Source organism: Ursus americanus, chromosome 10 (genome assembly GCF_024610735.1).
Source record: "Ursus americanus isolate L20-20 chromosome 10, mUrsAme1.1.p, whole genome shotgun sequence".
Taxonomy (NCBI): domain Eukaryota; kingdom Metazoa; phylum Chordata; class Mammalia; order Carnivora; family Ursidae; genus Ursus; species Ursus americanus.
Genome location: NC_142136.1, coordinates 71,163,242 through 71,307,420, shown reverse-complemented (window position 1 = coordinate 71,307,420; position 144,179 = coordinate 71,163,242). Strand labels below are relative to the sequence as shown.

General features: G+C 42.5%; 2 protein-coding genes and 2 pseudogenes across 13 annotated transcripts; 2 read left to right on the top strand and 2 right to left on the bottom strand.

Moving 5' to 3' along the window:
- Window positions 1-30,473: 30,473 nt before the first annotated feature.
- Window positions 30,474-30,907, bottom strand: LOC123791775 (large ribosomal subunit protein uL24 pseudogene; annotated as a pseudogene).
- A 19,330-nt stretch (window positions 30,908-50,237) lies between these two features.
- Window positions 50,238-135,634, bottom strand: LNX2 (ligand of numb-protein X 2). Of its 5 annotated transcripts, none has more exons than XM_045797049.2 (11): window positions 135,496-135,634; window positions 127,448-127,486; window positions 85,037-85,549; window positions 74,455-74,702; window positions 73,345-73,544; window positions 67,928-68,296; window positions 64,711-64,851; window positions 61,064-61,241; window positions 57,785-58,016; window positions 54,546-54,704; window positions 50,238-52,508 (listed from the first exon to the last, which is right to left on the bottom strand). In XM_045797049.2, the coding sequence occupies exons 3-11, from the start codon at window positions 85,441-85,443 to the stop codon at window positions 52,373-52,375; spliced, it is 2,070 nt and encodes a 689-aa protein (XP_045653005.2). In that variant the 5' UTR covers window positions 85,444-85,549; window positions 127,448-127,486; window positions 135,496-135,634; the 3' UTR covers window positions 50,238-52,372. The 5 variants fall into 5 exon arrangements, with proteins under 5 accessions (XP_045653005.2, XP_045653006.2, XP_045653007.2 ...); XM_045797050.2 differs by lacking the exon at window positions 135,496-135,634 and adding an exon at window positions 129,726-133,591; XM_045797051.2 differs by lacking the exon at window positions 127,448-127,486.
- Window positions 76,527-78,446, top strand: LOC148109385 (RAD51-associated protein 1 pseudogene; annotated as a pseudogene).
- On the top strand, window positions 135,192-138,699 carry LOC123791953 (DNA-directed RNA polymerases I and III subunit RPAC2). Of its 8 annotated transcripts, XM_087865224.1 has the most exons (4): window positions 136,090-136,224; window positions 136,596-136,749; window positions 136,858-137,171; window positions 138,122-138,699. In XM_087865224.1, exons 3-4 carry the CDS (start codon window positions 137,146-137,148, stop codon window positions 138,495-138,497), a joined length of 402 nt encoding a protein of 133 aa, XP_087721350.1. In that variant the 5' UTR covers window positions 136,090-136,224; window positions 136,596-136,749; window positions 136,858-137,145; the 3' UTR covers window positions 138,498-138,699. The 8 variants fall into 8 exon arrangements, 3 of the variants coding, with proteins under 3 accessions (XP_087721349.1, XP_087721350.1, XP_045653010.1); XR_015725983.1 differs by lacking the exons at window positions 136,090-136,224; window positions 138,122-138,699 and adding an exon at window positions 135,192-136,048; XR_015725982.1 differs by lacking the exons at window positions 136,090-136,224; window positions 138,122-138,699 and adding an exon at window positions 135,192-136,085.
- Window positions 138,700-144,179: the final 5,480 nt, after the last annotated feature.

Genomic DNA, 144,179 nt, shown 5'->3' with positions numbered 1-144,179 from the left:
AGAGAGAGAGAGAGAGAGAGAACGAGTGGTGGGGAGGGGCAGGGAGAGAGAGAAAAAGAAGCAGACTCCCGCTGAGCAGGGAGCCTGAGGCAGGACTCAATCCCAGGTCCCTGAGATCATGACCTGAGCTGAAGGCAGATGCTTAACTGACTGAGCCACCCAGGTGCCCCAAAGGCCTTTTTCTTTATTTCCAATGAGCCATGGGGTGAAAATTTCAGGACTCCATAGACCAGTGAGAGGCTCTTCATGGTTTTGGTTTTACCGCCTGTTTATTTTCAATCCGAAGAGTACTAAACAACAGTCCACCATTACCCACGCTGGCTCAGCTGCCTGCTGGAGAGAGAGCTTCCTCGATCTGCAGATACGGATCCCCTGCCTTGCAGCCTTTCGGGGGTGGACCAAATGATTGCCTCAAAGCGGGAGAGATGTTTTTAACCCCTTTTATAGCTGTCGCAGGGCCTAATGATCATTAGTGATGAGGTCCAGCCATGACCAGTGCGCAGCTGGGGCAGCCGTAGTGGCCACAGTCCTCCTGGTCTTCGCGGCAGCATGATGCAGCCGACTGATGACACCTGAGCAGGAACTTTACTGTGATCACATGTGCAATCTATCTGTTTCAAAAAGGCACACGTAAATCTCAGTATAACGTACGTTAGTTAGTTTTTGTTCGTTTCCTCTGTACTGCAAAATAGAAAATGACTGTTTTGATGATGAGTGGAGGGATTTCAGGCTTGCAAATAGGAACTTTCTAGCATGTTAAGAATAAAAACCAGGGCAAAAGCTGCTCTTTGCCACCTGCAGTTGCACAGGATCTGAGTTGTTGGGGGGTGGGGGGTCCCGTGGGGGCAATCAGACACAGGTGCTGAGGCAGCTACTGATATTTGCTTTTCATGGTATATGATCTATGGAAACTGACAAAGACAACAAAAAATTATTGGTTGTTTGTGGAGAATCAGCACCTTGGAGGAAAGAAAGCCTTCCAAGCGACCAAAATAAATGCTTGCCCCCTGTATCCAACAGAGTTAATTCAGGAAGCAAGAGGTAAAACATTTTTAAGTATAATTATATTTTCTGAATAGTCAAGTAGATGTTCCTTCAATAAAGCAAGAGCAGACATTTTGAAAAAGGGCACTTAGATAATAAGACAGACACGTATCTTGGAAATTAAAAAACTGAAATGCAAACAGTGTGTGGCAGAGCCATACAATGGAATACTACTGAGCAACAGAAAGGAAACACTATTGTGAGACTACGGCCTGGGTGAATCTGAAAGCATTATGTTGAGCTAAGGAAGCCAGACCCAGAGTACACACCGTATGGTTTCACGTACACAGAAATTTTAAAAAGGGTGTGAAAACCAACATGAATGGACACCGTCTCAAAAAGAAGAAAAAATCTACCGAATGGGCACACTGACTTGTAATTCAATTGAAAATTGGATCAGTGAATTAGAGGAAAATGATAGAAATCATAAGAAGGGATAAAAAAATGAATCCAGAGAAAGAGGATGAGTGAGTAACTGGATGAAAAAAATGAATTCCTGACTAATAGGAATTCCATGAGGAGAGAATAGAATGAATAGGAGAAAAAAAATCAGTGACAATATATAATACATTTTTTTCCGAGTGGAGAGAAAGGGGTCACCGAGTGCCAAGTAGGCAAACAAACGAACAACAGAAAACCCATTTAGACATTGTCTAATGATTCTCAATTCCAAGGTGAAAGAGAAAAATTTATAAGCTTCAACACAGAAAAACAAAACAAAACAAAACACCCAGAACAGTTAAGAAGAGAACCAAAGAAAAGAGAACTGAACGTCTTGCCTATGACAGCAAATGCTGGAAGATAGTGGAATGATATTCCCAGGGCCCTGGAGAAGAAAGACCTGTGAGCTGGGGTGCCACCGCCCCCTGACTCCTCCCTCGTGTGTGAGGTTAAAACGCGGTGTGACCACAACGCCACCAACATAGAAACCACAGAGCCTCCAGGCTGGACGTGAAAATGCACCCAAATAAATACTTCAGAAAAGAGGAAGAGAAGAAACAGTGATAAACAACAGAAGCTATAGGGGCGCCTGGGTGGCTCAGTCAGTTAAGTGTCTGACTCTTGATTTCAGGTCAGGTCATGATCTGGGGTCGTGAGACGGGGCCCCACCGGAGCCTCCTTCCAGCTCCCCACTCAGCGGGAAGCAGCTCGAGATTCTCTCTCCTCGCTCTCCCTCTGCCCTTCTCCCCCCTCAGCTCCCACACACATGAGCTCTCTCTTTAGAAAAAAAAAACCAAACAATAAAAGTTGTAGCTGAGTCTGAATCATTACTGGTGACAAGCTTAATTAAGTTCCATAGATTCGTAAGTGTTCTTAAAATAGAAGAGGCATAACGTAAAAGTTAGTATTGGCAGAAACACAAACATTTAGATGATTTCCACCACAGCTGAAATACCGGGGAAGGGAGGTAGAAAAGTAAGAGTATGCTAAATATTTCATCTTTTTTGAAATTGGGAGAGCTACACATATTTTTAAATTCTTGACATTGATGAAAATACATATTCATATATGTTTGTTAGAATAGAAATAGATGTAAAAAAAAAAAAAAACCCCAAAACCTTCCAACAACTAGCGGAGGGAAGGAAGGCTACATTACACATTTTCCTATATTTAATTAATTATTTACAATGAGTCTGCATTATTTCTGCAGAAATAATTTTGTTTTGTTTTTTCTTTTAAGATTCTTTTAAAGACTTCCAATGGATTGCTCATTGTAAAAGTAACACATGCCCACCAGAAAGATATATGCATTTCTTTTGCCTCAGTGAAGAACTGTAAAGGTATTTTCATTTAAAAAGTTGCGGAAAATTTTTGGGTGTACGCATCAATTTTTGAATGCATCTCTGATTCTTTCATCAGGAGAAATTTCTTGAAGTGTTTATCAGTGAGGTCAAAAGGCAGAAGCAGTTTTAAGGCTCCTGGAAAATACTGCCAAATTGTCTTTCAGAGAGGTTATACCAAGGTATGTTTTCATCAGCAGGTGTAAAATAACCATTTCATCGTGTCTTCACCAATACTGCGTATTTTAATTTAAACAACGTAGCCATTTGCAGAAAAGTATTTGAGGGCAGCAATTCATCAATGAAGAAGTCAAACATTTTTCCTATATGCTTATTTTTGGCTATGGATTCCATTTATTTAAAACAACAAAACAGGGGCACCTGGGTGGCTCAGTGGGTTATGTGTCTGCCTTCGGGTCCTGGGATGGAGCCCCACATCAGGCTCCGTGCTCAGCGGGGAGCCTGCTTCTCCTTCTCCCTCTGCCCCTCCCCCACTGCTTGTGTGCTCTCTCTCTCTCAAATAAATAAATAAATAAAATCTTAAAAAAAACATATCTAGAGTGGGTTTTTTTTTGTCTATTTACTAACTTTTCTAATGAAGACTTAGTATTTTTCTTGTTGATTTTTATGAGCTCTTTATATGTTAAAAATAGTAATTCCTGGGGCGCCTGGGTGGCGCAGTTGTTAAGCGTCTGCCTTCAGCTCAGGGCGTGATCCTGGCGTTCTGGGGTCGAGTCCCACATCGGGCTCCTCCGCTAGGAGTCTGCTTCTTCCTCTCCCACTCCCCTTGCTTGTGTTCCCTCTCTCGCTGGCTGTCTCTGTCAAATAAATAAATAAAATCTTTTTAAAAAATAGTAATTTCTTATCCTACTTAATTCAAGTATTTCCCCATTTTTCAATTTGCTTTTCAACTGTGATTTTTGGCATGCATTCGAAACCATTTTTTAAAATATCTTACATTGAGCTGAAATAAGTTTCTCCCCCAGCTTTATTGAGGTACTATTGACATAAAACATGTAAGTTTAAAGTGTGCAATGTGATGGTTTGACACACGTGTATATTGTGAAATGATAACCACGATAAGGTTAGTTAACGTTTCCATCCCCTCACATAATTACCATTTTAAATTTTATGTGGGGATAACATTAAAGGTCTACTCTCTTAACTTTCAAGTATATAATACCATATTGTTAATTACAGTCTCCATTAAATAAATTCTTACCCATTTAGAGATGAGGTATGTATATTTTCTCATGTTTGTACTTTACTGTGTGCTCCATGTGGAATTTTAGTCTACCTTGTGAGATAAAAATTTAACTTTACTTGAACTAATAAGTAATAACTTGTAAAACACTGAAACAGAGTCCTGAGCTGAAATCCTGGCCCAGGCATAAATTCCTGTGTGACCTTGAACAAGTTACTTAATCTCTCCAAACACTGGTTTTATCACCTGTAATATGTAGCTAATAACGCCTACTTGGCTGAATTACAGTGATTAAATGATATAATACATGCAAAATTCCACGCAAGCAGCCCGTTGTCAAGAACTGTGAAGAGTCTGAGATTTTATCCTGCTTTCCGGCTAACAAGTGACCTGCCCCACTTCCAAGGATGCTGATAGAAGACACGAGACTCCTGTATCAGAGACATCGGACTTTGTTACTCAAGGCACAGCGGCAGCAGGAACATCATATGTGTGCCTCGGTGCCCTGGCCCCAAGTCCCATGGCAGTGAATGGGTGGAATGCAGAGGGTGCATTTGCAGAAAAGGAACCCTGAGCTTAGGGAATCCAAAGCTTCAGTAATGCTCAGTGAGCATGCCTGCTCTTTGCTCTAAGGGACCCTCTGTAGTCTAAGTCTCTTTGCTATATGACCATCCTTAACATGATGGTCTAGAACAAAGAACAGTTAGTGTCTCTCCTGCAAGACATGCAGAAAACCGAGAGGCCCGCGGAAAATTGCCCCCAGCACCTGAGTATCGAAGATGTTCAATAAAGAGAATCAGGTTATTATCACCTATTAATAGGTATTGTATTTACTGTATATATTTTGAATCTGTCTCTGGGCTCTTTACTCACTTTTACTCTTTTATCAGTACCACATTGATGTAGTTATATTATATGAGAAAATGTCAATTTGAAAAATTACTTTGATATAAATGCTGAACAAATGACTAACTTAAATAAAGTTGCCCATCGCATAGCTGTTTTAGTATCTGTCAGGGAGGAAAAATTAGTTCATATGGAAGCCACCCCCCATTTCCTTCTGTGCTCCAAACACATACCAATGATAGAAAAAAAATCTTTCAAAACACTTTGAAACATCTTCAAAAAGTTTTTGAATAACCATCTCAAAAACAAGATAAACACATCTTTGAATCAGAACCAGGATAGAAACACGTCATTAGGTCTGCTTGGCTCGGGGTCCAGAACCAGGACTGCCCTGTGACAGCACTAGGGGGCAGCATGCGCGCTGGCGTCTGTGTAAATGGCTTCCTATGGGGTACAGCCCCCTGGGCCAGGGGGACAAGAGGGCACCAGAAGAGGCGGGATCTGGAGGCAGGTTTATTAGTAAAACAAACCTATAAAACAGTGTGAAGAGGCTTAGAACACTGAGCAGGATGGGGGCCGGTATTGAACTGCATGGAGGAAACACTTGTCGTTTGTGGCTACTTACTATTTTGACCACCCTCTCCACGTTGTGATAATTCACTATACTGGGTCTTGCCTTTCTGAAGTGGAAGCCAGAAAATCTACATTCCAGGAGTTCCTTGAAACCAGGCTCCAGGTGTAGGGCCTGGTCTCTGCCAATCGGGTGAGTCCCTGTGAGGCCCGGACTCCGTAGTGAGCAAGGTGCTATGGACTGCATTGTGTGTCCCCAAAATTCATAGATTGAAGCCCTAGCCCCCAATATGACTTGTTTGGAGATAGGGCCTTCAGGGAGATAATGAAGGTTAAAATACAGTCCTAAGGATGGGACCCTAAACCAACAGGATGGGTGTCCTTACCAGAAGAGGAAGAGACACCAGGGACCGGTGACAGGACGAGAAGCCACACGAGGACACGGTGAGAGGGCAGTCATGTACCATCCAAGGGGAGACACCAGGAGGAACCAATGAATGCTGACAACACCTCCATCGTGGGCATCCAGCCCCCGGACTGCGAGGAATACATTTCTGTTGTTTCAGCCTCCAGTCCGTGGTGGTTTGGCCACCGAGCTAAGAGGCGAGAAGAGGCGGCATCCTACGTGCTGGTAGAGGCAACTATTTCTTTTGGAGGCGGCAGTGGTGAAGGTTCTGGTACCTAGCGCCGAATTCCATGAGGAAACAAGTAGCAGCACTGTTGCTGCTAAGACAGCAGCTGCCATGTCGCTGGGCTTTGCTCTCAGTTGAGTGGCTCCAGAACTCGGAGTTCTAGCCCTGCCAGAGACCCTTGAGCCACCCAACATGCTTTAATAAATCCCATTTCTCTTTAAACACCACTGTTATTTGCACCTTTGAACCCCAGCCAATAGAGAGATTTTCTGTAGAAGATAGTATCAGAGAAAATCTGCCGACAGTAACTTGAACATGAGAAGTTCGTGTCACACACCAGGTAGGCTCAAGGTGGGGAGTCCCCGATGGGCCCAGTGGCTTTATGAAGGACCCCACCTGCTCTGTTGTCCTTAGTGTGTGGCCTTGATTCTCACAGCCATAAGGGGCCCTCTGTACCAGGGGGCAGCACATTTCCTCTGAAGGGGCCAGAGAGTGGCCAGCGGGCCATAGGTTTCTGTCATAGTGAGCCCACTCCGCCGGTGTCACCCCAAAGCAGCCACAGACATACGCAAACCAAAGGGCATAGCTGTGTTCCAGTAAAACTCGATTTACAGAAACAGGTGTCGGGTGGAATCTGGCTGACAGGCCGCAGTTTGCCTGTCCCCGTTCTACATCTGTGCTCCAGGAGGAGGGAGGAAGTGAAAGAGTCAGCCCTGGGTGATGTCCCCCGACGGCCCACCAGCCAGGGCTGTGACACGTGACCGCCTCTAGCCTCAAAGGCAGTTGGAAGACGAAGCGTTTGCCGGAGTGTGCAACCTTCAGAGCAGCGCTTCCCAGATGTCACACGCGGTGTGACACGCAGAAAGTAACCTTTGTGTGGTGTACTTGGTCAATACCACTTACGGCCAAAGCGCACAGGCCAGGGGCCAGAGCTGTCCCAAGTCCCCCCGGCCACTGCCAGCGCTGGCAGGATCCGTCATTAGCACGTCCTGGTTGGAAGGCTGTGCTCTGGAGTGACCCAGGCCAGGAGGAAGGTGGCAGGACCGAGCAGCGCCCCCGACACGTGCACAGGCTCAGGGGCTGTATCTTCAAGAACCTTGCAAAATGGAAACCCTCAGCCACCGTGGGAAACCTGGTTTGAATCAAATAGCTATTTTAATTTTGATGGTAAATATCTTCAGAAGTAGAACCATCGCAGAATGGTCCGTGCAGTGGCGTGTCGCTCTCCCTCTGGTGCTTACCAGCAGGTGGGACTTGACACACCAAGCTGTAGTATCTTCACCAGAAACAAGGGCTTCTTTGTGCACGCCGTGAGTGACAAGACAGCCCAGGACTGGTCCCAAACCACAAAGCTCCACATTTTGGGATCAGTGTGGATATTTTAAAAATAATTCCAAACCTTCAAAGTCTTCCCTCTGCCCAGGCCTACCTCCTGGTAGGTCCTCTTCACTGTTTGGTACTCACGTCCCCTGCTTTATTTCCACTTTGGGCTTCCTGCCTGCACTGAGACAGCCCATGTGGGAGCAGGTGCTCCCGTGCCATAGCTCGAGGCCTGTTTCCTGACACGCCTGTTTCCCGACCCACCTGTGAGGCATTCTGCGTGCCTCACCTGTTGGCATTTGGCTGCAAATAGTAGAAGTCTTTGTTCAATGGTACTTAAGCCAGAAGGATTTGTATTGTTTATTTAACAGGAAGTCAGGAGGTGAGCAGCATAGGGATTGGTTTGACAACTCAACAACGTTATCAAAGACCAGACTCTTTGCTGTCCTCCTTAGTAGGTCAGGTGTGCTTTGTCTTCCTGGACACAAGCATCGACTTCACATGACAATGTCCAAAGCACAAAGGAAGAGGATGGGGTTCAAAGGTTTTCTCTCCCACCTCCTCTTTCTTAGAGAAGCCCCCCACTGTATTTCTCTGTATGTCTCGCTGCCAGCTTTGGGCCACACGCCCAACCCTAGAGAACATGATGGCAGAGAGAAGAGGAGATTGGTAAGAGACCAATCACAAGTCAACCCCCATGACTGAGCAGACCCCACTGACCAGACAAAATCGGGTTCTGTGGGCAAGAAAAAAGACAAAAGACCCCTGGGTAGGTAACCAAGAGCATCTGTCATTGTCCCTTCAGCCCTGAGTTTTTCCTTACAGGTAGGCCAAGCTTTCTGAGCGCAGCAGAGGTCCCATCGTCTGTGTCTTTGTTGTCTCCTCTTGCAGTCCACTAGAGCGGTCTATCCAAAGGGAGAGCAAATAGATGTTTTTTAAAAATATGTATGTGTTCTTTTGACTACTCAGCCATAAAAGAGACAAATTCTTGATCTACGGAATGACGTGGGTGAATGTCAGATGCTGTTGAGTGAAAGAAGCCAGACACTAAGACTCCCACTGCATGATTCCATTTATATGAAGATCTAGGACAAGCAAAACTATTTTAAGGTGAAAAAAATCAGATCAATAGTTACTTCTGAAGATATGGGGATTACCCGCAAAGGGATAGGAGGGAGCTTTCTGTGAGAAGGGAGATGTTCTATTTTGTGATAAGGTGTGGGTTACAAGGTGTGTCCTTGGTCAAAATTGTCTGTTCAAGCTGTGTGCAGTCCAATGTGCACGTTTCACAATGAGTAGGGGAGAGAGGCTGGGCGTACAGAGGTGAAACAGCGGAAGGGTGCTCATTGAGGGGAACAGGCAGTTCATTATCTTCTTTGTTTTGTTAATTTTATATTTTGAGTATTTCAAAATTAGAACAAAGCATTCTCTCCTAGCACCTTCATCCTTCCTCTCCTTCAGCTGGGTCTTCAGGTTGCATCTCCTCGCTCTGGAGGCTTTTCTCCAGAAAAGGGCCTGGTCAGCTGCCCTTTGCTACATTCTGGCACGAGGGGCGGAAGCCTGGTGTTCTAACTGGGGGCACCTGGGTCGTTGGGCAGAGGCCCAGGGGCAGACCGCCCCACCACTCCATGAACCCTGTGGCATGCATGTGAGGCCTGCAGATGGTTCTAGATTCCCAGAAGAACATCACCAACCTCTGCTGGCTGGGGCTGGGCCGGACCTGGAGCAGGGGGCGATGGAGGCCTCTCCCTTGGGCTACTGAAGGAAAGCTCTCTAGAAGATGGTGGGACCCGTTCCCTACTGAGGGCCTACCATGTGCTATGGCTTGATGTACGTGATCTTATTTTACTTTCATGAATTACATAAATATGCCCACTCTACAGATGGGGAGACAGAGGCTTGGAGCAGGTGCTGCATGGAGATAAGAGAGTGCACAAACTCGCTCGAGATACCTAATACCCAGTGTCTCAGGGTCAAAGCCCTCAGCACTGTCCAGGCGACTGAATCACTCCGGCACTCAAGCTCAGGGACACTTACACTGCAGCTACAGCTGTGGATGCCACAAACCCCATCTCGTGGTCAGCCAGCCTCGTGTGCGGCCAGAAAGTCCGAGCGTGTCATCGGGCCAAGGTGTGGCTCCCGTGCCATCTGCCCAAGGAGGCCCGTGTATTTATTCCCTGTGGCTGTTATAACTCATCAACACGAGCCGAGTGACTTACCACCACCCAAACCTACTCAGTTACAATTCTAGAGGCCAGAATTTGGAAATCAGCTTCCTTAAGATGTTGGCAGGTTTGGTTCCTTCTGGAAGCTCTAGAGGAGAATCTGCTTCCTTACCTTTTCTGGCTTCTGGAGGCTGCCGGCATTCCTTGGCTCTGTCTGCCCATCCTCCAGTCTCTGCTTCTGTCCTAGTGTCCCCACCCCCTCCCATGACTTTGACCTTCTTCCCTCCCTCTTCCAAGATACTTGCTTGTGATCAAATTTCAAATAAACCAGAAAAATATCCCCATCTCAAGATCTCCAAGTTAGTCACATCTTCAAAGTCCCTTTTGCCATGGAAGGTGACCTTTGCACGTCCCTGGTTTCAGGCCATGAACATCTTAGGGAACCATTATTCAGCCGACCCCACCCAGCATCTCCACTAGCGCCTGGTGCGAGAGGGCCTAATGGGCAGGGCCAAGAGGGCAAGCAAACAATTCACTCGAAAATGTACACTTCAAAATATTATTTGTAAAAGTGTAGAAGAGAAAAACCATCCCACTACCCCTCCAACAAATTGACAACTGTTCTTTTTCCTCTTCTCCCTCCCGTCCTTGGCTAAATGCAGACACACCATCGCGTAATTGCTGTCATAGGCTTAATACGAGTTCTGTTCTGCCTTTTTCACTGAATATGTATTTTAAAGTATTTGTAACTGTACCCGAGAACTTATTTTAGCTTATTCTTCCATGCAAAAGAGGCTGTGGTAACAGACTTCAATAAAATAGCTGGGGACCCCTGGGATTAACAGGGGTTCCTGGGCGGGATTTACAGCATGCTTCTTTCCCCCAAAGTCAACAACAAGGCCCCAGTCTGGTCCCCTGATGTTTTCAATTAACCTCAGAAATCTATCTGTCCCCTCACCCCCTTTTTTTAGTCATCTGCAACCCCCTTGCTTTCTGCTGGATGGGAAGGACCCATGCGACCCACATGGCTGGTGGGGAAAAAGAAAAGAGAAAATGAATGTCTGAGAGGACCCATTGGACAGACACCGACTTGCGTATCATTCCAAATTTATTCCCTCACTCACCCCCACCCAGCAGCTGGGCTCTTAGAAGACGACAGTGTTGGCTAGACATTCAGGCCTCTCTTATTCTGGAAGGATTTCTTGCTGAAGTAGCAGCTGCGGATGCCTCCCACAGAGAAGGGAAAGGCAGCCAGCATGAAAGTTTATTCAATTCCCGGGGCCAAAGGTTATACTGATTCTGCCATCTTTTCTTTTTAAATCCTATAAAGGTAAGGCCGGAGCAAATTTTACTGTAATAGGAAAAAAAAAAAAAAACAACCCAACCCTTGGGCCTGTGGTTTCAGTAATTAGCTCAATGTGCTAATGAGAGTCTTCAGGGAGAACAGCATTAATTAATGGGTGAATTTCACTTTAATAAATGTATAGGCAATTTTCTAAATGCAGATGGCGGAGTGCGCTCTGATGGCTCTACCTAGAGCCACTCAATATGGTAAGTGTCTGAGGAAAGTGGTTAATTTGTAAAATGCTTCATGATCCTGATTAGAAGAGACATAATGCTTATGTTTGCTTTCCAATGTATTATTCATCTCTCCCAGGCTGAGAACCCATCTTTCCCCCACCTCCATGGTGTCCTTTTAGTTGCTCCTATTGTCCGGAGTGGGAAGACACCTTCCTCCCTCCTGGATGCTCCCCTCCTGAGGGCTTTCTTTCCCAAGACCAGCCCACCACGTTTTTCTCTTCCCAATCTCTGAGCACTGGAAAGGGCCAGAATGTGGTCCAGGCAAGATCAACATCACTGTCTCAGAGAAGGCGTCTTCCAGGAAGTGACGTGCCAAAGTCGTCATTTCTTTAAGAATAATTAGCTAGTTAGTAGTTGGTTAATGACATTGGAAACCACCAGCCAGCCCTGACAGGGAGCCAAGAGAAGTGAATCCCTCTCTTCTTGTAACTAACCCTCTGGTTGGCTTCATCCTTCTACTTCACGGTCATGTGAACCTGGGCTCCAATTTAAAAAGAGGCTTCCAGACCTTTGGAACTGGCTCTCTTCTCAGGATTTCCTAGGCACGTTCATGGGCACTCCTATGGGAAAGTCACAAGCGTGATAAAATTCAACTGTTCTGGATCAATAAACTTGAAAGCTTGTAAGAACTCAAAATTCATCACAACCATTATCTTGACAGCAAAATCTCACTCTAACAAATTCTCTATTAGCTAGAAGCAAACTAACTGGAAAGTTCAGTTAAATGGAAATGACTTGGCCTGTGATTCTGCATTTTAAGAGTCAAAATGGAAGGGGCGCCTGGGTGGCTCAGTCAGTTAAGCGTCCAACTCTTGGTTCCGGCTCAAGTCATGGTCTCAGGGGTAATGAGATCGAGCCCCACATCAGGGTCCACACTCAGCAGGGAGTCTACTTGAAGATTCTCTCCCTCTGCCCCTTCCCCAACTTGCACGTGTGTGCTCTTTCTGTCTCTCTCTCTCTTTCTCTCAAATAAATAAATATTTTTAAAAAATAGAATCAAAACAAGAAACTGCCCCAGAATCATTGCTATTGCTTAGGAAAAAGAGATAAATGACAAGGTCACCTGTCTGCACAGCATCAAACTCCTCCCTCACTGGGCATTTCCCACACTCGCTGGAGACCCTGTCACCATCATAGACCCCATCAAGCTGTGTCTATATTTGGGAGGTGACTCTGAGGGACAGCAGGAGCCTCGGAACAGAGCCCACCCTGCCTGCCTTTGGACGGCATCCCCTGAGCTTGAGGTAACTGCCACATTCCAGGAACACTTACGTTCATGAGATGGGATTGCTTCCCCCCTCAACCCATGGTGAGTAGTAAACTAAGCTAATCGGACATTATGTTCTCATAAATAGATTCTGAATTCAGCACAAAAATCCAATACAATCACAGAATCTGTACAGACCCGAAATCACAGGGGTTTTTTAAGAATGGGAATGGAATTTGGGATTATTGAGTGTTTGCAGCCCAGACAAGAAAGGGCAAGTCCTGGAAGGGTAGGGGTCCACACTCAAAGCCAGACAGAGGGAGCAGAGTGAAGCAGAAACCCAGCCCCCAGCCTACAGATGAAGGCACCAGTCTCGAAACAAGGGGATGCTGGCATCTGCCTGCTTGCTCTTTCCTTGCCAACCCCTCAGTCTGCACACTTTGACCCGGCCGTTAATACACTGGCATCATCACTGTAGGCTTGGCTGGATTCTAGTCTTTAGAGTAAATAGGCTGCTAAATTTAGACAAGTGGGGCAGATTTAGCAAAGCCAAGAAACCATTGTTACTACGTCAGGACACACAGCAGCCTTACCAGATGTAATTGCTCTATCTGCAGGAGATGCCCTTCTAACTCATGGACCCTCGGAAGGCAGGAAAACAGTCCCATTTTTCTTTTAAGATTTGTCTTTTTAGAGGGTGAGGGGTAGAGGGAGAGGGAGAGAGAGTCTCCAGCAGACTCCATGCCGAGTACAGAGCCCAATGCGGGGCTTGATCTTACAACCCTGAGATCACGACCTGAGCCGAAATCAAGAGTCAGACACTCAACTGACTGAGCCACCCAGGCACCCCCAACAGTTCCATTTTTAAGCAAGCTGAGAAGAGAAATGCAGAAATGCCTGCCTGACTCCCTTCCCTGATATTGGTTATTGAGACCTGGACAGTTTTTTAAAATGTGCTTAGAAAATTCTTTCTGAGGGCTAGAAGAAGGAGTGTGTGAAGGGCCAGAGACCTATCAACCCCTCCCCACTCCAGCTGGACCCTGTTCAGTGGCTCTGGCTGACACCAGGCATGTCCCTTCCTCTCTGCTATGAGAAAGCAAGGAGCACTGACAGTTGGCCTCCGTGGCTGGGGCTGTGTCATTTCTTAATGGTCTATTCTGAAAAGCCCACTGGCCCACATGAACCCTGAGAGGGGGACCATTTACTGATCCACTCTGAAGGCAGTGTTTGAAAATGCCAGGGGACGGGCGCCTGGGTGGCTCAGTCCATTGGGTGTCTTGGTTTTGACTCTGGTCATGATCTCAGGGTCATGGGGTAGAGCCCTGTGTCGGGCTCACACTCAGTGCAGAGTCTGTTTGGGATTCTCTCTTTCTCCCTCTCCCTCTCCCTCTCACCCTCCCCCACACTCACTCTCTCTCTAAATAAATAAATACATAAAATCTTTTAAAAAAAGAAGAGAAAAGAAAAGGAAAGAAAAAGAAAAGAAGAAAAGAAAAAAGACAAGACAAGAAAAAGACAAAAAAAAGAAAAAAAGAAAACAGAAAGAAGAAGAGGAAGAAGAAGAAGAAGAAGAAGAAGAAGAAGAAGAAGAAGAAGAAGAAGAAGAAGAAGAAGAAGAAGAAGAAAAAGAAGAAGAAGAAGAAGAAGAAGGAGAAAAAGAAAAAGAAAAAGACAAGACCAGGGGAACTGCGGAGAACAAGAGACCAAGATTGCAGCTTCCAACGTCAGACTGCCCGGATTCCCATTCTGTCCCTGCCCCCCATCAGCTGTGTGACTTTGGGCAAGTAAGCCGAGCATGTCTGAACCCCTTTCCTCAATTGTGAAGCTGGGTTTATTGTCTGCCAGGTAGGGCCACCGTGGGCCTCCGATGGAATGATGTGTGGATAGGTGCTCAGTGCCCACTCACAGTGCCTGCTTCATGCAAAATGTTCGCTGTGGGCTGGCCAAGAGTTCTTGGCCAGAAATTCAAATTGTTGAGAGCAATTCCGTGTATTTGATCAACAATAACAAAGATATAAGCAGCATAGAGGGCCTGGGAGTCTATCATAGAAATATGGTAGCAGAGTTCAAAAAGTAAGGCTGATCTCAGGCAGAAGGGTCCGGCAGGTCAATGGGCTGCATGCAGCAAGTGGAGTTGGTGGGGGGGGGGGGTTGTGACCCTAGGGCTAACCCTAAGGCTCCGTCTTACATTTCCTGCGGTAGTGAGATAGGGAGTGTGGGAGGATACAGGGTGCATGGGGGATCCAGGGGAACTTCTGAGAGTTCTGAAGTTAGAAAGTTTTCCTAAATTTTCCGTCTCACCTTTACTGAACAAGCTCCATCAAGGTCACGTTCACTCCTGCTTGTGAGCCCAGCTATTCAGAGCTATTCAGGCAGGACCCGGTGTTTTCCGCCTAGATTTTCACTGGAAGCAGAAGTGAGGACGCCTGTCCTGTGCATGTCTGCAGGAGAGTTTAAGTTCATAGTTTAGGTTTTAAAACTGCAATTTGAGACCATTAGAGAGATTGGGCTGTACTGACATACATGGGAAACAGTGCATTAGCCTATTTCCTTCCTGTAAAGACCTGTAAAAGCCAGAGTGATTTTTGCAGAATGAGGTTGTCGCAGCCCGTCATCGGCTCTGACAATACCAGGAGCCCTGAAATCAACCAGCCACGGGGTCGCAGAGGGCTGGGCTGGCCCGGAGCGGGAGTGAGGCTCCACGCCTGGTCGGGGAGGTGAACCAGCTTATCTCCATACTCACAGAAATCGCATGGGGTCACAATCAACCCAACCTTATGGATGGGGAGGCTGAGGCTGTTCAAGGTCAAAGGAGAAGGAAGTCGTGGAGCCAGGATGCTGCTAACTCCCACAAGCGGTGGAGGAGCCTCAGAGAGGGCAAGCCTCCGAGCACAGCACAGAGCCTCTCAAGCAGGACAGACAGACCCTGCTTGCAATCCCGACTCCGTTCCCACTAGCCACACAGTCTTGGGCACGTTTCTTGACTCGTGTGCCTCAGTTTCCTCATGTAAGTCAACTTCCTTCACAGTGCAGTGGGGATGATTAAGACAGACACTGCACAGTGTGCTTAACCCAGCGCCTGGGTCTTGGCCTGTTGGAGGGAAAAAGATCAAGTGTCTCAGAGCCTTCTCCCTGCCCCCGATGACCTTGATGAGAAGCGTCAGGCCGCCCCAGAGAGGCAGCGCCCAAAGTAGAGCTGCCAAGGCCGGGACTCTCTGCCGGCCCCCTTCAGCAACTCCGCACAGCCCCACGAGCCCTCGCCCCCATAGGCACACATCTCTGGCAGAAGCTCCGGCCTGTTCCCTGGACTTTTTGCCTTTTGGGTCACCTGGCTTCCTCACGTCGAGGTAATGAAGTGGCCCATTCTTTGGGGATCCTTTGAGAACAGTTAATATGATGACTGAGAGAGCTCTGAGCTCTTGAGGGTTAAGGTTTGTCGCCGTGATGATTAGTCACCCCTGGGTTGGGGGAGATAATTAATTCACCATATATCCTCCCCAGGAACCATGTCTCTGAAAAGCAGTGTTCGTAATTTTACAAATTGGATGGCCCCATCCTGCTCAGCAGCCAGCCGGGTGACTTTGGAAGTAAGCCCAGGAAGTGAGCCTGGCGTCTCCAGGCCTCCCAAGGACGGAATGGAGACGAGCCACCTCCTTAAGGGTCCTTTGCTCCTGACTCAGCAGATGCCACAGCCACACAGACTCCAGAATCAAAGAGGGACCCTGCAGAAGGTAGCTCTTCCTAAGTTGTCAACGCCCAATGGCATGGTGTTCGTAGGAAGCCCGCTCCCCTCCTCCCCCGGGGTCCATGGCCTGCATGCATTTTCCCCAGGTCACTGCAGCCAGAAAACCCACCTCAAAGCTCTTTGAAAGAACGTTTGTTTATGGAATGCTGACTCTGTTCTGGGTTCTGTGGAAGATAAGGAAATCAGGCATTCTGTCTGCCCCTCATGGTACTAATGATGGCTGTGGTCACAGTGGGGGAAGAGCAGACCATTTGAGGTGGGAGATGGGAGCTGGGCATGGGGAGAGAAGGGAGGGGAACTGTGATGACTACAGTGTGGATTTGAGGGGGATGTGAGGGCCATCTTATCTTTCTTTTAGGGTCTCAGTGGCCCCCAAAAGCAGGAGTCATGCCTTTTCTTAAAGGATTCCTGATTTTGCAGTCCCAATGCTGTGTAAGTCTACCAATGACTATGGTTTGCATTAGTGAATGTAACAGGCCAAGGGATGTTCACGGCGAGAGGGAGCCAGGACCACACGCATGCACACGCACTCACAGGTGCACACACAGCCCTGCTCTGGCGTGGAGCAACAAAGTGGTCCTGCAGGAAGGATGGGGGAGAGAATCGAGATGTCGGGGATGGGCTCTCACCTCTGCTACTAGGTCTCTGCTTCTCAGCTGGCCATTGGAAGCCTTCATGTCTAAGTTCCCTTCTGGCTGATTCTATATTGCACCCACCTTGGCAGACGTCACGTTATGAAGCTGATACAAACCAAGGCTCTTGTGTAAAGGAGTTTCTGAGATGCCTCCAGCACTGCTATGCGCGCTGCATCTGTTCCCCTTCGGGCCCTCTTTTTGTCTCTTCTTAGTAGTTCTATTGTTGCCCGAACTCATGTGCTCTGGGTTCTGCGGAGGTCCAGCATTGGAGCATGTGTCTTGTATCTACTGAGAACGTGCGGGCTTCCTGAGGCCTCACTGAACATCGGCACCCTCGTCCCAGCTGCAAGAGGGGAAGCACAGCTGGGACTGGCCAACAGGCCATTTCTGAGTGGTATCCACAGAACCGTCTGCTCACATTCCCCTAACAGGGAGCAACACGGCCCTGGGACAGCTCATAAACCCACCTCTTTATGAACCGAGTGTACACAGCTTCTGGCCGGGCTGCGGCCAGATGCACGTTTACAACGCAATGCGGAACTCACGAGAGCAGGATTATGTGACTATTTCTTCTTAATAAATCACCCACTGCATTGTCAGGGACGATGATTTCCTGCTGATGTCCGATTGAGGGAACACAGGCCTCCGCAGTGCACAGTCTCTGAGTCATTTGGTTCTAAAACATTAACCTGGAGGCAACCAGGGGTACAGCCCCATCGGGGAGGTGGGGGTGTGGCTTTGAACAACTCAGAAGTCATGGACCCGAGCCCTGGGAGAACGCCCCAGTTCAGACCGACAGGGTAGTACTAACACCTCTGGACGGCACTGCTGTGGGCGGCGCAGATGCAGCCGCGGAAGTCTTGCCCCGCGAGGCCTCCCCGGGAGGGACGGGCACCCACTCCAGCGCTGTCCACTTCGTGATCGTCCAGGCCCCGAGGGTGTTCTCTGCAGAGCTTTTCCCCTGTGTGGCTTATTATCCTGTTTGGAGCTCCTTTAAATTAAGACAATCCATGCCAGCATGGGACTGTCATTGTTGCCTCTGGTCTGTTTACTCCCAGCTCTCTTTAGGGAGGAAAAGGCTGGAAACTGCATCCTAATGGCCCAATTAGTCCTAATGCTGCATAGTGTTGACTGTTTAGTTAACACCATATTGTGTACAGAACTAATTGTGGTGAAAGCAAATGAATGGTCAGGAAACAAACAGGCTACTAGAAAATAATTACTTGGAGTGTTTCTCTTTAGTACCTGTGCTGCGGATTTCATTATAGTCAACAGCCCCTAAGCTGCTCGAAATAGTGGTATTTGTCATTTTCATAGAAACTTGATAATGACATTAATTTATCTTAATGGCCTGTTCTATTGTTATAAATAGTAAAATTAGCTTAAATTGTCTTGCTTTTGCTGGTTTTGGATGGCTGCGGAGGGCCCCGCAGCAGCCGACGAGTAGATAATTTGGTGTGCTTGACAGATTTCCAATAATTTGTTATGTGGAGCAAGAGTAATGCTAGTACCATTAATGTTCATTTTCCTCTAAATTCATTACTGCCCTTTTCCCTTTTATCTTTTTTAATGTCGGGGCCATTTTTCTATATTTCAAGTGGAGCCACAGAGCCTGTTCATACCCACCCAGCTATTAACATTCTGCACATAGCGAACATCCCGCAGAAAACAACTCTTTATGAAATGATGGGCCTGCTCGCTATTTATGACAGAAAAACAGACAAAATGGGGAGCTTGCTGGTATCAGGGCCTGGGTATAATTAAGTCAAATGTAATTTTAAAGAAATTTAAATGTTTTCATTTTATAGCAAAGGTAAAACATACTCAAGGGAGGCTCGAAGAAGGTGTAAATGCATTCATCACACCCCCACCTCCCTTGTGTGTCACTCGCGTTTCAACCTCACGGGGCATTTCATCAAAGGTTAGCGCGCCACGTTCCCGATCAATTCGATTCTAATTAATCCCTAAGAAAATGTTACGATTAATTTCATCTCTGCGAACAGATATGTTGCTATAACATCTGGAGACAACATAAAGGCTATTTATCATCAGAAAAACTGTTAGGTTTTAGTGTATTTACTCCCAGGTCCCAGTCTGTGTCCGTGTTGCCCCAGGGATCGGGAAAGCCCGCAAAGTCAGCTGCTTCTGCCTCCCAGCCTTTTTCTTTCTTTTTTTTTTTTTTAAAGATTTTATTTATTTATTTGACAGAGATAGAGACAGCCAGTGAGAGAGGGAACACAAGCAGGGGGAGTGGGAGAGGAAGAAGCAGGCTCCCAGCAGAGGAGCCTGATGTGGGGCTCAATCGCTTAACCGCTGTGCCACCCAGGCGCCCCTCCCAGCCTTTTCTAAATACAACTCCCCTTCGTCATGTGATACGGAGCCTACCAAGTAATGAAGAGGCTTAGAGCCTTTTGTAATTTTAACAATGTACACATTTGGGCCAACCAACATGAAAAAGTGTGCAGTGTTTATCCCAGACGAGGGAGAGAACACCGCAACTCAAAGCCGCTTTCTTTTGATGATCTTGGGCTGAACGATGTTGAACGGTCAGTGCGTAGAGAATCTTGTTCTTCTCCTGAGCGCCACGGCCCCCCCACCCTACCAGCACCAGCCCCCCAGGTGAGAAGGCCCATGTGGGGTGCATTGAGAACATAAGCAATATGGTGAGAAATAGGCTCTTTTGTAAAAGTTGTTATTCAAATTCCAGTTAGCTAACATACGTTGTAATATTCGTTTCGGGTGGACAACACAGTGATGGAACACTTCCTACATCACCCGGTGCTCATCACTGGCAAGTGCCCCCCTTAATCCCCATCCCCTATTTCCTCCACCCCCCACCTACCTCCCCTCTGGTAGCCATCTATTTGTCCTCTATAGTTAAAGCGTCTGTCTCTTGGTTTGCCCCCTCCCTCTTTCCCCCCTTTGCTTATTTGTGTTATTTCTTGAATTCCACAGATCACATAGGCTTTGAGATCAAAAACTGCATCTTTTAAAAAATGAACTTAACCATAAAGAAAAATTGACTTTCTCATGATGTTTTGTTCTTAAGATAAAGGAGATGCTCCTTCCGTAATTGCACAAAGCTTGTCCCAGTGCTGATGGTCCCCCTGGGAGTGCCAAGGAAAGAAGAGGCACTGAATTTTTTTAACGACACCCTGAACACTTCTGTCAACCCAAAAGTCCTCAAATGGTGACTTTCACACTGAAATAGCAAATCAGCGTTTAAAGAACTTTTCCTGTTCATGAAACAAAAGTATTTCTTTTTTTTCCCCACTGATACAAACAGATTTAAAAGCAGCCTGTTCAATAAAATCACCCAAATGTACTCCTGAGTGTATGCCCAGGCCCTTCAAGCCTTGGGGAGGGATGAAGGATAATGTACTAATAATGTGATGTATCAGAGGGGCAATTCATAAAATATTTATCCTAAAGCAGAAAATGTGTCTGTCTGCCTTGTTCATTTATAAAATAATAGTTTAGGGGAATTAGGTACCAGCTCAATCCCTTAGTCAATGTGGTTGGTTTCACCCAGAGTCCATTAGACTAGGTTATGTATCTGCTAGGGAAGACGCAGCCTGTCAGTGGTGCATAATGGATCATGAAAGATAAATGGAATTAGGCAATTGAATAATTAGAGTAGTGCCCACTGGAGAGGCTTTAAGTAAAGGGCTGCAAGGATTTCCATTAGAAACCTCCATTTCAATGGTTAGAAATCCATCTGGGAAAATTTGGCTGGTGCTGCAAGTTAGTGCCTGGTGGGGAACTAAAGGTAAAGCATCTACCCAGGGGGCATCCTGGTACCCAAAACCCAGTGTTGGCTGATTTAGGAGGGACTTGAGTCCTGCCCCCTCCCCCAACTAAGTGAGTCTCCCAAGCCCTAGATTTGATGGAATTGAACATTTCCCTGGACAGGTGGAGGTCTGATCTGTTCCTCTGTCCTTAAGCCTGAAGCACTCAGCAATCTCTTAGGGAAAGACTGTGCTATGAACGGTGTATCCTCAGATTGTGCAGTATACAACCTACACAACTGCTCCAGCCACCTTTCAAGGGCCACATCTCCAACACAGCACAGCACCTGGCAATTAGTGGCTGCTTAGCCATACCCGATTAATGGGGCACCTGGGTGGCGCAGTCGTTGAGCATCTGCCTTCGGCTCAGGGAGTGATCCCAGCGTTCTGGGATCGAGCCCCACATCGGGCTCCTCCGCTCTGAGCCTGCTTCTTCCTCTCCCACTCGCCCTGCTTGTGTTCCCTCTCTCGCTGGCTGTCTCTATCTCTGTCAAATAAATAAATAAAACCTTAAAAAAAACAAAAACAATACCCGATTAATAAACAAACAAATTACTCTGACCTTGACTGAATCCAAAGAGAAACGAGAGAAGACAAATTGCAAGCAAAGGTGGTCCCTGGCTTGACAGACCAGGTTAGAAGAATAGGTACAGCTTTCTAGAGATGCATTATGAGATGAGAATAAGGCTCTGGGCCATTGTTCAGAAAGGCAGGATGCATTTCTTCACTCGGCAAGTATTTATTGAGCAGCCACACGGGCCTGGCTGTGCCGAGTGATAGGAATGTAAGGACAGGACACCATCTCTTGTCTTGAGGAGCTTTGTGTGTCCTGCGGGGACATCATGCTGGAAGAGAAGATTGTTCCAGTGTGGGGAGCATGCTGAAGGAGGGCCCAAGGACTCTCAGCACATCTGTATGCAGTAAAACCTGCACATGTGAGTGCCTGTGTTAACTTGATAGGATCTAGCTCTGTCCTGAATGCTATTGCTGGAAAGAGGAAAGGTTTTGTTAAAGGTGTCCCTATGTACAGAGGGAACAGCAAAGTCACCTGGCCCCAAGCTTGGCGTCTTATTAACCAGGTAACCTTGGGCAAGACTGAACGCCTGCAAGCCCATGTTATCAACAGGAATGGGCTTAATAACAGCCAACTCCCAGGGTTCCGGGCACAACGTGAGAGGCGATACACCGAGAGTATTGTGAACTGCAAGTGTCTACAGCTCAGTGATGTCATCACCACTTTCCAGAAAGGCAGACGAGTCCTGCAGCCTTCCCTCGAGAAACACATATGATCTCGCCATACGCCACGCCCACTTGAAGTCGGTCACGTTGGCCCTGTCATACAGGGGAGCAGAGCATGACTTCGGAGGGTTCAGGGATTTGTTCTAATTCAATGGCTGGTGACTAATGACACGGGCAGGACTCAAACTCAGGTCTGCCTGCCCAGCACACAGGCTGTGCTCAGCCAGGCACAACGGAACGTTCTGGCCCCCTGCACACAGGCTGCATCTCCCGTGCAAATCCCTGCCGTGTTGAGATATCCCAGGCACAGACGCTCCTGAGAGGATGCTGTGGGGACAGGTGTGCGGCCAGGCATGGCTTCAGAGAGCAAGCCCCGCCCACTGGTACCTTTCTGGGAGGATGGGACGCCCCCCCTGCTGTCCCAGTATTTGCTTTATGGATACCTTTACCCAGAGTCTCCCATGAATGATTCAGTACCTCTTAGGATCCTGTTCCATAGAAACATGCTCACGTTCCAAGTTCCCTCCATCTTCAGTTCTCTTTGCCCCTCCCCCCTCCTCCGCGGAGCCCTCCTGTCACCACCATGCTCCTCCTTGTCCCCCACCCCCACCCAAACGGCCCTCTGCTTCTCTGCACCATCCACCATTTGTCACTTCTCCACCTCCCACGGGCTCTTCCCTCGGCTCCCGCATGGTGGCTTAAACACACAATCCTGAGAATGGATTACCTGAAGGACAATCCCTTAGCCCTTCTCTTCTGTTGGTCCCTCAGCTACCGCCATAGCTCTTTTATCTCCCAAGACTTGCTTTCCCAAGAGATTCCGGTGTCGTTCTGCTCCCACCCCCTCCCTTTCTGTCCCCTTCAACCAGAAGCATGCCCAGTACTCAGCAGGATCTACTTTTGCTGTGGTCGCTGATGACCTCCTCCTCCAGATCCCCTGCCTTCCACCCATCCATAACATGGCGGTCCCCACCATTGTCCCCTCTCCCCAAAGCTCTCTTCTCCCCCAGCCTCCCGCCAGCGCCCCTGGGTTCTCCTCTACATGTCTGTCTACATCTACAGTGACTCCTCTTCTTCCTCCTCCAGCCCTTGAAGATGTGGTATCCCCAGGACTTTGTCCTATGACCTCAGTGCTGTGTGCTGGGCATGGGCAATCTTGTCCAAGTGCCGTGTCTGCTGATGACTTCCAGGTCTATGAACAGATTCCATTGCCCTCAGGCTCTCCCTTTTAGCACTTTCTTGCTTCCTTCTTTCTTTCCCCTCCCAACATTTTTTCAGTACCTGCCATGTGTCTGGTCCCGTGCTTGGCTCTGGGTACAAAGAAGGACTGAAGGAGGGTCCACTCTAGTTCCAGACCTGAGTGTTCCTTCTAGTCCAGGAAACATTGTGCCGGGGACACAGTGGTGGAGGAGAGGGTGAGGCGTCTACCCTCACAGAGCTTGCAGTCTTCAGGGGGAGGACAGACACAGTTAGCGGCGGGGGTTTCACAAGGGAGAAGTGCTTTGTACCACACTCTTGTCTGGGCGCCCTCTGTGGCGCTGATCGGCTCAAGCCCAACTGCTTACGGGACAGACAGTCCAGGCCCTTCACGATCTAGCTCTGCCTATGTTAGGGCCATCTGTCTGCTGCCATCCGTCACTTGTGTCCTTTGCACTCATCACACTCAACATGTCGCCATTCCCTGAAAACACCAGGCTTAGGTGTGCCCTTTCCTGCCAGGAAATTCTCTACTCGTTTTTTTTCAATCATAGTGAAATACACATAATGTATAGTTGACCATCTGGAAGACCTTTAAGTGTGCAGTTCAAGGGTGGTAAGTACATTCCGTTGTCGTGTAGCCCCTCTCCAGAACTCTGCATCCTTCTAACTGGAACTCTGTGTCTGTGAAACAGCACCTCCCCCCTTCCCTCTTCCCACAGCCCCTGGCGACCACCGTTCTGCCTTCCGTCTCTGCCAACTTGACTACTCCAGGTACCTCACATAGGTGGAAATCATACAGTATTTGTCATTTCACTAAGCATGATGTCCTAAAGGCTTATTCATGTTGAAGCTTGTGTTGGAATTTCCTTCCTTTTTAAGGCTCATACTGCCTTGTATGGCTAGACCGCCATTGGGTTGTCCGTTCATCTGTGGACACTTGCGCTGCTTCCGCTTCAATTACTGGGAATAATGGTGCTATGAATGTGGGTGTACAAATACCTCTTCAAGACCCTGCTTTCAATTCTTTTGGGTATATTCCCAGCAGTAGAATTACTGGATCGTATTCTGTTTTCAGTTTTTTGAGGAAACTCACCACTGCTTTCCATAAGGCGGCCCCATGTTCCATCCCCACCAGCAGTGCACAAGGGTTCCAGGGTGTTCACATCCTCACCAATACTTGCTATTTTCTGGCTTTTTGAGAGTAGCTATCCTAATGGGTATGAGGTTGTATCTCACTGTGGTTCTACTCTACTTTTTTTTTTAAGATGTTATTTATTTATTTGAGAGACAACGCAGGGCAGGGAGAGGGGAAAGGAGAGGAAGAGGTAAAGAATCCCAAGCCCCAAGTCGACTGCATTGGGAGTGGAGCCCTATGCGGGGCTCAATCCCAGGACCCCGAGTTCATGATCTGAACTGAAACCAAGAGCTGAATGCTTAAGGGACTGAGCCACTCAGGCACCCCTTGGTTCTATTCATCTTTTAAGACCTAGATTAAACCTCTTGTCTCCTGCCAGAATTGCCCCAGTTTCCCCAAAGTTAGCATCCTGCACATCCTGTGTGCGCAGTGACACCTGTCCCGACTCAAGCATGCTTTCTGAGGTTCTGCGTTTACTTGCTTATCTGTGTCCCCTGCAGTCTTTGAGTTCCTGGATGGTGTCCTATCCAGTCAGTGAGGTGTCCTTGGCATCCAGTACACGATAGGTACATTACACATGCTTGTTGAATGAGTAAAAGAAATCCGTGACTCATATTTAGCTTAACATTTTTGTTGGTTTTCTGGTTTTAATTTTTATAGAGCTATAAAACTTACATAAATGGCACAGTTCTTAAGTGTGCAGCTCAGTGAAATGTAAGTTTATACTTGTGTAACCATAGTCCAGAGCAAAACAGAACATGTCCAGTACCCTAAAAAGTCCTTTGGGTGTCTTACCAGTCAAATACCCACTCCCCAAAGTAACTCCCTAGATATTTTTTTAAGATTTTATTTGTTTATTTGACACAGAGAGAGAGAGAGAGAGAGAGAGCAAACACGCAGGCAGGGGAAGCAGCAGAGTGAGAAGCAGGCTTCCCACTGAACAGGGAGCCTGACATAGAGTTTGAGCCCAGGACTCCAGGATCATGACCTGAGCTGAAGGCAGATGCTAAACCAACTGATCCGCTCAGACACCCAGATTTTTTTTTTTTAAATCCTCAATTGCTTTGCGTGTTCTTGAATGTCATGCAATCACCGGGTACTCACTTTTCAGAGACTTACTTCTTTCCCTCAACCAAGTATCTGGAGATTCATCCATGTTGCTGTGTATGTCAATGATTCCTTCCTCTGTCTTGCTGAGTAGGATCTCATTGTATGAATATATTATGGTTCATTGAACCATTCCCCTGTTGGTGGACATTTGGGTTGTTCCAGTTTTTGGTTATTGTGATTAAAGCTGTTAAAAAATGTTCTTGGCCCCTGCAAATAAACATGCTGTGTCTTGTACACGTCTTATGAGGGATCTACTCACTCATTTTCCACACGCATGTGTAGCTTTAGTATTTCATGCAATTTTTCCAAGTGGCTGAGTGGATTTACACTCTCCCTGAACAATGTGGGGGAGTTTCCAATTATTCTCTATCCTCACCGACACTTGGTATTGTCAGTCTTCTGATTTCAGCCATCCTGGTGATAGAACACTGCTTTTTCATGATCTCTTATTGAATTTCAAATTTTTTCTTTGTAGCAAAATTGTGTTTTTATATTGATATTTAAAAATCCATTCGCCACAATATTTTTCTTTTTAGTGTCAATGTATTGACTTCCTTCTGCATTTGAGACAGATATTCAAATATTTTTTAAGGTTTTCTTTTTTCTTTTCTTTTATTTTTTTAAGCAGGGCTTTTAAAGCATGATTATTTGAGCAATTAGGTTAAAGCTCTGGCTTTGTAATGTGAGAGGAGCGGCAGCAGGAGGCTGGGAGTGCTGACCTGAGACTGTGTGTTTGGCCTGGTTCTGCCCCTTCAGCTGCTCTGTGGCTTTTGGCAAGTTTATACAGGCTCTTGGTAACTCAGTTTCTTCATCCATGCAATTGGGATAATAATAGAACATGCCTCTGAAGTGGTTAAATAAGGTCTTGCACTTAGAATAACCCCTGGCACCGAGTTAATACTCCTTACATATTAGATATTACAGTCACCAGTTTCTTCAATGACATTTATTAAAAGTGACTTCCTTTCCCATTTTTTCTTTTTTTTTTAAATTTAAAAAATTTGTTTTTTTTTTAAAGATTTTATTTATTTATTTGACAGAGATAGAGACAGCCAGTGAGAGAGGCAACATAAGCAAGGGGAGTGGGAGAGGAAGAAGCAGGCTCCCAGCAGAGAAGCCTGATGTGGGGCTCGATCCCAGAACACCGGGATCACGCCCTGAGCTGAAGGCAGACGCTTAACGACTGAGCCACCCAGGTGCCCCTAAAAAATTTGTTATTTGAGGAAGAGAGAGAGAGAGAGCACTAGCTGGGGGAGCGGCAGAGGGAGAAGCAGACTCCCCGCTGAGCAGGGAGCCCACGTAGGGCTCTATTCTAGGACCCTGGGATCATGACCTGAGCCAAAGGCAGACACTTAACAGACTGAGCCACCCTTGCACCCCTTTCCCATTTTTTCCTTATTCCAGGTTAATCCTGGGAATAGCTCTCATGAAGTTTAGGCATATACCTGGAATCTATGCTTTCTTTTACTGGCTTCCTGTTCTTTTTTTTTTTTTTTAGATTTTATTTATTTATTCAACAGAGATAGAGACAGCCAGCGAGAGAGGGAACACAGCAGGGGAGTGGGAGAGGGAGAAGCAGGCTCATAGCGGAAGAGCCTGATGTGGGGCTCGATCCCACAATGCTGGGATCACGCCCTGAGCCGAAGGCAGATGCTTAACCGCTGTGCCACCCAGGCGCCCCTACTGGCTTCCTGTTCTTAAGCCAATGTCATACAGCCTTATTGATCGTCATTTGATAATATATTTTATAATTATCTGGGAAGTGAGTTCTCCTGAGCTGCTTCATTTTCCTCCCCCAGTGCAATACTCTGGCCTATTTATTTGTCCAGGTGGATGTTTAATGTCATCGTAACCATTTTAATTCACTTTGAGCTCTATCTGTAACGAACGGCAGGAGTTTTTTGATCTTCATCATTCTTAATCTTGCTAGCCTGAAGCAGAGCCCCAAGCCCCAAATTTCAATTCTTCCTTTATTTCTCCCACAAAAATTTTATTATTTTCTTCAACAGATCTTGAAATTACAACAGCAGGTTAATTTCCAAGCATGATTTTCAAAGCTTCTGTGAATGGAATTTCCTCATTCGCTCTGTTTTCTGTTTAGCCCTTGTGCATTAGAAAGTGTTGGGTTTTGTGGATTTATGTAGCCCATTTATGTAGTTTCGGGGAACCCATTGATTATCCCCAATAATTTTCTGTTTGGGGAGGGCGGTGACACGTTGCAGTGGGAAGAACATGGGCATTGGAGCCAATGAGCCGTGCTGTACATACATCCTCTCTCATGACCCATGTGGGACACATTGGGCAAGCAGCCATCCTCCTGGAGTCACAGAGCGTTCCCCAGTGATGGTAACATGGGGCAGTACTTCTAGGGAAGACCTGGGCTGAAACTCCAGAGCTTCTTTCTTTCTTAAAAATCATATGAGCTGCCGGGTAGATGTTCAGAAGAATTGAAAGCAGAGTCACAAAGAGATATTTGTAGACCCACGTTCATAGCAGCCTTATTCACAATAGCCAAGAGGTGAAAGTAACCAAGTGTCCACAAATGAATGAACGAGCAAAGTGTGGTCTATCCATACAATGGAACACTTCTCAGCCTTAAAAAAGAGCAAAGTTCTGGCATGTTCTATAACATGGATGAACCTTGAGGTCATCATGCTAAATGAAATAAGCCAATCACCCAAAGACAAATACTGTATGATTCCACTTACGTGAGGTACCTACAGTAGTCCGATTCATAGAGACAAAAAGCAGAATGGCGGTGGCCAGGGGCTAGGGGTGGAGGGGGGCATGCAGAGGTATCATTTAACGGGGACAGAGTTTCAGTCTGGCAAGATGAGAAGTTCTGGATGGTGGTGATGGTTGCACAACTGTGTGAATATATTTACTGCCGGTGGAAATGTTGCACTTGAAAATGGTGAAGATGATAAATTTTGTGTATATTTTTATCACAATTAAAAAAATATTTTAAAAGCATACAAACTGGAGTTGGCATTCTGGAAATACATCCTTAGCAGATGGGAATTATCAGTGCAAATGAAACATACGCTATGCCCCCAAAACTCTAGTGCTCAAAGTCACTGACAAATGTTGAATCGTGCACATTTTATAGCTCCTGATATGCAGTAAAAGGGATCATAATTACTCCTTTCTTAAGTTAACAAGTTAGAAGGGAAATCAATCCTACAATCTCCATGGGGGGAAGGTCACAGTCGGGGGAGGGGTGACAATACCAGGTGAGAGAAAGGAGGGCACCAAGCTGCAAGCGTGGAATAATAATTTTATTTGTAACATTAATAATAACAAAATTAACAGGGAGTAGTTAGTTTTTGTGCAAAAACATTTTGTGATCGTTATTTTATTTAATATTTGTAACAACTCATGAGGTAGGAATTATTCCAATTTTCCCAACACAAAAACTGAATTTTTGGGAGGTCGGGGAAGAGAAGAGAAGCAGTATATCTTACCGTTCTGCAAACAGGCTTCTTCACTCTGAAGAGGAACTGAGGTTGTTATTTCTGGGTGGATTTTTGTGTTTTTCCAATCAAAGGGGAGAGAATGGGTCATTCTGTCCCAGGTTCAGTTGGACAGATCCCACTGAAGAAGGCTGGTGGACCTGACTTGGGTCACATGTCCTTTCCTGAAGCAATCACTACAGTCAACGGAGGGGGAGCGATATGACTGATTGGCCCAGTGAGACATGAGGCCCTTAAATCAAACACACGCCCTTGTCTTGTTCCTGATTTTAAGGGGGATATGTCTGGTCTGTCACTCTAAGAAAGCATGGGTGACAAAAGAAAAAAAAACAGATAAATTGAACTACATCACAGTTAAAAACTTCTGTGCTTCTGTATCAAAAAAGTAAAAAAACAATCCATAGAATAGAGGAGAGATATCTGCAAATTGTACATCTGATAAGGGACTGATATCCAGAATATATAAAGAACTCTCACAACTCAACAATAAAAAGACACATAACCTAATTTGAAAATGGGTAAAGGGTATGAATGTGCATTTCTCTGAAAAAGATATACAAAAGGCCAACAAACATGTGAAAATGTGCTCAACATCATTAGTCATTAGAGTAATGTGGCTCAAAACCACAATGATAGCACTTCACACCCACTAGAACGGCTATAATAAAAAAGACAGACAATAACAAATGCTGGCAAGGATGTGAGAAACAAACCCTCATCTATTGCTGGCGGGAATGCAAAACGGTGCCACTGTTTTGAAAAACAGTTTGACGGTTGCTCTAAAAGTGAAACATGGAGTTAGCATATGACCCGGGAGTTTCATTCCTAAGTATTCATCCAGAACAATTGAACACATATGTTCACCCAAAAATCTATGCATGAAGACTCATAGCAGCATTTTCTGTAATAGCCAAAGAGGAAATCACCGACATGCCCATCAGCTGATGAATGGACAAAGTATGGGGCTTCCGTGCAATGGAATATTATTCAGCTGTAAAAAGGAATGATGTATTGATACATGCTAAATGTAGGTGACTCTTGAAAATACAATGTTAAGTGCAAGGAGCCAGTCGTTTGAGCCTGCATATTGTATGATTCTATTTATAGTGTCCAGGATAGGCAAATCGATGGAGATAAAAAGTAGCTGAGTTGTTATCTGGGGAAGGAGAATTAGGGATTGATTGTTAATAGGTACAGGGGTTCGTTTTGGGGAGATGAAAATGTTCTGGAATTAGATAGTGGTGATGGTTGCACAACTTTGTGAACGCACTAGGTTGCACACTTTAAAAGGACAACTTCTATGATTTGTGAATTTTCTCAATTTAAAATATTAAAAAACCAATTGGATTTCCATGCATTAGCAATAAACTTAGAAAATACAAAAGTATATTATTTACAATATCAGGAAAAGCATCAACTTTGTAGGAATAAATCTAACGAAAAATTTTTTTCTTTTTAGAGAAAAAATTAACAGGCATTGAAACATTTATTTTATTTATTCATTTCAGCGATTTTTTTGGATTTATTTATTTTATATATAGAGAGAGAGTACGTGCAAGTGGGGGGAGCGGCAGATGGAGAGGGAGAGGGGAAGCAGACTCCCCTGGGAGCATGGCGCCAGTCTCAGGGCTCCATCTCATGACCCTGCAATCACGACCCTAATCCTAACCCTAACCCCTAATCCTAACCCTAACCCCTAACCCTAACCGTAACCAAAACCAAGAGTTGGACACATAACCGACTGAGTTACCCAGGCACCCCTCATTGCAGAGATTTTTAATGAAAGTTTAGGATTACTTTATTCCTGCATCTTCTCAATTGTTCCTTCCTTATATTTGCTCCTTTCATTTCCTCTTGACATGATTTGACTTTACGTTCAAGGATCTTTGGGGGGTCTTTGCTCAGTTTTGGTCTAGTGTTAACAACCTTGCGAGGGTGAATGCCACATGGACAGCTGTGCCATTAGCCTTCGCCTGCTGCACGTGTCCAGTGTAGATGACGGAGCTCTTGTAAACCTGACTATGTCACCAATTTGCTGACCTTTGTGGTGTCCTGCAACAACCTGAACGTCATCATCCTTTCGGACGGGCACGGACTGAACACTGTACTTCTGTCTCAGCTCTTCAGGCAGAGGAGAGACATAATTTTGCAGCAAATGTGGGAAGGGGCACTGAAATGCCCTTCATGGCTCTTACTCCGGTCAGAAGTCACAAAGGAATTGAACTTCATTTTGGCCGCTGGTGCTTTAGCAGTGGTCGCAAAATGGAAGACTTGAGACGTATTTTAAATGACCAAAATTAATGTAGAAAACATGAAGTTCATGGATAGCAGATATTGATGTTGTAAATGCAATATTGTGAAGATGTCAATTCTCTCTGAATAATCTCAATGCAATTGCAATCCAAATCCCAGCAGGCTTATTCAAGGAATTTAACAATCTGAACTTAAAATTTTATGTAAAGGTAAAGGACCAAGAAGAGACAAAGAATTCTTGAAGAAGAAAAAAGCAGTGGGGCACCTGGGTGGCTCAGTCATTAAGTGTCTGCCTTCGGCTCAGGGCGTGATCCCGGAGTCCAGGGATCGAGCCCCACATCAGTCTCCTCCACTGGGAGCCTGCTTCTTCCTCTCCCACTCCCCCTGCTTGTGTTCCCTCTCTCACTGGCTGTCTCTCTCTCTGTCAAATAAATAAATAAATAAATAAATAAATAAATAAATAAATAAATAAAATCTTTAAAAAAAAAAGAAAAAAGCAGAGGGACTTTCCTATTAAATATAAGGTCTCATTATGCAGCTATTATTATAGGTGAAAAATGAAACTGGATCTCCATCTGACACCATGCACCAAGTTCAGTCCCGATGGAAGAAAGGCTATAATGTGAAAGGCAAAACCCAAATATAGGAGAGGATCTTCATGACACAGGCACAAGGAAGAACTCCTTAAACAAGTTCCCCAAAGTACTAATTATAAATGAGAAATGCAACTACATTAAAATTAAGAACTCCATTCACCAAAAGACAACATGTAGGGAATTAAGACGATTTACACGAAACGCATGGTGGTATCCTGCAGGGATTGGCCCCTGAAACGGCGAAAAGGCATTGCTGGAAAAACTGGTGAAATCCAAAGAAAGTCTAGAGTTTAGTTAATAGTGACATATACCAGTGTTGGATTCTTTGTCGTGACAAATGCCCTTGGTGATGTAAGATGTGAGCATGAGGGAAACCCGAGTGAAGGGTAGATGGTAACTCTCTGTACTACCTTTGCGACTTTGTCAATCTATATTATTCCAAAATAGAAAGTTCACTCACAAGCTGAGAATTGGGTTTTAGAATATATGTAATCAATAAAGGATTAATTTTGGAGAACAGTAAAAAATCAGTAAGAAATAGTCATACAATCCAACAATAAAATGGGCCAAAGTCACAAACAAATATCTTTCAGAGGAGAAGTAGGTGGCAAATAAACTTAAGGCAAGATGACAATCCGATCTTAGCAAGCAGATAACTGTCAATGAGTACTGCAATGCCGTCCCATCTCATCAGTCCTCCGGCGAACTCCGCTAGGAGGGAAAATGGTACGGCCACTCAGCAAACAGTCTGGAGGCTCAGCAAGTTTTTCCCTAGGTTCATGCTCCAAGGTCTTTCTGGTGACCAGGTGCCAAGGGGCATTTGGAAGCATGTTTACAGCAGCACTGCTCGGAATAGACAAAAAGTAGTGACAACTGAAATGCGTCCATCAAGGGGGAATGGATAAGTCAATCATGATATCACCCAATGGAATATTATACCGCAGTGAAAATGGATGTCTGTCAGCCACATGCAAAGGTAAGGATGAATCTTAGAAGAAATGTTGAATCAAAAAACGTCTCAGAGGGGTGCCTGAGTGGCTGAGTCGTTAAGAGTCTGCCTTCAGCTCAGGTCATGATCCCAGGGTCCTGGGATCGAGCACCATGTTGGGCTCCCTGCTCAGTGGGGAGCCTGCTTCTCCCTCTCCTGCTTCCCCTGCTTGTGTTCTCTCTCTCGCTGTTTCTCTCTGTCAAATAAATAAATAAAATCTTAAAAAAAAAAAGTCTCAGAAAAGCCAACATAGAGTATCATATTTTATGAAGTTTGAACCATTCGAAATTAAATTTCATGTTATAAAACTATAAATAAAGAAAGCAAAGAGCTGATACAGAGAAAATTTAGGAGAGTGGTTTCCCCGGGGTGAAGGATGAGGCAGCGGGATGGACTCAGGGAGGGATGCTCTTGTTCTTATAACCTTGGTGAATTGGTGACCTTCTTGGCAACCTTGGTGACATCCTTGTTCTGAGGCCCGGTGGTGGGTTCATGGTGTTCATTTTATTATTATGCCTCAATCTTATGTGTATTGTTTTGTATCTGTTAAATGTTACAAGATCCTTAAAAATTAGGTTAAAGAAGAAAAATAAGGTTAAAGATAGGTTAAAACAAACAAACAAGCCATCGGCAGAGACGGCCCGTTTCCAAAATTTACGAGAACGTTTTTTTTTAACTCCAGTCTTTTTCGAGGAAAATGGAATCTTTTAAGGTTTTCAAGAGACAAGGAAAGCATCCACATCCTTTCTCAGCTGGAATTTAGGCCAAAAATGGAGCAAAGGCTGCGGATCTTAGTTTGTCTAGAGTCAGCTTGGGGGCGGATTGCACATGCAATGCTGCGCCGCCCCGGCAGAACCATCCTTCCAAAGTTCGGTGAGCCCTGCCCCTGGGGCTCGGGGCCATCCCCACGAAGAGCTTCCAGGGAGTAGCAGAGCTTGCTGCACGAAGAACATATTCAAGGGAGCCAAAAATGATCTGTTTGGAACACAAGCAGATCGTGTCATGCCCTTTGCCCGCCTGCCTCCGAGGGCTTTCCCTTGGCTCTGGGATAAAGCTCAACCAGGTTTCGGGCAAGGGCCTCCCTTCTCTGGTCCCAGCCCTCTGCAGCCCCAGGGCGGGGTAGTCACGCTCCCTCAGTTCTCCCTGAGACTCTTACTGAAGTCCCTTTGTCCCTGGAACATGTCCAAGCTCTCCCTTCCCTGGACCTTGTCGCACTCTCTCTGGACTGTCTCCTGCCATTTGCTCTACCCCACTGAGTCCTATTGACCATGCTGTCTCCTCAAAGAAGCATTCTGTGAACACTGGACCCCAATAATCCTGGCTGCACGTGTCTGTGGGTGCCCCGTACCCCTGCCAGCTCCAGGGTGACAGTGTCAGTCTTGCTCCCCATGGAGACCCCAGCAGTGCCTGATCCATGTGTGCTGGATTAATTGCATATATCATAAGCATTCCATCCAGATTACAGAGTCGGAAGCGACCATTGTGGGTGGAGGGTGGAGGTGGAAGACTTCTGGGAAGAAGTGGTGTGGGATGTAGGGACATGTCCATGACTTGCTTCAGCTCCCAGTCGCGAAGCTTTGGCCACACTGCACGTTGTCCTCAGTGATGGGCTGGGTCTCCCTGCGGTGACAGCAGTGCTGGGGGGAAAGGAGCTTTTTCTCCGCACCCAGTTCACTAGCTCCGTCTCTGGGACGCTGGAAGGTGGGAGCTGTCATCTGCCCCGTGTGCTCTATCTTTTCCTGGTTCTTTGTCCCAGGGGGCCTTCCAGGCTGGAAGAAATTCGGCGGCCACCTGGAAAGAGTCTTGGCCACCTTGTGTTGCAATTACAGAGCTCTGTCAAACCCAACCCCTTGCTAGAGTTTCCCTTCTCAGCCGGGTCAGGCCTGGCCTGTCCATAATGGCCAGTCCCAGGAACACAACCCATCTGGTTCAGAAATTTGTGTGCTCAGGAAGAAAAGGGGCATATGTGCATGGAAAGCGCACACACTCGTGAGCTCAGCATCTGCAAAAAGAAGAGAGAGTTGTGACAGTGCCTTTGGGTGTGGTCTTTGGGAAATCCAAGTTGTACGTTTATGGTCTGTGCATTTTTATTTATCATATGAAAATGTCATGCTCGATTGTCCATCCCCTTTGTAACTTTACATATAAAAGGTTAGATCAGGGGATGGTCTGTTTGAAAGTTCTAACTTCATGGGCACGGAGGGCCGATGGGGCTCCCCTGCATGAGCCAGCAGCTGGCACCTTCCTTGCTCACGGCCATGAGACCCTCCCCTCGGGGAGGGGCACCCTCCCCAGTCAAGGGCAAAAGAAAGGAGGCTTGGCATTTTTCTGTCGAACATGGAGCCAGCCCCGGGCCAAGAAACAAAACACGAACAGGGTCCCAGAAGGCCTTCCCTGCATGTCCTCTTCCAGGATCTACTCTTTAAAGTTTTGGAAAACGTCCACTGTAAGGTGAAATGAGTAAGGTGGTTCCTGCACATGGACCACCTGTCCGTTCATGCACCCGGGTACCACCCAGACACATACTGTCTCGGAGCTCCCTCTGGTCCTTGGGACCATCTTATTGCACACCGCTTAGCTGAACCACCATGCGTTAAGAGGCTTTATTTTTTTTTTAAGATTTTATTTATTTATTTGACAGAGAGAGATACAGCCAGTGAGAGTGCAAACACAGCAGAGGGAGTGGGAGAGGGAGAAGCAGGTTCCTAGCGGAGGAGCCCGATGTGGGACTCGATCCCAGAACGCCAGGATCATGCCCTGAGCCAAAGGCAGACGCCCCGGTAAGAGGCTTTAGAATCAGAGAATGAGGGAGTGCCAGGGCGGCGTGGTTCCTGGGAGAGCGCTCGCTCAAGAAACCATCGTGGACATCAGTATTACTCTCAAGCAGTGTTAGCTGGAGTCAGGTCCCACTGGTCCCCAACAGCCCACTCCGCGTTCAGCGACACCACGCTGACGGCCTGCCGTTGGCCCCGGTGGGAGTATTTCCACCGGGGCCAGCGTCAGACGCTCCCCATCAGGGCTTCCCTGCCCTCCCCCCCCAGGGGCAGTGTACCAGCGCCCACTGACAAGTCAGCTCCATGCGTGAGTCAGAAATAAATCACCCCTGGCGGAATGCCACCGGTGACTCTCTGAACGAGGCTGGGAGGTAACGTCCTGGTTTGCTTTTAAACCCAGGCGTGGCTCGGCAAGCTCTGGGCACGGAGGCGTGCTCTTGGCGTGTTCCACGGCGGAGTTCTCCGGGTGTGGGCTGCAGCTACGTAACAGCAGACAGGCTGGCTCAGAAGCAGAGGATCATTTGCAGGCTGTCCCAGGAGACTCTTTGTTCACGCATGCTGGCGCAGGCTGCTGGCTACCCAGAGCCCCAGGCCAGGGAGACGGGTGTTGCTGTGGGGAGACAGCCCAGCAGACTCCCCAGGACGACCTGGCATCCCCAGAGCGCTTGTGGGTGTCACTTGCTGACCTTTGTCAGGAGGCCAAGCTGGCCACCCTCTACCAGGAGGAAATCCCATTATGCCTTTGGCCATAAAGCTCTTCACAATCATTGTTTGGCTCATGGGATTCTTACAAGGGACCTGTCAAGCACCTGCCCTTCCCGGGCAAGGAAACTGAGGCCGAGTGTAGGAAACGGCTGCCATGGGTCACATCTGGCTCCAGATTCCCTTTTCAGCTCCACCCCATGTCCCGCCCAGCTGGTGCTCTCCTCTTGTTCCCTCCTGAGCAGCAGCAATACTCACACCATGGGAGCAAGCCCAGCGCAGGGAAAGGGACAGCGATAGGAATGACCAGAATGGTGGCTGTCCCTCTGAAAGCCCAGCAATGCTCCCAACCCTGCAGGACCCAGCATCAGGGCTCTGGGCTGGAGGAGAAACCTCCCTGCTAAGGAGGGAAGTGCACTTGGCTTCCTTCCCCTCCCTCTCCCCCTCCCCTTTCTTCTTCTTCTTTTCCTCCTCCTCTTCCTCCCCTTTCTTCTCCTTCTTCTTCTTCCTCTTCTTCTTCCTCTTCTTCTTCTCCTTCTCCTTCTCCTTCTCCTTCTCCTTCTCCTTCTCCTTCTCCTTCTCCTTCTCCTTCTCCTTCTCCTTCTCCTTCTCCTTCTTCTTCTTCTTCTTCTTCTTCTTCTTCTTCTTCTTCTTCTTCTTCTTCCTCTCCTCCTCCTCCTCCTTCTTCTCCTTCTTCTTCTTCTTCTTCTTCTTCTTCTTCTTCTTCTTCTTCTTCTTCTTCTTCTTCTTCTTCTTCTTCTTCTTCTTCTTCTTCTTCACTTTAAATCATCTTAACTGGGATCACCTTTCCCCTAGGCCTCACCACCCCATTTCTTACCTGTCAGCCTGTATGGTGGGTATTGTGAGAATGTATGAACAGCATTGGACTTGAAATCAGGAGACAGGATCCTGGTCCTTACTCTGCCCAGCTCTGGGAAGTCACTCACCTCTAAACTGGGGGCTGGTCTTCACATCCTACTAGGATACATCAGTGATCCACAACTCCCCACTCCTTCCTATGCTGCTCGCCATCCCTCATTGGGGAGCAGAACTCCCGGCCCAAGGCTCCCTTAGTATTAGCCAAATTCCACTAATAAAGACAACTCCAGCCCAGAAAGTGCAGAGGGACCCCACTGTAGGGACTGTCAGTACAACAAAATGCTCTGTAGAATAGAGCTGTTCTCTTGTCCCTAAAACAGTTCCCAGTAATAGTGCTTAGAGCTGACTGCCAGGAGGGCCCTACAACAGCTAACTTGGTTCTATACATGCTTTTCTCAGTCAGTGCTACCTCCTTCTAGAAAGGAAGGAAGGCAGGAAGAGAAGAGTTTACCCTTGTTGATATGATCTCAAGCACTAATGGCGCTCCAACGCTCCAACACTCTTTCCTGAAGTATGCCCCACCAGATACCCCTCTGCAAGCCCCAGTGCTACCCAAAGGAGCCCCCTCAGTCCCACTGGCACCAGCCAGAACCTCAGAGTTGGAAGGGTCCTCAGAGGCCACCTCAACCAGCTTCTCCCCCAGTGGAGGACCCCTCTCTACCTCCACCTGGTCTCCACAGGAAACTTTCCAGAGATCTGGCTACCTGTTGAAGCACCTGGAATTGTGAGGAATTCCTCTCACCCTGAGTCCCAGTCCGCCTCCCTGTGATTCCTGACATCGGCACCAGCTCAGCCGTCCGGAGAGATGCAGAATATGTCTACTGTCTTCCAGACGGCAGCCCTGCAAATTCGTGAAGACAGCAGGTGTGTGCCCTGGGTTATTCTGGGGTAAACATCTATGGTTTCCTCAGATGACAAGGCTTTCAGAGTTCCCTTCTGGACCCAGTCCAGATCCCACAAGAACTAGATGCCGTGTGCCTAGAACAAAGGACCACGGGGGCCACTCCCTCCCTTTATGCAGAGTCTGCTTCACCTGGGTTAATATAGCTGAAAACGGCACAAGCAGCAAGTGACATGCTCATGCATATGGGATTTGTGGCTGTCTAGAATTTCCAGCTCTACCCCCATCTTGTCTTTACACGGTTAATTATTTGAACCGAAATGCGGCACTTTACCATTCACAAGCTTATCCTTTCCCTATCAGCTTATCAGGATCTTTTTCTTGTCCTGATACTTGGTCATCTAACCTATGAGCTCCCCCACATAGCTTTGTGCCGTTTTGAGGTAATAAGTCACGTGGGGTTACCCCAAAGACAGAACTGTGACTTGTGACATTTCAGTCTTTCTCAGTTAACCCTGAAGCATTGAAAAGTAGTTAACGTCACTTTTCAACCACATCTTAGCCTCTCTGAGTGTAATGACATTTATTCCACATCTCAGAAATCTTCTGTTTTTTTAAATCACTTTTGCCATGGAGATTGTGCTTGGAGGACATTTCATCCCCAGTTCAGACAAGGCCCTGGAGGGAGGGGGCGGTTCTTACTAAAGTGTTTGCACCGAGCCTAATGACCACTACGGTCAAGGCTGTGGGATGTCCACAACCACCTCTCATTAATTTTTCCAGAATCTTCTACAGGTTCTAGGTGCAATGTTTCTACACCACTCACTCTCTTCCTAGTGTTTCATGGGTGAATGAAATAAGGAGTGAGCATGAACCGATGCACGTGCAACGTCACAAGGAGACACAACTGCGTCTTCCACAGTGGAATTTCTGTGGAGAAGGCTGAGAGGAGAGGCTGAAAAGAGTCTTCTCTTATGCGTCTTTCCTAACATTACTTAAACCCTTTTCATCTTTATCCCTCTTAGTTTTCTTTTAACCACCAGCGCCCTGACTAACCGAATTTTGAAATTTCTCCCAATGCCTACACCTTAAAAAGATGAGATCTGTGCCTACTCCACCATCCCCCACTCCCAGAAGCAGGCAATTTGGGTTTGGTGGGAATGGAGTCAAAATTAAATGTCCTGAGCCGAAGTGTCCCTCAAGTCCCTTCTCAGCTACAGGACCAGGCATGGAGGTAGGAGCAGGGGTGGGAAGTGCCAGCTGATGGGGGAAGGATGGAGAGATCCCCATCCTGGGACTGTGTCTCCCTCCAGGTGTCGAGGGGCTGCCTGGCTGGAGGAGGCACACTGGACAAGTCACTTTACTAAATTCTACATCTATAAAATGGGTTTGATAATACTTTGCGGGGTTCGCTTTGCTCTGGGTCAGTAAGCTGGATTTTCTCCCTCCCCCTTCCCAGCTTGGTGTCCGTAGAGGCCGGCTGAACATGTTGCTTCCTTGTCCAACGAGGAGATCTCTGGCAGCGCTCAATACCGTGTGCTCGAGGACTAACCCGAATTCCGTTTTCATCAGAGTAACATGCAGACCGAGGTCCGGTTAGTCACCCGCTAAACAGTTCAGTGTTTATTTCAGAGAAACACCCACTGCGCACGGTGGGCATGAGAAAGGTTTGCATTGTAGGAATTATTTTCCCATTTGAAACCCAGAATCTTGCTCAAATGGCTTTCCAAGCCATATTGTACTGAAGTATCCTGTGTGTTCCATTAACTATTCACAGAGTCAACTGGGGAACCGTTGTTATTAATTTCAATGGAAAGCTAAAATGGAGTTCATTTTCTATAATTGCAGGCCCACGGTCTAAAGAGCCAGCAAAAGCTTTTAATCTGAGGCATTTTTAGAGGAGTATGATCAGAATTACATTGAACATCTTTTGAAGGTACATAATTATGAAAACCTCAATAACATTGACATTCAAAGAGCCCTATAGCAAAGACGCTAAACTCACATGCAGTGAACACGCCGGATTGCCGTCTTAGTTACTCTTCATGGAGAAATGCCCGCGGGGAAGGTCGACGATGTTTGCACACCTTGCTTTTCCAGTTTATTAAAGCTATGCGAGCTCTTCATACCACACGGGTGGGGAGGTGCCCACTCCCCTTCTACATACGCGTAGGGTGTTCGGAGCTTCGGAGAACCTGCACGGGGCAGGGGGCTGCAAACACCGGGCCGCAAGGGAGGGTGGGCGCTCCCTCCAGCCACCAGAGGGCGTGAGAAGGCGACGCGGTTCACCAGGGCTCCCCCGGAGCGCATTCGGGATGCACCGAGCACGAGCACCCGGGGTTCTGGTGCCCGGATGCTCCAGGTGGCAGACAAAACTAACCGGTTCGTCCACTTGCTCCCTTCCTCCAGACTACTCTGGAGTCACAAGCGTTTGGTCAGGGCTGTCGTTCCGTGGGTCGCAATTCCATGAGGATGGAGCCCTGCACATCCCCACCCACCACCCAAAGGGACGGACAGTAACAGAGGGAAGGGGAGTGACCCCACCCCGCGCAGCTACCGTGAGCCACCTCGCCCCCCAGGCAACTAAACATCATCACCACCACGACAGGTGGCCCGGAGGCTGTGGGAGATCAGGGGCAGGAGAGATGTCGCTTTCATTCAAGACTGAAGTCCCTTTTACAAACACACCCGCCAGACCGTGCTGCTTGGTAAGGGGAGTGCAGAGAAGACGGGGGCACAACAGCCCCGGTTCAGGTCCGCACGACACCTTCATGGATCGATGGTTAACGTGCTATGGAAACAGGGATGAGGGACAGGGGCAGTTGGGAAAGGTCGCGGGAGGCAGTGAGCGCTGGAAGTAGCTTTGGCAGGGAGGAAGCCCAGGGTGCAGGGCCTCAGGCAACAGCAGCAACAAAGGGAAGAACAGAGAGGAGCCCCAGGCGGAGCAGGTGGGTGAGGTGCAGCCTCAAAGGCAGGTGGCAGCAGTGGGTGGCGGGTCCTGTAGATGGTAAGGCAGACTGAGGAATCTGGGTTTTACTCCGTGGGCCGCGAGAGACCGGCAGTGGTTCCAGAGAGCGAGGTGGTCAGATGTCTGATTTAGGATGTCCACCCTGAGGCTTTGTTGTCAGCACAGCTGGCTGGGTGAGAGGGGACAGTGTAACCGCTGTGATGCAGGGGAGTGAGTGAAGAAATGCCCCACCGGTGCTCTCCCCCCCCCGCCCCCCAGCTCCACCCTCGTCAGTCTTCTTGGGCGGTGGGGAAAAAATTAGAATTCTGTTCACGTTTTCCTTAAAACTAAAAAACTTAAACTTTGACAAATAGTTAAAATACTGGCACCGTCATCCACTCTGCATGTCAAAGTCACACATCATGTGGTAGATGAGAAAAACCATTAGAAAGAGGTGATCCTCAAAGAAGGGTGTCAGGGGGAACCCTCACATCTCCATTCATTTTCAATACGTTGTGGACTTACTGCGGTGTGTGTGTGTGTGTCTGGTTAAGGGGACTAAAGGATTTCATTATTTAATGTTAAGTACACTGAACCTGGAAAAAACTGATAGGTGGTTTTGAAAAAATCGCTGCCAAGAAACAGCAGACTACAATAGCACTGGGCGCACAAGTGGACACAAAGGGGCCGGTGAGACCTCTGCCTCTCCCGGGAAGAGCCCTCATCAACCACCCGGCAAGGGAAGCAGGGAGGGCCTCAGCCTACCTGGCAGGCTCAGGCCACCAGCGTTTGTTTTAGAAAAGCCAACAAATCCGTCATTTCAAGAAAAAGATGCTTTAACAATAAATGGAAATACAATTTCATTTTTTAATTTTTTTTTAGTTTTCCCCCAGAGGAAACATACGCTATTGAGATAGCGTTTTGAAAATGAGATGTTTGGAAATGTCTGTTACGGTATTTTTGTTGTCGGAAAGGTTAGATTTGTAGTTGCAACCTATAAAAACTCTCATATGTGCACACTTCAGGTTGAAAAATAATTTTCTAGTTACATGAGAATCTACCTTACTGTGTTTTGAAACTGTTTGTCCAAAATGTAAAATTGCAAGAGCTTTTAATGAGCATGCAAAAATAGACCAATGTCCGAGGAGATGGAAATGCCTGTAGCGGAATTGCAACAGCGAACTGTGTGACCGGCGGCTGGACACAGAAGCGAGGACGGGGATAGACCAGTCTCGGGCACATGTGGCAGCCAAATACCAACACAAACCAAATTCTAGAACCGGTTCTTCTAGATACTGTATCACCAAGTACAAAATTAGGGTTAAAAAAAAAAAAAAGAATGACGTATATCCAACCCTCGATTGCTTTCGCTAAAGCTTATTAATAAATACTTTGGCTCAGTCGGTAGAGCATGCGACTCTTGCTCTTGGGATTGTGAGTTCGAGCCCCATTTAAAAAGAATTAGAGAAAAAAATAAATTCTTTAGTGAGGGAAACGATTTTTTATACTTTTAATGAACTAAAACCATGTCAGTGTTTATTTCATCTTTTTCTTCTATTTTCGCATTTTGTCTTATGAGAATCTCTGTATTAGTCGAGTCACATATATATAATTAATAGATTAATGTATATGTATTGGGGGTGAGTGATCCTAATTCTTTACCGAGGGGGTACACAATCTTAAAAGTCTGAAGAAGCCTGCTTTGATGAGCAAGCATGGTTTGTGTCCCTTCTGATCTCCCCCCTCACCCCCCGCCCCGGGGCGGGCCTGCCTGATCCCCCAGGGCATGGCCACCCAGGAGAAGGGCTATGCACTCCTGCCCCCAGCTCTCCTTTGCTCTTCGTGCTCTTGGTGGGAAGAGGCTTGGGTGCCTGCCTGGCATCAGTGAGGAATGCTCTCAGCTGCGGAAGCTCATGGAAATTCTAGAATGGAGAAGGCTGTCCTGGACGCTGAGATGGGCCGAAAAGAGGCGTTGAAGACAAGTGGGACACACATGGCGATAAGGGATGAGTCTGTGGTGACCTCCCCTCCATGTGGCGCATCATAGAAAGACGAGGGGGCGATGGGAGCAGGTGTGGGAAGGGCAGGGAGGCCACGGCTGCAGATGGGGACCCGGGCCACAAGCCGCTCTCAGCCGGCGCAACCCCTGCAGAGCCTTGGCACTGATCTGTACCTTCTCCTGGGCAGGCACCTTGGAGGCCTGAGAAATAGCAAAGCCCTGGAGACTGGCCTTAAATCACTGAGAACTTTCGCCCAGGCGAGAAGGTATAGTACAATAAAAATAAATAGATAGATAGATAGATAGATAGATAAAAAGAGAACCAAAATTCAGGTGCAGTGCTAATGTGGGCCTTCCCTGGGGGCAGGGGGAGGGGCCAAGGAGCCTGAGAGCTGGAGGGGATGCTGGGGGAGGTGTAAGAGGAGCACTGGGGGTAAAGTGAGTGGCCCCACAGGGCTGGGGCAGGGAGATCCGATATGAAAGAGAAGAGAGAAGGATGGAAATGAAGGAAACAGGGGCTCCCGTGTCCCCTGGGGAGAAAGTACACAGACCCTTGAAATGCAGCCACAGACACCCTGAAAATGCGGCCAAAATGCCACAGAAAAGAGCTGTGGGAAAGAGATCCAAGATACAAAGAAGGTGTGGTTCAAAGCAGTGTCGTTTTCAGGCTGGGGAAGCAAAAAAGAAACCGAGCAAAGAAAGCAAGGACCAAAGCGCAGGAAATGAGGGATGGACACAAAACGGAGGCAGACAGGACAGGCCGGGGGGCAGCAGGTGGGAAACCCTGGCTGAGGATTCTCTCAGGACCCTGGGGTTTTGTATGCTGGTTTGTTTTCTTCTTGGGGTTTTACTTACACTGAGCTGTGTCAGTGCTTCCCCCGTGTGTCCACAAACCGCCCGGGCAAGGCCTTGACCAAGGCAGGATGATGCTGACCGCGTGGAGCCTGCGCACACGTGGGCTAAGGAGAGGCTCGGCCGGTTCGGGCGGAATAGCCCTGAGCCTTGACGGAGACAGCCCTGCTCCTTGCTCCTTGCTCCTTGCTCCTGCGGGCCGGCGCCCAGTGGCATCTGACCTGCATGAGGGTGACCCAGCCGGTCGTATCTTTGGAGAACAGGCATTTTTGTCAGTGACACATGATTTTTCTAAGAAGCCCTTTTTCACATTGACTTCTTGACAACAGGAAATCCCATCTATGAGATTATGTGCAAATAATCGTGCCTGGAGTATAGTTCTCATTGCCAAGCAGCTGGGACAGACCATCCACTCTTTCCGGGGCAGGAACTGTCCAGGCAGGAGCTGATATGACCCAGGGTCTGGCCTGCTGGGCCACCGGTTCAGTCTTCCCCTGGCTGCCCGGCCACATCAGATGTCAGATGGTGACAGGGAAAGGTGACAAATAGGGAGGCAGATGTCAGGCAGGAAGACAGAGGCAAAGGCTGGGTCGGAGTGCATATTTCTGACCCCTGGTCAGTGATCACACACAAATCCCAAGGAGGTGAACCCTGGCCTGGGAGGGATGCGGTGCGGCCGTCCTATCTGTGGGCCAGGACGGAGCACAGGGGGCTCACCGTTCCACCAAGGCTCTGCCCTGTGAACTCAGCTCCCTGTGCCCCAGCTTGCCCCGGCTGTGGAACTGGGGTAACTGCAGTATTTACTGTGAAAGCCTGTGGGGAGCGAGCAGACAGATGTGTGTGAATACCGCCTGGCGTAGTCGACTTTCAATAAATGTTAGTCGTTGTCATTTCAACTCCACCGCAGAAACCAGAGGAATTTCTTCAGGTGGAGATGCTGTATTGATGGAGGTCTCCAAATCTCTTACTGAATTTCAATGTCAAGTTCTCAAGCTACCATCTCCGAATCCTGAAGTATACTTGAGAAAGTTGTGATGAATACAAGTAAAACGTTGATGCTGGAAAGTAGTGAGACTAATGCATGGCATGGTCGTGTTAGTCACTGGTCACTTGCGCTCCTTGAACACGTGTAGAAGATGAGAACTAGCAAACCTGCCTAGGAATGACACCAAATCGTAAGCAAAAAGAAGTAAATCACTCTTTTGTTTCCCATATGGACCCTCTTTACTGATCTCAAACTACAGAAGTCTGGGTAATGAAGGCCTTTTTGCTCCCTTCCAAAGTTTTTTGTTGCTTTGTTGCTATCGTGCTATTTCTGTTTTGGAAAAGTGAAAGATTCTCTTCCATTCTTTTCCCCCCTTACTCCCGTTTTTCCTTCTTTGTTTGCTAGAGCGCTTGCAAGCCAGTCCCAGACATCATGTTATTTCATCCACAAAGACTCGCACGTTCTGCCCAGCTTGTTGCGAGAGCAGCTGGGGAACTCGTCAGCTGCCCTGCATCCACTCCTTACCCCGTGGCCTCTGGTCTTCGCAGCCCGACTCCACTGCGGAATCTCTTCTCTTCAAAGTCACCAGCGGTGCGATCCAGAGATGTTCCCCAATTCTCATCCTCGGCTTCTCTGCAGGTTTTACACTGCGGCGTGTCACACACCACCACGCGTCAGGTGCTGTTAGGGTGGCTGAATAGCCAGACCCCGAAGGTGCTCACAGCTGGGGAGGGGTACAGCCTGTGCGGGCTGCAGTGGGGGGCGGGCAAGCAGGGAGGAGCAGACGGGCCGGGAGTGGCAGGAGGGGGGAGGTGAGCACTTGGACGAGCAGGCCTGGGAAGCTCCTCTGCAGCTGGCACTTGGGCTGGGCTGGGAAGGATTAACAGGGCCCGATGGGCTGGGACTAGGCTTTCCTGGAGCGCTGGACCGGCACGAGCAGCAGCCTGGTCTTGGGAAAGCTTAGGACCACGTCTGGGGAAAGTGAGTCACTTAGGTGATTAAGGTGCATGACAGAACCTGCTGGTTAGGGTGCCATGTTTGGGAAAACACGCACAGTATTGAGGGCAGACAAAAGTTTGAGTTCAGAGGAAACTCCGAAAGGAGACAACTTACTTCTCTAGTGATTCTCGGTAACTCCTAGGGATGCGGAGCCGGTGTCTGTGCCTACGCGTTAACTACAGCCTATTTCGCACAATGTGTCAGCCACTTTTACACGCACAGTCTCTCAAACTTGCCCCTACCGGGCGAGGTATGCTCGTTTTTCTCATTCGCTAGATGAGAACACTGAGGAGCTGGGAGTAAATGAATTGCTCCAGGTCTTTGAGGCTGGTAAGTGGCAAGCACAGACCTCGGCCTGGTTGGCTCGATCCACTGTGCCACCCAGCTGGCCTGCCCCTAAATTCGTATCATGTGCACCCCAGCATACATCGGTGCTTTTGTCGCAGAATGGCAGGAAAGGAGTGGAGGTCCAGCCAGCGTCCCAGGGCACAGCTGTTCCAGAGGAGCGATCACCACCACGTGACCCGGCGGTCTCTAAACAACTGACAGGTGCACAATCCAGCAGCAGCCGTGAGCCTGTATCCTGCCTGTGATGCTTTCCCTGACCGCCTCTCTCACACAACTCCCTTCCCCTGCATGCCCTCGTCCACCTGGCTTTTGTTCCTTCCTAGCATGCATCACCACCTAAAAGTACACGATTTCTTCATTTTATTGTTTATGCTTTCCCTCTTTAGAATGTAAGCTAAGAGACAGCTGGTGACTCTGCCTTGGTAACTGCTGGATTCTGGACGCCTAGCACAGTGCCTGGCACGTAAGCAGATGCTAAATCAATCTTTGTTGAGCAAAAGGGGAAAAAATATCAGTATCTCATGTATTGTGCCTGCCTAATATTCATTTAAATATTACAGATAACAAATGAAGAGATATCCCCCTCTCCCGAGTGTCTACACTCCAGCTGGGGAGAAAGGCAAACTATTACTGAAAGCAATCATTTACAATTACAGATGGAGTCGTGAGGTCCCTGTCATGGAAGCATTCAAGCAGGGGCTAGACGACCATGTTCTAGAAGTGATTCCTATATCAGAAAAATACGGGTAAGGGGCGCCTGGGTGGCACAGCGGTTGGGCGTCTGCCTTCGGCTCAGGGTGTGATCCTGGCGTTATGGGATCGAGCCCCACATCAGGCTCCTCTGCTGGGAGCCTGCTTCTTCCTCTCCCACTCCCCCTGCTTGTGTTCCCTCTCTCGCTGGCTGTCTCTATCTCTGTCGAATAAATAAATAAATTAAAAAAAAAAAAAAAGAAAAACACAGGTAAGGACTTCCTGACTAAGGTTCTATGATTTGGGGTCAATGGGGGAAGAGACTATCAAGGATATAGGGACTTGCAAGACCCAAGGACATCGGAGCCTTTGGAATGACTTATGGGTGAGAGGAGACAAGAACTCGCTTTCCTTAAACATTCACTAACTCTCCACAGGGTGAGCTTTGCTGCTGTGAGCGCCCACCTCTCTGCGCAGCGCTCGCCTCCGTCAGCACAGGCTGGGACCCCAGGAGCAGGAAGCGAGCCCACGCTGTCAAGAGGGCAGGCAAGACCCGGACGCTTGCACCATGGAGGAAGGAAAGGGGCACAGAAGGGAGGGGGCAAATCTGCAAAACTGCTCTGGGGTGTCGCTTCCCTGGGAGGGCTGGTGGTGGGAGGGTTGCAGTCATGGGTATGATTCAGCACCTCCCGTGACCTCAGACATTCTCGCAGAGTTGTGGGTGAGAGACGACTTCCTAGTAAAATCTCGGCACGGTAAAGACATCCTTTATTTTTGACAGCTGCCTCCACCCTCAGAACGCTGACACTGGACAACCGTGGGTTCTGTACGCCGGCGTCTGAGCGATACATGTTTCCAACATGACCTCTCTTCAACTCGTGGTCAGTTTTGGGCAATTCAAGGAAGGGTTGTTGTTGGACCCACCCTTAAAACCGAGAACTTTTGAGGAACAAGGCAAGTACTGGTAGAAGCTTGCCCAAGAGCCCAACTTCAAAGCACGATGTGGTGAGTCACTAGGGTTCAAAGGGGAATCTCGGCACGCTCTGCACGCACTCCCCCTCTCCTGGCTGGAGGCACGCCTTCCGCCGGGTGCGGGAGGGGCTACAGCTTCAACGGCTCAGCTTTTACTCCCCTGGGTGATTGAATTTCAGCACCGCTTACCTTGGGTGCTTTACAGCCGGTAGGCACTGCGCTTCCACGTTCAACTTCACTTCTAAAGAGCTTTTGTGTTGCCATAGAAATTAATTGCTGGCATAGTTCAGTGGAGGAGATTTACACTGTAAAATGGCAGGCGCTTTCTAACACGGACCCTGAGGAGCTGAAAGCTTTCCTTCCGCAGGCAGAGAAGAGAGATTTCAGAGCAGCTCGCTTCATGTCCTCCTCGCCTGGGACTGGGCAGCAGGTCACTGTGCCGTGTAACCTAAACGGATTTATCACCGAATATGGACAAATGGGAGAAGGCGTGAATTATGAAAGATGAAATGAGGCGTTATAAAGAGGTGATTCAGAGCCTGAGTCATGCACACAGTAGGCGCTCGGTGGACTCCTGTTTAAATGACTACACGGGAGAGAGAACTACCAGTCACTGTAATGTGCCTGGGTGCTCGAGTGCTTAAGGCAACTTGGACTCTGTATACTTCAGATGCCCCTTCGATACCCCACTCTCACTTGTTCAGCGCTGATTTAAGATAGTCGTTCTTTATTTACGTAAAGTGCCAAGGTAACTGCAACTCCGTTTAAGCTTTCAAATTCCAAGTTAGTTAGTTAATGGGACTTCGGTGTACTATCACATGGGAGCTTCAGGCATGAGGAGCAGGTTGAAGTACCCTCAGCAGCTGAAATTCAGGTTTGTTCACTTCGAATTTAAACCACCCACTTCGCTAAGGCTTCAAACACTTGAGGAATCATGAAGCAACAGCCTGCTTCCATACACGCAAGAATGGAAACCAAGTCTGGAAGTCACAGCAACACAATCTGCAGACCGCGGGATTTTCATGAGAAAGCGCCGTCGCTAGTTGGCAGCGTGAGGGCTCCACTGTTTGAAAACCTGGCTCACGGGGCACAGTCTCTTGAGAATCCTCTGGATTCCCTTCTTTCCACCCACAAGGCTTCCCTAAGCAGCACCAGAAACCCCCTCAAAAATAAACGGAGCCTAGAATTCCCCACACTGATGTGGGCTGTGCACGGTGACTTCTGTCCGAAGACCACAGCGTAGAGGGAGGAGCAAGCAACTTGACTGCGGAGAAGCCTGCCGCGCACTCCACTTGGGCCAGGCGCGCGAGGTCAACACCAACAGCCACAGGTCATGCTGTAACAGGACGAGAATGGCACCCGCAAACCCATCACCCCAGTCTAATCACAAGGGAGACAAGCAGACGAATTCCAAGAGAGGGCATCCGACAACATCCCCAACCAGTGCTCCACAGCGTCAAGATCCTCCCAAGCAAGGGAATTCTGTGAAAATGGCGTGGCAAGGGGAGCCCGAGGCGCAGCTAGATGTAACGTGGTACCCTGCAGGAGATCCTGGGACACGGAAAGGACACCAAGCCTACGATCTCCCTCTAGAGGACCCGGGCTCTTTGGAAGGTACAGAATCTCCGATATTAACATCCAATTTTAAAATCTGCTACAGACGGTGGTACTCAAGCCCCTACCTGGCAAGTTTTTCTTCTTTCTAGTACACATCCATGACCATAAAAGTGTAATTTAATAAAACCTTTTAAAAGAGAAAAAATAAAAAGGGCTGGCCCCAGGAGGTTGGTCAAGATTTCCCAAAAAGAGGTAGGAGCCAGGTCAGCCTGCGTAGGCACAGATGTGGTGGCGGTTCTGCAATGAGGCAAGGAGTGGGGAGGAGAAGCCAGGTGAGGGGTGGGGGTGGGGGCAGATCGTGAAGGGGCTTTTCTGCAACACGAAGCTGCTCTGACCTCTCCCTGCAGAGCCTTTAAACAGGGAAATGACCAGAGCAATGACCAAAGTCAGGGTTGGTTGGTTTATTGATTTATTTTTAAAAGATTTTATATATTTATTTATTTATTTGACAGAGAGAGAGAGAGAACCAGTGAGAGAGGGAACACAAGCAGGGGGAGTGGGAGAGGGAGAAGCAGGCTCCCAGCGGAGGAGCCCGATGTAGGGCTTGATCCCAGGACTCCAGGATCACGCCCTGAGCCGAAGGCAGACGCCCAACTGACTGCACCACCCAGGCGCCCCCAAAGGTAGGGTTTAAAGCTTACTGGTAAGAGTTGGGACTGAGAGAGGGAGAGAGTGGAGGTAGGAAAGCACACGAGAAAACACAGAGTCAGGGGTGCAGAAGTGAGGTTAGGTGCCTTCAGTCCACAGACTGCGGGAGCCACAGTGCCAGTGTGTGAGCAGCCTTCAGAATTGCAAGGTGGCATCAGACAGGACTTACAACTCTGAGGGTACTTAGGTCAGAGCCATATAAAGGCAAATACAGAGGCCTGCGGAGATTCACCCTCAAACAGAGGGTAATTCTCTTGAAAGCGGGGAGCATGGGCCAGAGAAAGCTTAGATGGGCAGTGTTCAAGCTATGTCTCCCAATATGGGGCACCGTGGCCATGTACAGAAGGGCCACTACAGGCGCGTGTGTGTGGAAGCAGGACCCGAGGCTGTGGGCAGCCTGCTGGGCCATGAACAAACAAAAAGATCGCAGACCGAGTCAATGTCTGCACTCAAGAAAAGAGACTGTCACCAGTATGGAAAGGATGACTTTTATTTCCATCCTAAATGATTATCACACCATTATTTAAACACAATTGAAAAATCCTGAAATAATTTAAACTGAAGGCACAGAACAAATCAAAATATTGAGCTATTTACGCTTAAGATGAGAAAAATTCAAATATTTCAACAGTAACAATAAATTATGAACAAGTTTCCATCACCAAATATCATTCTGACCAAAAACTATCATGTTTTGTAATAAAACCAAATTAGCTTAAGCTGAGTCTGAGATTTCCATGATAAAAATAATGTCGAAAAAGTGTCTTCTTTCAAAATACTCATTATATCCCCAGGTTCAATGTAAGTATTTTATATATAACAAAGTAGCCATTAGGATATTTGTTGATGGATGGCCACTCCCGCAAGAAATGACGCATTCTTACAAAATGTTTAAAAAAATAGCAAAGTAGGATATAAAATTCTATTTGGGGATCAGGAAAAAAAACTTGTTCCATGTCAATTAGAATATCAAAGCATTTCAATACCAAATTGCTTCAAAAGCCAATCATCACATAACAGTAATATACTGTATGGGGCATTCCACTGTATCTTGGTTCTACGCGGACCATACAGTGTAGCTAAGGGGTTGAACAAATCAGTAGCAATTACTGTTGCCATTTCTTATTTATTCAAAAGTGATATGTTTAAAAAAAAAAATCACTAAAAAACTAAAAGGAATAGTCAGTGACATGCTACAGACACAATAAGCCCTAGCAATGCAATTGCTAGTTTGAAAATAAAGTGGTCATGCTTCATAATATAGTGTAGTATTTTCGAAATACATTCTCTGATAATCAATACCATTTATTACAGAGGTCACTTGTAAATGAGCTCAGATTCTGAACTAGGTTTCTAAGTGAAACTCTTTTCAAGTATGCGTAATATTAAGAAGGTAAAGAAATTCTGATCTTACTCACTTATGCGTTCTTCCAAGAGACAATCGAGTGGAATGGAGGACTAACAAAACGGGCTGGTTGTAGTTTTCAAAAACATTTAGAAAAATAAAAAATAGCCTAGTGACCAAGAACTGACTGAAAGATATTAACATCTAAAACCTACTATTTTAGATAAAAATCCAGGACTTTTCAGTCTTTTTCTTGAAATAATTACGTCCACAAGAAATAATGGGGAAAAAATAAGGATTTCTAGAACACTGAAGGCTCTTCTCGGAATGAAGTAAAAAAGGGATACCTTCTCCTACACTGAGTCGCGATATAGATGCGTGTGGAAGAGCAACACGGTTTCATCTTTAGTTTAACTGCATAAGTCACAAAAAGCATGTCCAGCCAAGACTGCTGATAAGTACAATACAAACTCTAGAAAATGAATTTTAGCAAAAACTGCTTCAAAATTTCCCTGCATAACAAAACATTCCTTTGGAAAGGAATCTTGAATGCTTTTGGACTTCTGCAAGTAAGTGTGGCTTTTACCATCTCCAGCACCAAACTATAATTACCTCCCAAATGCCTTTGTCAAGGGAAAACATGATCTTTGATTATCTAGTATTATAATTAATGGTACATAATTTTCTAAAAAGTTCTTTAGTAGAGTGAGACTTCTGTCTTCATCATCTACGAGTACTAAGGGATTAAAGGAGAAATAAAACAAGGCAGAAAAATCACTTTATAAGGAGTATGAAGTTTTGAAATGTTGGCACCAATGGGAAAAAAAATGGGGAAGGGCTCCAGCTAAATTGAACGTGTATCCATTAGTGGCACTGGTTGCACAGGCTTCCCTGGCATGAGCGTTGGGGCACGGAGCTCAATCTCTGAGTCGGTTAGGGAAAACAAAGAACTGCCCCTAGTCCTCTAACCCAGCTGGCTGGATCGCAGTCTGCACACACTTCTTTCATTATTTCAGGTCACATTCTGACAACGGAGAGTCTGAATTTTGAAAATATGAACTTACAAGGGTTAGTGGAAGACTGTTTCCAAGCTAACTTGAGGAAAGCCATTTTCCTAATAACAAAAGGACAATCGCAGTGGTTTGGGGCCCTGCCAACACCAGCTGTGTCTGCAGCCCTTAACCAGAAACACATTACAGCGAAAGGGGTTTCTTTCCAAAGCCTAAAAAGGAAGACGTTTGACTCAAAACAGATTTGAAAACCTACACCAGGCTTCCAGGCCAGCAAATAACCGTCAGAGTGACTTTGTTCCTCTGCTCCTTCAGCATGGGAACCAGCGCGGAGTGGCTCATGCCCACAGTTGACAGGCCGTTGACGGCTACGATCATATCTCCACATCTGGACAAAGACAAACAGAAACGGACTGGTAACTATTTTCATGGGATTAGAAAACATTATCCTAGCGGAGATCTGTTTAGCATGAAATTCATAGTTTCACTTAACAATTAGCTGTCAATGGTGAGGGTATATTTTCTACTTTGCAAGACATCTGGGGCAATTTTTAAGCCTATGCTGGCCTTCCCTTGCCAATCACGGCCACCCCTGGGCTGACCTCTCCTCTAACTGCTGGGTGATTTCGAGGGCAAGCAGAGTAATTTCCATGTAAGCTTAAGCAAAACGTAATTAGGAGAATAAATGTGCTGCCTCTTTAAGGAACACTAAATAATGCATTTGGAGGGGGTTGCTTATTATTTCGACTGTACTTCCTCAGGGCTCATAGAGCTCATACATTTGCGGGTTCAATTACGTTGAGAATAAGACCCACATCTCCTCTTTCAGCTGCTGATGCGTGCTGTCCTCTGACAGGGTTAGCACAAATGGATGACAAATCTGAAGGCCTTCCTCTCCTTTATGGTTTTTGCTCTTTAGCTTGTAACAGCGATATGCTATTCTATTGTTAGCCACTTCAGTTCTTTTGGAAGTAGGTGGAATGCAAATTAATAAACTAATTACCTGAGACCCAGACTGGCTGAGTAACTTAGCTAGGAGAGTGGTTACTTCATATCCCCCCTACTCTTTCTGCCTAAAATACTGATTTTTTCCACCCATTTCTGTCAGTATAAGATTGACCAGGAGCATACTGACCCTGATCAACGTGTTACAAGACCATTTGGATGGCACTTTGTCTTTGTGGGCAGTATACACTCTCCCTTTGTGTGGCGCTCTAATAAGTCAATATTTACTGCTTAAGAATTGGCTCTTCCACCAAAAAACTAAGCACTAAGACCTTACACTAATCCATTTCCTCGCAGTTTGTAGAACCTCTTGATCCAGCACCTCTTTCTCCTCCCAGGCCTGGGCTTTGATAAAGAAAAGAGGCTGCATGAGGTTGGCTGGGGACTTCCTGCCCAGCAGAGGGGCTAACAGCCCAGGCCCTGGAGGGTCAACCACTTCCAGCTGTTTGACCGTGGGCAAGTTTCTTTTTAAAGATTTTTTATTATTATTTATTTATTTGACAGAGATAGAGACAGCCAGCGAGAGAGGGAACACAAGCAGGGGGAGTGGGAGAGGAAGAAGCAGGCTCATAGTGGAGGAGCCTGATGCGGGGCTCGATCCCACAACGCCGGGATCACGCCCTGAGCCGAAGGCAGACGCTTAACCGCTGTGCCACCCAGGCGCCCCAACCGTGGGCAAATTTCTTAATCTTTCTAAGACTTAGTTATCTCGAGTATCCAACAGGAATAGCAGCGACAACGCTTACCTGACAGGGGTATTAAGAAGATTCAATAATACAGTCCCAAGCACTTAGCACTGTGCCTGGCAGCTCTCACACATTCATTCATCAAATATTTATTGAGACCTTGCTATTTACATAAGGCACTGTGATGGCGGCCAGGAATGTAACAATAAATGCAACAGAGCACGTCCCCCCCTTCATGGAGCTTGCATAAATATAATGTTAGGTAGACATAAGTGCTGTGGAGGAAAAATAGAGCAGTCATCTAATGACAGGACTGGACCTAAGGGGGGTGTGTGGAACGACTGCTCAGAGCTGGCTGTCATATCACAATGTGTCGAATCAGATGACTCAGGTTTGGTCCCTGTCATTAGATTAACAAAACAGAGCTATCAGCGTCAGGACGGTCAAAGCGATGCTTTGGTCTAGATCTGGCTAGCACGTTGTTTCTGTAAAGGGTCAGTTAGTAAACAAATATTTCAGTCTTGGTGAACCACATGGCCTCTGTCACAATGACTCAAGACGGCCACTGAGGCTCACAGGCAGCCACAGAGGATGTGTAAACAGACAGATGCAGCCATGCTCCAGGAAAACTTCATTTACGAGAAAGGACAGGCTGGGTTTGGAGCTGACCCCTGGTCAAGACCTTGTCCCTCCCAATAAACATGAATCACATTATCTGATATCACAAGACTCACTTTAATCTTCCATCATAATAAGCAGGAGTCCCCAAGACGATGGTTTTAATGAAGAAAGGCTGATTGGTGTGGTTCTCTTCATATCCACCAACAATACTAAAGCCCCAACTTCCCAAGTAGCTTCTTCGTAAAACTATATCATGGCAGCTATGAAGGGCACTATAACAAACACAAAGATCAAGAAAAAATTACTAGGAGGTTTTTATACCCTGTTCACCTTTGCTGTAACTCCATACCATGTTATATTTATCACTGCTGCGAAACCAACAAAGGCTACTTTATTTCCTTCTGAACACATTATTCTGACAACCCGTTTTCCAGCACAGACTCAGTCCTAGGTAAACTGGAATTTCTCCAACGTTCTTCCGTCTTCTTTTCTCAAGTGAACACACAAACACACACAGAGCGAAACACACCTGCTTACAAGTTACACCACAGAAATTCGTATAAAACGGTTCTGTGTCCATATTTGCTCTCTGCACTGTGAACAATGTCCTCAGTTCGGATACCCGTCTGTATCTACAGAGTCTTGTATCTACAAAAAGGTGGTACAGAAGTGATCTAGTCCTGCTAATCTCAGCACTCAAATGAAAGAAAGGTCGAAAACTTTCTCTCTTTTTAATCTATGTGAGGAGTTATTGTTCTTTCCTCCTTCACTTAAAATGCACTCATTTTAAGGGAGACTCTGACAAAATAGAGAACTCAGTCTAGAAAACATTAACGAAAATCATTTCTCCCCACCCTCTTTTTTTTTGGTCAGGGACACTGAGATGCTTCTGTTAAAATGCCACTGTCAGCTTGGAGGATGTGATACGTCAGAACTCGATGAATAACAACTTAAAAATAGAAAAAAACCCCACCTAAATGATATAGAAAAAAATCTCTCTTTATAAGAAAGAAGTATCTTTCATTTTTAGATGAAATTGGATCTAAAGTCATCTAAGGCAAGGTTTCCTGTTTTTAATCTATGAAAAAGATATCTTAATAAAGCCAGTTCTGTAAGCGATATACGAAATGCTACAACTTTTAATCTGGTCCAGTTTTCTTAGCTCACCAAGACGAATGGGCTTTTAAAAAGGCTTCTGGCATAGAGCAGGGTCCCAGGCATTAGCCTGGTATTTTAGAGAAGATGTAGGTCATTTTCATTATTCTGAGTCTTCTGCAAAAAACAATCAAAAACAACCCAACACAAAACAAATAACTGTTTCGTACGGTGTGCCGCTGTCTGGTACACTCTTAGTCAAAGAGAAGAACCTCCCTTTTCAGAAAGAGCAGAGCCGCTACCCCGTGTGATGTGAAACCTGCCTGACGGAGTCTCCTGTACCCACAGAGTAGCGGCCCTTCTGACACGTGGTTGTGGCTACAGCTGTGCACACAACAGAAGACCTCCCAGATTCCACAGATCAGTGACCTTTGATTGACGGATACTCTTTCGATAAGAGGAACCCCCAAAATAGATTTTATTATCCCGTGTATTTTCCATCTGAAACATTCATTATTCCTTCCTGGTACACCTGAAAATGCTCTGAACACAAGAGGTAAAGTGCTGAGCGCAAAGCTAGGCTGGAAATCAGCTACCGAGAACTAGAAGGAGCAGCAGCGCAGCAGAGTGCCTGTGTCTGCCCGGCCACTGGCACCGGTGCCCATCCGCTGGGCCACTGCACAGCAGGGAGACCACTTCTCACCCACTAGTGTGGGAGGGGCCTTCCTGACATGCTAGGTTTCAAATGACAGGTCAGTGTATTGGGCTGAGCATTTAACAAGATAAATGAGTTCCCTCTGATGGCAGACACCTCACCATTAGGTAGCGCGTCTGCAGTTTCATAGCAACCATTTGAATCTATCCCTACAGGTCCCCGAGACATGAATTCTTTATAGTTTTAGGCCTTTTTAGTCTTTTTCAACCAAGAGGACAAGTCAGTAAGTTAGGTGACTGACAAATGAATTCCATTCATCCTTGCTTTCTCTGCTATGCTTTATGTGAAATTATTTTTTTAAATAAATCATACAGCACTATACAAATGCTAGTTATTACAAATTATATCCAAATGAAGCTAGATGGCTCAGAAACTGGCATTCTTTTTTTTTTTTAAGATTTTATTTATTTATTAGAGAGAGAGAGAGATTATGAGCAGAAGGGAGGGGTAGAGGGAGAAGCAGACTCCCTGCTGAGTAGGGAGCCTGATGTGGGACTCGATCCCAGGACCCCAGAATCATGACCTGAGCCGAAGGCAGATGCTTAACCGACTGAGCCACCCAGGTGCCCTCTTACTGTTTATTTTTATTTCAAAAAATCAGTCATTTTCATACTTGGCTCCAAGTCCAAATCTTTCATTATAGTTCAGTTTTAGGATTCCTCTACACATTAGGAATCCAAAGTGTTCTGGAAACAAAGACAGTAATACACATCCTTCCTATCTCAATACCAAATTATACAACCAGCATCAGGGGGTTGCAAACACTGTCGTGACCAGACAATGACCAAGTGCAGACTGTCTTGGCTGGTGACAATTCTGAAGCAGCGAACTTCTCACTGCAGTGGTGAGGAGCACCTACTATTGAACACCAATGGTTTGGCCCGAAGACTCTCTCTTGGCCAATAAAAACTGAGTTTTACATCTAACTGCCTTGTCTGGGAGAGTTTAAAGGATTAAGAAAGGGGTTTTAGAAAAGCTTCGGGAATAGGGAAAGACCCCACACTTTGACCTGGTTTTTCTGGTGAAAATTGCACAAGAAGTCTAAGCATGTATCAGAACGCATGATGGTAAACGGCAGCTTCTCTAAAGCAAGAGCGTGAACATCCAAATCTCACAGCTCGTCCACTTGAGAGCCTTGTTAATAGTAACAGACGGCTTTACTCATTTTTACAAACCGATACAGTAAGTCTTTTTATTAAAAACTAAAGCTCTCATTAAATTTACCTTTTATTTATTTTTTAAAAATGTTTTAATTTTTTGAAAATTAAAAAAAGATTTTTAAAAAACTCAACCCTGAGATCAAGACCTGAGCTGAGATCCAGATTTGGATGCTTAACCAACTGAGCCGCCTAGGCGCCCCTTACATTTACCTTTTAAAATACAATAACCCAAGAAAAAATACCATTCTCTTTTGTAACTTGATATGCTGTTGCCACTTTTACCTGATTAGGACCTTCCCCGCCCCGGATGGGTGAATTTACTGTGTATGAGAAAGGTTGTTACCATGGTTATTCCATGAAACCACTGAAATGCTGTCAGTACCTTGGAAGCCCAAGCCACATGACCCATGACGGGGACCAGCTGGCGTCATACTCATTCTCGCTGAAGGTGTCTGGCTGCTCTTCGGTGGCCTGGGCTGCCTCCTCCACAATCTGGACCTCAAGTGCTTTCAGGACAACAGCGGGGGACGCAGCACTGGCTTTCAGCATAGCAACGGCCTCACTGTGACTTAAATTGGTCAAATCAATGCCATTGATATTCAGCAATATATCACCTGTCCACAAGAAGAAACAAGAAAAATGAGATGAGCTACCAAGTCATTACCTTCCCTGTACATCCTGTTATTGGTAAATTAATCAACAAAGGTTAGTTCCGATAACTCACGTAAGGTAAACGACCATTTTTTACTTCTCTGTCATTCTTAGGATACCAAGGAAAAATCCAATTCATGGAAAACATTCCAAAACAACTCAAAACTTCAAGATAATTTCATCATATATAGGACAAAGTATGGCTTGAGGCACTGTGATTCGACTGGAAGTCCAAATCATTAGACCTAGTTTTGCTATGTGTAAGCCCTGGGCACGTTCATTTCTCTTCTTTGGGCTTCAGTGATTTCTACAGTTCTTTCTTATTCAAAGATTATCTTATCCTTTGCTCTTAGAAATGAATTTTTAATATATCCTGTTTTATAAAGTTACACAGTTTTATAAAGATAGCCTTACATAGTTTGCTCAGCATGAACATATCAGAATACTTAAAAAGAAGAAATCCTTGGGCCTACACAAAGAAATGAAACTTGTGATTTGAGTATCTTCTCTTGCCTGAGGAAGAAAAAAAAGTGTTTATTGCCCCGCCAAGTAATATAATAAAAAAAAAGGGCAACGAGGATTATACAAAAGGTTAGGAGGGAAAAGATTAGTTCTGTAGGTACCTGTAAGAAAGTCTATGGAAAGTCCTTTTCTCCCAATTCATCATTTATTTTTCAGGTTTTTTTCCCCAGATTTTATTTATTTATTTGACAGAGAGACACCAAGAGAGGGAACACAAGACGGGGGAGTGGAAGAGGGAGAAGCAGGCTTCCCACTGAGCAGGGAGCCCGACACAGGGCTTAATCCCAGGACCCCGGGATCATGACCTGAGCCTAAGGCAGATGCTTAACGACTGCCACCCTGGTGCCCCTTATTTTTCAGATTATTAAAGCAAAACATTCTCACTGTAGAAAACTTAGAAAACATAATAAAATAATCAGAAGGAAATAAAATTACCCTAAATTCCACAATTGGGCAAATAACATTTAAAAAAAAATAGCAGCCTTATTAAGGTATCATTCACATACCACTCACTCCACTCATTCTAAAGTATACAATTTTTGGTTTTTAGTACAAACACATTGTTGTGTAACCGTCACACATTATTTTTGGATCCCTCCCCCCAAGAGCCCTGTACTCATTAGTGGTCACTTTCCTCCTCACCGCCACCCCCCCCACCAGCCCAGAGCAAACTTGAACTACTCGATGTCTCTGCAGATTTGCCTATTCTGGACATTCATATAAATGCAACCAACATGGTCTTTTGTGACTAGTTTCTTTCACTTAGCTAATGTTTTCAAGGTTCATCCATATAGTAGCCTGTGCCAATACTTCATTCCTTTTTTTTTTTTTTTTCCTAAATACTTCACCCCTTTTTATGGCCCAACAACATGGACTGCATGGACATCACACACTGTGTTGATCCACCCACCAGGTAGTGGACGTTTGGATGATTTCTACTTTTTGACTATTATGAAAAATATTTCTTGTGAACCTTCACGTACAAGTGTTTGTGTGGGATGTACATTTTCATCTCTAGGAATGGAACTGCTGGGTCATGTGGTGACCCAACCACTAAACTGTTTTCCAAAACAGCTGTACCGTTTTATGTTCCCACTGGCAATGTCTGAGAGTTTCAATCTCTCCACATCTTAGCCAATATTTGTTACTGTCTTTTTTATTGTATTTATCGCACTGGGTATGAAGTGGTTTTGATGCGCATTTTTCTAATATCTAATGACACTGAGCATCTTTTCATGTGATTTTTGGCTGTTTGTATATCTTCTTTAGAGGAATGTCTATTCAGATCCTTTGCTCATTTAAAAACTGGGTTATCTGTCTTTTTTATTATTGAATTGTAAGAGTTCTTTATGTATTCTACATAGGAGTCCTTTGTTAGATGTAATGATTTGCGAATATATTCTTCCGTTCTATGGGTAATCTTTTTACTTTCACTATCTTTTTGCTTTCTTGGTGGTGTCCTTGGCAGCACAAAAATTTGTGCTGTGATTTTTGATGAAGTCCAGTTTATCTATTTTCTTTATTGTGTTGCCTGTGTCTTCATGTCACATCTAAGAAAACCACCAATTAATAAATTACCTAATCCAAGGTCATGAGGATTTATGTTTATGTTTTCTTTAAAGTCTTATTAGCTCTTACTTCACTATTAAGTTAATTTTTACATATGATGTGAGGTAGGGATCCAACTTCATTCTTAGAAAAACAACTTTCAAGACTCACTTTCCCATATGAACAAACCACATGTATGGAGAATGCTCTTTTTACTACTACCACCCCTCCCACTACAAACTGTACAGTACTGATGGGGGGTGGGGCAGAGAATGTGAAATTATGAGTGAGTTAATCCCTAACACCATGCCTTTTTATTAAGACTGTCTTTCACTCTACCTCTTCTGTGAGACCCCCCCCCACATAGGTACTTTATTATATAGGCAACATCTGTTATTTTAGTCGGTCCTTCAGAGTACCAGTCTGCCATATTGTGAGAAGCGGTAAATCTTTTTAGAGAGTCTTTTCCAACATTAAATAATCCAACGATCTGACTGAATGTTAGAGAACAATGGAAACATCATCAAACTGCAGCAATTTTCCTTTACATTAGGCGTTTTTCTAACCTTATAGAGAGGTTTTACACTTATACATGGAAGGGACATTTTAAAGGATTAAAAAAGTCATGTTTAATAGAAAATTTTGTAGGGGCGCCTGGGTGGCACAACGGTTAAGCGTCTGCCTTCGGCTCAGGGCGTGATCCTGGTGTTGTGGGATCGAGCCCCACATCGGGCTCCTCTGCTGTGATCCTGCTTCTTCCTCTCCCACTCCCCCTGCTTGTGTTCCCTCTCTCGCTGGCTGTCTCTATCTCTGTCAAATAAATAAATAAAATCTTTAAAAAAAAAAAAAGAAAATTTTGTAGATATGTTATTTTTTAAAACATGAGTTGAATGCAGATTGAGACGATATTATAGTGAAACTGTTCACGACCCTATCTTACCTCTCTTGATGCGGCCATCACGTGCAAGGCAGCCATGCGGTGGCACACTGGTCACAAAGATGGGCAGTTCACCACTCTTACTTCCTCTGCCCCCAGCCACTGTCATCCCCAGGGACTCGTGTGGTTCCTTCTTTACAGTAATGTGTTTTTCCTGGCATGTAACACACTGGGTAAGATCCTAACACATGAGAGGAAAATTTATTGGATAATAAATAATATACAGCTGAAGTAAAGACAGCTTAACCTGAAGGAAAAAGTACCATGGCAATGATAAAGTCATTTTTAAAATCATTTACTATAGAAGTAATACACAGTTCTCCATGGTACAAACATGACACCAAACACTGGGGATCACAATGTCAAACCTTGGACTGCCGTATTTTCATATGACTATTTATGGAACGGAAAAAACTCAGGGCTGTTGACATATGGAAGTCAAAATAAAACAGGCACATCATTTGTATAATTATCTTGGGCTCCAAGATATGATCAACTCTATGAACGTAAATAATGCATTTGAGTTTTAAGATTCTGAAGACAAGTCAATTAATTTTATTTCCATCTCTCTCCTCTATTCTTTGAAAGAAATGCTGACAGGATAGTACAAAAGTAAAGTGCGGATTCCATTAACTGCCAGAAAAAAAGCTACAGATCTACCTTCTGTTTCTTACTCATGAGGATTATCAGAATGCTCGATCATGAAACAGGGGCAAACTGATCTTCAAAACCTTCATGGAAAGCTAGAAGGATATGAAATAACTAAATTTTTGAAGAAGAAAAGTTAATGAAGAGAAGTAAATTCCCAATAAACTATGTTCTCGGAAAAAGCAATTTTTACTGACATTTATTGTTGCTACTTATTATGGAGATATTCCTAGAAGAAAAGGAGAATTTAAAACATCACTTTTCTTTTTAATTAGAACTCAATAAAAAACAAGGTGTACATATGCAATATTAATATTAAAATAGCAACAGCAACTAAACATTTATTGAAGATTTACTATGTGTAAAGAGAATGGCTTTATATGCATTATTTCATTTTAATCTTCACAATCGTCCTGAATGTAAATCCTATTGTTGGCCCCATTTTACAGATGAGGGAACAGCTTTAGAAAGGTCATGTAATTTGCCTCAAATTATACAGCTAGACGTGACTACACTGGGATTTGAACTTGAAAGTTAAAAATTATATATATATACATATATATATATACACACACATATATAGCATGTATGCACATATATACATGTATTCATATATGGTTTGTGTATGTTCATATAGCACGATGTGCTACATGTATACTGATTACATGCACACCTACTACATGCATCCCATTAAGCATAACAATGGAAGCTAATGTCTCAAAAGGTTCCTAAGGCTTATCAACTATAAGAGCATACTGTAGATAACAAGATAACTAATAACACGATTAACAGTATCAACAACAGAACTACATGAATTCTATTTACAGAACTGTACCATTTCCTTTAGTGATACTACTTCAGAGCTGGCAGGTACGTGTCTGTTAATCAAGCCCTGAAACTCCAGGTGCATTTGCTCTTATCTGTCCTGGAACCATACTCCTGACATTTTATTAAGGGAACTACTTATAGTAAACAGCCTGGAGCTCCTAGAATTTGACCTCGTAGAATATCTGTAAACACCTAAAGTTTACGGTATCCTATCACGTGACATCTATGTTAGCACCCTTCAAAACCGGGGAAGACCCACGTTATTACGAAGACAGTCCGGGTAAGCTCAGCTGTGAGTACATTTATTTAACAGTTTTGGCTGACAGGTATTTCGTCAATTAGAGGTAGCTGTCTTATTCCTCTATATGGCTGAAATGTGTGCATTTTAGCCAGACTTCACAGATTACCCTTGGTAGGCTTGACGGAAACTTCCGAGGGCTTGATTGACACCATATGAATGTTGATCCAAGCAGCTACGCAGAGGCTTAATAGACTAATGTGCACTTTAATTTTTAACAATGATTATCCTCTGAACAGGTTGTTTTTGTGAATTTGTGTTTGTCTTCCCTAGGAGACCTTTATTTTTCTAAATCAGAATTTGACATAACAAATGCTGTAGGTTAACAGTAAATTGCTAAATTAATGCTTAGAAGTACATTTCATGTGGTTGTCCCAACCAATCAGGTTTGTAGAGTACCTAGAATAAGAACTCAGCTTTGCTGTTTAAAACACTGCCACATAAAATGAAAGAAAAGAATTAGTAAAAAGAAAAATATATGTGCCCAAAACAAGTAAAATGATATAAACAGTTCTCTATATGAATACTGAAATGATTAGTTTTAAAAACTGTCTTAAGATTATAATGTTGTCTTCGACAGCCATATTTCAAATTATTGTAGAATTTCATTGATATAAAAGAGTCAATTATCAACTTTTGCCTTACATTATAATTCTTTAGGAATATGTGTATATATATATACATGTAAACTTGTAAAGCAAGGACCAGCTACATGAACAACTACTGAAATTCCTTTTCGAAACAATAACTGCTTTTCATAGCCATCATTCTGAAAGCAAAATTACCGGTTTCCTTCACACATTTCGTTTTCTGGTCAAAAATAAAAACAAGTTTGTGGTTAATAATTTCTTGTAAGTATTAGCTAAACCAAAGACCATGACAAGTCTATACTTCAGATCAGAAAACCAGATAAACCCAATGGGCCAAAAATATTTGTGCGATGCTTTCTTGGGGCACCTGTGACATTCCAGAGGTACTCTCTCAAATTGTACTTACATTAAGAAGCCGCGTCAAGCTAAATACGAGCTTCTAAAGTCATTCTCCTTAAGTAAATTAAATTGCTTCACTAAATAAAAACTTATTTATTGGTCTACTTAAAAACTATAGGAAGTTTCCTATGTGCAATTTTCACACAGTTGGTAAACAGCATTGTTTTAAAAATTCTGGCCTACTGTTGAGTTCAAATGAAAGACCAAATGAAGTAAATAATACTGAGAACACAGTAAAATACCACTGTTTTTTTATTTCTACATTTAAAGTGAGACAGCATTAAAATTCTCAGCACAGATAAATGACCTAAGAATATATTATAAAAGCGGTGAAATATTAAAGATACAGCAAAAAGCTCAACATACGGGAATTAAAAATGATTTCGGGTAGTAGTCCTATAAGCTGTAACATAAAAAGAACTGCTTTCCATGCTTTGCATGTACCTATCAGAATGTATGATTTATGCTTACTATTCATACAGCGTATTCTGCTGTTGTAGGCAACCTGCCCAATTGCTAAGTATGGACTTGTTGATCATTGTCTTCATTATGCTTTTTCAATCACATAACCAACTGTTATATTTGAATGAGCAAACCAAGATAAATCCCGCTTTCAAGCAGGACCAAACAAATAGAAGTTTTTCTAGAAGATCAAACACTTCTCATTGATCACCTGGCAGAGGGACCTTCCTACTAAGAAACCACCCCTCCTGGCCGATGAACCGAGACTGTCCAGTGACTCTCAAGGTAGCCAAACACACACTTCACATCCCAAAACCTGTGTTCACCTTCTCCAACAGAGTAACAGCCCTCATTTAAATCTCACCAGCTTGTAACAATGCCCCTTGAGGGTAGAGGAATGAACACGTGCGAACACAACGCCTCACCTTATGTGAGCTGGGTCTGTTGTGATACAGCGGCTGCACATGATGCTGGCTGCTACTCTGAGCTCCCGTGTCTCGGACAGCGTTACCAGGATGGGATTTCCCTGGTCTAGCAATGGTTAAGTCCACCCTCTCTCCACTAGCCTAGAGAAAACACACATATATAACCACCAGTCATTAATGATGCTTCTCACTTAAAAAATTATAGGGAGTGTAATTTTCAATGCACTTATCATCACTGTACCAAAGCCTCACCTGAGTGGTAACTGCAGGCACCTGCTGGAGGGGAGGGAGGGAGGGAGTTCATTTCAGGAGCTAATATGTTAAAACTACTGCAGTTAAAACAGCCACACACAGACCTCTTGGGTAGGCCTTCCCTAACCCTGGAAACACCAAGAACATAACCAAGGCAAAGCAGTCAAACTGCCTGAGTTCTTATCTCCCTATGATTTCATGAAGGGCAATTGTCTTTTCATACTTCTTTCCCCTACAAGATTGGCCTTGGCGCTGAGAGGAAGACAGCAAAGGAAAGAAGATAAAAAGGGAGAACTGATTCAAAACTGGATTAGAATCTTTCGTGACTTCTGAAATAAATTCCGGGGTGGCTACTTTGAGAGTGATAATCAATGAAACTATGTACAGCTTTGTTTCTGCTTGCTACAGGTTTGAATCGAAAATAGGATATCAGCTTAAACAGTCCTGAAAAGAATGATAACAAAGGTCCTGTAAAACAAGATTAGTATTTATATACATCGCATACTAATGTGTGTATATATATATCACATATGTGCGCACTCACATAAATGTTACATTAAATTATTTTAGAGGTTATGACGATCACCCTGAATTTAGAGGTCCATTAGCTACATAAGATCTATATTTTAAACGCAGATTCACATCTATTATATTTTTTAAAGCTATTTTATCTTTGCTTTTAATGTGCAGGCCAGATCTATCAGATGCTGATTCTTGGTCATGACCACAAGTTCCCAAGTTTACTATTATTCCTATGGGAAAATTTGACAGCCTGCTTTCCAGAAGCTGTGGTGGAAAGTAGAACCCTCCCTCATGATTATAATCAATAATGTTAAGAAATCACTCCATTTTCAGTTCTCAAGTTGGAAAATGAGTGATAACCAATTTTAAGGCCCTATTAGAAACCATTCGCTTATTCAAGCATTTCATTAAACTAGTTTCAGACAATTCTTCAAAATAACTGAAAGAGTAACCCTTCACATGTGGCCAGAGTCTGGGGACTTGATCTAACGGGTAAATGCCAAAGTAGCATGTTCAGAATCCTGATATTTCAGATTCTGACACTTCAGATTATTAGATCACACAATGTGAAGGGCGAGAAGCCCCTTTGTGATTTCATTTCAATGTACAGAATTGTCTGCTTTACTGCGTAACACTCACCACCGCCAAATACTCTATAATCAGTAATTCAGCTTTACTGGAAGACCCCTGCTTATGCAAACCCATTAACAGAAACAAATCCCTGATCTTTCTTGATTTCTTAAAGACAAAATTCTGGGCGTGTGATGGAAGTTGACATATAGGCTTTAAATGATGGACCAACACTTGGGTTTAAGCTAGTTTTAAACAGATGGCGCATCTAACACTTCAGGGTTTCAAACACAACAAAAGAATTCATTTAAAGTCAAGATTTTTAAAACTGCAGGATGCTGAAATGACAATACCTATATTTCATAAAAAAGTGCATGCCCTATTGCTGGGAATATATATTGCTATGATCTTTCCAGAGGGAAGTTTAGCAAAACGTCTTAAACTTGAAAACAAAACACTAAAGCCTGTTGACAGGGGTATGATTAAGTTTTAGTACAACATGCGTACTACACAGCTATATCATAATGAGTCTATTTTCAGGGTAAGAAGGCCACAACATACTGCTGACGTAAAGGAAGGGTTGCAAACTCAGAAGCTGCAAGATGAGCGCACATGTATCTATGTAAATAAGAAAAATGTTTGTAACAATTTTCTCCAAAACATTAATGTCGCTATCTTATGGAGCTTAGATTGTGATTTTAACTTCCTTATTTTCTGCATTTTGTCCTCATTACTCTCCTTTTTAGACATGCAGTACATGTTATTTTCAGAACCCAAAACAGTAAGATTTAACTTTTTTCACAAAGAAACAACTTGAGCAATATATTATATTTGATATTATATATATTACAAGGTATCCGTATCCAATTTTTTTAAACCTCAAGTCTGTGATAGGAGATCAATGCCTGAATCTCCCTCCTGAAATATGGCTACCAGGTGTGTGTGTGTGTTCTTACGGTTATAATTAACCAAAAATTTGTGAAAAGGAGCAAGTTAAATGGGATTGAAACTTGGGTTTTCTTACACAGTAGCTTAAATCTTCATTGTTACTCAATTTTGTCTACTATGCACATTTCTTAGTGACTATCAACCTACTTGAATTCCTGATGCTAGATTATGTTAATGCCTGGTTTCCTTTATGTAAGAGTCTTTTTTCTTGTGCTTACTTAAAACAAAACAAACAACACACATCTTTGTTTCACCCTTATCACTGTAGGAGATACCCATATTGTTGAATGTTGTGGCAGGTTATGGAACCAAACGATCTGATCTGGATGATTTTCTACTTTATCTATTTTAATGCTCTAACTGAAAATGTGGGTTTTTTCTCTAATAATAACCATCTTTATTTACTTCACAGGGATACTGTAGGAACACAACTGAACGATGTGTTTGAAATGCTTTGAATTGCTTTTTTAAAAAGGTAGTATAGAGATTAAGAGTTATTCTTAATAAAAAATTATCTTCCCCCACTTGCATGGAGCTGAAGCAGAGAGGGGGAGTTACGAGAGCAGGTAAATCAACTTTGGAACCACAGCTCCTTCAAGCTTCACTTTTCTCACCTGCTGAATGTGGACCACCCCCATTTTTATGTCTGGGACTAGGTGGGGCCCCGGGAGCAAATGAGAAACCCGTGTGAAAACAGAACCTTCACTCTATAAAGAGCAAGGCTAAACGTTCACAGGGATACAGTTTTCCAGAAAGGATTCTATCTGTAATGAAGTTATACTATAATGCCTTTTGAAGGATTTGGGGAGCCATGTTTGATTTCCCCATGAAATATCAAATATCCCCTGGATTCTCATGTTATGAAAACAAACATCGACCTACGGTAATAAAGGCTGAGCCTCTGGAATGAACACCTGGCATGTACCTGAATGATCTGGGCAGCAAGCTCAGGAGTCCCATGCTTCAGGTCATGTCCATTGATGGCGAGTACTCGGTCATTGCTGCTCAGTCTTCCGTCCTGTGCAGCCAGCCCCCCCTCCAACAAGTCAAGAATAAAAACGCCTGGCTCATCGGTCCTTCGTACGAGTTTAATGCCGAGCTGTTCAGCAGAGTCCCGTTTGTGGAGGACCACGTGGAAGATCTCTTCCCGTGGAGAGCTGCCGTCGGAGTGGCTGTGTGTTCGGTTCCCAAAGCGCCTCTCTCGCAGCACGGTGAGCTGCAGCGTGGTGCAGGGCTGGGAGAGGGCGGCTCGGGCATAGTTGTGAGACACGTTGCTGATGTTACAGTTGTTGACCTGGAAGAAAAGAAGTATGACCCAAGTGTGACAATCTTTTATCTTCTCAACTTGTAAGAACGTTTATATACCATTTCCAAAAGAAACTAACTTTGGAAAATGAAACACAGTCGTTATTTATAAAGAAAAGCACCCTAAAGACGTTTTAAAATACACAGTTCCTAAGCTTCACTCACAATGATGAGCATGAAGTCGAGAACAGCAGTCGGGATCGCAGGCATCAGTGATAGTGCTGAATCAGAGTCCTCGGTTCTGCCACGTGCTGGCAGCATGTGTAAGTGTGTCCCCTCAGCAGTGAGACGGGTTTGCTCCCCGCGTCTCGGGACCCGGAGGAGAATGCACGGACACCAGCAGCATATGGCAAGGGCTAATGAAATACTAGTTCTAGTGGAACAGAAACTGAAGTTTTACTGGATTGAAGTGGCTTTTCCAAATGAAAGATACTTACGCTAGAATAAATACACCGAGTTTTATTTTAAGGAAAGAGACACATTCCAGGTACTTAACCTGACCTCAGATTTTTACTTCAAGGAAAAACAGGTAATTACCATTTCACTCTAAGTGTTCAGCACTCAAATGTAATATCTATCTAATACAATAAGCAGAACTCAGTACTCACAGAACATTTATTTACTAAACCTTATAGCCCTGAAACGGGTACAGTGACTGATCCTTGGACATGTAACAGCACTGAGAAAATACACTCAGCTTCAATTATTCACCTAGTCAGAGAAAGAGGTTGGCAAAATTATTAGTATTTATCACAATTAGAATTCCTCTCTTCATCTGTCTGAAACAGCGAGGGAGAAATCAACATTCTCTGGGCATCGGTTATGTGGCAGGCTCTGGGTCAGGTGTTTGTCATCACCCAAATCCTTCCATCTTTTTCACATGACTCTATGCTAAGCAAGGCCTTCCCCCTTCCTATTCATCTACGGTTGAGTTTTGAGCACTGCTAACTTGAATTTTGTTGATTTGGGCCTGTTGACATCGTTTAAAATTCAGGCTTCCAATATCATAGATATCACACACAGATTTGCTATTCTCCCAGGTAGCAACATCTACGCATTTGGTCACCATCCAAATCCTTGACTAAAAAGTTGAATAACATAGGGTCAAGAGTAGAACTTCAAGGCAGCTTTTTAAAAACCAGCCTGATGTCGATTTGTTAGTCAAAACTCATAATTTCTGGTTATTCAGCTAAAACGCCACTTATCTCTAGGTTTTTATTTTTCCATCTTAAACTCCGATCTATCACAAATGACTTTACAACCGTCTGGCTGGAATCCAGCAATAGCCACGTGCAAGCACATAGCCTCCTATCATCTTTGTGATGTGGGTTGTGGAATCTCCTACAATGAGAAGATTTTCCCTTCACGAATGTGTGGTTGCCAGTGAGACTCAGAGAAAGCAGAGGCCAAATAAAATACTGGTTCTAGATTCTGTAAAAATAGCACCAACATAGTAAACTCTACCACATCTTTAGCTAAATATATTTTGTACCAATGCAGTCAACGCATGACTGCAATTATTTTCCTCCAAAACCAAAAGTGAATAAATCACTGACGACTCAGATCACACTGAAAATACCTACTTTTAATAATGTTCTAAAATTTATATATATATATTTTTTAAGATTTTATTTATTTGACAGAGATAGAGACAGCCAGCGAGAGAGGGAACACAAGCAGGGGGAGTGGGAGAGGAAGAAGCAGGCTCACAGCAGAAGAGCCTGATGCAGGGCTCGATCCCAAATCGCCGGGATCACGCTCCGAGCCGAAGGCAGACGCCCAACCGCTGTGCCACCCAGGTGCCCCTAAAATTTATATTTTTAATAGTGATATTGATGTAATCTCTTACAGTATTTTATTCTTCAAACTGCTCAAAATGCTGCACAGCAAAAGGCCCTGAGGGACTATGGTTCTCCATTTCAAAGAGGTTATTTAATAGAATAACGTGTGTGTATGTATAACATATATATACTTGTATTAGTGTATAACATATATATACGTGTATTAGTGTGGGAAAACCAGAGCCACTCACTGTGACTGCATCCAGTTTGCTAAACTAAAAGCACAGGCTGGCTAGCTCTTTGGTCTGTAAAACACCATCTTAATGACTCTAAGTAATTTCAAATTGGCTCACGGTATTATTTATGCAGCTTATACAAAGTGGAAGATAACCGGGTAGTAAAAAGTACCAAGTAGCCTTCTGCCCAAGTGTTTCCTTTTGAATGACCATAAATACTTCTCCATATTTGGGCAAGTGGTGTGGCTTTACTTCCTGGCTCCAGTACACCAGCTAAAGGCCACTGAGAAGTCAGGCCCGCAACAGGAGAGACCCTTGTGAATTCACTGATCAGGCTGTGTGCTCACAGTTTTCTTCTCAATTTGAAATCACTAAACTGGATTTAAGATTGCCATTATTAGAGTTATTAATATGTATGCCTCCATAAACAATAATAACGCACTGGAATTTCTACAACACAGATTTATAGCTTTGAGTTAATTCTTCAAATTTCAGCCAATAATTTCAGATAATTAGGTTTTTATTTGAGGTATACGGATTCGGTTATGTTATTAAACAACTCTCCAAAGCAGACCAGTAAAAAAGCCTAGAGACGAAATATATTAGCAAACAAAACCCGAAAACTATCTAATCTCAATTTTACTCAAAGAAATGCAAATAAGAACAAAGCATTTGTTTTTACCTTTAAAATTTAGGAAAAGAATAAGAAATGTGTAAAAATGTTAATATCCCATGCTGGCACACTGCTGGTAGCAAAGAACAAAACATAAAAATAAACGTATATTCAATTATACCCAGAAAGGCCAGAAGTGGAGGAAAAAAGAACACTATGTAAGCTGCAGAAAAAGGAAATCTGGCTCTTTTGGTCTGGGCCACCAAGGTGTCAGAATGTGAGGGGCGTTATACTTGGGAAACCAGCTACGAGAGTTCCTCCACAGAGACTCAGATTAGGAGCTGCTGTGTGAAGAATACGGGGTAAGTGTCCAGGGAGCTGTGCCAACCTCACGCAACCAGAGTACTAATATCATAAAACGACAGCAAATACAGTAATGCAGTAAATAGCTAGCTATGGTAGGATCAGAAACTGGATTTTATATAAGCTGGATTAGTTATGCTTCCTGTATTCTCCTGTTTCCTCTCAGGATTTAGTAAAGAACAAAACACTGGAAGTTCAGTCTGTGTCAGCCAGGCTAAGTGCAGTGAAGGAGGGGTTTTGGGCCTGAGTGTTGAAGTGGAAATAATATACTGCAAGAGGCAGAATACAGATGGGAGTGGAAACCAAAGCCAGGAGCCCCCAATGGAAAGGTCAATCCTTGCTGCTCTGGGAGCCTAGTTTGTCTGTCTTCCCCATCTGGACATTTCTTTTGAAGAACGAAAAATCCTAGAGCTTCTAAGTTTTGTTTTAATGAAGGAGACAGCTATTCCCAAACGATACTATATCCAAATCCAGTCTTTTATTGATTCAGCAAGTATGTCCTGGGCACTGACTCCAGGCACAGCACTGTGAGAGATCTGTACCGTAATACGTACCATTAAGGTGGCTGCAATCACCACAGAAAGACAGTGCATTTGAATAATTCTCTGTGATTCTGTGTGAAGCGGTGAAGAGAAAAAGCAAGGAATGCTGTCAGCACTTAAAGTGAGGAGAGGTCTGAACGGGTGAAAATAGCAGGGCAGGACTTTCAGGATGAAGGTGGGTAAGCTGTAGCACAATGGGGACAGGCTGAAATGTGGGAATGAGCTGTTTGGAGGGTATGTCTGGCTTTTCCAATAGATTATGAATTTCATGAGTGCAGGGGCTGCTTTTTGCTCTTAATTGTATCCTTAGCTCCTAGCACAATGCCTGTGATATTTCAGTAATACACAAACGGCTACGCCTGAAAGAAAAAGCAAGGGTTAAGGCTGAGGTTGTGTAAGAGCTCACAGAGGACCCTGACTATGAGATTAATCAGCCTGGACTTGATCCTCTGGTCAAGTCTCCCCAAGGAAACCAGAATCACAGTGTATTAACCTGGCAATGGTCGCGCCAGATTTCAGAGCAGAGAGGGGCACGGTAGGGGTGTTGATTCTACTGGGTTAGACGTGAAGCAGTGAGGGCACAGACCACAGAGGTGGCAGGGAAAATGGAAGAGGTGAATACCAACAGACCGTGGGGAAGGACTGAACAGTGAAATCGGGGAGGCAAGAGTCCTTGAGCTTGGGTTCCTAGAAGACATCTTTTCTCATTAATGACTATTTCTTCTCTCCTAAATATCTATTCTTTTATCTTCAAATATCCCTTACACTTGTATGGGTCATATTTCCAGGCCAATTTTCACATAAACTCTAGTCCTATACAGTAGAACTCTGGCCATCCCCACGCCCTCAGTGTCAACAAGCCCTCTTACATAATAGCATCCTGTCCTAAGCTAGCTCTTTTGTTGAAGCAGCTATTTCTCCTTAAAGAGAAGAGGGAGAGGGTAGCATCAAGGGTTAGTGCAGAGTCAGGTTGTTTGTGGAGAGCAAATTCAAAAGCCAACAAGAGGTGGCCATGATTTCTGAATTCTATCTTAAGTTCAATGGTATAAGTTTTAAATAACTTGTGCTACATGATCTTCCTTTTCTAGATCATAGTAATCAGTGTAGAGAAGGATAAATTAGACAGTGAAGGTAACTGATGGATGGTAGGTACACTGGATGAGGGGAAGAGCCAACAGGAAATGAGAATTTCAACAGTGAAGGTGGCCCCAAAAAATAGCCAACCATGGAGTCCACGCCAGGAAGAATCCAGCTGGGCCAAAGAGCCAAGCACCGAGTCACACGTGGAATCGAATTTAAGAAAGGGAGAAAAAAAAAAAATAGATTCCATATGTTTGGGGAAATAGGAGAAATTACAGGTAAATTCTGATCTGTTTTGCATATAAAAAACTGTAAAACTTACCTTTTTATAATTCAGGTTCCACAGTACCACAATTTCCTGCTTTAAATTTATGAATAGAGCAAAAAAGATGCAAGTTAACAGAATAATTTAGAATTGATACCTGAAGAATCTGGTCTCCAGCAAGGAGTCTTCCGTCTCTGGCGATTATGCCATCCCGATAGACTTCCTGGATAACAATGTTAATCAGTGGCGTTTCATTGCCGCCCACAATGCTAATTCCTAACTGAATATAAGGATTAGACCGGTGAATTTCAATCGTGGTAATTTCGCCTTCCGGTAAACTAACTGGCTGTTGCGTAGCTGCCAAGTTAAAAACGAGAGAGAGAAAAATAGATGGAAAGAAAAACGTTTTATATTTTGATTATCTTCAGGTAAGTAAGTTATAATCTATCATTAGTGATCACCGTACGTTAACAGATGATTAATAACAAAGCAATACCACTGGATTAGAAAAACAGAATGACAAAAACATCTATAGGTTAAGATTACCAGAACACTTCCTCTTCAAAAAGTTATCAGTAAATAACTACCATGTATCAGATCTCTAGGGAAGACACCGTGATCTGATAAAGAAATGCCATCTTGTCCTAACTGATGAGAGAAAGTTTGACCCATGAAACAACTGTAAACAATTAAAGGCAGTACATAGAAAGAAAAAAAAAAAAGATGATCTCTGTGGTATACAGTCACCGTAGTGGATGACAAAGTAACCACGTTAAAGCTCTAATCTCTCAAGACTCAGTTTCCTCGCTGTTTAAAACCCTAGTATTGGTACAAGCACTGCGTCAGTTAATATAGGTAAAGTGCTTGGCACGGTGCCTGACACAGAATAAGCACTTAAGCGGAGGTGTTATTTTTGTTGTTCTCGACGTTGTGGATTTCTTAGTCAAGAAGCAACAAGCTTCACAACAAACAAGCAGGCTGTTAATGACCAGAGACCTGGTGGACTACGTTAGAAGAGGGGCAGGGGGAAGGATAAGCAGCCTCGGGGTAAGACTCACCTTCTGTTTCTAAACTGCAAACTGTTAGAATTGTACACTTAGAGGGTGCATATGTGGTATGTGAAATCTATCTCAATAAAATTATTTTTTAAAGAGGAAAAAAAGATGCGTGTCTGGAAAGGAATAGGGAGTAGTGGGAAGAAAGGAAATGTCCGATTTGAAAACAGAAATGAACAGCAAAGGAAGGTAGGAAGGTGAGGGGCACATACTGTCAGTGGCTGCGCTCTCCTCGAAGGCGGGATTGTCCAGGCCAGGCTCCTCAGTCCACGCGGGAAGAGACGCTGATGTCAAACTGCGCTCGGCAGGCGCTGTGCCTGTCCCTGGACAGTCCGTTTCGGGTGATAAAGTGCCTGGAACATCTATCATAGTGGTTCCATTTTCATTCTCAATCTCTGTCTGAGTTTTACCAGTTTTCCTCCTCTCTAGGGCAAGTCTCCGATGAGAAGCTCCAGGACATCTAGAAAGAGAGCATCAGGTGGTTCCCAGATGATTTGAAAGGAAAGATGATTAACAGCTTGTGCCACAACAACAGACTAGCCATGGCTTCAATGCAAAACTCACCTAGAGGTAATCCACAAGTAGTACGTAATTCTGATTTTAACCTCTGCTCAAACTAAGTTCTTACCTCATTGCATAGCAAATTTAAAACAAGGTGCTGGCACAAACAGTGGCTTCGTGCATATCTCAAAGAACACTTAAGTAAAAAACTGTATTGGGATATATACCAGGACCAGAAACATACCAGCACAGTTGACGCTACACTGCAAGCATTGTTCTGATATTCTGATTACATAACCCTTTTTCACAGGTGAAGCGGCTCCACCACAAGAGTGGAAACAGCAGTCCTCTTCTACAACCTGCTCTTGCACCCCAACCTGGGCCTTGAGTGACACTGTGCCCTTCTGCTCTCACAGCCAAGGACACACATTCATTTATGAGTGGGCAGCAACACATCTGAAGCTCTGCCACTTGAAAAGGCCCAAGAGGTTGCGTACCGTGGGTGGTGGTCTTGCGTCTAGAGCTGCAGACTTCACTCAATGACAGTATTTTTAAAAATCTAAAATTTCATTAAAAATTAGGTATAGGATTAAATTCAATGAAAACTGAAAGCTGTCCCTTAACTGTAGAAGTAATATATTTCCCCTCACAAACTAAAGATAAGTTGTGGGCTTCAAGTTCTTGAAAAAGATCATTACGGAATTTCTTTGTTCAGCTTTTTCTCATTCCTTACTTTCTCATCACCTTGTTAAGAAAGGGGACGACTGACTTCCCTTCTGCATCGTTGGGCAGCACTCCAAGAAATGCTCCTGCAAGGGCCTGACGAGTGTCTTGGAAAACTGTATCACTGAGAAAAATGATTTTTGTCAAGTAAGCAGATTAAACGAGAAATGTATTTTTTAAATATTCCATTCAATAAAGAAAAAGGTGACAAAAACTGGATGATAAAAAATATTTGAGACTAAAAATATAGGTAAAGATTCAATTTCCCAAACGCATATCACACACTGGATTTCACATGAGTAACAGCTAGTCTTCCATGGGAAAATGGACTAGGAACGGGAAGCGGGAGGAAACACAAGCAGAATGTGTCCAAGCTGGGACAGAGCCTAGCTAACAACTACAAAATCCTACAAGCTAAGTAACCATAAAGCTCCTCTTACCTTATGCAAGAATAAATTTTAAAAAGGAAACCTGAAGTTGCTAGAGAGAGGAAAAGAAACAGGTATATTTACATCCCAGTGGGACGGCAAATTGCTAAGAGGGACTAAATAGAGGTATTTAACATGACGTTACGTAGAAATAAGAAAGAACGCGCTCACCGGGCACTTGAGGAAGGTTAGAGAGGGCTGCGCAACACCCACCTTTAAACAGGCCAGCTGCACAGAGACAGAACAACTCGCCAGGAGGACACCATGAGAGAGACTTCAAACTAAACATGGGAGGCAAGACTGTCAACAAAAAAAAAGTGGCATGTAGTGCAAATGCCACAAAAGACGCCAATAAGACAAGGACTAAAAAGCATTACTTTGATTTGGTGGTTAAAAGGTCATGGTAACCTTAGAGAGAACACTTTTGGTGATGAGGGCAGAAGCCCAGACTATAGTACAAGCATTTCTGTTCACACAGTATATGCCTTCTATAAAAACTGCACCCAAAAACTTATTGGGCTTGAGGGAAATGAGGATTAGGAGAGACCATTCAAAACCGGGGCATCTAGGGAATGGCTGCTAATGGGTACGGGCTTTCTCTTTGAAAATGTTCTAAAAATTAGATTGTGACGATGGCTGCACACTTCAGTGACTATACTCAACACCACCAACTTGTACATCTTAAAAACAGGTGAATTTTTATGGTAGGTGAACGAGTAAATCAGAGCAGGCTTGGAGAAGAGCTCATGACCACAGACAGCTCAAAGCCATCGTTCCTCCAGTCTGTGAATACTTGGAACTGAAAGAGAAAGGAAGAATCATTTGTTGAGAGTCTCATCTGTGCCCGTCACTGTGAAGAGACCTCTATATACTGTATTTCACTGAATCCTCACAACTCTGTTATCCCTATTTTACAGATGGGAAACTTGACACTTAAATAAGGCAACATCATACAGCTATTAAGTTGCAGAGTCAAAATCCAAATAAACTCAGATCTGATGCCAAAGACATCTGCTCTTTCCACTATGTGATGCTAAATTCATTTTTTTTTTCTTAAAGATTTATTTGAGAGAGAGAGAAGGGGGAAGAGGCAGAGAGAGAGGAGAGAGAAACTTCTGTAGACTTCTGTGCTGAGCATAGAGCCCGATGCGGGGCTTGAACCCAGGACCCTGAGATCATGACCTGAGCCAAAACCAAAAGCTGGAAACTTAACCAACTGTGCCACCCAGGTGCCCCTTTTGCTAAATTCATTCTTACAGTGTTCTTTTTCTAGGCCAAAGTGAATTTGTTCCATAAAGTGCTTCTTCTCAGAAGCATAATCAGAGAATATTAGAATGAGATAGTCCTTAGTGAAAATTAAAAAACAAACAAAAATCACAAACAACAAAACCGATGCATCTTTTTAAATGGAATATTTAACAATAACACCACAAACCACAACTGGCATCGGGGGTGTGACCTGGGATTATTCAAGCAGGTAGGTCAATGTAGCAGGAGGCTAGTACAGAAAATATTAACAATGAATAGAACTAGGATGGCTGGTAATCACTGGAGGGCTGGTGTCTGGTTGTGGGCGGGAATCGAAACCGCACTGCTGCCAACAAGACCCTGAAAGCCGCGCATTTCCAGCCTTCAAAGGGGGCCACGCTGCGGCCCGCGAGGCATAACGAACCAGTCAATTACTCATAGTTGGAGGACTCTGACAGCAGTGATGACTCTGTTTCTGCAACTGCACCTTGAATAAGAAGCCCAGAACAACACCAGAGGAGTTAAAACTGGAAACACCAAAACCTGAACTGAAGAGTCTCCAGAAAGAAGACATTCCACTGTAGGAGAAAACCCCTAGAAAAGGGTGGCTTTGGATGACAAGCTCTGCCAGAGAGACTTAGAGTCACCCTCGCCTTATCGGTGAAGCAACGCGAACAGTCACCATGGATGTGGAGGGAGCTCAAGTTAAAAGCAAAGGAAAATGGGGCAACAGTGAACAGAACAATGACTAAATCTCCCCGTATCTCCAACTGCTGTGTAGCCAGTGATTATTCAGATCTGGGTAAGATTCTGGAGGACGAGGACTTGCATGGTGTTCCAAGGAAAAGAAAAGCAGCACATGCCGTGGTAGGACAGGACAAGATCCACCGTGGCGGCAGTGCGAATGACCCTGAAGCAGACTCTGCAACTGGTGAAGAGTCCGAAGGTGATTCTAATTTTAGTGAGAGTCGAAGACATGATGCAGATTTCCCTAGGAGAAAGAGGAAAGTTAAAAACATTAAGAACTAGTGAAGATAAACTCCCCAGTTGGGAAAAAAAAAAAAAAGAAGAAACCTAAATCCAAGTGTAGTACTTGGAAGGCCCGTAGGAAACCATCACAAATACTCAGTCTGTCAGCAGGAAGCAGAAAACCTAGGTGGGTCCCATCAGCGGTGTGCGGAAGCAGCAGCAACAGCGGGAGACCAGTGGCAGGAGTGTCTGCTAAGACTCCAGCTCCGTCCCACCTTGGCTTGTCCAGATTAGCACGAGTTAAACGTTTCTACCCAAATGCAGCTAGGAGCTGAATGTGGTAGTAAAGAAATGTTTCATTAAGAAGATCAGTTTTACAAGTGTTTATACCTGATGTGTGTTTCTATTTACAGAGGGTATCTAGAGAATCCTTTAATGTCATACAAATGATCTCTGCCCACATCTGTGATAATGTACCCTGAAGCTATTCAAGACTTCGATAAGAGATTTGCTTATAGGAATTATCTTGTAGTATCATTTCCTTCTGAAGAACATACTCTATTTTCCTTATGTATGATAAGTCATTGTCATTAAGTGGTTGTCAGTTTGACATGGAAGAAGTCCACATTACATGCTATTCTTGTCTAGTAACATGAGGTTCCTTTCTACCCTTGTCTAATTTATGGCACCTTAACTTGAACTGTTTTAGAGTTCATCTGGCAAAAGGAAACACTCTCATTTTTTTCCAGGAGACACTTCTGAAATCTTACTTAAGCTACATTGCCAATTTTGTTGCAAAGGTGTTTCATATTTTAGCCAAACATTTTTATGGAAAGAATTCAGAATTATTTTACAAATTAAAATGGTTGCTATAAACGGCATATGTCTCCTACTTAGAAGTAGAGGTTTACTGTATAACAAATAAAATGTAATGACATTTTATAAAGCTCTCATTGTCAAAACCTTTAACAAAAGCAAAAAGGTTTTGATACACTCTTTTTCTTGATACCATTGTATCCATGTCTGTTTCATGATTAAATGAATGCTTTGGGGGAAAAAAAATAAAAATAGAAAAGAAAGGCATGCAACATTTAATTAGAGCAGAGCAGGCATGTGCTGACCCAATGCAGGTGGAAGGGGAGCTCTGAGACAGTGGGCTGCCCCTTAAAAAGGACACTATGACTTGCCATGGACTGAGGGCTATACTGCCTTATGGAGGTATCTCTATATGCAGGTGTGTCTTTTAACTTTCTTAAATAAAACCAAAAGGCTCTTATAGTAAGCAGAGCCATCCTATCCTATCTTATCCTTTCCCTCCCTTCCTTTCCCTTTTCCTTTGCCTTTCCTATCCTGCTGAAGATTATACTTTTATTCCCACTATTCTGGCTCTCTTTACGAAGAAAACTACTTTGAACTAACTTAAGATATAGTAGCATCAAATTAAAAGAAAGAAAGAAAAAGAAAGATATAGTAACATCATTTCCTAATAAAACAATGATTCACATTACGAAACATGCAGTGTAACAAAACACACTGTATCATTAGTATTGGTGGTGGGGGTGGGGGGTGGGGGGGGGTGGCAGCGGCAGCAGAATTAAAATAAAATGATTTACAGTAAGTACCAGCACAATGTCCAGGTACTTAATGAAACTCAAAGAACATGAGCATCTTAAAACCAAGAAAAATGATAAAAATTGTTATGAATTAAAATATTCAAAAATCAATTTGAGTACCACCAGTGAAAATGGTAGATTAAGAATGTCTGTGGAGCTAGAGTGTAATATGCTAAGCGAAATAAGGCAGTCAGAGAAAGATAAATATCATATGATTTCATTCATGTGGAATTTAAGAAACAAAGCAGATGAACATGGGGAAGGGAAAAAAAGAGGAGGCGGCAAACCATTAACAATAGAAAATAAACAGAGGGTTGATGGACAGAGGTGAGCAGGGGGGTGGGTTAAATGGGTGATGGGGATTAAGGAACACTTGTGGTGTTGAGCACTGGGTGTTATATGTTAAGTGATGAATCCCTAAATTGCACTCCTGAAACCATTATTACACTATATGTTAACTAACTAGAATTTAAATTAAAAAATAAAAAATAAATAGGTGATAAGTATTAAAAAGGACACTTGTTGTGATAAGCACAGGGTGTTGTACTGAAGTGCTGAATCACTATATTGTACACCTGAAACTAAAATAACACTGCATGTTAACTGACTAGAATTTCAATAAAAATGCACAAAAAAGAAAAAAAAAAGTCTGAAAAGCCTCTACTCCATAAAGCAATGAGAACTCTGGTAAAAATCATCAGAACCAACTACTTCTGAGCTCTGGAAATTAGTCAAAGTTCTGTAGCAACCTGGAGTGCATTTATTCAAATAAAATGGTGGAATCTCAGTAAGAACAGTATGCTCAGCTTATTAAAAATGTCCAGTGTTCAATAAAAAATTAAGACACATGCAAAGAAACAAGGAAGTATGGCCCATATTTAGAAAAAAAATAGCAGAAACCGTCCCTGTGGAAGCCTAGACATCGGCTTTAGCAGACAATGACTTATATCAGGCATTACAAATATGTTCAAAGAACAGACAAAATCATTTCTAAAGAAGTAAAGGAAAACATAAGAATGATGTCTCACTAAATAAAAATGTCAATAAAGAAATATAAGTTGTAGTACAGAATCAAACAGAAATTCTGGAGTTTAAAAGTATAATAAATAAAATGAATGCACAGATTTGAACAGGCAGAAGAAAGAACCCATGAACTCGAAGATATGTCAATTGAGATCATCCAGTCTGAGGAGCAGAAAGAAAAACAATGGGGGAAAAAAAAAGACAGAACTTCAAGGACCTCTGAGATACTGTCAAGAGTATTAATGTAGGCAGAACTGAAGTCCCACAAAAAAGTGAGAGAGAAGAGGACAGAACGAGTATTTGAAGACATAATGACCAAAATCTTGCTGAATTTGATGAATCTTGAAAGCAGCAAAAGTACCTCATTGCACACAGATGTAATCCTCAATAAGACTGACAACTGATTTCTCTTCAGAAACCATGGAAGCTAGGAGACTGTAGGTAACACATTCAAAGTGCTAAAATAAACACTGTCCACCAGGAAGCCTATATCTGAAAAACCATCCTTCAAAAACAGGAGAAATGAAGACATTCCCAGATGAAGAGTTTGTTGCTATCAGACCTGCCCTACAAAAAAAAAAAACAACACTAAAGGAAGTCTTTCAGGCTGCTATGGAAGGAACTTAGACAGTACTTCATATCCACATGAAAAAATGAAGAGCACTGGTAAGGGTAACTATATAAACATAAAAGCATAAAAGTAGTTTTTGGTTCATAACTACTTTTTTGTCCTGATTTAAAAGACAACTGAACAAAGAAATAATTATAATTGTTTTGATGAGCATATAATGCATAAAGATGTAATCTGTATAACAGTAACAGCACAAAAAATGGGGAAGAACAGAGCTATCTATGAGCTGAGTTTTTGTACTCTAGTGAAATTAAGTTTGTATTAATCTGAACTAGACTGTTATAAATTAAGATGTTAATTATAATCCCCACAGCAACCACTAAGAAAACAATTAAAAATATATGTATGTGAACAGAAATGACAAAGGAATTAAAAGGGAATACTAGAAAATACACATTAACACAAAAGAAGGAAGTAATGGAAAAACAGAGAAACAAAAAAATGACAGAATAGCAAAATGGCAGCTATAAATCCTGCCTGATCAGTAATTACACCAAATATAAATACATTAAGTACTCCAATTAAAGGTTAGTGATTGGCAGAACGGATTAAAAAACATCATGATCCAACTATAAATGCTGTCTACAAGAGACCCAGCATTAGATTCTTTTTTTTTTATAATGATTTTTTATTATATTATGTTAGTCACCATACAGTACATCCCCGGTTTTCGATGTAAGGCTCGATGATTCATTAGTTGTGTATAACACCCAGTGCACCATGCAATATGTGCCCTCCTTACTACCCATCACCGGCCTATCCCATTCCCCCACCCCCCTCCCCTCTGTAGCCCTCAGTTTGTTTCTCATAGTCCATAGTCTCTCATGTTTCATTCCCCCTTCTGATTACCCCCCCTTTCTTTATCCCTTTCTTCCCCTACTGATCATTCTAGTTCTTATGTTCCATAGATGAGAGAAATCATATGATAGTTGTCTTTCTCTGCTTGACTTATTTCACTTAGCATTATCTCCTCCAGTGCCGTCCATGTTGTAGCAAATGTTGAGAACTCGTTCTTTCTGATAGCTGAGTAATATTCCATTGTATATATGGACCACAACTTTTTTTTTTTTTTTTTTTTTTTTTAAAGATTTTATTTATTTATGTGACAGAGAGACAGCCAGCGAGAGAGGGAACACAGCAGGGGGAGTGGGAGAGGAAGAAGCAGGCTCCCAGCGGAGGAGCCTGATGTGGGACTCGATCCCGGATCGCCAGGATCACGCCCTGAGCCCAAGGCAGACGCTTTAACGACTGCGCTACCCAGGCGCCCCTGGACCACAACTTCTTAATCCAGTCATCTGTTGAAGGGCATCTCGGCTCCTTCCACAATTTAGCTATTGTGGACATTGCCCAGCATTAGATTCTAACTTGCTCTCAGCTTGCAGAGACTAAACATCAACTTTTTTTTTTTTTTAAAGATTATTTATTTGTTTATTTGACAGAGAGACAGCCAGCGAGAGAGGGAACACAAGCAGAGGGAGTGGGAGAGGGAGAAGCAGGCTTCCCAGTGGAGCAGAGAGCCTGATGCGGGGCTCAATCCCAGGACCCTGGGATCACGCCCTGGGCCCAAGGCAGACGCTTAACGACTGAGCCACCCAGGCGCCCTAACATCAACAGTTTTAACTCAGAAACTAGAAAAAGGTCGGGCTGTTTCACCCACGTCTGTTCCAATGGGATATAAAAATTATACTTAATAAATCTGCCTTTTTATTTTTCATAGTCAATAATCACTCTTAGCTGTTTATATTAAGCAAGTCACTCAAATCATTCACCTTTTTCAATGTATCGTTCACTACACAGGCCTAAGATGCTTTGGAAATGACTAAACGAGTAGCTCAAATATTAACAAGCTTACTTGGAAAATGGAACTTGCAACTGGACATGACTGCTTAGCCTTTATCAACCTACAAATGAAAGGACAGTTTGCTGTTCCCAAGTTTTTACATCACCAACATAAACTGCTTGATCCAAAATACTAATGATACTTCAATGACATATTAAATTCTTACAGGCATTTTAGTTAAGTGAATATTCCTAAAAATTTGTGTAATGTTTACCTCACTGCTCCCAAAATAATTAGTAACTGAACTGAGACTTTGTGCAGCTCTTTTAACATCCTATAACTGATGTTCATAAAAGAGTCACAGAAGAAAACTATCCCCTAAAAAGAATAGTCCAACTGAGAGAAATAAGGCAAGCCTAAGATATTCCTCAACATCAAAGTAGGCCCCACCCAGAATACCACATTCAAACCGAAAGTCTGGGGTCGATTTGCACAAGGTCTCTGCTGTCGTGCTCAGATCCTACACCTGCTGGTGACTGAGGACACATGGAAACCTAAGGCCACGTGCACTTTCACAAGTCTCTGTACCTACCCTGTACTTTTTCTTAGCTCTTACTAGACAATACAGCTTAGATTTAAACAATTTTTCTATAAATCCTCATGTTTCTGACATTGTAATAACATCTTGTTCTTTCTCATATATCTCTATTTCTAATGAGTACCCTCGTTTTATAACACTGATATTTAGGAACAGAAGGACCACATATACTCATGTCTCTAGGAAACTTACTACCACACATTAGTACGGAACATGATTTGACCTGTGGTAGGTAATAAGTCAGCATGGTATATTAGAATGGCAAATAAGAATATTAGAAGTTTAGGCCTAACTATACCATAAACTAGCTCTAAATCTTTGTGATTCAGTTTCTTGATCTATAAAGTGAGGGGATGAGATGAGATAATCTCCATCGAGTCTATGATACCCCATATATAGTACTGTGAATTTTTTCACAGCAATTCCAGCTTTCTAGTGCACAAGTGGCTGAACTCTGAAATCTAGAAATCAATACCTTTATTTTTGTCATATTACATGATTCTTCACATGTAAGTCATAAGAGATGTATTTTAACCCTTCCTAAGGGTATAAATAATTCTAAAACTCAAGTCTTTCACCAAAGTCAAATTATAAAACTCACTAATCAGGTCAATAAATCACTTAACCTTTTAAAAAGCTTTATTAGAACAAAAATCCCCATTGAATGCTTTAAAGTTTCTAACCCCTAGTTATTCGGTCTAGACCTTGAACACAGATTCTTTATAAGATCCTAGCAAATAAAATCATGCACCCTCATTTCCATGTTGCAAGAAAATTACCGTTTGTACTGTCTGCATAATATCCCATGGAGTTGATGTACTAGGGTAGTTTTAACCCTTCCCTACACTGTTAATTAGATCAACTCCGATTTATTGAACTATGCACAATGCTGCAGTGACCATATCTTTATATATAATCCTTCCTTCTTTTGAATTATTTCCTTAGGATAATAAGCTACAGAAAAGGATTTTCACAAACTGCCAAACCACTTTGGAAAAAAGTCTATCACTATACCCTGCTGCCCATATGAATGTAACAGCTTCATATTTATACCAGCAAAAATATTAATAGGTACTTCTTCAGTGTAGTTTTTGTATCTGTGTTTTTGATAAATTATCACGCAAAATATAGTTTCACACAACGTATTTATTGTCTCTCTTGTATTTGATTTGTCCATGTACTTACTAATGCCTTGGTACTCTACGAAGTTTTTGTTTGCTTGACCCACCTTTTTATAAAACCTAGACTTGACTTCTCTTTCATTTGTATTGTTTGCTTACCTGTTTTTAAGATGTGCCTCCAGATCACAGCGCTGCATGACATCTTGGCACACTGAAGAAAATGGACATAACACTAATAATTTGTCCAGAAGCTTATGAACTAGAATACTAGACTTCTTACACAACTTAAAGTGGAGTCTTTTCCGATCCAATGGACAAAAATCCTTCTCCTGTAAGAAGTTTCTGAGGCACTTGCAGCAGAACGTGTGTCCACAGGGGGTATCTAGCGGCTGCAGAAGAGGCTGAAGGCAAATATGGCAGACCAGGTCATCATCTACTTCATTCTGGTAATTGTACAAGTGGTTCTCTCTTGTCCAGTGCTGCTGGCCACACTCAAAACACAGCGGATTGAAGGATGATGAAGAGGTCTGCTCCACAGACACCATCTCATCACTCGTTGTTCCCATTTCCAATCAACCAAAGCAGTTTCTGTATCTTCGTACGTTAGACTTCCACTGCAGGTATGGTTTTCTTTAACGGACAGTGATGTATTGGACTAAAATCAGGATTTTTCTAGATAAACAAAACAAATCAAAAATGCAATTAATATCAATCAAGAGGCGCTAAAATTTATCAATATAGTATTACTAGTTAACTTCTTCTTTAGGTAAAAAATAAAATTTAGATCAGGTGATAAATTAGTCATAAAAACCTAAGAAATTAACTAATTTGCTAGCTGGCTAAACTACTTGGCTACGTTGCCAAGTTCCTGGTGAAAAAAGAACTTGTGATTAAAAGCAAAGATGCCGCATATGGTGTGACATAAGAAAGAATCTATCCGTTTTACTGACTGAAATCCTCCAATACTTCACTGCTCAATGGTAGTTTTTAAAGCCAATTAATCTACATAGCATGCTAATAATGCAAATTGAGGTATATTATGCAATACATTTGCATCTGTCATCCCAGTCATGGTGCTTTGCTTCTGATTTTATGCATTTACACTGCTATACCGAAGACTGTGTCTTTGAAATGTTGTCCCAAGGATAATTCAGTGTCTATTTAAAAAACGACCTTCACCCTGCACCATGTCTGGAAAAAATGTATTTCAAAATATGCATGATTAAAATATTCTCTATATAGCACAGATTACAGAAAGATAAACTACACAGCATAGATAAATAACATCTGTGCAAACTCCATGAAGTGCAATACTATTTTATGGCATTAAAGGAAAAAGCCCAGTGTAATTCAATTAAATTGATAAGAGGTGTTATAAATTACAATTCCACCTCATATTATTCCCGACTTTGATCTGTTCTTGCTTATTCAAAACAGCAATTTGTGTGTGCGTGTGTCTGTCTCCTCTTCCAACCATAAGACTTTCAAAACAGCCTCTCCAGTTTAGTGCAAGGCTAGCAAGGAATGCTCCCCTCAGTTCCCCAGTAGCACCAGGGGTTAAAAATCAACTCCAGAGGCAGCAGCTGTCTATATTTGCTCTTCTGTAAATATTTACAGTCTCTAGTATGTGCTAAACATTGAACAAGGAGACAGGAGAGGTAGGGAGAGTACAGTTAAGAAAACCAATATTAAAATTCAATGTACTCCAAGAAAGCCGTGCGCAGGAGGCTATTATGGGAATACAGAGAAAGATGAGGACTGGTATCTAACTCAAGTTTGGCTTTATAGTTGGAAATACTTTCAAAAGGGGAAAAGCATGCGCTGCTGAGTTGTGACAGGGTGTGTCGGCCAGACGGAACCAGATGAGGCCCCTCTGCAGAGTCTCAGGGGCTTCAGAGCCCCTGGCACACTCAGGGCGTACGCAGCGGGTGAAAATATCCGAGGCACAGTGTACTCGGGGTGCAGGAATCATCAGACCTGGGTCTCCCTGCCACAAGAACAGAGAGGGTAGGACACCATGTCAACGCTCCCAACACTTGTTTCAATAAGAAGATTCTGCTCCAATCACGCATATGTACTTATTATTTTATTTATTTGGAGTATTTATTAGAAGAACAATATTAACATCTCAACAAAGTTAACAAGAAGTGCCATGAATTATGAGCAGGTGGGACAGGATTCAGATGGGATGGCTGACCTTCGATAACCTGTTTTTAAAACTACTTATAAACAAAATAACAACAGTCGCAGCCTGTGATCTAAACTCCTATCAGTACCAACATTAAGAGAGCAAATGCTTCTTGTATTTTGTAACTCACAAGGCTTGTTCTTTACCCTCTGGGCATCATAACTTTTTAAACGTCAGTGCGAGGTATGTGAGATTGAGAGAAACAGCATTTATCCCAGACAGACTAGGTATTTTAATACAGAATGTCTAAGAACTCTTCTCATTCCCTACTCAATTAGCAAGAAAATTCACATATCCTTTCCTCTTCTTTCTTTGTGATAGTGTTTATTCTAAATTTTCTTTTCAAGAAAATATACTGCAATTCTAGCCTCCCACATAATGACTAAGAAAGCATTTCTCTTAAGACTATTATGTTTAAGCTGTTTTTTAAATCTCTAAATAACTTTTAGTTCTTTATTTTCATTTTATCACAAAATCTTTTCATGAGGAAAAATAACATGTTCCCATTTAAAATACCAAATAACAACCACATTATCTTCCACCCCCGAAATACCTCTGTTACCATGAAACAAACATTAAGTGAAAAATTACCACGGTAGACCACTAGCATGTGCATGTAAGTGCTGAGTACAGAACTGCGCAGCTGCACAGCCTAAGTACTTAAGAGCACATACTCTGGAGACAGTCTGTAAGGGTTCAAATCTTCAGTCTGTTGCTTACTAGCTTTGTGACCTTACTAAATGTCTGTTTCCTTCTCATATGTTAAATGGGGGTAATCACAGTGCCTATTTGAAATGACTGATATAAAGAAAAAATGAACGTATAATAAATGAGTGTATAAAATAATAAATGAGTGTATAAAATAGTGCCTGGCACATAATAAGTGCTATATAAGTATTAGCTATTATTGCCATTATTAAAGATAAAGAAACAAAAGTTCAGACAGATGTTATGATTTGTACAAAGCCAAACAACTTATAATTACTTGGCAAGAGATAAGGAAGATAAATCTAGTTCTTTCTTGCTTCAAAATAACCCAGTAGTAAATTAAGTAATTACAAGAAAGAGGAGAGGTATTTCACGAAAGCCTTAGTTGTATGAATTCTGTAAGGACCAAAGGCAGCCTGGTCCTGTCTTTCTAAACCCTAATCCCATCCCTCTACTCCCAACCCAGGCAGATAATTTCATTCCTTCTTAGTGTGCAAGTCTGATTGCAACACCTAATACTACTTCTCATACTGAACTGCGAGCTCCTTAAGAGCTAAACCTCCCACAGAAGAGCAGCTCAGTAAATGCTGAGTGACCACACAGGTGACAATTTACTTGCGCACTCTTACTATATTTAGGTGGCCAGAAGTACATCTATGTTTATAGAAGGGTATGTCCATGTTTATATATAATTTTGATTTCAGATATTCTATGACCACAATCTGAAATATTAAAATACAAGTTAAATAAGTAAATCTTAAATATTTTTTGTAATATTAAGATAAAATGTAGTATAAATGTGTATCCTCACAAACTACATTGTCTGTTAGCTAATATTCCAGGTATAGTAAAGAGATGGAAGTTATTAAATTGGCTGAGAATATTACAACACATTTTATTATTATTATTTTTTTAAGATTCTGTTTATTCACTTGAGAGAGAGAGAAAGACAGAACAAGCAAGCAAGCAAGAGCAGGGAGAGAGGCAGAGGGAGAGGGATAAATAGACTCCCTGTTGAGGGAGATCACTTCAAGGCTGGATCCCAGGATCCAGAGATCATGACCTGAGCCGAAGGCAGATGCTTAACCATGTGAGCCACCCAGGTGTCCCTTACAACACATTTTAAATAATATCTTGAAAAATAGCCAGCACAATAGAAAGGGAGTAAGAAGACACTGTTTCCTACCTAATTCTAGTCACAAATAACAGGCTTGCTCTTCCTGGCTTATGAGACAAGAATACCCTGGTGCATCATAGAGACTCTTGGGAAATGCTATGGTTTTTCATAGTTAATTTGCAAACTCCAAAACTACATATTATTCAGATCATTTCTCTTGTGGTTTTATATATATATATATAATTTTTTATATATATATATTTTTTATTTTTATTTTTTTTAAGATTTCTTTATTTAGGGGGAGCCTGGGTGGCTCAGTTGGTTAATGGGCTGCCTTCAGCCCAGGTCATGATCCCAGGGTCCTGGGATCAAGTCCCGCATCCGGCCCCTTGCTCAGCAGGAGTCTGCTTTTCCTTCTCCCTCTGCTTGCCATTACCCCTGCTTGTGCTCTCTCTCTCTCTCCCGCTCTCTGTCAAATAAATAAATAAAATCTTTAAAAAACAAAAAAGATTTATTTATTTGAGAAAGCGAGCGTGTGAAAGAGCAAGGGAAGAGGCAGAGGGATAGGGAGAGAGAGAATCTTAAGCAGACTCCCTGCTGAGTGCAGAACCCAACTAGGGGCTCAATCTCACCACCCTGAGATCATGACCTAAGCCAAAATCAAGTCGGTCACTTAACCAACTGTGCCACCCAGGCGTCCCTCTTCAGGTTATTTTTAATTCAGATTGAAAGAGTCCTCACAGTCCCTAACCCTAGAGATCCGGCCCAGAAAAAAGGCCATGGGCTAAAAGATTCCCACCAAAGTGTGGTTAGATGGGAAACCCCTAGTGTTCCTTTGACTCATCAACATCAAGAGTCTCAGGCTACTCTCTCCTCAAGTGTCCTCCTGGCAATTCCTATTCAAACTCTGCTTGCTCTATAGAACCCATCAGCCCCCCTCCTACTCTTGGGTACATCTCCCTTCCCTTATGCTCTTGCTGCTCTTTACACATATCTTCATTTCAGCAATTACTACATTTGCCTTCTTGCTTATCTGTCTTCTTAGCTCTTTGAGGGTAAAGATAGCATCTTCTTTATCTTTTGTATTTCCCATTCTTGGCACATATTATGCACTAAAAAAAATTTTGTTCTCAGGCTCATACTTGAGCCTGAAATGTTTAAGAGTCCTAAAATGTATTAATATCACTATATAAACATATAGGAGAAAACCTTGCAATTTATGGCACTGCAAAGCAGTTGATATATTAGACCCTGCTCTAGGATTACAAAGAATAAGACATAACTTCCTTTAGTCTTCAAAAGTCTGAGAATTTTATTTTTTTAATTGACATCAATACAAGAAAACTCTCTTACTGTATACGTTACACATCAGCTTTGATAGTACCTTTGTATAAAGCAACGGATGTCAAACTTTTACACCTAAGGATCCCTTCATCCACTCTGGACAAGTCTGGCAGTTCCTTAAAAAACTAGAATTTGGGGCCCCGGTGGCTCAGTCGTTAGGCGACTGCCTTCGGCTCAGGTCATGATCCCAGTGTCCTGAGACTGAGCCCTGCGTTGGGCTCCTTGCTGAGCAGGGAGCCTGCTTCTCCCTCTCCAACTCCCCCCCGCTTGTGTTCCCTCTCTCGCTGTCTCTTTCTGACAAATAAATAAAATCTTAAAAAAAAAAAAGATAAAAAACTCACTAGAATGCAACTACCATACAATTCAGCTATTGCACTCCTGGATATTTATTCCAGAGAAATGAAAGTCACATATAAACCTACACCTCTATTTGCAACGGCCCCAAACTAGAAACAACCCAGACGACCTTCGACGGGTGAGTGGGTAAACAAACCATGGTACATCTGTACTGTAGAATAGTACTCAGCAATAAAAAAGAATGAATGATTATTGCTGTACACAACAACCTGGATGAACCTCCAGAGAATTATGCTGAGTGAAAAAAAGCCAATCCTAAAAGGATGCATACTACACTATTCCATTTAGGGAACATTCTTGAAATGACAATGGAATTAATTAAAATGTTTAAATATTCATTTGTTAATAAAACAATAAACCTATTGCATGTCAAGATTTTTATGAAAGTAACATCTCTTTTGCCAAAATAAAAAATACAGTGAGAAGAGAAGCCATCGTTTTACATCTTTGCAAACCCGGAGTCTCCAATCTGTTTGTTTTCAGTCTGTTGCGAGATCACATGTACCCTCTGGAAACTCCATCGGGCATTCATGAGACAATGACAGTGAGAGAGGCACAGAATGTCTTAGCATGAGTGGGAAAACAGTTTTGACCTTGTAGACCCAATAGAACAAGAGAACAAGGGACCCTGGGTCACACTTTGAGAACAACTGGTAGAGAGCACTGAGGGGTTCTGATATCCTTTTATCACAAGAAGTACCAGTCAATAACTAACACTACTTTTAAAAAAGACAAAAACTGAAAAAGGTAAAATGTTGAGATGAGCCTGAACTGGAGGAGTCTGTCTTTCCTGGAATAAAATTCTTTCCCCCAGAGTCTTTTCCTACAGGAAGAAGTATGTCTGGTATTTAGCTGTATAGAAATACTTGGCATGCTGGATGACAGTCTTAAATAAATTCTATACTTAAAAAAAAAAAAAGATTTTATTTCTTGACAGAGAGAGAGAGCGCACAAGCAGGGGGAGCAGGAAAGGGAGAAGCAGGCTCCCCGCTAAGCAGGGAGCCCGATGTGGGGCCAGATCCCAGGACCCTGGGATCACGACTAGTTGCTTCACCAATTGGGCCACCCAGGCACCCCAAATAAATTCTATTCTTAATTAAAACTTATTTCCTACTGCATGTCACTAAGAAAACTACCAAAGAGCAGTTTCCAACAATTCCACATACATAATTCTCTCATTTTTCTACGTAAAACTGTAATTAAGCACACTTAACTATTTGTCTATCCCTTCTTAGGGTGTGAAAAAACATTTTAAAATTCTTAAAATGCTACTTGTAGTAACATGTACCTTATTTAATAATCTAGAAAATTAGTAAGCTAAGCAAAAACGCTAGGAGCTATGAAACTTAGGGACTAAGCTCTACGCCAGCTGGGTAACTAGGTCACTATGCAATTAATTCTTTCATTCACCAAATGTTTATCCAATGTCTACCATGTGCTGTATATCATATATATTCTGATGCCTTGGCTTCCTGTGTATAAACTATCAGCTTTGCCTAAAAACTAATTGATCTCTCTCTCTCTCTCTCTCTCTCTCTCACATACACACACACACACGGACTTAAATGTAGCTCTAAAATTCTTACAATTCTGTCTTTCTATATATAATAAAATGTTCAGTGATATGTCATATTAACCTGTCAGTCCCAACATTTGTTATTGTTTTTGTTAACTTCAAGATCTTAAATATTCTATAAAATGGAGGTTAAATTGCGGTGAGCAGAGAAATAACCAGTCTGAAATGTCCTTCTACCTTTAGTCTTCTAATTTTGAACCACTAAGTTACGATGATAAACTTTTTTAAATGAGAAAGGATAAAGGCCCAAACCAAACTGTATTACCTTATGTCTTATAGGTTCAGCTAGTGATACAAAGCTGTATTTTTAAAAGTCATACTATATTATGTTACCTTAACTTAAAAATAGAATTGATATAAAACTATTTCGAAAAAGAAGCATACCATATGGAATGCTAAACATGTCTAGACAGCTAAGTATCCAGACAAACCTCTGCCAATAATTAAAGACCTCTGGGGAAAGAACTTTATTCCAGGAAAGACGGGCTCTAGCAGCACGTGGGCTCTTCCCAACAGCATCCTCACCAGCCAGCTGAGTTGGGGCAATTTCTAACGTCTTAGTGTCACAAATTCCTAAGTGTTGCATATGCCTAAGAGATGCAGGGTGGGTGGTGAGAGGGAACCACAGTTTTCGCTGGTCTGGTTTTATTGCAGATGTTTATCTGCTGGCTATCATTTAAATGCTCCTCTCTATTACATTCAAAGGCAAGGCTTCTCATCTTAATAAACAAATCATTTGTTTTCTTTTAAAGAATGAAAACGTTAACTTCTTGCATAGTACATATAGAAAACATTTGTTTCCAACTGATTGATAAGTTCTTAATTTTAAGGTCTTTTCAAAAATCTCTAGTTTCAATGACTGTGGATCACAATTCCTCCACTAACTTTCAATTGTCCAAGGGAGTGAAAAGCATCGAAACAGCCCTGGAGTTAGAGTTCGTAGAGTTTGAGACCTGGGTTCAAAATCTGGCCCTGCCCCTCACTCACTAGCAATGGGACATAGTGATGTGCACAGCACTTAAACGTCTATAAATCTCAACTTCCTTGTGTGTAAAATAGCAATGATTTCTTGCTTACACACAGGATTACTGTGAAGCTAAAAACATTACACAGCTGGAAAGAGAAAGTACAACAGGGAAGACAGTACTGGGAGAAGGGCAGCTTTTTAAGTGGGGTGATCAGGAAAAAGCTCACTGTCAAGGGACACTTCAGTTAAAACCAAAAGGAAGTAGCCTAGAAAGCCACACAGGTACCTGGTGTAAAAATGTTTGTTACAGACAAGTACAATAGTAAGTATAAAGGCCAGGAGGAAAGAATGAGCCTGGCGTGTTCACTGAACAGTGAAGAGGCCAGTGTGGAAGAAATGAACAAAGCAGGCAGAAGAAAACAGGTCAGAGCAGTAACTGGGGCTAACTAAATCTTGCAGGGCTTATAGAACTTTGGCTTTTACTCTGAGTAAGTACTTTAACAGAACCACCGTGGCTGCTATGCTGAGAACACAGTGAAGGGGCCGAAGGTAGAAGCAATGAGGAGCCTACTGAAATAGTCTAAGTAAAAGAGGACAGTTGAAGAACTAGGTGGACATGGCTGAGATCATGAGAAGAGACTCAATTCTGGGTGTACTGTGAAGACAGACCAATATGATCTGATGAATAAAATGTGTGCATGGCCGATGGAGGGGGGGGGTCATGGATGATCCCAAGGTTTTTGGTCTAAATTGGAAAAACAGAATTAACATAACTGAGATGCAAAAGTGTGTGAGAGCGTAGGTTAAATGGCTCTGCTCAAGTTTGGACATCTTAAGGTTGACATGGCTATCAGATCTCTAAGTAGACACCCTGAGCAGGCAGCTACATATACAAGCCCAGTTCAAGGGAGAGGACTGAGCTGGTCATATAAATTTAGGAAGTATCAGTGTGTGGAAAGGAAAAGTGTATAGATAGGAAAAGATCACCAAAAGGAGAGTGGATGAGTGTAAGCCTAAGAGAGTTCAGGGGACTGGCCTTGAGAAAGTCCAACATTATAAAGTCTATCAGGTAAGAAGGGACCAAGCTGAGGCGGAGTGGACACTGGTAAAAAGAAAATTAGGAGTACGGTGTGCAGAAACCAAATAAAGTGCTTCAAGGAGGAGGGAAGAACTGACTGTGTTTAATCCTGCAGGCAAGTAAAGTAAGATTAGGACTGAGAAATAAGCCTTGGATTTAGCAACATGGAATTCACCAGTGACCTTGATACAGAGTTTTGGTGGAATGAGAGCAAAAGCTTCCTGGAAAGAGCTCAAGAAAGAATTGGAAGAGAGGAATTAGAGCACAGACAATTCTTTGGAGAAATTATGCCATATGGAAAAGGGGGAAACCTTGAATTCTGGGAAAAATTGAGACTATCAGAGGTCATAGCACACCCCCCTTTATTATTTTTTTTTATTTTTTTAAAGATTTTATTTATTTATTCGACAGAGATAGAGACAGCCAGCGAGAGAGGGAACACAAGCAGGGGGAGTGGGAGAGGAAGAAGCAGGCTCACAGCGGAGGAGCCTGATGTGGGGCTCGATCCCATAACGCCGGGATCACGCCCTGAGCCGAAGGCAGACGCTTAACTGCTGTGCCCCCCAGGCGCCCCAGCACACCCCCCTTTAATAAAACAATACTTTTCACCTCCATATGTTCAAGTTTATTATTGTATTTATATACATCCTTAATTCCTTTCTTCTTTCAATAGATCTCCCCATTCCCTGTCTGAAGGCGAATTCCCCAACCCCCCACCGCCCTACTGGGGGTCAGTGTCCCATACCTTTTGGCAACCTCTGTTGTATTTCTTATCTTTCTCCAACCTCTCTTTCCCCTCCACATAAAGTTCATGTCTTGACAGCTTTAAAATGAAAACAAAGACTTGTCTACAATTATTTCCCTTCTCCTCACCTTCGTTTCACCTCCAATATTTCTGAATTGTAAGACTGTCAGTGCAAAGGGCTCCCATCGCCATCAGCCCGAGACTGGTTTTGTTGTGGTCAGAAGTGTCTGACTGCCAGATCTCATGGTCACTTCTCAGTTCCAGCTTCTGCTTTACTTCCCTGCCATTCACTAACTGCCCTCCAAAATGGTGAACAAAATTCTGACTCCTACCGGCAATGTGTAAGCATGCTAACTTCTCCCAAACTGTTCTAATCCTGGTTAATTTTATTCTTTTTAATATTTATAAATCTGACCATTGAAAATACAAGGGTAATATCTAATTTTTCCTTCAGTCTGCATCTTTTTGACTCTAGCTTTATATGATTATATTTATTTCTCTTGTAAGCGCCTCTATATTCTTGGCCCATTTTTTTTTCTATTGAATTATAGTGTTTTCTTGACATGAACTTAATATATTAAGTATAAAAGCTCTTCATCAGATTATAATTTTCCCCCAGGCATCCCATGTGCCTGTGTGTCCACTGACATAAAGAAATCGTCCATTTTCATGTAACTGAATACATTCTTTTGTCCCTTTAAAAATTCTCCCAGTACTTCATTCCTCCATAACAAGATGATAAAGATGTGCCTCCATTTTCTTTATTTGTATAGTTTTTAATAAAATGATTATCACATTGTTCTGGTCAGTACGTAATGAGAACACATCTACCTTTATTTTTCTCCCAATAGTTATTAGATAATTGTCCCAGTTCCCACATATCTGACTCACACTTGCATCCAAAAACCATGTCATTATTTCCTTCTAAATGATCCTATTATAGCACTTCCTAATGGCACTTCTAGACTCCCAGCACCCTATAACTAGAACCAGAGAATCCTGTTTCTTTCTCACTCTCTGCCTCATTTTCCACACCCAGTCACCAAGTTCCCACCGACTCCCCCTCCAGAACATGCTACTTGTGCGTCCTCTAGCTTCCATCCATCCCACCACTACTCCCAAATTAGGCTGCAGTTATTTGTGGCACCTGTTCTTTTAGCCATCACTCAAAAGGGTTTCAGGCATGTTCCTCTTCTCCTAGCTACCCTTTACAACACTAGCATCCCCAAGACAGTGCTCTTATTTTCTTCACATTCTTCTGCAACCCCCAACTGCTTCTACAAAAGGAAAGCCAATTCCTCAACCTGGCACTTAAACCTTCCAGACCTGGCTCCTCTAGTTTCATTTCCTGACACAATTCTACACATTCCACCCTTTGGCTATGCCAAACTACTCACAACTTCCTGACCTCAGCATGCTAGTCCCTCTGCTTGGAATGTCCTCTCCTACCTTGTTGACCTGCAGATCCCTTGTCCATTTAATGGCCAGCTCAAGTGAACCCTCTGCTAAAAGCTGTTTCTCATCCACCCAAACACAATCACTCATTCTGTCCCTTGAGCCACCATTTTATTATTTCATTATGCCCTTCATTGCTGTAGTGAGCAATCACTTGTTTAGATGTGTCTTCCCTACTGGGCATCCCTTAAAAGCCAGGTAGCATGTCTTACATTATTCATAGGCCCAGCATCTTGTAGTGTGCCTGATACAGCACATGGTTAATAACAATCTCAAGTCTGAAAGAGAAAATGAATGAACAAATGAGTCCTCTGCTTTCACCTGCCTCACCAAATTTGGATTCTAGCTCTAGAATTTTTATTCCCACTGCCTCTGTTCTAGATCAGGTTCCTGTTACTTCTTGATTACCTCCTGTCTTTCGCTTCACCTCCCCACCACAAAAGGTGATCTCATGACAAACAACTACGATTCTATCATTTCCCCCCAGAGGGGGAAAAATCTGTTAATAGAAGAAAGGCCAGGTATCTTAACAGGATATATCTGACTCTTATTCCCACCTCTAAGGCTCCAAACCCTGTGTTCTAGCCCGACGCTGCTTCAAACCACTCCCTGAACATATACCTCATACTACCCTGTTTCCAGGCACTGCTGGTTTGTCACTCTCCTCTGATAATATCTTCTTGGGGCTCTCCTTCCTTTTCCTCCCTTGAAGCTGTCCCTCTGTATCCCCAACATCACACTCCCATTACTCTTTCCACCAATTTCCTAGGCTTCTTCCCTGTTACATACTTCTTTATCTTCTTAAATAGAAATTATTAACCATAAGTTTTTATCTAAGGATTAATTATTATACATATCCATGATTCTTCCACATAAAGCATTACAACTGAGTCAATTTGTTAGCTTTTCTGCCACCTCCCTTAATGTTTGTCACCTGCTTTTCACACACACACACAGTTGTTGCTGCTGATCAGCTCGAGCCTGGGCATTCACATACCCAAACCTATTAGGAACTTGGAGCCAGATGCTAGGCTTGGTGAGGCTTGGAAAAAAATATATATATATCACAAGATGTGTAGCTTTCATGAAGCAAATTGGACACAAATGGTTATAGTGCTTGCCAGTCCTTTTCATGTCCGGTATTTCACCATTCAAGGTGGCTTCCTGAAGAATGAACTCTTAAATGACAATACTCGATGGAGTAAAAGGTACTAAGAATGTAACGACTCAACTGGATTTGTGTACTCAAGATTGGTTGGTTCCCCCTCTCCCTCTGCCCCTCCCACTTGTGTTCTAATAAATAAGATCTTTAAAGAAAAAAAAGAAGAAGAAGAATGGTTGGTTCCAGTGAACTAAATCACTTTATCCAAATGTGTAAGTGGGTCATTCATAAACCAAAATGTCGTCTTAAGGTATCACGTGAAATGTAACTGCCGAACACATCAGGTGTAAGGGAGCAGATTTTCACTTGTTTGGTGAGCCTCTCACTCTGGATTTTATATAAATGTACATATATCTTATCTGGAATACATATATATGTATATCCCTTTGTGTGGTTTACCACAATGGCATCACAATGCATCTCCTCAGCTTACCTTTATAACATTTTACACTTTACAAATTTACAGGTTTTACTTATAAATTTTACCCCTGAGGGGCGAACGTGTGGCACAGTCGGTTAAGTGTTGGAATCTTAGTTTCCCCTCAGGTTGTGATCTCAGGGTCCTGAGACTGAGCCCTGTGTGGGGCTCCATGCTCAGGAGGGAGAGTCTCAAACAGACTCTCCCTTCCTTCTCCCTCTCCCTCTGCTTTTTCTCCCCCCTCGCACACACTCACACTCTCTCTCTCGCATAAATAAATCTTTAAAAAAAAATTTACCTACGAACTTTACCATTTTCAGATACAAGCTAGGGAAAGGAATTAAGGGGAAATGAAAAAAAATCAAATCATATTGTAGAATAGGGTTATTTCTGGGACATTTTTTATAGAATATCTATTCTTAAATATGGGATATAGGTTCTTGTTCAATTTCTCAAAGACTGATAGTTCTTGAACGTGTTCTTAAATATTGCGATTTTTTGTCCTGTTAGGGGCCTCTAACTTAGGATAAATATTATGAGACGCTTTTGAAAAGTGGCAATAATTACCATTAGGTATTTCAGTGGTTTTCTTATTAATATTAAGAGACATTTAGATAGAGATAATTTAAGAAATAAGAGATTTCATAATTCTTATTGGTTCCTATATCTTAGTCCTAAGTGACACCTCCATAAAAATCTAATGGTCTTGTTGGAAAAAAACTTTAAAATTTAGAATCACACACACACACACACACGCTACTATTTGACATAGTCATTTTCTACTCCAACATTTTATATTGTTGCTTTTCTTTAAATTTATTTATTAAGAGAGTGGAGTTAGAATTTTTGACTTTAAAATATCTAGAATTTTTTACTTTAAAATATCTGTTGCTTAGTAATCCAATATGAGAACTTACCTGTTTCTAGAAGCCATCTGATCGAATCTATTAATCTGATTAATCTACGAACTATTCCATGTACACATACATAAATCTTAACACTTTCAGAAAAGAAAACCATAAATTAGGATAGATGTTCAGCATAAGCTAATACAAAATAAATTAAGCAGAACAACGATTTTTCCACAATTATGAGGCCTTATATCATTTCTCTTGATGTACGAAATATATTGAGTTCATCATAACACCTTAGAAATGCTTCTTCATTTTTAAGAATGCCTATAGTGTTTTGACAAGTAGGAAACCTAGTTTAGGGAGTATGAAAAATATCCTTAATTCCTACGTTTTTTACTTAAATATAGAAATTTAAAAATTATATTTCCTTTTAAATTTAAATGAATTCACATAAACAATTAAGTAATTATAAGGTAGTTACCAATTACCTTATATTTACAACATCTCTTGTTATTAAGTACATCTTAACATATGGTATAAAGAGCTCAGTACCATATGCTCATTAATCTGAATGATGACTGTGTCCTTCTAGCTGTATCTGTGCAGTGGTTGGAGAAGTACAATCATACACATGAAAAGCATTATGTTGTAATGTATGTATTATGTATGTGGGGGAGTGAAATGTACGATATGTAAAATATTTCATCATATAACAACTTACATTCAGGCTTAGTAAAATTACATTAAGGATATGTATACTATTTTTAAAGTAGATGAAATGCTATTAACTACTCAAATGTAAACAGCAAATATTAGCTATAGTGTGCTTAATAATTGAAAAGGGCAGTTAGATGAGTCAGTCTTTACAATATAATTTACAAATGCTCCAGACTTCTAATACCAAATTTCAAAGTTAAAGGAGGAATAAAAAAGATATTACTGAGTATATTAGCTTCTGATAGAAAAGGAGTTAATATAAGTTAATTATTGATCTCGAAAATATTTTCCCCCATGGGACGCCTGGGTGGCTCAGTTGTTAGGTGTCTGCCTTCGGCTCAGGTCGTGATCCTGGGGTCCTGGGATTGAGCCCCTCATCGGACTAAGCCTGCTTCTGCTTCTGCCTCTGCCTGCTGCTCCCCCTATTGTGCCCTCTCCCTCTAATAAATAAAATCTTTAAAAAAAAAGTTTTTTTCCCTCAAACACTATCTTCTAACTACCATTTGCCCAGGCAATTGCCTTTCTTTTTTTGGTGGGGGTCGGGGGGGGAGACTAAGTATGTTTATCATTTAAAAATACTCACTTAAAAATTTTTAAGCCATGTATTATACTAATTTGCATCAGTACATTATAAATCATTGGCCAACTGGTCAAATAAAAAAATAGCTACATTAGACTTAATGTATTTGTTATTTAACTTAAAACATACAGAACATTAAAAGCAGTACTACCTGGGATGGGGATCACAGGTGATCACTTTCTTCTTATGCTTACCTATATTTTCAAAGTTTTCTAAAATGGCTATGTACAACTTGCATAATAAAAATCAAGTTCATCTGTTTATTTAAGAAATAATACATACTCTCCAAATTGATGAAATAGTGCATGAAATTGATAAATGAAGGGAAAGAAAGAAAATAAAAGAGAACCTACATAGGGATGGGGCATGTGAGGACAGGTCCCTAGCCTCTCAGCAAGTTCGCAGGTTTCCTACAATTCAATTGTGAGAGCATAACATGGATGGAATATAAAGATCTTCTTTGGCATTATTATTCCTTTCCATATGCTAAATATAAATGTCTAGATCAAGCTTTCTTAAAAGTGGAGGACTTCAGTAATATATCCCAAGGAAGTGTTAAAAGGGGACTAGTTAGACCAAGAGGATTCCAGGGGAAGGGGATCAAAAAAACCAGCAACTTGCGTTACAGGAAGCTCCCTATCTTCGTAAATGCACTCACTCAGAGACTACCACCCCAACGAAGCCAGGCATGTGAATCTGAACAGGACCTGTCCTTCCATGCCTCCCAGGATAAATAACTGTGGAGGCCCAGAATTCAGCCAAACACCTGTGGAAATTAAAAAAGGGAAAGTTCACTAAACAGAGTGGGGAGGTTAAAAGTAGGAGCCATACCACTCAACGGTCAATTACAGGAAGAACCGTCAATTACAGACTACAACAGAAGAATCCTTAACAGGAAAGACTCATCAATTACAGGCCCCAACAGGAAAAGATGGACATTGCATCTCCCACGAGGAATCATCTAGTCCTGCAACTCAACCAATGAGAAACCATCACCCTGAACTCTTGCTTTTCTCCAAGGGACTTTTGTTCAAAACAACCCCTCCCAACTTCCTCCTTCTTCTCCATAAAATAACATTCCTCTCCTTTGTCGGACTTGCCTATTGTTTTGTCAAACCTTGCATGTCCTAAATTAAAATTCTGTGCTATTCCCAAATAAACCCATTTTTTGCTGTTAATTTTTATTTTTAAGGCTAACACACGTAAGAGTACGAAAAGAGTTCATTCAGTTATATCTAATCTTTTTGCATGAAAAGGGCTTATTAGCCTGTGGAATTCTATCTGTGAAGAAGTCCGGAGGACCAAAGGGTCCTATTCTGACTCTCTCCATCCCAATGAAGAGCTTAATAATCAAACAGTCTTTGATCAACTCAAAACAAGTAAGCCCAGTTATTCTCTGCCCCTATAATCCTATTATAGTTACCAACTAACTTTTCAGCCACTTTACATCTCATGTATAACTACAATCCCCTACTATTGCTATTCTTGGGCCATTCTAGTTCATTTAGTGCCCATCCCAATCTGCTCACCACCAGACATCTAATGACCCATAATTTGCTCACTCTCCCCAAATCCTCTTCAAATACAGGTTTCCCCACTATTTGAGAGCAGAGCATTCCGATGAAATCTTTTGTAAGTTGAAATGGCATAAAGCAAAGAAACAATCACCACTAATTTATATGGAAAAATTTCTGAGCATTCCCAGACCCCAAAATTAACCTCTCTTAAGCTTTTCTGATACCTTAGGACACATCTTGCCAAAAGATGCACAAAATAAATTGAGACAAAGCACAGATGCTCACAGACACTGTCCAAAGCTGTGGAGGCTTGATGGCAAAACGCTGAGTGCAGCTCTCCAGGAAAGGCTGTGGGGCCGCGCTGGCCACTCTGGCCAATCTGGATGTGCACTGCCTCTGCTCACTGCAAAACACTGAATGCTATTTTTGCTTTTGGGTTTTGTTTGTTTGTTTCTAAAAGCAAAAATCCTCTCTGGATTTCTTTCAATTAGTGAAAACAGGTACTATTATAGGTTCTTTGAAAAAGCGAAGTGGCAGAACACAAACTTTTGGAAAGCAGGGACATCTGTAATTTTGCCTGTATAACTACTCTTAATAATAAAATACATACATATATAAAATTACTGAGAGCTTCAGTTAAGCATGAGAGCCAGTTTTTCAAATGTAGAGGTGTTAAAATGGCTGGTGGCTCCCTATTTTACTGAGTTATTAAATAATTCTACCAACATACAGAAAACAAGGAAATTTATGGCTTTTGAGAAATTTATTCATCTTTTCAAAATATTATCACAGGATATTGTTTCTGAATGGATTTAGAATTGCAAAGATGGCGGAGGAGTAGGGGATCCCTTTTTCAGCCGGTCCCCTGAGTCGAGCTGGATAGGTACCAGACCAGCCTAAATAACCACGGAATCAGCCTGAGACGCAGGATGCTGCATCTGGATCTCTACAAATGAACATCTCCAGCGCTGAGTATTGAGGTACGAAAGAGGGGAGCTGTAAACCGTGCATGGATATCGGAAGATAAACGGAAGGGGGAGGGAGCCGCCGCGTTTGGGCGCCGGGAAGCGGCAGCCACCTGCACGGGGGAGCGGGCGGACTCACAGAGGGCACCCACGAGAGAGCGGACTGAGACCGGTGAGCCGTGAACGCGCGCCACCAGGCATCTCCCGGAACACTGGAATCCCGGTGTGCTCACGGGATCCAGACTGAGACCGGGAACTCCCGGAGCGCGCGCGGGGCGGCTGGCGGCTGGCGGGCCACCTGCACGGGGGAGCGGGCGGACTCGCGGTCGGCACCCGCGAAACAGCAGACTGAGACCCTGAACCGGGTGCACGCGCCACCAGGCTTCTCCCGAAACTCCGGAATCGAGGTGTGCTCACCGGGCATAGACTGAGACCGGGAGACCCGGGAGCCTGCGGGGCGGCCGGTGGCTGGCGGCATTAGAAACACAAAGGACAGAGACGCGCCGGCCCTGGAAGTGAGGGCAGGGACGCCGGGTGTGGGGCGCACATCCCGGGACGCTGCAGGGTTGAGCAGCACCAACAGTAATAGAGTTAAAGTGGCCAGAACATCAGTGGAGAACGGGCCACAATCCCTCTGTTCTGCGACAATGCAGCCTCTGCTGCTCTGACCCTCAGAAGAGGCATAGCCGGCCGCCAGGGAAAGCCGCCAGAGAACAAAAGCCTGGAAATACCTGCTCAGAGAGTGCCCATCCCCATCCCCCCTCGCAGGGGACACGGAGACTCTAACCAAACAGGGTTGCCTGAGTATCGGCGCGGCAGGCCCCTCCCCCAGAACACAGAAGGCAGGCTGAAAAATCAAGAAGCCCACAACCCAGGCGCCTGGGTGGCGCAGTCATTGAGCTCCTGTCTCCGGCTTAGGGCGTGATCCCGACGTTCCGGAAAGGAGTCCCTCATCGGGCTCCTCCGCTGGGAGCCTGCTTCTTCCTCTCTCACTCCCCTGCTTCTGTTTCGTTCTTGCTGACTGTATGTCTCCCTCTCTCAGATAAGTAAATAAATAAAATCTTTAAAGAAGAAGCCCACATCTCTAAGATCCCTATAAAACAAGGGGCACGGCCTGGGACCCAGTCAATAATTTTGGGCTCTGGAAACCCCGCAACCTCTCTTCATCAGAATGACAAGAAGGAGAAGCCCCCCCCAGCAAAGAAAAGACAGTGAGTCAGTGGCCTCTGCCACAGAAGTAACGGATATGGATGTAACCAAATTATCAGAAATGGAATTCAGAGTAACGATGGTCAAGATAATGAGTAGACTTGAGAAAAGTATTCAGGAAAATATTACTGAGAATATAGAATCCCTAAGGGCGGAAATGAGAGCGAATTTGACAGAAATTAAAAATTCTATGAGCCAAATGCAGGCAAAACTAGAGGCTCTGACGGCCAGGGTCACGGAAGCGGAGGAAAGGGTTAGTGAATTGGAGGATGGGTTAATAGAGGAAAAAATAAAAATAGAAGATGGTCTTAAAAAAATCCACGCCCACGAATGTTGGCTACGGGAAATTACTGACTCAACGAAACGATCCAATGTTAGAATCATCGGCATCCCCGAGGGGGTGGAGAAAAACAGAGGCCTAGAAGAGATATTTGAACAAATTGTAGCTGAAAACTTCCCTAATCTAGCAAGGGAAACAAAAATTCGTGTCCAAGAGGCAGAGAGGACCCCTCCCAAGCTCAACCATGACAGACCTACACCACATCACGTCATAGTACATTTCGCAAATATGAGATCCAAGGATACAGTATTGAAAGCGGCCAGGGCAAAGAAATTTCTCACGTACCAAGGCAAAGGCATCAGAATTACGTCAGACCTGTCTACACAGACCTGGAATGAGAGAAAGGGTTGGGGGAGCATTTTTAAAGCTCTTTCAGAGAAAAACATGCAGCCAAGGATCCTTTATCCAGCACGGCTGTCATTCAGAATTGATGGAGAAATAAAGACATTTCAGAATCGACAGTCACTAGCCAATTTCGTAACCACGAAACCAGCCCTACAGGAGGTATTACGGGGGGTTCTATAAAAGTAAAAAGGCCCCAAGAGTGATACAAAACAGAAAGTCACAGCCAATACAAACAAAGACTTTACTGACAACATGGCAGAATTAAAAGCATATCTCTCAGTACTCAGCCTAAACATTAATGGTTTAAATTCTGGCTTCAAACGCCACAGGGTTGCAGATTGGATAAAAAGAAATGACCCATCCATTTGCTGTCTACAAGAGACTCATTTCGAACCCAAAGATGCATTCAGACTGAGAGTAAGGGGATGGAGTACCATCTTTCACACAAATGGACCTCAAAAGAAAGCTGGGGTAGCAATTCTCATATCAGATAAATTGGATTTTAAACTACAGACTATAGTTAGAGACGCAGAAGGGCACTATATTATTCTTAAGGGAAGTATTCAACAAGTGGATATGACAATTATAAATATATATGCCCCCAACAGGGGAGCAGCAAGATACACAAGCCAACTCTTAACCAGAATAAAGAGACATATAGATAAAAATACATTAATAGTAGGGGACCTCAACACTCCACTCTCAGAAATAGACAGAACACCCTGGCAAAAACTAAGCAAAGAATCAAAGGCTTTGAATGCCATACTCGACGAGTTGGACCTCTTAGATATATATAGAACACTACACCCCAGAACCAAAGAATACTCATTCTATTCTAATGCCCATGGAACATTTTCAAGAATAGACCATGTTCTGGGACACAAAACAGGTCTCAGCCGATACCAAAAGACTGAAATTATCCCCTGCATATTCTCAGACCACAACGCTCTGAAATTGGAACTCAACCACAAGGAAAAATTTGGAAGAAACTCAAACACTTGGAGACTAAGAACCATCCTGCTCAGGAATGACTCGATAAACCAGGAAATCAAAAATCAAATTAAACAATTTATGGAGACCAATGAGAATGAAAACACAACAGTCCAAAACCTATGGGATACTGCAAAGGCAGTCCTAAGGGGGAAATACATAGCCATCCAAGCCTCACTCAAAAGAATAGAAACATCTAAAATGCAGTTTTTATATTCTCACCTCAAGAAGCTGGAACAGCAACAGAGGGACAGGCCTAATCCACGCACAAGGAAGCAGTTGACCAAAATTAAAGCTGAAATCAATCAAGCAGAAACCAGAAGTACAGTAGAGCAGATCAACAGGACTAGAAGCTGGTTCTTGGAGAGAATCAATAAAATTGACAGACCACTGGCAAGACTTATCCAAAAGAAAAGAGAAAAGACCCAGATTATTAAAATTATGAATGAAAAAGGAGAGGTCACGACGAACACCATTGAAATTGGAAGGATTATTAGAAATTTTTATCAACAGCTATATGCCAATAAACTAAGCAATCTGGAAGAGATGGAATCCTTCCTGGAAACCTATAAACTACCAAGATTGAAACCAGAAGAAATTGATTTCTTAAACAGGCCAATTAATTATGAAGAAATTGAGTCAGTGATAAACAACCTTCCAAATGACAAAACTCCAGGCCCAGATGGTTTTCCTGGGGAATTCTACCAAACATTCAAAGAAGAAATAATACCTATTCTCCTAAAGCTATTTCAAAAAATAGAAACAGAAGGAAAGCTACCAAACTCATTCTATGAGGCCAATATTACCTTGATCCCCAAACCAGGCAAAGACCCCCTCAAAAAGGAAAATTACAGACCGATTTCCCTAATGAATATGGACGCCAAAATCCTCAACAAGATACTTGCTAATAGAATCCAACAGTTCATTAAAAGGATTATCCACCACGATCAAGTGGGATTCATACCTGGGATGCAAGCGTGGTTCAATATTCGCAAATCAATCAGCGTGATACATCATATCAACAAGAAAAGACTCAAGAACCATATGATCCTCTCAATCGATGCCGAAAAAGCATTTGACAAAATACAGCATCCTTTCCTGATTAAAACCCTTCAGAGTGTAGGAATAGAAGGTACATTTCTCAATCTCATAAAAGCCATCTATGAAAAGCCTACTGCAAATATTATTCTCAATGGGGAAAAGCTGGAAGCCTTTCCCTTAAGATCAGGAACACGACAAGGATGCCCACTCTCGCCACTATTATTCAACATAGTACTAGAAGTCCTTGCAACAGCAATCAGACAACAAAAAGGGATCAAAGGTATTCAAATCGGCAAAGAAGAAGTCAAAATGTCTCTCTTCGCAGACGACATGATACTCTATATGGAAAACGCAAAAGAAGCCACTCCCAAACTATTAGAAGTTATAGAGCAATTCAGTAACGTGGCGGGATACAAAATCAATGCTCAGAAATCAGTTGCATTTCTGTACACGAATAACGAGAACAAAGAAAGAGAAATCAGGGAATCCATCCCATTTACAATAGCACCAAAAACCATACGTTACCTTGGAATTAACTTAACCAGAGACGTAAAGGACCTTTATTCTAGAAACTATAAATCACTCTTGAAAGACATTGAGGAAGACATAAAAAGATGGAAAGATATTCCATGCTCATGGATCGGAAGAATTAACATAGTTAAAATGTCCATGCTACCCAGAGCAATCTACACTTTCAATGCTATCCCGATCAAAATACCGAGAACGTTTTTCAAAGAACTGGAACAAATAGTCCTTAAATTTGTATGGAACCAGAAAAGACCCCGAATCTCCAAGGAACTGTTGAAAAGGAAAAACAAAGCTGGGGGCATCACAATGCCGGATTTCGAGCTGTACTACAAAGCTGTGATCACAAAGACAGCATGGTACTGGCACAAAAACAGACACATAGACCAATGGAACAGAATAGAGAGCCCAGAAATGGACCCTCAGCTCTTTGGGCAACTAATATTTGATAAAGCAGGAAAAAACATCCGGTGGGAAAAAGACAGTCTCTTCAATAAATGGTGCTGGGAAAATTGGACAGCTACATGCAGAAGAATGAAACTTGACCACTATCTCACACCATACACAAAAATAAACTCCAAATGGATGAAAGACCTCGATGTGAGACAGGAATCCATCAAAATTCTAGAGGAGAACATAGGCAGCAACCTCTACGACATCGGCCAAAGCAACCTTTTTCATGACACATCCCCAAAGGCAAGAGAAACAAAAGATAAAATGAATTTATGGGACTTCATCAAGATTAAAAGTTTCTGCACATCCAAGGAAACAGTCAGAAAAACTAAGAGGCAGCCCACGGAATGGGAGAATATATTTGCAAATGACACTACAGATAAAGGACTGGTATCCAAGATCTACAAAGAACTTCTCAAACTCAATACACGAGAAACAAATAAACAAATCAAAAAATGGGCAGAAGATATGAACAGACACTTTTCCAATGAAGACATACAAATGGCTAACAGACACATGAAAAAATGTTCAAAATCATTAGCCATCAAGGAAATTCAAATCAAAACCACACTGAGATACCACCTTACGCCAGTTAGAATGGCAAAAATAGACAAGGCAAGAAACAACAATTGTTGGAGAGGATGTGGAGAAAGGGGATCCCTCCTACATTGTTGGTGGGAATGCAAGTTGGTACAGCCACTCTGGAAAACCGTGTGGAGGTCCCTTAAAAAGTTAAAAATTGAGCTACCCTATGATCCAGCCATTGCACTACTGGGTGTTTACCCCAAAGATACAGACGTAGTGAAGAGAAGGGCCATATGCACCCCAATATTCATAGCAGCAATGTCCACAATAGCTAAATCGTGGAAGGAGCCGAGATGCCCTGCAACAGATGACTGGATTAAGAAGTTGTGGTCCATATATACAATGGAATATTACTCAGCAATCAGAAAGAATGAGTTCTCAACATTTGTTACAACATGGACGGCACTGGAGGAGATAATGCTTAGTAAAATAAGTCAAGCAGAGAAAGACAACTATCAAATGATTTCTCTCATCTATGGAACATAAGAACTAGAATGATCAGTAGGGGAAGAAAGGGATAAAGAAAGGGGGGGGTAATCAGAAGGGGGAATGAAACATGAGAGACTATGGACTATGAGAAACAAACTGAGGGCTACAGAGGGGAGGGGAGTGGGGGAATGGGATAGACCGGTGATGGGTAGTAAGGAGGGCACATATTGCATGGTGCACTGGGTGTTATACACAACTAATGAATCATCGAGCCTTGCATCAAAAACCGGGGATGTACTGTATGGTGACTAACATAATATAATAAAAAATCATTATTAAAATAAAAAAAAAAAAAGAATTGCATGGCCATAGATACGATACTGTAGCCTTTAATGTAATTTTTAATTACTTTAATTACATTAGTCTTTAATGTATTAAATTGCACCCCGTAAGTATTTACTGAGTGCCCAGTATGTGCTAGGCTGGGAACTAGGCGAATAAAATTGAGGATCTAATCCACAATTCTATTAATTGAACACATTTATGTCTCCATTTTCGACCTGTATATTTCACTACAGTTTTTAAGAGGACAAATTTGATCAAAATTGGAAATAACAAAAGAAAAATTCATTTTAATTTGTGGCTCTTGGCAGATAAAATGTTTTAATGTACATTCTCTTCATTTTAATTTATTTCACTGGAATGTGAAAAGCAGATAGAGGCACACATTAAATGCCCAGAAAAGGAAATCTTTTGGCTTAGAGAACAATCTTAAAGCAGGTCAGAAATCCATTACACAAAAATAAATATTTTCAATTAAATATGACATATAATTATTTGTACTTATAAATTATGAGGATGTTTCTTAATCTACATGAATACTGAAGTACCTAGTTCACAGAGTTTACAGATTCATTATTCAGCTAGATGAACTTTATTTCTAAAAACAAATTCTAATAGAAAAGATGGTAAAAAGGAAAGGACCCACTGGAGGGGCATTAAACTTAGAGGTGGGGTCAGCCCTTAGATCAATGCTATGCCATAAATTTTATTTTCTTAATCTTTTCTTCCATCTATGTTCTTCCTTTTCCCTATTTCAATACTACATTCTCTACCTTTACCTGTCTTTTCTTTTTTAAACAAAATCTAAGGAAATAAATTGCAATAAATTCGTTTATATATGACATGAAAATTAATATACTACCTTGCTCTAAGGACATTTCTATATAACAGAAGACAAAATGAAATGTTAAAGGAACAAATCTTTAATTAATTTAAGATACTTCCAGGGAAGGATAGCTGAGGGGAGCTGACTTAACAAGGAGATTTTCCTTTACCCCCAGTATCATAATACATGGATAGATGCCTGCTGGCATGAGAGTCTCTTAAAGAGGGATTCAGACGCTCCTCCCCTAAATACACATTTTTCCCTCCAAACTGATCAGGCTTCCTGCCAGCCTTCCTGTTTTTTCCATTATCGACAGTAAAACTCTCTATCCTGAGATAGATTATTGCTAGAGGGAAATGATGTGAATAGGTCTGCATGTTGCGGGAGAGGACCTATGGCAGCAAGTCTGGTACAGGTGAGGAGGTATGGCAATAACGTAGGAAGGCAAAACAGGAAGTTTCTGCAATGGTCAAGATGAATGGTAATGAGAACTTGAACTAATGTAATGAGTAAGGACAGTCAAACGAGGGGTGGATGTGAGCAACACTGTAAAATGTTCAAATAATTAAAAGAAAGAAACAAGAGGGCAAGGGGTCAGCATATCAAAACCAGCACAGATATATCAAAGAAAAAGGAGCTGTAAGTGTACTTTCTCATATTTCCCACCAAAATACAACCACATTCCCTATAATTCAAGATTAGTTTCTCAATCATAAATATAAGAATTTCCTGATATTTCCTAAAGCCCAAATTTAATGACCCATTTACTATTGTACTCTGTGATTTATCTTGTCGACAAACAAAATGTCTTGCAAGATTTACAAAAAATACCCATCGTCTGGAGGAGTTTAGTCTCAGGCTCTACCCTTCCGCTTTGAAGAAGAAAGTCACTGAGCTAGATAATCAGCAAAACTTCCAGCTCAAACATGCCAGTGCGGCACTGGGCAGGGGATGGAGGGAGTCTGGAGGAAGGAAGTCTCACCCCCGTTTAAAAGTAAAACACAAAACAGCTATGGTCAACACCTATGGCCCATCCTGTCTGAAATATCGATGCCCAGCAAGCTAAGGAAAAACATAGAGTAGCCAGAAAATGATTGAGATGCAGGCAACTAAAATGAGAACAAGTGAAAAGAACAAGACCACAGGGAGAGGACAAAATATAGGATTTTTGTTGTTAGACAAGGGCTGGCCATAGGACTGATGCCTCGAGGAGACAAAGAGTGTAAATTAAACAGGGATTAACTCGTGAGAGCAATTTTAACATATGAAAGGAATGACTGAGGAGAGAATTGTAACAGCTGATATTTACTGAGTGCTTACTATGTGTCAGGCATGGTATTAACTGAGATGAGGAATTAACAGATTGCATCCTCATGAGTTTGATATCATCTTTAGCAGCAGCAACCTCATTTTTCAGATGAGGAAGCTGAAAGTAAGAAACATTAAGTAACTTGCCCAAGATGCCAAAGCTAGTAACTAACTGAACATGATTCAAATTAGGCAGCCTCATTCCAGAGCTATAATTTTGTAAGTCATACACTTAAATACGTAGATGTTTGCACAAGCCAAAATATGCACAAACTCATATGTTCATATTAATAAATGGATGATAGACCCGTAGGGAAATTACTTACCTTCTGTTGTTAACATTGTAGAGGCTAACTTTCAGAAGAAAATAGATATTTCTATTTGTATATAAAGGCCAAAATACTAGAGAAACCTCATATTTTTAGACTCAAGGGAATTTCCAGCAATTTTGCTTTTTCATTTTTATTTTTACTATGATAAAATGGGGCCTTCAAAATCAACATTCTTTTTTACATTCACAAAATCCAAATAACTTTTTGCTTCTGCATTCAGATACCAAAATCAATTTGAATGAACACAAAACTATATAGCATCTCAATTTCTGAGCTGTCCATCAATCTGTAAAAGCTTCTTGGAAAACATTCACTTATATTTGCCATGGGGCATAAAATTTTTACAAAGTTCTGAATGTAACCTTCATATATAAAAGGGTATATAAAGAAATGTTTTAATCATGCTTATAGCTTTCTTCCTGGGCCTTTAAGTATAAAAGGAAATTTTATGTTTCTTCATTGCAACAATGCTGTCACCCAAGGCCATCTACTACTACCTCATAAATTAATGTCTCAAGATCTGGAATCCCACCTGTTTTTTCTTGTCAGTGGCTCCGAGTTACAGAAGTAATTTTGGATATAAATGTCTCTATCTCTACTAGCATCCTCAATGCAATCTGAACTTACTTTTTTTCCCAAAGATTTTATTTATTTGAGAGAGAGAGGGAGAGAGAGCGCACACACACACAAGTGGGCGGAAGGGCAGAGGGAGAAACAGACTCCCTGCTGACTCAGGGCCTGATCCCAGCACCCTGGGATTATGACCTGAGCCAAAGACAGACGTTTAACTGACTAAGCCACCTAGGCACCCCGACAGTCTTAACTTAGCATTCCTAATAAGAGAGGTTCACTTATGTTACAGATAATATAATTATGTTCCAACTATGTAAAGGTTTATTAGTAATACTTATTAACAAAGCATTCATTAGGAAAGAAAATCAGTGAAAGACAGTAGAATGAAAACAAACAACAAAGTTATCTAGCAGAAACAAAACAGCATTCATGCTTTACCATGTCCTAGAGCTCTGCAACAAACTATTTTAATGGAAAGGAAGAACTTCAAAAGAGTACTGGAAAAAAGTGAACATTTAACAACTCCCCCTCAAATTAAATTTTTATACTTTGGTTCTCAAACTCAAGAAACCTCTATCTAAAAATTTAAATTTCTGTGTCTTGGTTAACAATGGCAGCAGCAAATATCACCTACAGAATATTACAGTAACCCCAACAATCTTCGTTGCTATTTCCATGGAAACAGTTCAAATTAAGAAAACCGAACAGTAAAACATAATGTATTTAAAAAAACAAAACACTTTATTTTGTTTTTCCCTATCGGTTAACTAACATGGCATACAACAGGTACATAAACTAAGCACTAGAAAGTTCATGATTCATTCAACAAACATTTGCTAGTCATGCTGCGTGCCAGGCACTGTGGTAGGGGAGAGGGTTACTGTGGAGAGCTAAACAGACAGTCCTTGCCCTCACAGGTCTTAACCTAGTACAAAGGTCTTAACTAACCAGTGACACAAATATATATAAAACAATAAAAGTACATGATACATCTTTAGAAGAGCCTAACAAGGAAGTTCAAAATAAAGCTTCCCTGAGAATGTGATGTTCTAGCTGATACTTGAGGAAGGTCAACTGAAAAGTCCTCAGAGAGCATGAGGAAAAGCTGGGAAGTCTGCCGGGGTGAGAGTAATTCACAAGGCACTAGGGACAATGCTAAGGATTTGGATGTTTGTTCTACAAACAAAAAGAAGATATTGAAGGCTTCTAAGAAGGACAATGACGAGATGAGATCTGTAATTTCAAAAACTTATTCTGGATATATTGTGAAACAAGAACTAAGGGGAAGTTTGAAAGAATGGAGGGAGTCCAGTTAAAAAATCATGAGAGTAATCGAAGAGAAAAAAGCGAACTTGCATTAGGAGGCTAGCAGTATAGAGGGAGAAGGATTATCAGGCAGATGAGGACTGAAGAGACTCCCACATTATATTTTATACCTACTAGATAAGGAGCCACACAAGGAAAACTAACTGGGGTGAGGTGGCATCCTTCACAGCATGGTAAAACAAAATACATACCTGGTTGTCTCAAAGACACCATAACAGACCCCAAATCAAACCCAAGATCATTCCTGCCACAATCTGGTCCTCCACTGGAGAATGGGCTCACTAGTGCTCATAAGGCACATAAGCCAGAAAGGCAGAAGTAACCTTTTATACTGCCCTCTCCCTTACCACCCACACCCAACCCAGTATAAAGTCCTACCAATTTTACTCTGCATAATTCTGCTCTGACTGCACTCTCCAACTTTTATTTCTTACCCCAGTCCTCATCGATTTCACCTCTCTATTCCACACTCTACTAAAGTGTCATGCCCTGTTTTGACCTTTGCAAATGTTCCATCTGCCTGTGATATGTAATACTCTTTCCCACTATCCTCTCCTAGATAACTCCTTATTTTTTAAAACGTGATGTCTTAAAAAAAAAAAAGTTCCATATGGCACCCAAGACTAGGACAGATCCCCTATTACCTGGTCTTCTAACACCCTTGTGTTCCCTCTTAGTACAGTAATTATTTATCTGTATGATTACTTAATATGTCTCCCCCACCAGAACGAAGCTCTGTGAGGGCTGGGCCCATGTTCTTAGCATGATCAATATTTTTTAAATCAACCATTAATTCAAAATTACTGATAAATTGCCCAGGAAATATAAAGGAGACAAAGAATTTAGGCTAGGTTCTCATATCTATATGAGAATGTAAAGTGTATTTAACAGGAGTAAGAGTCTTTTCCCTCAAAGAACTTCCAATCTAACCAGCAGACAACCATTATTCAAGCAAAATACACATACGTAGTAGAGACATATAAGCCTACCTGCAGGATCATTCACTATGTAGAGAAGCCCTAAGCAACACTACTTACAGATACAAATTGAATGAGCATCTCTGAAGGATTCTTCCAGTTGCAAGTAATAGAAAATCTGACTGAAACTGGCTGAAGTAAAAAACAAGTCAGGTGACTGGACTTAGGACTCTCTCCCACTCTGCCTCCCTGGACACACAGGCCTGTATGTACCTGAAGTTGGGAAACTTTTTACCACTCCTTCCCTCTTCCCCATCAATTAAAGAAAAAAACAAAAAGGCATTATATAAGCAACATGCAGTGAACTCCCAGAGAAACTACACAATTTGTAATTATCTAAAGACACTGCCACTCAGTCCCACTTTTTTCTTTTCTTTTTTTTGCGGGGTGGGGGGAGAGCAGAGGGAGAAAGAGAATCCTGAGGAGGCTCCATGCCCAGCGTGGAGCCAGACACGGGTCTCAATCCCACAACCCTGAGATCATGACCAACCCAAAACCAAGAGTCGGAATCTTAACCAACTGAACCACAAAGGTGCCCCCCACCTTTTGTTAAAAAAGGGGGGGGGGCGCCTGGGTGGCTCAGTTGTTAAGCATCTGCATTCGGCTCAGGGCGTGATCCCAGAGTCCTGGGATCGAGCCCCGCATCGGGCTCCCTGCTCCGCTGGGGGCCTGCTTCGTCCTCTCCCACTCCCCCTGCTTGTGTTCCCTCTCTCGCTGGCTGTCTCTCTCACTCTGTCAAATAAATAAAATCTTTTTTAAAAAAAAGGAAAACTGTGACAACTATCCCAAAGAAAGACAACTGTACTAATGAGCTAGAATTACTTCTCTGTATCCTGCCTTCCCAAATAAGGCTATGATTCAGTATAATTAAAAACATAGATAAATATCACCAAAGCAAAGGGAAACAAAATAAAGTTTATATAACAAATCAAGCATGAAAAAACAGATCATAAAAAGTTCCATTATCAATTAACATTTCCCAACAATTTATTATGAAAATTTTCTAAGTTGAATATTTTTTACAGTGAATGCCTATATCTTACAGGTCTACCGTTAACATTTTATATATTTGCTTTATCCCGTATCTACCCATCCTTCCCTCCATCTTAGCCTTGCAGGTACTTCAGAGTGTAATGCAGAAGGCAGCACGCATCTCTCTAAATATTACAGCACGCCTATCAGTAACTGAAGCTTGATATTTGTTTATATTTTTCTTTTGAGGTAAAATTAATATTTGTGCATTGTTTAAAGTGTATATTCATTGAGTTTCTGACAAATGCATACATCTATGTAACACAAACCTCTATTAAGATACAGAACATAATCATCACCCCAGAAAGTTCCCTTGTGTTCCTTCCTAACCACTGCCCTGATTTTTTTTACCATAATAGATTAGTTTCGCTTATTCTAGAATATCATATAAATGGGAACATAGAGTATCGACGCTATTGTGTAAGGCTTCTTTTACTCAGCACTCAAGTTGTGGTATATATTAGCGGTCTGTTTCTTTTCATCCCTCAGCAGTATCCCAGTTCATAATGTTGCTTATTGGAGGACAACTGGGCTGTTTCCAGCTTTTGGTGATTATGAATAAAAAGCTTCTGTGAATATTCTTGTACAAATCTTTCTATGAGCATATGTTTGGGTAAATACCTGAGAGTGGAAGGCTTGGGCCACAAGATAGGTATATGCTTGGTTTTATTTAAACACACAGTGGGGTGCCTGGGTGGGTGGCTCGCTCGGCCGGCTGAGTGTCGACTCTTGGTTTTGGCTCAGGTCATGATCTCCCGGTAATGGTAATGGGATGGACCCTGGTGTTGGGCTCTGTGCTCAGCACGGAGTTTGCTTCAGATTTGCTCTCCCTCTCACTCTCTCTCAAATAAATAAATAAATAAATATTTTTAAAAAATAAAATACACACACACACACACACAAACTGCCAGATCTTTCCCAAAGTGGTCGTACTATTTTAGGCTCCCATCAAGAATATACAAGTGGTCCCTCCATATCCTTGCCAATATTTGATACTGTCAGCCTTTTTAGTGTTAGCCATTGTGTTGTATGTGATTAGTTAACACTTTACTTTAGAGCTGCAATTATTTACGAGATTATTATAGCACAAAAATAACTGAGAGGTACCTAAAATATAGGACAATATTAAGAAAAATAATATTATAAATTGCACGCAGAACTTTTATATAAATCTTCTCCCATTTTCTAGAGTTACATGATTGAAAGCACACTTTCTTTTATAAATTTTACTTTAATTTTAATGTATTTTTTATTTTAATTCTAGTACAGTTAACATACAGTGTTACATTAGCTTTAGGTGTACAATATAATGATTCAACAATTCTATACATTACTCAGTGCTCATTGTGATAGTGTACTCTTTTTTTTTTTCTTAAAGATTTTATTTATTTATTTGACAGAGAGACAGCCAGCGAGAGAGGGAACACAAGCAGGGGGAGTGGGAGAGGGAGAAGCAGGCTCCCAGTGGAGCAGGGAGCCCGACGCGGGGCTCGATCCCAGAACGCTGGGACCATGACCTGAGCCGAATGCAGATGCTTAACGACTGAGCCACCCAGGTGCCCCGATAGTCAGATGCTTAACGACTGAGCCACCCAGGCGCCCCAATAGTGTACTCTTAATTCCCTTCACGTATTTCACCCATTCCTCTACCCACCTCTCCTTTAGTAACCATGAGTTTGTTCTCTAAGAGTCTGTTTTTCAGTTTGTCTCTTTTTTTCTGTTTTGTTTCTTAAATTCCACATGTGTGAAATCATATATTTGTCTTTCTCTGACATATTTCACTTAGCATTATATCCTTTAGATTCATACACGTTGTTGCAAATTATAAGATTTTTGTTCTTTCTCATGGCTAATATTCCATCATGTGTACACACACACACACACACACACACACTCTACATCTTCTTTAGCCATTCATCTATCGATGGACACTTGGGCTGCTTCCATAATTTGACCATTATAAATAATGCTGCAATAAACATAGGAGTCTATGTATCTTTTCAAATTAGTGTTTTTGAATTCTTTGGGTAAATACTCACTAGGAAATATACTTCCATTTAGTTGTCTTAGGAAACGATTATGCTGTTATATATTAGAACTTTTACTTAGGAAACTAGGTGTCAAAATACTAACTTTTCTTTCTGTTCATCTCTTACTACTTAGTAACTTCAACAATTCATGGCTCACCTAACAATCCATAATTCAGGATTAATAATATGAATTGAAACACGTTTGTTGAACAGAATATTGCCAAAGTCTCCCTTTAACACATAACTCCTGTCTTCTATTAGCAAAAGAATGTCTTCACCTTTCCCAACATAATTCCATTTTGGAATTGTAGTTAATATCTTTCAATTAAGTTCTAGGGTGACAAGAATACCGTCTTATGCCACCCTTTAAAATAAAAACAAAACACACCTTAGTACAACTGCATATTCTGAATTAGCTCGTAAAAGCAGCATGACTATCCTAGAAGCAAGAGCAAATCATTACTTGGATATATCATCGCCATTTCCCATAGGGCATGCCTACGTAAGTGGTGCCACTACAGAACGCAGCACGTGATGATCCCAGTCGGTAAACTGCCATCCATCTGCTGATGACAAAGAGATACTAACAAGAGCAGCTTGTGGAATCCACTAGCAGTGCTTGAACAAGTAACCAGCTTCAGAAACGGCCAGGTTTCTCTTTTTATGCACTACATATATACAAAGCAGCAGCCAGGGCCGACCCAGCTATTTTTTATTTTCCTTCTACACAAATGCCAGCAATGGGGCACAAAGTTTTAAGAAATGCTTCCTGACTAGCTTAATGTCACTACACCAAATAGGGGTAAATAAGCTTTTGTTCAGTGAAAGAAAATGACTACAACTCAAGTATCCTTCCACCAGAAACTAGATGTCCAACTGCAATTTTATTACACATATATCTTATTAGTACCACTCTGCAAAGCAGATTTGTTTCTCTTATGTTTTCTGAAATGTTTTCCTTACTAAAAAAAATACATATTTATATAAAAAGAAAAAAACCTCACAGCACACAGTGAACATATTTTTGGCATGCTCTGCTATGGTACAGGCAAGGAGAGCAAGCATGGCCAGGGGAGCCACACACGGGGCAAAGTCAACTGCACACACAGTACAAATGCTCTTCAGCTAATGACTACTCTGCAAGGCCTCCCAAAACTGAATGTGTTCTGCAAAACGAATTGTTTTCTCAACTTTGGTCTTTCTGCTCTTTATTATTTCAACAGTTGTAATCTGTATGACTACAAAAAGTATGCATATAATAGTGCTGAAAATGAAGGATATCTCCCTCACTTTAAATGAAACCTTTACTATATAGGCTGAGGCACTTTCAAGGAAACAGTGGGTAAAGAATAAGAAACAAGTGGGTAAGGAGGAATCAGGGGATGTCTTTGGAGACTATGAAAGATTATCATCAATCTCACCATAAGCTTCACTGCAGATTAGGAAAACTGTCCAACAATTATAAATGGGGACAAGAACAGACAGGTATATACCTGGTAGAAGGGATTACACATCATATTCTTCTTACTCTTGTCTGTTTTCCAGATTTTCTATCAATATCTATTATCTAGTGTTCTACAATTTAGGTATTTTAATAATATAAAAGCAAAAACTCTATTATTCCACAAATAAAACTTAAAAAAAAAAAAAGAAAAAGAAAACCTAACACTCCAAGGGTCACCATGAAGAACATTTAAGCTATGAAAATGTTACTCTTTTTTATAGTGACCCATTTTCTTATGCTTGCACCTAAACTGTCACTTTTTAAATCAAATTTTAATGCAGGGGTGGGGGGGGTACAATTCCTTGTCCAAAAACACCATACAAAATAAATACACAAACTATGCAGGTAAATATCTCACTAAGTAACTATCTTTACGAGAAAGATTTGATTAAAGAACATAAAATCAGAGTCCTTCCTGATAGCTCATTACAAAAGTCAAGGTAAATATACTTTTTAGGTGCCAATCTTTGCAAAGAAGCAATTACTATCTCCCAAAAAACCAAAAGTCCAGGACCAGATGGTATCACTGATAAATTCTACAGAACATTTGAAGAAAAATTAATACCAATCTCCTCAACTCTTCCAAAGAACAGAAGAGGATGGAACACTTCCAAACTCATTTTATGAGGCCAGTATTACCCTGATACCAAAACCAGACAAGGACACCACAAGAACAGAAAATTAGAGGACAATATCCCCAATAAACATAGATGCAAAAATCCTCAGCAAAACACTAGCAAACCAAATTAAACAACGTGTTAAGAAAATTATACATCATAATCAAATGGGATTTATTCCAGGTATGTGAGGGTGGTTCAACACCACAAATCAATGTGATAGACCATACAAACAAAATGAAGGGTAAAAATCACCTGATCATCTCAACAGACACAGAAAACGCATGTGACAAAATTCAATATCCATTTATGATAAAAACTCTCTCAACAAAGGGGATATAGAGAGAAGGTACCTCAATATAATAAAGGCCATACATGACAAGTCCACAGCTAACATTACACTCAACAATGAAAAGCTGAAAGTTTTTTCCTCTCAAATCAGAAACAAAACAAAGATGCCTATTATTGCCACTTTTATCCAACATAGTATTGAAGTCCTGGCGAGAGCAATTAGGTGAGAAAAAAAAAAAGGTGCCCAAGTTGGAAGTGACACTAAATGCAGATGACATGATATTTTACAGATAAAACCTTAAAGACTCCACCAGAAAACTGTTAGAATAAGCAAAATCAATAAAGTGACAGGATATAAAATCAATATACAAAAATCTGTTTTGTTTCTATATACTAATAACAAACTATCAAGGAGACATTAAAAAAACAATCTCATTTATAGTTGTATCAGAAAAAATAAAATACCTAGGAATAATTTCAACCAAGGAGATGAAAGCCCAGATACAACTAAAATTATAAGAAATTGATGAAACAAACACACAAATGAAAAAATATTCAATGCTTGTAGATTAGAAGAATATTGTTAAAATGACCATACCACCCAAACCAACATACAGATTCAATGTAATCCCTATTGAAATTCCAATGCCATTTTTTCACAGAAATAGAACAAACTATCCTAAAATTTGTAACCACAAAAAATCCTGAACAGCCACGGCAATCTTGAGAAAGAAGGAAAAAGCTGGAGGCATCACACTTTCTGATTTTAAACTACATTACAAGACTACAGTAATCAAAACAGTACAGTACTGCCATGAAAACAGACAGGTAGATGAATAGAACAAAATAGGGGGCCCAGAAATAAACCCACGCATATATGGTCAATTACTTTATGACAAAGGAGCCAAATATATATAATGGGGAAAGGACAGTCTTTTCAATAAATTCTGTTAGGAAAACTAGACAGCCAAATGCAAAAGAATGCAAATGAACAGTGCACTGTCTTACGGCATACACAAAAATTAACTCAAAATGAATTAAAGACTAGAACATAACAACTGAAATTTTACAACTCTTAGAAGAAAACGTATGTGGTAAGCTCCCTGACATTTGTCTTGGTGATGATTTTTTGGATCTGACACCAAAAGTAATAGCAACAAAACCAAAAATAAACAAGTGGGACTATATCAAACTAAAAAGCTTCTGCACAGCAAAGGAAACCACCAACAGAATGAAAACATAACCTACAGAATGGGAGAAAATATTTGTAAATCATGTATCTGATAAGCAGTTAATATCTAAAATTAAATAAAGAACTTCTAACAACCCAATAGCAAAAAAACTGATCAAATCTAAAAATGGGCAGAAGATCTGGATAGAAATTTTTCCAAAGATGACATACATATGGCCACAGACACACGAAAAGATGCTCAACATCACTAATCATCAGGGAAATGCAAATAAAAAACACAATGAGACGTCGTTACTTTACACCTGTTGGAATGGCTAGTATCCAAAAGATAAGAAATAACAAGTATTGGCAAGAATGTGGAGAAAAGGGAACCCTTGAGCGCTGTTGGTGGCAATGTAAATTCGTGCAGCCATTGTGGAAAACAATATGGAGGTTCCTCAAAAAATTAAAATAGAAATACCATATGACCCAGCAATTCTACCTCTGGGTATTTATCTGAAGAAAACAAAAACACTAACTCGAAAATATATATGCACCCCATGTTTACTGCAGTATTATTTATGATAGCCAAGGTATGGATCTAAGTATCCATTTAAGGATGAATGGATAAAGAAAATGTGTGTTCATGCACATGGGCGTGCGCACGCGCACACACAGGAATACTATTCAGCCATAAAAAAAAAATGAAATCTTGCCATCTGCAACAATATGGATGGACCCTGAGGGTATTATGCTAAGTGAAATAAGTCAGACAAAGATAAATCCTGTATGATCTCACTTATAAGTCAGCAATCAGCTTTTCTCTTTCAGGCTTTAGAATTAAAACCACGATTTCTGTAAAATCTTTCAACTGCATTATAACAAAATCTTACTGAGTTTCTGTTGAAAAATCATCTCATTATGAGTCCTAGAATAGGACTATGACCTTTTACACTTGAAACCTACACCCCTTCTTTGGTCAACTACATGATTTAACAAAAATGATCTATGAAATGCTCTTCACCAACAAGGAAAAAACTATTATGGTTCTATCAGAACTTTATCTTTACAGAGAAACAACTTAGTAAATAGTAATGGCTTTTAAATCAAACAGGTATGATTTCCAATCATAGGTAACCACTTAACCTTGTCCAAATCGTATATATTATCTCTGAAACTTTCTGAACTCCAGTTCCTTAAACGCAAAGTGGTGACCTCCTGGGATTACTGCCACAATTAATAGCTGAATGAAAACTTAAAGCTTCTAGCAGAGTGACAGCCAGCGTAGTCACTCAAATGGTAGTTATTATAATGACTAGTATTGGCAGTTCTACTATTCTGCCCATTATGTTTCACAGCCAAAGGGAAGGCAGTTTAACATGAAAAAATTGAAGCCTCTAGGGTGATACACTTAAATTACTGAAAACAATTTACTTTTTTGCCCCTTCAGATCAGTATCATACCTAATTGAACTCAAGAAAAAGACCACCTGTCCCCTTCCCCTTTTTAGAATAAAATGGATGCATTCAACACTTCTCAAAATGAAAGCTACTCTTAAGAGTGCCCACTACAAACATTAATACGGTAAAGGTACAACCTGCAGAACTGAGGAACACTGTAAAGTGCACAAGACATTTCTGATTAGCAAACAGATTTGTTCAACAATTCAGCATAATTTGTACTACCATATTCCCTAATAACCAAGCTTTTTAGAGCAAAATTTAAAATGAACTAAACGGATATTCTTCCATGGTTGTACTATATTTGCTAGATCAAAGGAACCTGGTAAAAAAGTTATCATCAAGATGACTAAATTTTTATTATGTTTAGCTATCCCTTTAAAAAAGCATAAACAACAGGGTCATGATTTATAGTTTTTAAAAAAGGTCAGATAATCCTTTTTTCTATAATTGTAACCAGCTGAGAAAACCCCTGCAGGGTAATACGTGTTCTTCAAGAGATAAACACTTTTTTAAGGTAATACAAGTCAGGTGAGAGCAGCAAACAAATTAAAAACTGAATTTCAAAAAGAAGAGCATATTAAAACCAATTTTGAGCTAATTTAAATCAAGGTACAGAACAGTATGTATGTATGTATTTATTATTATTTTTAATCTGAGGGGCTTGAACTCAAGACCCTGAGATTGAGAACTGGGCTGAAATCGAGTCAGAACTTAACAGACTAAGTCATCCAGGCACCCCAAGAACAGTATGTGTTTAAAAACATCTGTCCATATAGATACACACGTGACTTTATATGCACAAAATATGTCTAGAGGGATATACCAAAAACTAACAGTAGTCAACTCTGAAGGAACTGAGTGGCTGAGACACAAGAATGGGAGTGAGGCTTGTTTTCCATAAAATATCTTATTTGTGCACATTGACTTTTTAAAAGTTCATTTATTTATTTTTAAATGATCTCTACTCCCAGTGTAGAGCTCAAACTCATGACCTGAGATTAAGAGTCGCATGCTCTTCCAACTGAGCCCACCGGGCGCCCCTGTGCAGATGCACTTTTATGTGTATGGAAGTATACCATGGCAGGAGCATGTACTAAAGGAAATAAAGTAGAAGTGGAACATAGCCAAGCTTGGCTATGATTATGCACGACTAAAATTAAAAAGCAAAGTAAGCCAACAAGACATCGTCATCAAAAATAACAATATTATGGAGCACTAAAAATGAAGTGTTGTGCCCAAGATGCTTTTTCTTCATTGTCTCATCTCTGTGTTTCAAAAATAAGTAAAACACAAGCCTAAATATTAAGTATTGCATTTCTCTGCAAAGTGAGTACATACCATAAAAATGGGAGAAATGCAGTTACCACATAATAAAAACAGTAAGACTTTTGTTGCAAGACACATACACAGTTTATATACCTGTTCTATTCAAACTCATTGAAACGTCCAGTGTTGTAACACACTTCCAAGAACCCAGTTAACATACAACTGTAATAACCCCCACAAAGATAGGCACATTTGTGTTTTCTTGTATTCACTCCCACTACTGCTGCTTAAGGGAAATCTGCTGTTACATTCTTTGTTTCTAAAAATGCACCACAACATCAACTATGAGTCATGAGTCACACTCCAAATTCTTATGTACCAAAGAAAGCAGGGCACAAAAGTCTTACACATCAATTGTAAAGATGTCTAATCAGCTAAGTTACAAATCAAGAGTTCTTTATAAGGTGACACAGATCATAATTTTTTGAAGAGATATGAGAAACTTGACAATAAAACCACAAATTCCATAAGGATTGATAAAGTCACTTGCCCTTGTTCCTTCCTAATAACTGGTAGGGTTTGTTTTTGTTAACTCAGAACATACGAATAGGAAGTACCGCTGAGATACTGACAGGTACAAACTCAACAAACTCTCAGCTTCACGGGAAGACAAATTATCTGAGAAATGAATGCCTTGCGTCTCCTTTGAATTCCTTCCTACTTTTGCTGTTAGCAACTTCACTAAGAAACCTCCAGGGAAGGATAAGGCAAAGGGCAGGAACCAGAGATGCCACCATTTGTTCTTCTTTGGCACTATTAGTTAAAAGGTTTCCTGGTGAAGAAAACAAACGAATGGCTGAAAGGAAATGTAAGGACCAGCTGCAGGTTTTAGTCACCAGTATAACAGACTATTAAAACCCAACCGTATCATCTTAGTTTCTTCCTGGCATGTCCTTATCCTTTTCATTGATCTGCCTACCTGTTTATTGTTTCTCTCTCCTCCCTGCCCCCACAGCGTGTAAACTCCTTAAGAACAGGGATCCCACTCGTCTTGCTCACTGCTATATTGTTGCCACCTAGAGCAGTGCCTGGCATATAGCAGGCATTCAATAAATAGCCAGCGTGGGGGGGGGGGGGGGATACATAATCATTACTTTACTATCTCAGGCCCTGCACAATCACAAATACGCCGAAATTACTTTTTCACTGGAGACTATTCTTTACCTATAAGGTATAATTACACTAACCACTGCCTTGTAAGATTCTCTCTATGCCTAAGTTTTACTATTTAAATATCATATTTGTATCAAAATATAGTATTTGTAATAAAACTATTACCTGACTAGTCTCAATTTCTGAGAGCAAGAACTTTTATAATTTACTTTCCTACCCCAAGTATCTAGAATGGTACACAAGTACAGAGCAGATATTCAAATATTTCAATAAATGATTTTAAAAGAATTGTAACTGGTAGCATTATTTGCCATTTTCTATTTTCTTTGCATAGTTTAGGATTTCCTAAATTTTCTACACCTAGCATTCCTATAATTAAAAAAAAAAATACAGTGTTAGAAGAAAAAAGGAAACCACTGTACCCTTACACTCCCGTGTTCTTGATAACGTACACAACAAGGCAAATCAAATAGACTTACTGTTCGCCTCCTAGGAGTTACCAGAAAAATATTCTTTAAAAAAGAAATATTAAAAAAATGAATTAGAAACATTATTTTTAAGAACAATTAAGCTTTATCTTCCAGAAATACATCCTTTCATAAACCCTAGTATACTTCATGAGCAATTTCTTTGTTTTTTATTAACAGAACTATTTTCTTCTCAAAAGGTTCATGTAACCAAAGGAGTAATTTTTTATGGAGACATAAGGAATGCTGTACTATGAATAAACATTTTAAGAAATTACTTAATAATCCACTTTGCCTTCTCCAGCACCAAGTTTGATTTATTGCCTCTGGTGAACCCAAACTATCCATAAAGAAAATTCAGTCACACTGTCACATTTAGAAAGACCAAACTACTGAACAACTTCATAACACGTAAACCCTTTACAATAAAAAAAATTAACACAATATACATTAGTTGAAAGTTAATTTTGATGTTTAATAGATTTCATCATCCTTCTGTATCCTGCAAAATGGATTCACTGAAATTTTTAGTCCTTTCTGTAAACAGCTACCATACTATTTTAAAAAATCCAGACTCACAGAATAAATCTTGAAAGCTTTCTTAATGTTATTATATGCCTTTCAAAGGCAGAAAAATCATTCAAATGTGTTGACAAATGTACTCAATATACCAGGAAAAAGAAAAGGTCAGAAACCTAGAAAAATTATTTTTAATTTTTAACAAACTCTGAAATTAGTCTATTGAAGTCTCAATTAATGTATCTCATCTATAATGAAAGCACAAAGCCTAAAATTAGAGAAATTAATGAGGTTAATAAATATTTCATATGAGCTCTAATTGCTATGGATACTTTTGAAATCTTATTAAATGGTCCTGACAGAATGGCCTTAAAAGCTATGCTCAGCAACTGACCGCATGCATTACATATTTGTAATAAGGAGGCACAAAATGCAATCACCAGCACTCTGATACTTGGCTTCTTCCCAATCATTTTATGTTTTAGCTTCAGCTAGCCCTAGACTACTGATTGTTTCCATAGTGGTGTCTCACAACTATAAGAAACAAAAAGGACAGAGAAACTCACACTAGAATATACTACTAAGTACCATTTGAGAACTGTGTCCTAGCCTAATTACTGTCATCAGTCCCACCAAACTGAAATTATTCCATATATTTCAGACCTTTTCCTCTTGTTTCCATAAGCAAAGTCTCAGAAATAAGTTCAAAATATTTTGTTTGGACCCTTATCTTATACCATATTCAAACACTAACTTAGGTGGTTAAAGAACTGAAACTATAAAACTCCTAGAAGAAAACAGGGGGTAAGCTTCATGACATTGGATTTGGTAAGGATTTGGGGGGGGAGGGGAAGGATTTCTTGAATACAACACCCAAATCATAAGCAACAAAAATAAACAATAGGACACACATCACATATATCAAAGGACACAATTAACGAAGTGAAAAAGCAACTTAAGGAAGAGGGGACATACCTACAAATAATATACCTGATAAATGGTCAATAACCAGAATACATAAATAACTTCTACTAAACAACAACAAAAATCAAATAGTCCAATTAAAAAAGGGGCCAAGACTTGAACAGACATTTCTCCAAAGATGATCTACAAATGGCCAACAAACATAAAAACACAATGCTCAACATCACTAATCATCAGGGAAATGCAAAGCAAAAGCACAATGAGTTATCACTTCATACCCATTTGAATGGCTTCAATCAAAAGCTACAATCAAAAAAATAGAATAACAAGTGTTGGTGGGGATGTGGAGAAATTGGAACCCTTGTATACCACTGGTGGGGTTGTAAAATGGTACAGCCTCTATGGAAAACACTATAAGGGTTCTAAAGAAATTAAAAATAGAATGGCCATATGATCCAGCAATCCCACTTTTGGTATTTAAAAAACTAGAATCCAAAAGAATTGAAAGCAGGGTGTCAAAAAGATATTTGCACATCCATGTTCACAGCAGCACTATTTGTCACAGCAAGAGGCAGAGGCAACCCAAATGCCCATCAACAGATGAACGAATAAGTAAAATGTGGTATATACATGCAATGGAATATTATTAAGCCTCAAAAAGGAAGAAATCCTGTCATATACTATAACATGGATGAACCTTCAGGTCATTATGCTAGTGAAATAAACCAGTTACAAAAAGACAAATACTGTATGATTCTACTCACGTGAGGTATCCGAAGTAATCAAATCCATAGAACCAGGCCCTGAGTGGGGAGGAAATGGGGAGCTGTTTAGTGGGAATAGTCTTAGTTTTGCAAGATGAAAAAGTTCAGGACATCTGTTGTACAACAATATGAATACACTTAACACTACTGAACTGTACACTTAAAAAATGGTTAAGATGGGGCGCCTGGGTGGCACAGCGGTTAAGCGTCTGCCTTCGGCTCAGGGCGTGATCCTGGCGTTGTGGGATCAAGCCCCACATCAGGCTCCTCCGCTATGAGCCTGCTTCTTCCTCTCCCACTCCCCCTGCTTGTGTTCCCTCTCTTGCTGGCTGTCTCTATCTCTGTCAAATAAATAAATAAAATCTTTTAAAAAAAATGGTTAAGATGATAAATTTTATGTTATGTATTTTTTACCATATTTACCATACCAATTTATGTTATATATTTTTTTACCATAATAAAAAAAAAATTTATACTGAAGCAGTGTAAAATACTTTTGTTATTATTTGGTAAGATTCCTTTTATTTTAACCACTGAATATTTAGTGTTTGCACTGAGATATGCGATAAGTGTAAAATATAACCAGATTCCAAATACTTAATAAGAAAAAAATGTCAAATATCTTACTTTTATGTTGACTACATGTTAATACATTTTTAATATATTGCTTTAAATAAAATATAATGTTAAACTAAAAAAACTACTGTGTTATTCTGTAAGAAGAATAACTAGAGGGGAATGTAGGGTCAGTGGAGCTTTGTTTTAAAGGTTTAAGACTAGAGCATATTTAGGCTGGTACAGAAAAGCCAGCAGGGGGAAAGAGATTAAACCCAGATGGGCGTTAACTGACAAAAGCCTCTCCTGAGAGAGACTTTGAAGGATGGGATCAAGAGCACTGTGTGTAAAAGCTAGCCTTCCACAGATCTGACGCTTATGTGCATAAGTGGGGAAGGGCAGGGACAGAAATCTGAGAAATCAAACCAGACCATCATTAAGTGGCCAGACTACTTGCAGGCTGTAGAAGTGGGGCTTGGACCAAAGGGTTTGTCAGTGATGAGGGTCTGGAACAACCCATGAGTGATGAAGAACAAGTTCCCTATTTAGGGCCAATAATGCCTATGAGATCTGGCCCTGCCTTCCTCCCTGGCCTCAGCCCAGGCCTCTCTCTCCCAGCTCCCTCCATCTTCTCACCCTCCTTCTAAGGGCCATCCATCTGACTGCGGTTTTGTTGTTTTGTTTTGTTTTTTATAAAGAGTTTATTTGACAGAGAGACAGCACATAAGCAGGGGGGAGCGGCAGCCAGAGGGAGAAGGAGAAACAGGCCCCCTACGGAGCAGAGAGCCTGATGCTGGGCTCCATCCCAGGACCCTGGGATCATGACCCGAGCTGAAGGCAGACACTTAACGGACTGAGCCACCCAGACGCCCCCCTGACTGCCTCTTTTGAGGAGAGCTTACCTGTCTAACACCTACTCAGCCAGGTATCTGTTCAAAGACAACTTCCTCAGGGAAGGTTTCAGGGACACGGAGCTCCCCAGAGACTAGTTCCCCTCACCAGTGCTACCTAACAGAAACAGGGTATGTGCCACACAGGAAATTTTAAATGTTCTTGTAACCACATGAAAGGAAGGAAGGAAAGAAGGAAGGAAAACAAGTGAATGAGTTATTTTTAATATTCTATTTAACCCAATATACCCAGAATTTATCATCTCTTAACATGTAAGCAAATATAAAAATTATTGAGATATTTTACCTTATGTTGATACTAAATCTTCAGAATCTCGTGTGTACTTCACACTTACAGCACATCTCAATTCAGACTAGCCTCATTTCGGGGCACCTGGGTGGCTCAGTCAATTAAGCATCTGACTCCTGGTTTCAGTCCAGGTCATGGTCTCAGGGTCATGGGATCGAGCCCTGAGTGGGGCTCCGTGCTTAGCACAGAGATTCTTTCCCTCTCCCCCTCCTTCTGCCCCTCCCTTCACTCAAGGAACACACTCTCTCTAAAATAAATCAATAAAATCTTAAAAAAAAAAAAAAAAGACTAGCTTCATTTCAATAGCCACACGTGTGACTACAGTATTGGACAACATAGCCCTATACTATTTCTGCAGAGCACTTTGTTTGCTATTACTTGATGAATGTCTATCTCCCCTGGAATGTAAGCTCTATGAGGATACCCCAGTACTCTTAGCTCAGTGTCAGAGCACTCAGTATGTGCCAAACAAACATAACTGACTGGGGGAGACGGCAGGGAGGGTTATCTGAGAGATAGTTACCTGCATCACGGGCCTGGCCTTTCACTGGTGTTACCAAAGCAACTCAGGGAGAGAAGGCAGAGTTAATTACAACAAGGACATTATCTGGCAGACACAGCACAAAAATAAGTTCAAGAGAGGCAGAGGTGCCAGTGAAAGCATATTCCAGGTGCTTAACAATGGCTTCCAAACTGGATAGGGAAGAAGACCTCAGGCCAACAGATGTTCATACAACAGGGAAGGGGAGGTGGGGCGGAATTAAGAGATCCGCAAGCTGTCTCTGTCAAGAGGAAGGGGCACTGTAATACAAAGTGTGGGGGTGAGAAAGCGGGAAGGACAGGATAGGAAGCTGCGGTCAGAGAACTGGATATACAAATTTAGGATTTCTGATGTGGAAAATTTAGAGGAATGTTAAAATACAGGGGAAGTCAAGATCACTGGAGGTGAGCAAAGGTACTAGAAGTGAAAAAGGCATTAGTCACCCTGCTTGGAATGACTAACTCCTTTCCTTGACTGAATGTCTTTTAAGATTTTAAGCTGTACAAAGGCAGGGACAATCTTTCGTGGTCCACACAGCCCAGTGTTGATCACATCAAATACGCTTACACGAATACAATTCAAAGTCAAAGTTCGAACATTAAAAGCATGTAAAAGAAAAGTGGCAATGGTCACAATAATGAAGTAAGATATAAGTGAGGGACTCCAATTTATTTGTTCAAAATTTATGTAGTTTGATTGAACAGTATCAAGAATGCTGAATGATGCATGAATTTTTTAGATTGGTAGCCAAACTCTTAATTTGGGGGGAGGGGGAATGGGAGGGTGGAGGAAAGGGTATAAATATTTCCCAGACTTACTTTACTTTTATCTATAAAACAAAGAAACAGCCAACAGAACCTTTAGAAGCTTTATTATAGCCAGGTATACCTTATTTTTGCGAGAGATACAGGTCCTCATAACTTGGTTATAAACATTTTTTACAATGGCAATTATACACTTTAGGGCAATTTGGTATTTAAAAGAACTCTAAGATTACTATTTCAATAAAAGAGAAAAAATTAAAACCTCATTGGTTTTACATATAGAAGTGGTATGCTTTTTAAGTGGACACATGATTGCTTAGAGCATATTTACACACATATAAAAGCACGTATATACTTGTGTGTAAATTGTATATAGTTTCACTTGCTTATTGCCTATTTCCTGCATTTTTTCTACTTCTCATTTCTCTTACGCAGTTCAATTTTGAGAAAAAATAATTTTTCCCCCAAATAATTTCTCCACTGAGGGATTCTGATTGTCAAAAGTAATAGCACTAACCCTTGAGGCTAGAAAGATAAAGGTGTAAGCTATGCTTAAACCCGTTCTGCCCAAAAGACTTCTATTCTTTCAGCTTTTCTAATCAAGCAAGACTTCCAGAGTTTTGCTAATAACCAAGAGAGGACAAAGTTATGACACAGCTATTGTCTGTTCAACTCTGAACCAAGCAATAACCCTAAGTAAGTCTGTTCCTCCCTACCACCCCCCTCACAACTATCAAAGGAAAATGTGAAAAAGGAGGGAATCGTGTAAATAATTACAGCAGCAGGTACTACAATCATTGAATTGGAAGAACCATAAATTCTATTATAGTTGCTGTATCTTCCTGTGGATACAAGAAGCACTTTAAGCTTCCTCGCTGGCTCATTTCTCTCTTTTGTTTTCCCTCTGACCAATGATTGTTCCAAAGATTCAGAGAAATCTGTGAGCCAAGACAGATCAAAGCCAACGGATCCATTTCATTCACTCATGCATACATTACTATTTATGATTCTAAGCACTTGGGGATTGTTCAGTGAGCAAAACTGATATGATCCCTGCTCACCTGAAACATACATTCTGAAGAACAGATCCTACGATACCTGCCTCTTTTAAAGCATACCAGCCAGATAGCAATTTATTATCATGATGTATATCATGAGCACTTGCTTTTTAAAAAATTTCCCTCAAATTTTCATTAGACTAATACACAAAATAGCCATTTCTTTTAACTCTAACCAACCAAAAACTTCCATAATCACAGATTTTTCTACCATTTTGTACTTTCTGAGGAAGAGACAGAGGAAAGGAAAACGAAAAGGGATTTTCTTTGTAAATCTCCCAGGCCCCATAACAGGGTCATTTTAGGCCTGGCCAAGTCTTCTACAACCATAGTTCGACATGTAAGATTTTCATTTCTAAATATATATATTATTATATATATATATATGCATATATATATATACACACACACACACCCATATATACATATATATGTATATATGTATGTATGTATATCTTGCATGTCAAATCATATATATTACATATATATATATACACACACACACACACACACACACACACACACATTTATCTTTTTTTCAACCAACACTGCTTCCTGAGTGGAACCTTCAAAACAAGACCTTTGATTCTTCCAGAAACCTTTTCGGATTTTGATATAGGAAGGTGGGCCTGGAATGAATTTTAGCCCCATAAGCACGGAAAACTTAAATGACACTGAATAAAAAATAATCTAATTTTGGGGACAATCAGAAAGGAAAGAAAGAGGAGTGGGGAAGGGCACAGAGCCAACCAGATTACGAGCCCAGAGTTCCCCTGTGATGGTGGCCAAAATGCATTTTAAGGATAGAGATGCCTAATACTCAACATTAACACTTCTGACACTACTATATTGTAAACCTCTCCTTTGCCTCCCCTTTCATCAAATCTTTCAAAAAGCTAACCACAGGGGCGCCTGGGTGGCTCAGTGGTTTAAGCGTCTGCCTTCAGCTTGGGTCATGATCCCAGGGTCCTGGGATGGAGACCCATGTCCGGCTCTCTACTCAGCAGGGAGCGTGCCTCTCCCCCTTCCCCTGCTTGCGCTCTCTCTCTCTCTCAAATAAATAAACAAAAATCTTAAAAAAAAAAAAAAAGCTAACCGCACCCACAAAGGCTTTATGCGAACTCTTTATTTTCTCTTTTCCATTCTTTCCTAGCTCCTGCCCAGCACATCTATCCATCTTCATCACAGACATCTCAACCATTCATTAGCACCTCACTGGATTGGTCCAAAACTATCTTCTCTTCCCCATTTCAACCTTCAGTTGCTTTTACTCACTCCTTTTCATATCTTCCAACATTCTACTAGCTCACTAATGTCATCATCACTAAAGGAACAACTAATATTTACTGAGTACTTGTAACATGCTAGGTACTCTGCCAAGGGCATTTTATGCGTAATTTCCTTTGATCCTCAAACCCTACTAGACAGGTACTATGATCATTTCCTAAATATTAAGAAACCAAAGCTCAGGACGGTAATTCTACAGGTAAGCAATGGAAGTCAACTTGTGTCCTGACTTCACAGCCAGTTTAACCAGTACACTCCAATGCCTCAAGTCAAAAAACCTAGGAATCATCCTTTCATTAATCATTAGATATGATATTATTATATGTCACTTACCTAGGCTAATCAAATATACCTCCTCAATGCCACATCAGCTCTACCTCTGCTGCTCTCACCCAGAATAACTACTAGCATCTAGCACGTCCTTGCTATCCACCAAGCAGTATTCTTTTTTTTTTTTTTTTTAAGATTTATTTATCTGAGAGTGAGAAAGCGCGCACATGAGTGAGCTGGGAGATGGGCAAAGGGAGAGAAAATCCTGAAGCAGACTCCCCGCTGAGCACAAGGCCTGCCTCAGGGTTCCATCCCAGGAGCCTGAGCAAAGCTAAGTCAGATGCTTAACCAACTGAGCCACCCAGGTGCCGCATGACATTCTATTTAAAATTAGCAGCTTTGGGGGCGCCTGGGTGGCACAGTCCATCCAGCCCTGTGCAAGCCTCCCCTGCTCTGCTCCAAATGGGCTTGGATTCTCTCTGTCCCTCTCTCTCTCTCTCTCCCCCCCCATCTGCTCCCCACTCACCCTCTCTAAAATAAATTAATGTTTTTAAAAAATAAAAATAAAATTAGCAGCTTTGTATCACTAAGTAGATAAAGTCCAATTTTCTTAATTGGGCACACAAAATCCTCCATGTTTCTGTTCAAGTCAGTTCAACAAGTATTTGAGTGCCTACTGTAATCAAGGCAAAGTGCTAAGTGCTCTGAAATGAATAATACACCAACCCCTGACAACTACTCCAACCCCAAACAATGCGCCCCTCAGCCAGAGGAACTACATGTGGATCTCATAATGCGACACCCTACATGTTAGTCCCTTTGCCTAGAATGTACTGTGCAAAATTTCACAGCAATTTGAAAAGTTAAGTGCCTAGATGAGGTCCTCCCTAGCAAACCCCCGGCAGAAATGCTCCCTTTTCTAAGTCCCCACAGCACTTTATTCAAATTACTTTCAGGTAGCTAATGGAACAGGAATGGATCAGTTTCCAAACATGACTATGATCACCTTTGGGGAAAGAACTGACCCTCGCCATCAATGTCTGGCATGCAGCAGGCAGCAGGCACTCTATTACATGCTGAATAAATAAATAATGAAAAATTTCTAACTTGATGAGAAGAGAGAAACAAGATACAGAATTAGGAATGTTAACACACAAGTGGGCCGAATTAAAAGTAGTGTTATTGTACTTTGGTTCTGATTTGGCCTACATTTTACCCCTCTGGGAAAACTCACACGTGGGACTTGGACAAGCTCAAAAGGCAAAACTTTGTTTTTCATGGCTCAACAAGGCTTTGACAGGCCAAAAAGGATACTAGCTCAAACAAAGTCCATTTTCTAAAGGGTTATGGAAACGGGAATCAAATCTGCCAGAGAAAATAAAATTGATCTACTGAGATCCAACTTCATCAGCTCTGCGTCACACTACATGCAAGAGGGAAAAAAAAAAAAATCAAAATCTGTCCTGGGAGGAAAGCCAATTGACAAATAAATACTACTGCTGCAAGAACGTGAAATTCTTAAAGTGAAGGCAGTTCCTATAAACCAGAGCTCGCAACTGTTTCTTCCTGCCACTGCTTTACACTCAACTTCGTTTCTGGTATTTAAAGAAAAACACCTATACAGTTAAGCCCATGCCTCAGTGTACTGTAGCTCCTGGTAGATAAGGACGTCTTGATTCCTAACTTTAATTGCAAACGGAAACATCAGAAGAAACACTACCTATGTCAAAAGTCCTTGTCTGAAACATACGGCATAAAGCTTTGAAGGCGAGTGAGGTCTTTCCTGAATGGTGCTTTGTGTGCAACTGCTTCCAAATCGAGATTCGTATTTTGAAATTACCCACCCCCTCGACGTGAGATCTCCCACCTCTCCAGCCTCAAGGGAAAGGTGAGAATTCTTAGGCAACAGGCTGGGACGGTGGGTATCTCCCTATTCCTTTCCTGGAGAACAAGATCCGATGTCAGGCAGCTAGTGCCACTCTCATTTACAACACACACGCAGGAAATAAGAAACTCATCCCCACCTCTCCCCTCCTGGAAAAAGCAAACGACGCAAAAGAGCAGCAACACTGTGGCCGGAACCACCAAATGGTAACAGCCGGGGGCCTCCCGCCTCTCCCAGGCGCCTGGCCGGCGGCGGGCGCCCGGCTCAGGACAGCGCGTCCCTACCTCCCCGGACCAGAGCCGCCAGCCCCACGGCGGGTCCGGGTCTACGCGCCCCAAAGCCCGGGCGAGCGAGGAGCAGAGCGGCGGAGGTCGGCCGCCTCCCCCGGCGAGGCGCTGCCCCACACCCCGCCGACGCCCGCACCTGAGGCGGCTGCCCGGGACCCGCGACAGGGCGCGGGGCCAGGCGGGCAGGGCAAAGTTACTCACTGGGAAAGCGCGGCCGCCCGGGGCGCGCACCGGCTCCCGGCTCCGCAGCCCAACGCCAGGTCCGCTCTCCGCGGCCCGCTGAGGGAGCGGGGAGCCAGCCGGCCTCCGCTCCGCCGGGAACCGCCGCCGCTGCCACCACCGCGGATTTCCTGGCAAGAAGCAAACTCTGGCCAAGACTTCACTTCTCAACCGCCCCTGCTGCTTTCCCGGGGGCGAGCGCCGGGGCCGAGCCGCCCAACCCGACACGCACCTGGGCCAACCGGCTGCAGCACAGGGCGGGAAAGAGGCGGGCCAGAGAGCGGCTCCACCTATCCGGAGAGCTCAGGGGGAGGGCCAGGCCGGGGCCTTCACTCCTGGGTTAGAGTGAGCCCACTCCGCCCCTCGCCGCCTGCCCTCCCCCACCCGATCTCTGTCGTCCCTGCCGCCCGCCTGATTCCCCCCTGCAGAAGACACGCTCAAGAAGTGCATCTGCCCTCGCCGCGGACCGCCGACCGCCGCAAGGAGAGTGGAACAGCTGGGGAGGCAGTGAACATCTAGGGGAATCGGGTTGGGGGTAAGAGAACAGGTGGCGCAAGAAAGCAGAAATATAGGTGTGTTGGGGCGAAAGGACTCTGGGGCAAGGTGCGAGGGACAGAGACTGACCCGGCTGAGAAGGGCGAGGGGAGCAGGAGATTGAGGAAGGGAGAAGGTTTTTCGCGAAGAACGCCTGAGAGGACGGAGAGAGGAGAGGTACGAAGGAAAAAGGAGGGCGGGGAGCGAGTCCGGGTGGTGAAAGGTTGCCGAGGCGGGGGCAGGGGCACCTGGGAACAAAGGTGAGAGGGAGGTTCCGCAGGTGAGGAGGTTTAAGCCAAAAGGGGAAAAGGAAGTCCAGAGCAAGGCGGGGGGGGGGGGGCGTGTTCGTATTACAGGTGTAGAAGAGATTCTAGGAAAGGACGGGGGGCGGAGGGGAGAAGAGCTGTTTCCTTCCAAACTCTCGCTTCTCCCCACAAAGATAAAAAACGAAGGCTTATTTTGACCCATTTGAGGTGTGTCGCTGCAAGGTCCCAGGTGACACAAATACAATCTTAAATTCATCCTTTTCTGTTGTGAAATTCATCAAGGTGTGGTTTAAACCTGTCATCCCCTGAACACCACCACCCACCCCCGCCAGGCTTGGGGTCCCGCCAGGGAGTAACACCGTGCCCCACAGTCAAGCAGCAAATCTGAAACAGGCCTCGTTCCGCCCTAAGAAGGAAGGTGACTTGGGGGCGGCAGGTAAGGCCCCGCCCCCTTCGCCATCACCTGGCGGAAGGTGCCAAGGGCCCACGGACGGGTCTTGGCCTTTAGGTGGGACAGGAGACTGACCCCACCTGTCCCCGCTAGGTCAGCGGGCGGACTGGCTGCGGGAGCTCCAGGTGAGCAAGTCCAGCCTGGCTACCGCCCTCCTCGCGCCGGGAGCCGGGCCTGTGGGCGGGGCCTCCGAGCGGAACGTACACGCCCCGCCCAGCGGCTGGGCCTCGCCGCGCCGCTGCGGCTCCTCCTCCCTCCTTCCGTCCTCTGCTCCTTCCGTCCGTCGTTCCTTCCTTCCTGCTTCGCCTGCACGTTTCGCGATATGGGTTAGCGCCTCCGATCCGCCAGCACCACCTGAGGATCCCGGAAGCCGTCCCCGCGATGGAAGAGGACCAGGAGCTGGAGAGGTAACGGCCGAGGAGGCGGGTGGGCGGTGGGGGCGGGCGGGAGGAGCAGGCCGCGCCCTGCGCTGGGAGCGGGTGGCCGAGGGGCCGGTGGCCGATCGGGCCTCCGCGGCGCGGCCCGGCACCTAGGGCCTGGCCGGGAGGACAGGGGAGGAGAGAGAAGTGGGCGCCTTAGCGGGGAGAGGGGCCCCGACTGGGAAGGGAGGGGAGGACAAATGGATGTGTTTGAGTACAGGCGCTCTGTACAACTAGGTGTCCTGGAGGGAGCACAAGTTATGAGGCCGGAGTTAAGTCCCTAAACTGCCCACCCGAGTTAGAACAGCAAGAGTAAATAAAACTAACGTAAGACCACGCACCAGGCCTCCGTTCGCTGAGTGCTGGTATTGGTGCGTTCTGTCAGGCCTAAGCCCCTGTAACTGTGGCCCAACTTACTCTTCTGTGTAGACTGCTAATAAAGCCACTGCTCTGTGCGCTCAGTTCTTTCTCCCTCCTGCTTGATTGACACTTCTCAGAATTTCCATTCTAGTTTATCTCCTGCGAATAGAAACCATAGTGGGGCCTGCACGATGATAATCTGCAGTCCTAATTTTTAAGAAGATCTGTGTTTTTGTATGCCTTTACATACGCTTTCATTCTCCAGCAGAGCCCACCCTATTCTAATACTATCCTTTTCTTGTCATCCTACCAAAAGAATATTTAAGCAAGCTTTTAAGTTTGTGCCCTTGTGGCCATGTGGACGGTCAAATGGAGTAGGGAGAAACAGGAGGCAATAATTAAATATTTATTAATAGAATATGTGGAGGCAGGAAAATAAGGGGCTAATACAAATAATTCTATGTAATTGGAGTGCATTAGAGTAATATGTTGCAACTGTGATATAGTAAATGAAAAAAAAAGCTAGTTACAAAACCATATTCAGTATGATCTCATTTTTATAAAAAATATGTGTGTAGAAAAATATCTGGATTGAAGACTTCAATGGCTGAAGGCGAGAGGAAGACAGCCCTGGAAATGGTCCAGGCAGCTGGAACAGATAGACACTGTGTGACATTTGTATTGCACGAGGAGGACCATACCCTAGGAAATTCTCTTCGTTACATGATCATGAAGAACCCGGAAGTGGAATTTTGTGGTTACACTACAACCCATCCTTCAGAAAGCAAAATTAATTTACGCATTCAGACTCGCGGTGCTCTTCCAGCTGTTGAGCCATTTCAGAGAGGCTTGAATGAGCTCATGAATGTCTGCCAACATGTGCTTGACAAGTTTGAGGCCAGCATAAAGGAATATAAGGATCAAAAAGCAAGCAGAAATGAATCCACATTCTAGTCCCTTATGCACTATACGAGGAGGACTATCCTCTAGGATATTCTCTTCGTGATCTTGCAAAACCCAGAAGTAGAAGTTTGTGATTACAACACGATCTGTCCTTCAGAAAGGCGTGCTTCTAGCTATGACCCATTACAGCTGTTGGAATCCCCGCAAGAACCTTTGTACTCATCTAATAAATTCCCTCTTTTATTTAAACTAATTTGAGTGGTTTCTGTTGCTTCACCTGAAAGATTGACTATTTCAGGGGGTTTTTTGTTTTTTGTTTTTTTTCTTTTAATTGAGCCAACAGTGAAAGTAAGAAAGCTAGGAGAAAATTAGAGGCCTAGACAAGGGCTTTGATCATGGGAATTCAAAAGACTATGCATTCGTGGCTGTGATTAGGGGAGAGGAAGAGGTACAATAGAGCGTGACCCCAGATAGACTGTGGTTGGTTTAAAAAAGAAAGAGAAAGAAAGAAAGGTGGTAGTGGGAGGAGGATTTAGCTTCTTGCCAGATACTTTTTAGTAAATCATGAGAGAATTGCATCTTTTGCTATGACTGGTAGGTTGGGCAAGGGTGGGGAATAAGTTGAAAGAATTGTGAGAAACCTGGTTTCACAAGAGAGTTAGGATCTAGCTCCATCTTTGTGGTAGCGTATTATAGGATAGATGCTAGTTTACTGCTTTAATTTCGGGACACTAATAAAATATTTTGCCAGAAAGGACCTAAGTAGGTCAAGAGAGTTTCTATTATAAAAGGAGAACACTGGCATGACCAGGTAACATCTTCAGTCCTTAACGTGGGTATCTAAGTATAGCCCAGGGTTACAATAAGGATGGGGAGAAGGAAATTCCGATGTTGGGAAAACGATTTTTTTTTTTTTTGAAAACTTAGTGAACCACTTCTGAGCTGTCCTGTTAGTCTCATCAACCTTGTCTCATATCTGTCCTACCCTAATTTGACTCTCATTCACCCTAAATGTCTTGTCAACCTTTGAACCCGAGCATCTCACCCCCAGCACTCTGTGCTTTGGGTTCTTTGTCTTTGCTGTTCTATATTCCTGGCACACCTTACTCAGGTCTGCCCTAGGGTAGGTAAACACTTGCAGGTCAGACCCCAGCCTACTGTGGGCATTTGTATGTGCTTTCATTTCACTCCTGTGTTTCCTGGTCTTGGATTTACTATGCTATTGTTGGTGCTTATATTGTCTACCGACTATACTGACTTGCAGCACAATACCTCATAGGTAATAGACAATTAGAAAATACTAGCTAAATCCATGTTGGTAGTTATGGCATGTAACCTTTTATTCACTCCAATCAGACCTCTTTCTACTAGTCTGCCATAGAACCTACATTTCTTGCACTCAACTTCTTTGGATAAATAATATTTCTGTATTTATTGAGCACCTGGTATATACCAGTCCTTGGGATGGAACAGTATTGGATGAGACATAGGTCTTGTTCTCATAGAGCATGCATTATAATAGGAGTGAATTTTTTTTTTGAAAGTTGTAATTCTATGAAAACAAATATAGGGTCAAGATAGAAAACATGAGCAGGAAATCAGCTTTTGGTATGGAAGTCAGGGAAGCTCTTCCAAAGATTACAGGAAGAGAAGGAGCTAACTGCAAAAAGGAGAACGTGTTTTGGTGGAATAGCTGTGCTAAGGTCTTGAAGCAGAAAACATGGTCTGAGGAATTATAGATCTTGAAAGATTTGCTTATGTAGCATGGTAAACAAAGAGAAGGGCCTAGGCTCTGGATTTGGTGGGAAGAAGAGTTGGGGTGGTAAGGGGTTCGGATATTAAATACAATGGGAATGACATCTGAATACTTTGAGTACAGTGTAGGGATGAATTACCGAGAGGAACTGTAAGAGTGTCATTGGCCTGGAAGGGCAGCAAGCTAGTGATGGTCAAAAGGAAGTTGATTTGAAATATGTTTTAGAACTGAATTGGTACAGAATTGGTAGTCCTCAGGAATTGGATGTGGAAGGTGAGGAAACATGACTCCCACTTAGGTTTGGGGCCAAAGTACTGAAATGGGAAGCCTGAGGGGGAAAATAGGTTGGAAAATGGAAAAGGTAACTGGAATCAAAAGTTCCATTTTGAATGTGGTAGACAGTGGATACGTGAGTCAGAGACCATGAAAAGCATCTAAGCTACAGAGAAATTTCGTGAGTTCTTGCCATCAGGATGATGTAAATCCATAAAAACAAGTGTGATAAAAGAAGTAGGCCCAAGACCAAGCCCTGGGCAAGCTCAGCATTAAAGGTTGGGTACAAAAGTAGAAAGTAGAGTTGCGGAAGCCAGTGCTTTCAGAGAGGGAAAAATGATGTTGAATAAGACACATGAGGACAGAAAAGTTGTGATTGGCATTAACAAGGAGGATTTTAGACACTGGGCATATTAGTTTAGTGCCTGAGAAGGCTAAACTTTAGCACTCGTTGTATAGAAAAAGGGCTTAGTTTGGGTTTTCCAATCAAGAAAATACAGAGCTAAATGTTAGTGGGAGCAGGGATGAGGAAAGGGCAAAGTCATAGTGCCGGGATAGGGAGTGTTCTAGAGTAATTTGAGAGTCTGGAAAGCCAGTGTCATTGCAAGGAAATTAGCACTTGAAGATGTAAGGAAGACCTTAAAGGGTTAGGTGGGAAAGGATCAAAAATTTTTTGGCCTCATCTAAAATTTTGCCTCTCAGTATTCCTGTAGGGATGGTCAATAGGATTATTTAAATGAGGTTTAATACCTCTGAACCAAGACCTTCAGGAAATGAAAGTGAAGTGTAATTAGTGGACATAGAGGTGTAGGATGGTGATAGTAGACAGAAGTAAGTAATAGCAGTACCCGTGGGAGATGCACCCATTGGTGACTACCGCCACAGCTCGTGGCTTCATTGCTTGTAAGAGGATTTATCATCACTGATAATGTGGCTTGCTGGCTTGAATCTGTTTAGGGTGGCCATAAAATCACAGGTTCATACAACTTCAGAAAGCAGATGGGGGGAAGGAAAAAACTGAAAAAACTTGCTTGCAGGGCAAGCAAGATAACCAAGAGTCAGGTATGAATGGGAGGAATCTGTATAAAGTCTGTGGAACCTGAGGGAAGACTGAATTGGATTATAAAAGGGTGAGGGACATAAATATGAGTCAAATGTATTTATGTAAACTGAAAAAATAATCAGTACCTCCGATTTGCTCTCTAATAGCTTTTCACTCTAAATAAACTAATATTAATGATGTAAAATCGGAAATCTTGTTCAGCTGTAAAACACTGTGCCTTTTAAAGAGCCGATCATTAAATAAAATGATTACATACCAAAGGCTTTTAATATATACTAATTTGAGTACTTGTGCAGCACTTTCTATTTTCAAAGCACTTTACAAACTAATTATTTATAAATTGCATATAGCTGTAACATGTAAGTGCTCTAATTAGTTGGTATAACACACAGGTGCCTACAAAATCTCTGTAGTGATTTAAAAGAAAAAAAGTGTCTACACAAAAAGTGGACCATTTAGTACCATTCTGACCAAAGAGTGTCTTGCATTTCAAGAAATAAGTATATCAGGGGCGCCTGGGTGGCGCAGTTGTTGGGCGTCTGCCTTCGGCTCAGGGCCTGATCCCGGGGTCCTGGGATCGAGCCCCACATCAGGCTCCATGCTGGGAACCTGCTTTTTCCTCTCCCACTCCCCCTGCTTGTGTTCCCTCTCTCGCTGGCTGTCTCTCTGTCAAATAAATAAATAAAAAATCTTTAAAAAAAATAAGTATATCGAGTTCTATGGCACACCATTCCTCACCCTTCTTTTTGTTGCCTTGAAATATTAAGATTGCAGATAGTCCCCAGATCACTAGACAAAAGTCATCTTTTTGGTTAGCAAAATTTAAAGCCAGAGACCATCTTTGTAATATCCCTCAGACTGGGCTTCTAGGAAGTACACCCAGATCCACCAGTCTGCTTTGAAATACTTATAAAGACTCCAAATTCAGCCCTTTTGTCCTCAGATTCTTGGGTTTCTGTTTTTGTTTTTATTCTTCTCTTTTTGAAACTTTATATAAATTCTTGGTACTGTGTGGTCTGCGATTTTTTAATGACTTATTTCCGTACCTAGATTATTGGATCTCTGTACAGCAAATGAGAACCTAGTAGGGGCACAGCCCTAAGAAATGGAAGAGATAACAACGTGGGTCTGTCAGAAAAAGCCTTACGCAGTTTTGGAGAGGGCAGACAACAGTTATACACGTGAAAAAGAAAACGAATCATATTTATGATAAAGTGCCCTAATATACAGTGTTGAGTAAGTGTCATGTGCTAAACACAGACCAGGATGGGTGAGAGATGCTTGTGAAACAAGGATTGTTCCATGAGCACCTACTCTGCCAGCCACTGTCCTAGGCACTGTAGAGAGCAAATAAGATGGGCACAGTCTGCCTTCTGGTAACTTGTTGAGTACTGAAGTTGACAGACTTGTAAAATAAATACAGTATTCCAGGATAAATCGTTTTCTCTTTCCCAGTGTAAAGGAGCCAGTAAAGATTCCTGAGCTAGGGAATGCCCCAAAGTTTTTAAGGATATGTGATAACTATACCCAGAATTCTCTAAAAACAGATTATTCAGCAATGAAAAAGCAACATTATGAACCTTTTTAAAGGAATAAACTTTAAGCACTGTGTGTGTGTGTGTGTGTGTGTGTGTAGTTTTTAATCTGTGACTAAAATTATATCATTTATCTTCAATCTTTATATGCATTTATAACGTAAAGAATAATTATAGTAAAGAATACCAAGTTACTGGGACAGTGGGATATTTTAAGAGTTTTAGATTGGCTAACATAGGTATGTGTATTAGGGGAGTTGATTCTAATGGCCCTTTTTTTCTTTTTCCTTTTGTTTTTTGTTTTTTCAAGAAAAGTATATTTTAGGAGCAGAAATCGATGTGCTTGGGATCCTGAATATCTTAGCGTATGAGTTAAGAGGTTGCAGTGTTGGAATCACACCGCCTGGGTCTTGGTATTGGCTGTAGAGTTTTTAGCTATGTGACCTTGGACAAGCTGTTCGACCTCTTTTGTGCCTGGGCTTCCTCATCTGTAAAATTGAGATAACAATAATACTTGTCATATAGAAATATTATAACTATTAATTTGGATAATATTTTCAAAGTTCATAGGACAGTATCTGGCCCATAGAGTATGCTCTTAATCAATGTTAGTTGTTACTGTTATTGTAATACCATGAATTGTGTCGAACAAGCTGGTTTCATTCATATTTCTTCCAAATGAAAACTTGAAAGCAAAAAACCTGTTATTTTGGGGGGCACCTGGGTGGCTCAGTCGTTAAGCGTCTGCCTTCGGCTCAGGGTGTGATCCTGGAGTTCTGGGATTGAGCCCCATGTCGTGCTCTTCCACTGGGAGCCTGCTGCTTCCTCTCCCACTCCCCGTGCTTGTGTTCCGTCTCTCGCTGGCTGTCTCTCTCTCTAAAAAAAACAAAAAACAAAAAAAAACTCTGTTATTTTTGTTTCCTCTAGCCCATTACAGCACTGTAATATAAATTTGTGGACCCCTGCATGGAAGGTTATCAGTCTGCTACCACCATTGCTTTCAAGAAAGATATTTTAAAATAGCATTTCTACTTATAGAATATAGGTAAAAATCAAAGAGAAATTGATTGTGTTTCTCCTCTTTTCACAAAGAAGTTAAGATGGAA

Excerpts from the sequence above, each read along its gene's own strand:
- LNX2 (XM_045797049.2), bottom strand. The coding sequence starts at position 85,443 with ATGGGAACAACGAGTGATGAGATGGTGTCTGTGGAGCAGACCTCTTCA. Across the intron at positions 73,545-74,454 it reads GGAGAGCGCAGCCACTGACA|CTACGCAACAGCCAGTTAGT; the intron begins GTATGTGCCCCT and ends TTAACTTGGCAG. Across the intron at positions 54,705-57,784 it reads ATGTGGCTTGGGCTTCCAAG|TGCCCTTCATAGCTGCCATG; the intron begins GTACTGACAGCA and ends TGTTTGTTATAG.
- LOC123791953 (XM_087865223.1), top strand. The coding sequence starts at position 135,211 with ATGGTAACAGCCGGGGGCCTCCCGCCTCTCCCAGGCGCCTGGCCGGCG.